The 144,179-nt window shown below is 37.8% G+C and overlaps 4 protein-coding genes and 2 long non-coding RNA genes across 6 annotated transcripts; 4 read left to right on the top strand and 2 right to left on the bottom strand.

Moving 5' to 3' along the window:
- The first annotated feature begins 536 nt into the window (after positions 1-536).
- On the top strand, positions 537-46,000 carry LOC124162451. Its single transcript, XM_046538991.1, has 10 exons — positions 537-764; positions 13,718-13,992; positions 17,136-17,291; positions 33,000-33,316; positions 35,570-36,378; positions 37,252-37,466; positions 37,724-37,903; positions 41,089-41,255; positions 44,692-44,882; positions 44,959-46,000. The coding sequence occupies exons 1-10, from the start codon at positions 644-646 to the stop codon at positions 45,531-45,533; spliced, it is 3,006 nt and encodes a 1,001-aa protein (XP_046394947.1). The 5' UTR covers positions 537-643; the 3' UTR covers positions 45,534-46,000.
- Positions 43,529-45,031, bottom strand: LOC124162454. Its single transcript, XR_006865577.1, has 3 exons — positions 44,943-45,031; positions 44,641-44,855; positions 43,529-44,331 (listed from the first exon to the last, which is right to left on the bottom strand). It is a non-coding gene; the product is annotated as an uncharacterized LOC124162454 (long non-coding RNA).
- Positions 46,001-46,067: 67 nt separating the features above from the next.
- On the top strand, positions 46,068-52,568 carry LOC124162453 (histone-lysine N-methyltransferase Suv4-20). Its single transcript, XM_046538993.1, has 7 exons — positions 46,068-46,193; positions 46,668-46,831; positions 46,899-47,064; positions 47,171-47,283; positions 47,378-47,564; positions 47,664-47,800; positions 47,936-52,568. The coding sequence occupies exons 2-7, from the start codon at positions 46,683-46,685 to the stop codon at positions 49,905-49,907; spliced, it is 2,724 nt and encodes a 907-aa protein (XP_046394949.1). The 5' UTR covers positions 46,068-46,193; positions 46,668-46,682; the 3' UTR covers positions 49,908-52,568.
- A 100-nt stretch (positions 52,569-52,668) lies between these two features.
- LOC124162452 (myosin-13-like) lies at positions 52,669-78,232 on the top strand. Its single transcript, XM_046538992.1, has 13 exons — positions 52,669-53,264; positions 53,332-53,534; positions 53,618-53,826; positions 53,905-54,011; positions 54,107-54,251; positions 54,393-54,775; positions 59,361-59,568; positions 63,417-63,728; positions 65,288-65,485; positions 65,635-65,865; positions 73,085-73,219; positions 75,562-75,726; positions 77,606-78,232. The coding sequence occupies exons 1-13, from the start codon at positions 52,825-52,827 to the stop codon at positions 77,777-77,779; spliced, it is 2,910 nt and encodes a 969-aa protein (XP_046394948.1). The 5' UTR covers positions 52,669-52,824; the 3' UTR covers positions 77,780-78,232.
- A 1,748-nt stretch (positions 78,233-79,980) lies between these two features.
- Positions 79,981-95,263, bottom strand: LOC124162832 (proton channel OtopLc-like). The gene is made up of 10 exons (XM_046539500.1): positions 95,022-95,263; positions 92,863-92,971; positions 90,756-90,888; positions 89,230-89,451; positions 88,796-88,971; positions 87,407-87,722; positions 85,374-85,517; positions 83,268-83,596; positions 81,129-81,455; positions 79,981-80,957 (listed from the first exon to the last, which is right to left on the bottom strand). The coding sequence occupies exons 1-10, from the start codon at positions 95,024-95,026 to the stop codon at positions 80,643-80,645; spliced, it is 2,076 nt and encodes a 691-aa protein (XP_046395456.1). The 5' UTR covers positions 95,027-95,263; the 3' UTR covers positions 79,981-80,642.
- LOC124162833 lies at positions 83,451-85,427 on the top strand. The gene is made up of 3 exons (XR_006865687.1): positions 83,451-83,541; positions 83,906-84,073; positions 85,353-85,427. It is a non-coding gene; the product is annotated as an uncharacterized LOC124162833 (long non-coding RNA).
- Positions 95,264-144,179: the final 48,916 nt, after the last annotated feature.

The following is a 144,179-nucleotide window of genomic DNA, read 5'->3' on the forward strand; positions in this document are numbered from 1 at the left end:
TAATCAATCGAATTATTGGATTAAAAGCAATTATCACACAATCATGTTTTTTTTTCTTTATTCAATGCCTTGATTATATAGATAAAACAGTCGGCTTTTATCGAAAATTGATTTAATAAAACTCGACTATGTTATCGGAATGAAATATTTCAGAGGCTACCTGCTGAAAATAAATTTATCCACAAATAAAATATTAAGCTGCCTCGGAATTCGAGTAATTTGTTAAATCCGATGATCCGGTAATAGTTGATTCCATGGAAAGTTGTATTTCTGTATGGCGTATTCAACAATAGAAGGTCGTTGGTACGATTCTGTAATCCTATGCTATTGTCTTTTTTACTGATGGCCTCATAGAGATACACTATTTTTATTATGATATGCAATAAATTATTTTTGGCTTTGAATAAATACTTATGTAAATTAAACGTTGCATATTGTTCCTATAAATTTTATCCTATTGTCAGCCTGCCTTTCGTTGCTGTCCCAGCAACCATTGTTTCGAATGTCACAGCTTACATTACCATAGATACGGCCAATGCACCAGTTCAACTTGATTTGTGCGCAAGATTTCGACTTGTATTCTTATCGATCAGGTTCCGTTAAAATTTTGACAGATGCCAATTAAGAAATTATCAAAATATCAATGAATCGTATACAGAAGTTACTTTACTCCGAATACTGCGACTTTGAAGATGTCGTACTCCTGGAAAGTCCATTCGCTGAAACCACGCGGGATGGACAGGGAGTGAGGCAAATACAACTTGGTAAATATCAATCGCTATATTCAAATAGTTAATCTTTAAATGACTTATAATGGTTACCCGCTTCTGTCACTGTGGATATCGATAATGTTATGGTAGTGAGGACGTAATATCTTAAAGTGCAATGGTGATAAGATGGACGATTTATATAAAATTCCTGTATAAATCGTTAGTCATTTTCAGTGTATTGCTTTTATTACTTCATTATATTATACTAATGTAGTGGGGGCATAATAATACTTATTTTTTACATTTTGAATTAACGTTATCACCAATTTTGCCATCATTACTTCAGTTAACGCTTCTAAGAACTTTTTATTGGGCTATAAGATGAGTATGTTAATTTTTGAAGCAATAAACTCGGGACTAAATTCAACATTACAATAAAATTCATGAGAAGTCGATGATTTTAAGCTATTTTTCACGAGTTTAGCTTAACATCCTGCGTAAATTTTTCTGAGAGATAGCCAAAGTTTTTGCACGCACATACTGAAGCCCACGTTTTCCTCAAGTATTTCAGCTCCCCAGTTTCCATTGGGCGTCGCTTTCACTACGGCTAATTTACATATATTTCTATGGTAATATCACAGATATTTTCTGTCCATTTTTCATTTTTATTGTGAGTTTATCGAACAGCTGAAAGGAAACGCTCTCCTTTCATTGACAGCATTACACTAACGCTTAAGCGTTTGTATATTGCCAGTATGTAAAGTCAAAAAACACCAAATGATCTAATTGTAAGCAAAAAATGATCTATCCTAAAAATTTGCAATTTCTGCGTACATGTGCGTGTTGATGGTTGTAGGCCACACGGGGCTACTCAGGGCCGCCGCGACAGACAGACTATGCAGCGTTCGGGAATACTCTACTCGTGGTCGGCGAAACAATTACAAGCGGTGGCCGTGAAAATAGCCGATCTATAATAGCAGTTAATTAATGGAATTATCATGAAAAACAGACGTAACATCGTACTTCGGCAATGCGACCGATTTTGGTAGGTACCTTGAGGAGGTTGGCGCAAGAAACGAATTCAATCTTAATTTAAAAATTATACCCTTCTATATGCACTTTAGCGAATGGCGGCCAAAATATGGTATTTCCTGAAAATAACATTTGCAATCCTTGTATGTATTTTAACAGACTCTCTGAGAAGAAAAACTTTTATACGCATCAGAGAAGCTTTGATTTATCTCGCAACTCGCAATGTCTTATCCTCAAATATAATATTCAGGGACGTACGAGTACTCGAAAAGTCGAGAGTCGAGTCGAGAAAAGTAGTTGGTACTCGACTCACGTATTTCGAGTAGTATTACAAATTTCGAGTCGAGTAGTCTCGGCTACAGAGCTATCGAGGGCAGTAAGTTCGGAAATCTGCCGACAGGAGGCACTACATTATTGCCATGAAGCAAATGCTTTTCCCGTGTATCTTTCATGATCTATGGCTTTTCTTTAGGCATCTTTACAGCAGTTTGGATACATATACATATTGTTTAAATTGACGACAAATCACTAGAGATTAATTAATTTCAATTGTGCTGATGGAACTGTTCAAGACACATTAATTTTCATTGATCTACTAATTCTGATTTCAATACCATAAAAGCTCCTCCTTATCTTTTTCCATTAAGCATTCAGAGTAGAAAATTCACAAGTTGATTGGAAAAATGAGGATAAGTTGGTGCATGCATTAACATATGGCCAGAACCAAAAATTACCAAACTCGACTCGACTCAGCCGAGTCGTGTCGAGTTAGGTCATTTCCCGAGTAGTTTTCAACTCGACTCGAGATAAAAAATTACTACTCGCACATCCCTAATAATGTTGTTTTCTTCGTCTTTCGTTTCATCCTCGTGTGTTTAAACTAGACTTATCCGCTTTCCGATATGGCTTTGATGCTTGTGCAAAACGTTAAAAGAAAGGCATTAAACATTTTTTGGTATCTAAAGCGGGTTGAGTTGAGCCAGTGTGAGGGGAAGGTGCGGTTAACGTAAACAAAACCACCTCAATTAAAAACAACAGTATATTTTCGCGGAGTAATGTTACAGTAGACGCCGGTTGGCGTGGCCACAATTGCGTGCGCTCAGTAGCGTGGTTAACATCGGACTCCTCGACCATCTGGGTCGCTTTTTGCAGCATCAGAGTTCTTCCCCAAGCCCTTATCTGCTGCGGTATCTGGCGTCTCTGAGATCGTTTGTCGTGCTTTATCAGCGTAGTCTCTGAGACATCGGACCAGTTGTTATCGGTTGTTATGGCGGCGCCCAGTCAGCGGCGTGGGTCTATCATAGCGACCTCTGGCGGCAACGTCGATAAACTCTCCCGACAATTGCCGATCGCCCGGCGCACCAACGGCTGGCTCGCGGATTTGAAATTGCGCCGCCACACCACCCCCTCCGCAGGCTTTAGGCCACTAAAGATGTTTGAAAGAAAGAAAAGTTTTCGTTAGTGTAATTCAAGGGGTCGAGGAAAAGAAAGAAAAAAAAATGGAGCTACGGTGAAGCGGGCTCCGCCAGTGGCATTATTTTTTTTTTTTTTAAGTATATCGCCTAGATGGCGAACTCCTCCAGGTGCCTGGGGAAATGGACCCTTCTCCCAGAGCGGGTTACTCGTGGCGCCTGGCTGGGATGGGACAGCGATGTCGCCGGAGAGTCGATGGCAGCCGGCGTTGTTGAGCTGGCTGGCGGTGGTCCAGTTGTACCACCGTCGTCGTGACGTCCGTCCGCTGCTGCCAAGGTGTAAGAGGGTTTCAGGCGGTCTATGGATATCGCCTTCTCTTTGCCCTTCATGTCGACCACGAAGTACTTGGCGTCGCGGCGGACGACGCGGAAGGGGCCCTCATACGGCGGTTGCAGGGGGGGCCGTGTGGCGTCCGTTCTAACGAACACATGAGAGGCTGACTTCAGGTCCTGGTGGACAAATACTGGCCTCTCTCCGTGATGCGATGCGGGAACGGGTTGGATCCGTCGGAAGTGCCGGCGCAGCTTCGCGACGAACGACTCGTCCTCGTTCTCCGGTTTGTAAGGAGCGAAGAACTCTCCCGGGAGGCGAAGAGGTTCTCCGTAGAGAAGCTCTGCCGGTGATGCGCCGATGTCGGCTTTCCAAGCTGCTCGAATGCCGAGAAGCACAGCAGGTAGAGTGTCGTACCAGCTGTCGGTCTCGTGGCACATGATAGCAGCCTTCAACTGCCGGTGGAATCGTTCCACCATTCCATTGGCAGCGGGATGGTACGCAGTGGTACGGAGATGGCGGGCGCCGGTGAGCACGGAAAGCCGGTGAAAGAGAGCAGACTCGAACTGCCGGCCTTGATCCGTGGTGACTCTCAACGGGGTGCCGAAACGTGAGATCCAGCCGCGAAAGAACTCGCGTGCGACCGTATCTGCCGTTGCGTCAGATGTCGGAATGGCTTCAGCCCATCGCGAGTAGCGATCAACACAGGTTAAACAGTAGCGGTAGCCATTGGATACTGGCAGGGGGCCCACTATGTCGATGTGGACATGGTCAAAGCGTTGGGAAGGGGGAACAAAACTGCCTGTGGGGGACACTGTGTGGCGGTGCACTTTGGAGCGTTGGCAGGGGATGCACGCTCGCGCCCAGGTGCGGCAGTCCTTCCTCATCGACGGCCACACAAACCTTTCGGACACAAGTTTTGTGGAAGCCTTAATTCCGGGGTGGGATAGTTGGTGAAGCGAATCGAATACAGGTTTACGGAACGGCTCCGTTAGATATGGCCTCACAGTAGGAGTCGAAACGTCACACCAAACGTCACTGTCGCATCCGGGGACGCGCACTTTCTTTAAACTGAGGGAATTGTCATTATTATCACTGTCAGCAAAGAACTGCGCCTGCGAGCGTGCCAGCGCGTTGAAATCTATACCACTCGATAGTGCTTCCACTCGCGATAGCGCGTCAGCGACTACATTGTCACGACCGGCGACATGCCGAATATCCGTGCTGAACTGCGCAACGTAATTCAAATACCGGAACTGCCGGGGGGAACACTTTTCGGGCTTTTGCTGGAAGGCAAACACTAGGGGTTTATGGTCTGTGAATATGGTAAATTCACGCCCTTCCAACATGTGCCGGAAGTACTTCACCGCCTCGTACACTGCAAGGAGCTCACGGTCGTAAGGGCTATATTTACGCTGGGGTGGCTTCAGCTTACGAGTGAAAAAACCAAGGGGTTTCCACTCGTCACCCTCGCGTTGGTTTAAAGCACCACCAATAGCATTATCTGATGCGTCACAAAATAGGGCCAGTGGCAAACGCACATCGGGATGTGCCACAAATGCCGCGCTCGCGAGAGCGTCCTTGCAATCGTTAAAAGCGCGGTCTAACTGAACCGTCCACTCGATACCATCACTCCCCTTCACACCTCCCTTCAACACTTCGCACAGGGGGGATTGCACTTCAGCGGCATTCGGAATTAACCGTCTATAAAAATTAATTATACCAAGGAACTGGCGTAGTTCCTTCACTGTTTTGGGTATGGGGTAGCACTTTACCGCGTCAATTTTATTAGGGGTGGGTTTTACACCGGAGCTAGTCACTTTATGCCCTAAAAAGGTCACTTCGTCAACCCCTAACACACATTTCGCCGGGTTAATCACAATCCCGTAGTCACTTAATCGTTTAAAAAGGGCACGCAAATGGCACTCATGTTCCCTGTCATCACGCGATGCGACCAGAATGTCATCAAGATACGCATACGCGTGATCGAGGCCTCGTAGCACTTCGTCGATGAAACGCTGGAATGTCTGCGCAGCGTTGCGCAGGCCAAAGGGCATGCGAGTAAACTCGAAGAGGCCAAAGGGGGTGGTGAGAGCGGTTTTAGGGACGTCTTCGGGGGCCACAGGTATTTGGTGGTAAGCACGCACTAAGTCTATCCGGGAAAACACGCGCTTACCGGCTAAGTTATGGGCAAAGTCCGCTATGTGCGGCACCGGGTAGAGGTCAGGAATGGTGCGCGCGTTCAGGGCGCGGTAATCACCGCAAGGGCGCCAGTCACCATCCTTTTTAGGCACCAGATGCAGTGCCGATGCCCAACAGCTGTCGGAGCGCTGCGCAGTGCCGTTCCGCACCATCTCCTCGAACTCCTGTTTGGCGATGTTCGCCTTGTCCGGTGCAAGGCGGCGGGGCTTGCAGGCGACTGGTGGACCCGGTGTTGTCTTAATGTAATGCACGGTCGTGTGCCGAAATTCGCAGGGGGTCCCAGATGGCCGGGTGATCTGGGGGAACTCAGCCAGCACCGCGTGAAAGCGAGAACTGTCAATGACAGTCTTCACCTGCGGGTGAGGAGAGGTCACTTCACGGCCGCGCGTCGTCAAGGAGGTGATGCCGTCAATTAATCTACGTTGGCGAACGTCGACCAGTAGGTTATAAAATGATAGGAAGTCGACGCCAATTATCGGCCTGTCAACGTCCGCGACGACGAATCGCCAGCGGAAGTCGCGTTTGAGGCCGAAATTTAGTGCCAAGTCGAGCCACCCGTACGTAGAGATCACGGTGCCGTTCGCAGCGAAAAGTTGATAGGCGGCTAATTCTTTCCGTCCTTTCACTTGGGCACGCGGATACACACATAGGTCGGAGCCTGTATCGACCAAAAATTCCGTTTTTGTTGCGGCATCGATGACGAATAGGCGGCGGGGCGTAGAGCAACGGTCATCGGCCGCCATTAACCGCTGCTCTTCGGGTTTTCCGCCACATAAGCACAGGGGGGGCGGCACTTGTGAGCAGCAGCACCAAACTTCCCGTGGTAATAGCAAAACCGCGGGTCACGGTTTCCGGATGGGCTGCGATGGCGAGGGCGGCTCCTGGAGCGCGAGCGGGCGCGGTACCTTTGAGTGCTCAACGCTGCGACCTGCCTCGTTAGCTCCGCCATTTGCTTCCGAAGTTCCGCCATTTCGGAATTCGCTTCGGCGCTGGCGACCTGAGGTTGTGACGTCACCTCGCATACCTTGTCGGCCAGCTTCGCCAATCCCGCCAAATCCGTGGAATCCTGCGTGGCCAAGATCGCTTGGGCGGAGGATGGCAAGCGATTCACCCACAAAGTCCGCACAAAGTCGTCGGGTACGGTATTACCCGCAAGAGAACGGATGTGGCGGAGGAATTGGGACGGCTTCCGGTCCCCGAGTTCCTCGTGTTCGAGGAGTTGGCGGATGCGAGTCTCTTGAGAAGTGGACAAACGCGAAATTAGTTCGTCCTTAATGCGTTTATAAGGGGTTTCACTGGGGGGGTTCACAATAATATCCTCCACTTCCACGGCGTGGCGGTTGTCCAGTTGAGCGACCACGTGGGAGAATTTTGTGAGTTCGCTGGTTATGCCGGCGAGGGAAAACTGCACCTCCAACTGGCTAAACCAAAGCGCCGGTCGTTCCGGCCAAAAAGGTGGCACACGCATCGCTACACGATTAACAGAACCTTCGCCGGTTGGCGGGACTTGGTCCGGGGGAGTCGCCATTTTGGACGCCAACTAACACGATGCACAAAAATACACTTAAACGCAATGATCACGTCGGGGTCACCACTTGAGGGGAAGGTGCGGTTAACGTAAACAAAACCACCTCAATTAAAAACAACAGTATATTTTCGCGGAGTAATGTTACAGTAGACGCCGGTTGGCGTGGCCACAATTGCGTGCGCTCAGTAGCGTGGTTAACATCGGACTCCTCGACCATCTGGGTCGCTTTTTGCAGCATCAGAGTTCTTCCCCAAGCCCTTATCTGCTGCGGTATCTGGCGTCTCTGAGATCGTTTGTCGTGCTTTATCAGCGTAGTCTCTGAGACATCGGACCAGTTGTTATCGGTTGTTATGGCGGCGCCCAGTCAGCGGCGTGGGTCTATCATAGCGACCTCTGGCGGCAACGTCGATAAACTCTCCCGACAATTGCCGATCGCCCGGCGCACCAACGGCTGGCTCGCGGATTTGAAATTGCGCCGCCACAAGTGCATTGAGAGACATTTTGATCGTAATAATATCATGCCAAAGCAAATCGGAATGTGGATGCATCTTCAGCGTTAACTAAGTGATCATGCCGAAGGAATATAGTTCGGTTGAAAGGCAAATGGAATAGGAAATGGCAAAAAAAGCTTTTAGGAATAAATTCTGTAGAATGTCAGGTCTACAAATATATGAAAGGGTGAAGATGGTTGAGTCGTGTTAATTGTACAAAAAAATGTCAACATTTAATTTTTAGGACTTGCTTTCCTCCGCTATGAATTCTTCTATTATTTTGGCAAAAGTTGCAAACATTCTGTTAATTGCTGAAATGAGTGTCATGCTGTGTTATTTTTGCCACGAATTTTATTGCCAGCTATTTATCAACGCATTTAAAAATGAGTATTTTATCAGCACATAGACACATTATATAAAGACGTACGTCATACACGTAGTCAGAGCATACACGCACATAGATACATTATATAATGACATGAGTCATACACACACTCAGAGCACGTACCGTCATACGTGTAAATAATGTCGAAACATGCAACATACTTACTCCAAATCATAAAATTCCTCGTTGCATTAGCAGAATTCATTATGATAACACATTTTCCTTTCATCTTACTTCAGAACAGTTTTGTCTTTTTTATGTGAACTCCCTCAAATTTTCTCTTTGTCCTCTTCTTGCATCCTCTCATTTGGTCCTCTCTGAATCATTCCTATTTTTGCATCAATCATCCAAGGAATACACATAGTTTTGCTCTTTTGATGCGAAGAAAACAATGAATATGTAAGAATTGAGAAAAAAAATTTCAGCATAGAATAAAATTAAAACATTTTCCCATTACACTGCTCTTTAGCATCATTACCCGAAAATTGTCCAAGTTTGGTTAAGTTTTCCGGATGAGGGATACTCGTAAACAAGGTACCCGGATCCAAGCTGGGAAACAACCTGTCGAGTAGTATTTCACTAGCCTGCATGCATCGTCGGGTGCCGGACTTTCACCGATGAAACTTTGTTTTCTTGCTCGGCGTTCTTCGAAAAGTTTTTTCTCCAGTCCATTCTTGTCGGACGGTCATTGACCTCTTTTAGCCAACCAGCGTGTCCATTTTCACTGCGCAGTATCTTACTCAAAATATATCATGCAGTGGTTATTTTTCGTGATCGACGGCTGAGATTTCCACCGTGTACGTTTACGGCAACAAGCTGGAGAGTTTTTTTAAATGAAAACATCTGATTTCAGTGTCATTCAGCAGGCCCCCAATCAAAGCGTAAATAAATACCGAACGCAGTCCAGGCGAAAATTTAAATGAATCTTGATTTATTCCAATAACACGAAAATTTTTCTTGCCTTTCAAGAGACGCTTTTGGTGTGGGTGGGCTTTTGATGCAGACACTAATCCTAATTGTGGAGCGAGAATAAAAATGAAAAATCTAACATAACTAAAAGAGAAGTCTTCTTTAAACTCTGAGGAGGAGACGGGACAACTTTGTTGGCCACATTTTGAGGCACGATGGCCTGATGAAGACAATCGTAGAAAGACGGGTGGAAGGGAAGAGGGGCAAGGGACGGCCCCAAATAATTTACATAGGATAAGTTATAAAGGATACAAATGAGAAGTTATACGTCACTATGAAAAGACTAGCGTATAGGAGAGAGGAAATGAGAGTTGCGTCAGACCAATGTTAGGATGAAATGCATTACGACCCACATAGCATGTTAGCTTATGTCAAGCTTGATTTTTCCTTGCCATGTCAAGGTTGAATTTTTCAAGCCTGAGTCCAGCCTATGTCAAGCTGCCAAACTTGATTTTCCCTTGTCATGTCAAGGTTGAAATATTTTCTGGTCAGAAAGCTCAGTCACTCACAAAACTCACTTACAACTCACCACTCATATATAACACTAACTCACTCACCTGTGGCTAGCAAGAGCACACAGTGTTATACCACCTTTTATTACCAGCTTGCATTGCTATGTGGGAAGGTGTCATACCCTTGATTCAGGCTTGTTTTTTCAAGCTTGCAACAACCTTGACTGGTGGAGACTAGTTAGCTTGATTCAAGCTTGAATCAAGCTAACAGGCTTGTTTTTTCCAGGTTGCTGCAAGCTTGCAGCCTTGATCAGTCAAGCTTGAATCAAGCTTGATTCCAGCTTGCATTGCTATCTGGGGACTTATGATGAAGATAAATTTATTTTATTTTACTCAACAAAACCAGTTTCAACGGGGCTCACATCATCGCCGTGACTTTAGAGGACAAAGGGTAAGAACTACTTGAGTAGAAACAAATCAGCCATACTATTTGGGTGAGAAACTTTGCAATCCTCCTTTCGTAAGGCGAATTTTATCATGAACGTCGCGGAATAACGTTTTAATGTGAATGGGCCTTGTTTTTATTTCACTTGGTATTTATTTTTCGATATCTTTGCATGGCCTGATGAAATTTTGGGGCTGCTCTAGACCCTATAACCTTTTCTCTAGCCAGGTGTGTGCATGTACGGTGTGTGTATTTTTACGCATACTCTTATTGGGTTTAATTTTTTTGATTACGAGCAATGACGTCATTGCAAAATTAGCTGTGCCGGAACGCACTTTCCTTAACTTTTTTATAAGTATGTGGGTTTATTTTATTACAAGTTATTATTTACATTTTATTACAAAATTTTTTTATTCGGTCACGAATGTATACATTAGAAATTTTGTGGCAGCAAAATTGATAAAAATATTATTTAACTATGATGTCTGTTGTTAACCAGTGCTGGAACGGCGTTCCGGCGCGTTCTTGCATCATGACACCACTGATGAAGAGTTATTGTGATGAAACGGTGGTCTGAATCATTGCATTATATTGATTCGGACGTCATCCGCAGGCGGAATACGGGCTCCCGAATCGACTGTTATTATTTCGAAATACCTTTTTTCATGCTATCTTGCTGTCATCATTCTCTCCGAAATTTGTATTGTTCACACAGAATTTGGCGAGTAGGTGTATAAGTTTGTTCTATCGAATTGCGGAATTATTGGAATTTGTCCTCTTGCCCGATGGGAAGATCAACGTGCTACCCATACTTAATTGCTCCCCTCAATTCCATACAATCGTTTTATGATAAGGAAAAATAACTGATGATTATATATTGCGTAATTAAGTCTAATCTCTTGTTCAGTTATTATGAAGTGGGTTTTTCGTCCTGCAGTTGAAATGTGTGCCCCTGTCTCTTAAATTTACTATGCGAGTCGCTTTTTTGGATGTGCGTTATTTAACGGCATTAATTTATTTTGACCAACTCAACCATTTATTTATTTATTCATATTTTTAATAAATACTGTTTTGACATTTTGCTATCGACAAATTGCGAGTAAATTTTTTTATACTCTTTTAAGCTAGGTGGTATCAATAATGTTCATTGCGTCATTACATTTTTTTAAATCATATATTTTTTTACGATACCAATGAAATGGAATGAAGATTTAGGTGCAATAAAAGGCCATTTTGTTTCCATATTGGTATAACTCCTGCAATTTGAACGCCAATTTCGCCCTTTATATTCTTCCTGACCTTTAGTGATGCTTTTTCATAAGTGTACCTTTCATCTCTTGGTTACTGCTTTTTGTGAAACCTTACTTGCATATTTGATGCGATTCCTTTAACTTAATGGTTTTTTAAATTTAAAACCCAAATTTTTTTCTTATCGATAAATAGTAATTCAGTGAAAATTTTGAGGAAAGGAAAAATATTAAACTGTTGTATCAAGGTAGTTTAAGTGAAGCATGATTGATTATCATACGCGATAAACTTAATATATTTTAAGACATCCTACCTTTTTTCACGTATTTAATATGCTAAGTATTTTCATTTATCCTGAGATATACCTAAGATCGCAATTTTGTTCGCAGGTATTGCCAATAATTTGTTTCTAGACGTACTAGGATGACACACTTTTAAATAGATCAAAATAGGGAGGGCATTTTCATGCTTGCAAACAGTTGATTATCTCCTTCACATCGCCATCCATGTACCGTTATGTTGACTATACTTACTGTATCACTGTATTGTAGACATATCGTGATTGCTATCATGAAGTGCTGTCACTAATTCCATTAGTTGAGCTGCCACTGGGTTTTTAGACTTTCACATATTTGCGCCCACGCATTCGGGATATCGAATCAAAATACTCGATCATAGTCAGAATTTTTCCTATGAAAAAATATCATTGTTTAAAATATTTAAAGATGCGTGTTTAATTGTTGTATTTATCTCTACTTTATCGAATATTTCGAACACTTTTTCTTTCTTCCGAACTTTTGAAAACTTAAACTCGATTTTTTCTGGCTTTACTTGGTGAAAATCCATTCTGAACAATAAAAAGTTATGGTACTTTTGAAAAAATTAGTTAAGGGTCTTTTTTGAAAACTTACCTGAGCAGTAGTGTACATCATTAATTGCATAAGACCCACTTCGAAATAGTTCATTTATCCTAATAACTTATCAAACAACCAAGTAATTCCGAGGGTTTTTTCCGTTCTATTTCCCCTAATTTTCGTTGGCATTTTTTTCTTTTTCTCGAGTAATATATATCTTGGAATTTTCAATATTAATTACGTCATTCTATAATATTCGAAGTGTTTTGTTTTAATTCCGCATTGGCTTTAATATTTCTGCTCTATTTACCCCATCCAGAATTGCCAACCCTTTACTCCTCATTAATGTTTTATGCTATCTTCAAAATGCGGAAAAGAAGCGATGTTGAAATAAACACTGCCTAGCCTCTAAACAGCTGTCTCTAGAATTTTCAGAGCAGTGGCGGATACAGATGGGGGCGCACGCCCCCCCCCCCCCCTTGCGGGGCCGTCCGCATTGCCGACCATTGTAGAAGTGAAATTGTAACTTTTTCATATCGTAATATATATTATTATATTATATGATTATTATATGCGTGTATAATGGTTTAAATAAAACTTTCTTCAACTTCGCTCGTGGCTTGATCAGTGGCGGATACAGAAAAAAACTCAAGGGGGGGGCGCAACATATCTTGAGTTGTCTTTACTTTTATCGTAATAAAATATGACCAAGTCACAGGCAAAGTATATGAAAATTTTATTTAAAGTGATTATAAACATGTAAATGACAATTACATCTTATGATATAAAAAAGCTACAATTGTGGTTTTGCAATGTTCGGCAATACAGGCGGACCCGCAAGGGGGGGGGGGGCGCCCCCTGTGCCCCCCATCTGTATCCGCCACTGGGCTTGATTAATTTTTTATTATGATAAAAGTGAAGGTAGCTCAAGATATCTTTTGCGCCCCCCCCCTTGAGTTTTTTCTGTATCCGCTACTGATTTTCAGGTGCATAGTTATTATCTCCCGTGCATTTCCTTGTGGTTGTTATAATTTCAATGTAGATTTCGCAAAAGTGTGCGCTACTTCATTGCAGATGAATGCTTCTTTGAATTTAAATGAGTTTCCGATTTTTCATTGACTATAATTTTCATAGGACACTCGCGAATATGAGTAGAGCACTCTTTTATATTATGCTAGATCGCTAAATAATGCTATAATTCAATACTAATTTCAAAAACTTTAAACCAGTGCAGTGAAGCGTGTTGAATCCTTTTTTAAAAAATATTTATGTGGAAAAGAGCTAAGTACCTTTCTTTCATATTCGAAAAAGGTGCCAGATTTCATTCTTTCTTTACGCATTATTCATTTTCATTTCTATCCAAATCTATCAATTCCTAAGCTATCCAATTCGGTGAAATATTCGTTCCTGCTCCGGGGGATAGGGGATTGCAACGGTCTTCCTAAGGAATCCTTCCAGCGCAAATATGAAGTCCTTTATGAGAAAGTTAAATACGGTTGAATTGTAAGGGTCTTTTCATCTTGTATGTTTAACTATGTTTGGATTAACGTTTATTTTGTATTACTTTTTAATGTGTATATATGTCGCAACCAGGCCGAACGGTTGACTTACAGCTTTTCTTTAATGATAATATCTTAATAAACTATTTTCGTTTGCAGGTGTGACTCCATCCAAGTTAATAATTGCTGAGGATTACCTGAGATGTGATTCCGAAATCGAAGACTCTGATGATGGGAAAAAGATATTTTTTACCAAGTTCCTGGTTTCGCCAGATACGGATCCGGATACAGAGACACTGGAGCTTGTCAGCGTCATACCCATAGAATGTGTTAACCTGAGCGTGTTCCACAGACGCAAGAAACACACTCTCAAAGCGAGACTCTGCAATGGACAAGTGCTGTACTTCGAGTTGGGGGGCTTTCGAAATCGTATGGTAAGTTGGAAATTCCCAAAAATATTTGAATTAGATGCAGAGAGGATTCTTGGATTCTCCACCGGCTGAACCACATCTCGCAAAATGGGGCCAAAAGTTACTTCATCGATTCCATCTGGAAATGACCGTTTCCAATAATTCATAATACATACTATCCATCGTAGGCGGATCTGGGGGGGGGGCACGGGGGCACGTGCCCCCCCTCACCAGGCCCTTAAAAATATGCAAAGTTTTTAATACTGTCCCATTATCATTGCTTTCGTTTTGTATTACGAGGTATCCTTGTGCCCCCCAGAGCAAAATCCTGGATACGGCCTTGCTTATGCCCCCCCCCCCTGAGAGAGAAATCCTGGATCCGCACCTGCTATCCATAAAACAATAGATAAATCATCTTTAGCTCTTATGTCTGGAAGTGTTTAAAATACAAGGTTATAATAAAGTAATGGTGCGATTTCAGAAATTAATTGGAAGACAGTAAGGATGGGGTGGCAGATATTTTTCCGAGGCTGCCCGATCCCAGCCTGAGTGCCTTGTGGAGGGCACTTCAAGTACAGCACTCGGTCCGTCGGATGGGATGTTAAGCCGTGGCCCCCTTGGTGCCTTTCGTTGGGAGGAGGCTAATATCGACTTCGGGTTCTCTCTTGTAGGGTGACTATGGGCGCATTTGTTAAAATTTATTAATAATTCAAAGAAAACGTATGAGACGACAAATTCGAAAATAAAATAATATAAACCGAAAGTAATTCTGTTTTCATTTAAACCATGTTCAAAATCGCACCATTATTTTATGACAAGCCAGAATGTGAGCAGAAAGGATTCTCGGGCTCTCCACCGGGTAATTGGCCGTATGTCTCCCGACGTTTCGAAGAGTGACTTGTCTTTCATCTTCATTGGATCTTCTGAATGCTGGAGGAAAGGTGGTCCGGTGTATGCGTCTATGTGTCACGCGTTATCTGATTGGGTCTGGCTTGTTCTGCTTTTCCCGCTATTTTTGGTGATGATGTATTTAAACGATGTAGAACGTGTTGTTATTCGAAAATTCGGAAGACATGCAGTCAATTTACCCGGTGGAGAACCTAAGAATAATTTCTCTACCTAATACGCCGGGAAAAATCCAAGACCTCTGAATTAGATTATGATTTTGGATTTTACCCCGCTCTTTCAGCGCTAAAAGTAATTTTATTTATATTCCTTTATTATTTTAATAAACCGATCAATATAAAAAAGAAAGAGTTCAAAATGGTATTCATTAAAGGGGAAATAGGCATTAATTACCTTAGTTCCGGTTGTAAAAATAGTTTATCGTATCAACGGGTTTTAGTTCAATCTATTACCTGTTTTGTCAGCTGTGGGAAATCATTTCTAAAAATATATTTATACCGTGTAATTTTTTGGAGTTAGGCTCCTTTTTATTCCAATTACCTTTAAATTACATGGATTCCATTATAATTACATGATGTGCAAAATTTTAAAAATACTTCGAAAATTTTGTAAAATGAGAATGGATTTTGGTTTTACATTGCAGAGGGAAACATCACTTGGTTTTCAGGCTTGTTTCTCTAACACGACTATCATCACCCTTGAGTTGTAAGAACTTCGTCTAGCAGTATAACATCTCGTGCCGCTAAAGAAATAATATGAGCAGAAACGGAAAAAATATTTTGAGAATTGAATTAGGTAATCTAGCATGCTAAATATATTGGCGTTTAACTAGTGTCTGTGCATCTTTAATCATGGGAAATTATGGAGGTTTTTGAATAAAGTTCAAAGAAGGGAATTTGATAATGTGAAGGCCATAAGAATTCGAATTCAATTCGAAAGTAAGTGTATCCAAACATTTTTTAAATAAGTTTTCAAAAGCGACTCACGCTTGGGTACAACTATGCATTTGGTCTCGATAGAGGTAGACTTCTTACCGATGGCAACATTTTATTTCCACGAAACGGGAATACCTCTTCTTTCACGTCCCACAAAATTTTTTCCCACAAAATGGGCTCTGCGTTTCTTCCTCTCTCCGAATACTAGCAACCCAAGCTCCGTGTTATTTTTTACTGGCGCTAAATCGGTCTGAGAAAGTGCAGACGCTTCTGAGAATTGAATCCAATCCTACCTCTTTCTTCGTCTTCCTATGCATGTATCGAGCTTCTATATTTATATCACTTTGGAGGAATTTAGCTTTGTCCATACGGGGCCAAAATTGCGTGAAAAAATACTTGATTAAATTGAAAAATCGACATCCTTCCCTATTTATTATTCTGATAGCCTCTGTTCATTCGTCAATGGATATTGGCCATTTACAGGATTAAAATGCTATTTGATAGTGCAGGGCAAAAATTACCCGTACATATTTGCGGGAGTCGAACTTTTCCCCGTCAATTAGTGAAACCGCATACTATTAAAAACCTGTGGCACCGAAGTTAAATAACTAATAAATGTTTTGTTACGCGTATGCTGTTGCTTAATTCCTGAATTAATAATGATGCCTAATTAATAATGCATATTTTTTCTCGAAAATCCATGCATAATCAAAGCAATTGATATCAGATCCAAAATTGGTAATTCAAACGGAAAATAATAATAGCTTTTAATGGGAAAAGAAAATTTATACGGTTCATAACATTTAATCATTGTATTTCATTCCCAAAATCTGTCTTGGCGTAGCGTAGACTATATTTCCTGAAATAAACTCAACCCTAGATATTTTGATACATTTATGCTGGTCACCCGCAGCGAAAGACAAATGATTATAATTAGCTTTCTCTAGCCCCGCACAGAGGAATTAACTCTCTTCGTTAACTGAATGGTGAGGATTATCTTCACATTTAAATTTTACAACCGGTCCACCTCAACATGACAATGTAACGCTTACTTCGTCTGAATGTCCTTCAGAAAGATTACTATACCACAAATGGCTCTGGCCATTTTACCTTTCTACCTTTTAGAACATCCATATGAAGTTAACTTTTTAAAAACACTTATTCTCTTGAACCAATTGTACGTTCTGTGATTAATGACCTAACACGACATCAAACGCTTTTGGTTAAAAATGTGGAATTATTCTACTGGCATATTGTTGCATCTTGGCGGAGTGTCGAGAATTAAGTGATTCTCGTGTTTCTACGAAACCTTTTTTATGTTCGCAGACGCTGTGGAACCTCTGGCGAGAGAAAGTGAAGTTCCTGAGTCCGGAAGAAGATGGCTCCTCCGTCTCCGAGACATCGGCTGCATCATCTTCGACTTGCAGCTCCTTGTATTTGTTGAAAACTCGTTCCGGGGTCACAAGTTCAGGTGTCCACCAGGTAATACCTCACCTGTACCTCTCCACTTCTCAGCCTAAGATTAAATTGGTTATCTTTTACGTTAGGCAATTCCTACCTGTCAACGTGAACTATGCAAATAAAAATTAAGCTATATTTCACGTATACTTTAAACAAAAAGTCTTTCGAAAATTCCTCCAATAAAACGATATGTAAGTTAATTAGATACAAAAATATACATATTCGTCGAAGGTTACGTATTTTGGCTGGGAATTTTTTCCACCACATGAATCGAGTACGGCGCCATCTTCGGGGAACTAACGTATTTTCTCCTAAAATGTCCAGTCCGTAAATCATTCATTGCTCAAAAACTAAAGGGAAGGTGGCCTCGAATTCTATAATCGAGTGAAAAGCTTCGTTTAGCTAGATATTTACCTGATATTTATTTTTTATATTTAGCTGTAGATGCAATATTTCTCTTACTGCTTGACCTATCATCGTATTTCGCGCCAGAAAAATCGAGTTCAATTTATTGTGATAGTAAAAAAAATTGGTCCACTCGCGGTAGTTTAAAGTTTTTATCACAGGTAATTTGGCTTCTTGTTGGGTAGTTTGAGGAGAATTTCAACTCCCGTTTATCACGTCAGTGAGCAATATGACAATGTGAAATGTGACTGACATTCGTAGACAAGTGGCTTTTACTTATCCATCAATTATTTTTAAACCTTATTTGTTAAGCCGGTGAAGTGGAAATTTTCCTTTGTAGAGCTACCGTAATAATTACCATATTTTCAATTTTTCCTGAAATTACGCATGAGGGTGCAGTCTCTCTTTATCCGCCACTGGCCTCTCTTTTCCCTTCCCTCGACTTTCCTGCATAACCCTGAGACTGTTTCACGGTTCTGAGATGCCGGACTGTTTAAAATAAATTTGTTTACAATAATGACTATTAACTCCGTTATTTTAACAGAGGATAGGAAAACATAACTACTCAATATTTTTTAATATGTCACTATATGATATTGAAAGTGAAACATAGATAATTTGAGTCCTGATATTCAGGAGCTCTCTTATTTCCAAAGTTACTATCGTTCGCAGTTGAATGAAAAGTTTGGACGATAAATTTCTACATTTCACGCCAACTTTTTACGAGGAAAATAGGCAACGAGAAATTTTCGGAGACTTACAGGCAAAGAAAAGGTTTTTCTTTTTCGGAGACTGATGATTCATTTAAAACACACTATATTCTTGAATTTTTAAAGGTATACAAACTTGAGTATTTATAAGGTAAAGTCTTGTGGAGTTTCCTGGATCTCAAATGTATAAACTTAACATCTGTGGAATTATTGGTGTAAAATTTTCGGACTTTAGATGGAGGTAGCTTCGGATTTTCTGGGCAATTCTTAGGTACCTAAGAAAGACGATAAGATGGTGTTAATATGCAATGAATAGAAGTTTTCACTTCCTCTTGTCGCAGACTGTTGACCAGTCCAAAGTAACCAAGATTACAAGGTGCGCTTTTTACGTGATAACACCAATTAAAAGCGAGATAAAATGTGTCATAACCCATTCTCTGACCACACCTGTTCTTCCTAGAGTCCGTCTTCCATTTACTCCTCAGATTCATCTAATGAGATCGCTATAGACGCAATTAGTACACGACCGCTGTTTAGACACCATTTCCCGAATTTGTGGCAGTCATTATTTCTGCGGTCGAATTATGCTTAGTATAAGAACATCGATTACATTCGTAAATAACTTATTCACCGCTTCATCTATCCATTGCGGAAGGATTTGGTGAGCAGATAAAAGAGATAAATATAGCCATTTGCCAGAATAAAGACTTTAAATGAATATTTTTCCAATAGAATCCAAAAGTCAGATATCTTACAAAAAATTCACCCGGTCAAAAGTTCTATCCGTCGTAAAAACATGGTCCTAAGCCTTAAAAGAAGAGAATTCTCTGCGAAAAAGCTAACTTACCTCGTACAGGAAATAAATTTTACGAGCGTGCTGCGCCCGCTCCCAGCGGGCTTCCCCCGCTAGGGATAGGCGCGTTTCTAATTTTAAAATGTAGAAAAAAAGGCAGGGTCTTATGTACAAATTTAATTTGAATGTTCATGTACAAATTGAGGTCAGAGGACCTCTTTAAACACAACATTGGAAGTAATTACACTATCCTCTGTCAAACGCACATGATGACTCATACTTACGTATCAACAGGAGACTTGAATGTGGAATCAGCCGCATTTTGATAAAAGTTATTTAAGGCCTGGTTACACGGTACATGAGAATGTACAAGAAAATGTGAGAATGTCTGAATCTCAGAATGAACGTGAAAATGCACCGTGTAACCACGCAAAATGTAAGAATGTATGAATTTCTGAACGCCTGCTCTAATTTCATTCAGACAATCATACAATTTGAACTCAGAGTCACCTGGTGGCAGACTACGAAAACGTCAGATTCATTTCATCTGGCTTGTATAGGCGACTTCTTTGTTTACGTACGGCCCAGATAGTTATTTGGATTTGATATGATCTTGCTTGACTTGGATATCTCACTGATTGGATATGGGTAGCGAAAGAATAAAACACAAGAAAGGGGATGGGTAAAAGGAATGATCAGATGGAAAGGCCATTAATGTATGAGAATTGTCCAAGAATGAGATCCAAATGATCGTTAAAAGGTCATAAAAAAGCCTGTGATAGGCAAAGAAATAAGTTTCAAGTACTATTTACGCTGTATTTACTCGAGTTCCTGTTTTTGAATCAAGACCGACTGCAAAACGAGTCGAAATTTTAGGTGTTGCGTTGACATGCAGCGAACGCTATGGGGATCGCAGTAATAAATATTGAATTTACCTTGCCAAAAGCCTCATATTTCTAGTATATTCCTGTAGCGTGCGCCGATTCACAGGAGAAGGATGGAGGGAAATCACGACACACTCGCTTTCAAGACTAAAATTCAACTGCCTTTATTATGTCCTGTTTTTTATATCACAAGGCTTAAGCCCTAGTAGCACAATTTGTGTTCAGAGTATGCTCAGGGCATTTTCAACACATATGTAAGATGTGTTCAACACAATTTGAGCACATGCTGAGCATATGTAAATGTCCGGCAAGGCATATGCTCAACATATGTTCAACACAAGTTTTCAACATATGCTCAGAATGTTTTCCACACATGCTCAACATATGTTTTTAACATATGCTCAGCATATTACCCACTTATGCTCAACATATGTTTTTAACATATGCTCAGCATGGTTTCCAATTATGCCCAACATATGTTTTTAACATATGCCCATCATTCTCCCAAAATATGCTCAGCATACCCTAGTGAAAATATCTACAGGATTTTTTTTCCAATAGTAATTTGACAATGGGAAACATTTGTTTCTATAGGAAATTTTTATGTTCCTACAGGAAAATTTTATTTTCCCATAGGAACCTAAAATTTTCCTATAGGAACAATCATTTCCCATTGTCAAATTACTAAAGGAAAAAGAAATCCTATGGAGATTTTCACTAGGGTGAGGTTGCATCCATTTATCCCCCTTATGAAAAGTATTCCCTTACAACCTTGCAATACCTATAGATGCACAAATTCTCTCCTTTTTACCGCTCCTGCCTTTCACTGTGGACTTAGGGCATGATGTCAGACCTACACATTGCATTCACTCAAGTTATCAGATTATCACTTTAAATTGAAAATGTTTAATCATTAATACAACTAAATTTGGTCAAGGATTTGAAATCGCCAATGTTAATTTAAAATTTATAAATGATAAGCATTCGACAGAATAAAGCATTGATGGTACTGATTATCATGTTGTCTAACCCTTCAACATCCTCTTTAGCCCCGTCATCGTACAGCTCTCACCAGCTCCACTGCACATGTGCATCTGAAAGCATTACACTCCACACTGCTAGATTACAACGTACGAAAGATTGAACGAACAAGGAAAAGGGCTAAGGCATGTTTTAGTAACATTAATAAGAATATTGATACATAGGTGGTATCATGAGCCACTATAATGCTTTAGCCCAAATTATTTGTAATTATTAAAGTCTACTGCCACTTTATCCTTTGATGGAGCTCCTACGGAATATGTAATCAATTGGTAGATAATGGATTACATAGGATATAATAGGAGAATCAAGTATGACATAGTTCTGCAATTTGATAATGAAGTAGATTTATTCTAATAAAAAAACATAAGCATTTAACATTATCAACAAATATTTCAATCCTATTCTTTTCCTTGATTTCTCTCAGTCTTCTTCAGGCAGCACGACCATCATAGCCACTCCCCAGTTAACTCAAGAAAGGCACATTTATCAGCACTGCTAAACATAAGACAAGAGTGGAGAGCATCTGTAGATTAAAATAAACAGAAATCAATATTTATCCACTAAACAAGCACTAAACAGCAAAAAATTATTACTTCTTTAACCTGAAAATGGTGAATATTGACATCTTTCATGAATGGTAAATTAACATTAAGTTGCAAAATTTAAAATTTGCATGAGACAGACTAAGGAGAGGAAGTAGCAGTAAGGGAAGTATTGCATCATAAGTTCACACAATATGTAATGTAAAAGTTATTCATGTCAGCTAGTGTATATACATTGGTCTTAAATATCAATAATCCTACAATACATTTCCATGTAAGTCCATCAACATAATACAATTATTGAGAGCTAGATGAAGATAATACTAATAGATTAGTGAGGTCATGAACATTTTAAGACACCGATTCATTTCCATGCAAGAGGGTGAAGTTCTTCAAAAAATAAAAATGTCATTTTTTTGCATGACTAAACAGACATTTCTCATTAACAGATTTTGCATTGCTTAAAATATGTAATGAAATATGGAAAGCAAGAAAATTATGATGAACCTGAGAGTATCATGTTTAACAGAACAAACGGTTCAATTGACAACGACATTAAATTTAATTCCACTATAATGTGGAGCCTTATATTCCATAAAAAATCGCTTAAGATACACATTATGTGACTTTGGTCTCTAATTGTCCATGAAATTATAAATACCAATGCGCATATGGTGTATGTCTTGAAATCCGTGAAACCCAAGCAATATATATGCCAGATTTGGCTAGTATTTGAGGCACGAACCACAGGAATACTGTAGATACTGCATATAAACTCGATTATTTTTGTCCCCTTACTTCTGAGTGAATCGCCTAAGTGCTAAAGTAAATTTTTAGTAATCTGATGGAAAAACTAACGATAGTACGTATCATGCACTCCTTTTGAGCCATCCCCATGGGTTACCCATGCCAATTCTTTGTTTCGTTCCCTCATATCAGAGTGCAACTGTGTTAACATGATTCCTAGTCGAGACTACTCATATTTACTGTTAGCACTTCGCTGCGACAGTTATTCACAAAATAAGTTCGTTAATGATACTTGGTTACAAATTAGTTAATTATGCCTCAAAATGATACCATGAAAGAGCTCTAGAGGGCTAATTCATCATCCAGCGATTAGTTTAGCATTCATGAAATGGTGCTGTTATCATAATTTTATGGCCTTGTTACAATATTAGCATGAACAAAAAAAGAGTTTATGAATAGATTCACAAACGAAATTAGAACAGGCTCTAAGCCTTGACCAAGAATTTATTACTTCCTTCACATTTTATTGTGGCTATGATTGATTTCGATCGAACATTTTCGCACTCACTCGGTTACATGCATCATATTCGATCCAAGTATTTACATTGGGCAGGAATAACATAATACGGCATTTATGACCACAATTCAGTTCATAAATAGCCATTGAGAACTTTTACCATACCACACAAGAACAGTCAGAACTAAAATAGTAATATCATACATTCATCCGTTCATAAACAGCGATTGAGAACTTTTACGATATCACACAAGAACAGTTAGTACTAATTGTAAAATAGTAATTTCATATATTTATCTACCAATGTACTTACATTTCATGCTTCTAGATGATTCCGAGGTAACTGGGCTCTCTCCTCTTGTATAAAGTAACGTAAACAACGTGCGATTTGAGCAATGAAATCATAGCAACATGAACACACACAACAACGTCGACGCATGCGTCTCGCTCTTCAATTATTTTTAAAGTGTTAAAATCAGGGCCTTGGTTAAAATTATGAATTGATATACTTGAATTAGAATAAACTAGAACTAGATATATTCCTTTACATTAATGATAAAACTAGCATGCAGTATTCGAATCCTGATCGCTGATTTGTCGACGAAATATTTCTCAGAACGCATAGATATTTTCTTGAAAATATGATCAACATATTTCGTTGAACACATGTGGAGCATATGTCTACGTATATATGCTCAACATATTTCGTTGAAAACATGTGGAGCATATGTCTACGCATATATGCTCAACATATTTTGTTGAACACATGTGCAGCATATTTCTATGAAAATATGCTCAACACATCGTCTGAACATATGCTGGAAATATTTCGAGCATATGTTGAAAACATGTGGTTGTAAACATCTGCTGAACATATTTTCAGCATATGCTAATGTTGTGTGCAAAACATATTTCCCTGACATAATCTGAGCATATGCTCAACATTTCTTGTGCTACTAGGGAGGGCGCGAGAAAATTTTAAAATGTGCTTGTATTATGGAACACTACTATCCAACAAAATTTGAACGATATCGGCGAAAGACACTTCGTGAATATTCCTTGTTAGGGGCTCCTTTCGAGGAGAGGCCGGCCGCCCCTTAGATTCCTTATTTTTCTCCGTGGCTAAATCGTAATCAGTATTTATTCTCGTAAACAGCCACTTTCCTTTTAATTTTATCCTGCAATGGGTAGAATGATAGGTACATTTATAGAGTTGTTTACAAAGTGAAATAAGTAACTTGATAAAATCCTGCGGTAACCATGATTTAAGAGTGTACTTACGTTGAGGATATCCCTTTGACAATATAGATAATGTATTTGACTCCGTTCTGTGAATCATTGACCACTTATTCCTCTTATTTTTGTCCTTTCGAACACAAGCAAAAAACTTCTCCGGCGAGTAAATAGACGACGGAGCACTTTATATGGTTTTATGGGATACACGATTTATATGGTTTTCACACGTTTTTCTATTGAAGGTCCATGCTGCAATACACTTACTGCATTAAGCAAATGATGTAGGTGTGTAACGTAGATCACAATCTGCAATCAACTTATTTGGATTAAATCTTTCCAAAGCTCCCCAAACAATCGCCTTTATTTATTTCAACAACGCCTTGGCAACCCAAAATATTCACAATCCGAAGTTTGATGTTAAAACAGCAATTATATTCGCCAAATATGCGTTTGAGGCCCCACATAGACAGTTTTTCTATCCACTTCCTAGGCCTGTCATCAGTGGATACCGTGCCGTGATGTAACGTGCGCACGCTCCGTCACGTGTTTTCAAACAGTCGATGAAGGTTATTTTTAATGACTCATATCTCAGCTGTAAAACATTATTCATCCGCGAAATTTTCGGCAAGTACATTTGAGGTAAGTATCTTATTGTTCTAGTACTTTTAAAAAAGTTTGCATGTTCCCCATTGGTTTATATTTGAAGTTGAAATAATTTGTTGCGCATTTCAAAATGTACGAAAAAATGTCCGAAAAAATGTACCGTGTAACCACCTACTCGTGGATCATGTCCATGAGAATGTACAAGAATCTGTTCAGAAAACCATTCAGAAAAATGTACAGAATCTTGTACATTCTAATGTACCGTGTAACCAGGCCTTTAAAGAATGCGAGGTATTGTTGCAAATGAACAAATGTATCAGTTTGTGCGCCGTTAACGTCAGGAATATTTACCGGTTTTTGTTTATTTTGTTTTGAACAGAGCGTTGAACTTGACGTATCCACCCTGCACCAAAGAATATTATCTCTTCACGCACAAGAAAACTCAAGGTGGCTGGGCGGTACCAAAAAGAGTGGCCAACAGCAATCCCATCATTAGCGTTATTATGGGGAATGGAAAAAGTTAGCAAATAAAATACTTGTAAATATATTTTCTCAAAATCCTTATACTTCTCCTTCTTCGTGTGTATTAAATACAAAGGAAACAAAATTTCCCATCCAAATAAGCAGCATAGAAACAAACAAAATATCGCCGTAGTTAGCTTATCAGACCCATCAAATCCACCGCGTGATCTCGGATTTTGCCCTTTCAATCTAAATCGCTAATAGGACGTTTACTCTGAGCCCTCCTCAGTCCTCGTACTACACAAGAAGGAACGGGTACCCACATGAAAATTTACCTCTACCCGCGTGACTTAAACCCATACCGCCTGCATTAGCGATTAAGCCAACATATTCATGCCACCTCACCTACTCTATTCCCGGAAATTGTTTTTCTTCCGAACGATCTTGGTGGTATTAATAACCCTTAAGATTCAGGTCTGTCTATGGCTTTTAGTCCGCGGCTTCTTTGAGGAAAGAAGTAACCGGGAATTCGCAGAAAATCTATGCCCTGAGTGTACAATGGCTCAGGCGAGACTCGAACCCGCGACCCCGGGAATAGACGGCGGGTCCTGCCATCATCGAGACCAGAACTGTCTTTAGATGATTGGTTTGGGTTGTTGCATTCTCTATTGTGACCTTATTTATCATGTGCGCACCTGAAATTTATGCCCCTCGTAAGAATCTCCTATCGATGCTAAGTCTACATTCAGATTGACATATTGACTTTACAATGAATTATAAACAGCGCGAGTACATGCATGTTTTGTTCAAGATTTGAGATACGTGCGAGATGTTTGGTGGGTTGTGCAAAATATATAGGTGCGAATTTCTATTCATGATGCTCAGCACAGGTTCCTACGTGCTATGCTAATCTTGTTTTCAACCCCCACTCCGTTTCTCTGCATTATTCCTCCCTGACCTCAATTCCACTGATCCATTATGGAGCTGGCGACCTCTACTACCGGTCTCTCCCCACGTAAATCCAAACAAGTTCGTCTAAGTAGCTTGCTCGTTCTATTAAATGCAGGGCAGTGAATGTTGCATAGAGCGACTTTTGCGGAAAGTAATGGCGTTGACATTTAGAATATTGAAAGAGAGAGAACCTTCATGTTTTCCGGAATGAAGAATTAACTCATTTAATTTTTTCGGTCAGTATAAAAAAATTAAAAATTACGCAAATACCAAAAGTAATATATTTACCGACAGATTCATGGGCGTACCCAGCGAGGGGCAGGAGGGGGGAGCCCCCCCCCCCCTAGAAGCAAAAATCGCAAATGTCTTTAAGGAAAATAATATTTTTTCAAGCAAATAATTTTAAAAACTAATAAAGAGCTGTTACAGTTTTTTTTAAATTTCGATTTCATTCACCTTTTCCAAGCTTAAATCTTACCTACAACTTGAATAACCATGGCTTGCCCCCCCCCCCCCCCTAGTTTTGATCATGTGTACGCACTTTGACAGATTACTTGTATCAGAGCTGTAAATGAGGAGAAAAAACACAGTGCTGAAGCTTATCGACAAGCCTCTCGCAAGTTGCTCCTTTTGATATTAAAGCTACATTCGGATTAAGTAACTAATTTGACGATGATTTAAACCTTAAACCGCGACAAAAGAGCGTGATGGTAATCCTCATTCCTCTCCAGGGAGTTCACTCGCCATTTACTCCTAATTATCTTGGGTTATGCGTAGAATTACCCCACTCACCTGGAAATAACTCCGCTGAATCCGCAAGCTTTTCAAATGGGCGCCAACTTTCGCGAAATTTTTATTTGAACTCACCAGTGAATGGCGGAACGTAAATCCATTTTTCTTTCGCCATGAATATATTTTGCTCGCGACTCCTACCCTCCTGATTCATGAATGAAATTTCGATTTAGGGTCAAAGGTAACGACCGCTTCATCCTGATGTTCACGCAGCAGGTTTGGAATAACTTCTCGTGACTTAGAGAAGTAACTTGATAGATGTTTTTTTTGCTTTTGAGTCTTAAAAGTGTACAATACCTACGCACGTAATATCAAAGTTGACGTGTTAGCTTTTGGCAACTCAAAATTTATTCCTGCGTGAAGCTACCAACATTACTACCACGTACATGACAGTTGTAAGCAGGGATGGCAACCCAGACGGCACAGAATCCTCCGTATCTAATTCGTATGCAGATAGTATCAATTGACGAAAAGCGATGGGGCGATATTCAATGGATACTATGTGCATACGAATTAGATACGGAGGATTCTGTGCCGTATGGGAAGTGAAACGAAACGAAAGTCAAAACCAGTAAAATTTCATTAGTTTCGTTCCCGGAAGCGCAGTGTAGAAACGAAACGGATTTAAACTCAGGGAGCTAAACTCCGGGTCGAAACGAAATCAGAGTCAAAACTACTTCGGGTCGAAACTTAACTAAAACTCTGGGACGAAACGAAACACAGATAATGCTTCACCATAACCACGTTTTTCACCTTCAAATAATTTAATTTCGACCCACACAATGAGTTCCAAGTGTGGTTGAATGAAATGATTTTTACCAATAATAGTAGAATGGTGAATGTTAACAGGCAATTCGATTTTTAAGCTGGATGATTTAACCCCTCGCATAGCACGCATATCAAACGTGGGTTGTAAATGGGTCGAAACTATTCCCTCTTATCCCCCTCCACTCAATTTCTCGGATCGAAACTTAACCATGAGCGGTGGAGTTTCGATTAATTTAAGTTTCGTTCCCGGGAGTAAAGTTTCGTCCCGGGTCGAAACGAAACATTTTCGTTTCGTTTCACTTGCCATCCCTGATTGTAAGAGGGTGTTCTACATTACGGCTATATAAGTTGGAGAAAAAAATTGTTTCACGATATTATAACCCTGGATAAACTACAGAAACTTTGAGCCAAGCGCTCCGATTTGTCGCGATTTTGCTCTGTTGCCGGGTGCACAGGACAAATCATTACTTCGAATGCTTACGGAAACTGGGTAAACTCGCGGCCAATCGGAGCGCTTGGCTCAAAGTTTCTGTAGTTTAAAAATTATTCGTTTTCGACCTGAACATCATTGATAATTTTAATTCCTACTGGCATCAGCTATCCGGAGTTACGATTTCACAACACAATTTTTCTCCACCTTTCTGTTCATACATACCTGCTTAAAACTGCCCCAGTTCGTAAAATAAGTAAAAAATAAGTCATGCATTTTTATGCAATTATTTTTAAACACGACTGCAAATTGCTAGAAGGAAATAGAGGTGCGCTAACTCTAACAGGACGTAGAGATTCTTTTGCTTGGGGTTTCGCATAGTAAAGTATGCTATATGCTCGAATCCTAGAAATCTACAACCGTAAACTACACTTATGATCTGAAAGAAGTATACAATTAAGGATAATCTAAAAAAAAAAGAGGACGCGAACTACCCGCTTCCGGTCAGATCTGGAAGTTAAAAATCTCTTTTAATTAAAACGCTAACATAAACGCTACTATACGATAATTATTTGTTGATTAGAATAGGTTCATCCATCGAGGAGGCCCGGTAGAATGAACGTGAATGCATACTTTGCGGCTGATTTTGTGAAGATAAAACTCCTTCTTTGGCATTTTTGTTATATTTCAATAAAACATCGATTTATTTACTCCATGGTAATGTGCGAATGCATTTTAAAATGATAGATATTTTGCATATTTTATCTGTCCAATTTTTTCAAATCGTATACAACATTTTAAAATACAATATCTACATCATTCAAAAGCCTGAGAAAATATCAATTACCCGCATTTACTCGTCCGATGAAAACCATCACTAATATTATAATCCGTGGTAATTAAACAAAAAGGGTATTCATCAGTTATGAAGGCTGAGCCTCTATGGCTATGACATTTTTTTCAGTATAAATTAATTTTTTTTTTTTTGATGTTTTTAACATTCGGGAACATGGATATGGACGAGTCTCAAGGAACGTAAAATTACTGGTGAAAAGTAAGACAGTGAAGGTCTCAAAGAGACATGCGCAAGTTAACTTAGTTGTTTCATCCTTTTTTCCCGTACTGTAAGCCTCCATCTAGTGAGGACTTGTTTCCTGAAGCATGCAACATCGATCCGAAGTAAATGGCTCAAACAGCTATTGCGGCGAAACCCACGTCCTTTTGGTTATTAGTTAAGCCTTCGCCTATAGGACAAGAAAATCATTTCCTCAGGTTTCTATACGAAATGCACTGGCAGGTATCTCAGATCTCTGGAACAATCTGTTTCCCGTCGGCTTGCTTTTCCCCGCGGTTCAATGACCTTGTAAGGTCGTTCGATTTCTTCCCAGCGGTAGCAGTCCGTGTATAACCTCGCATCTACCAACCGCTGCGTCATTTGAAGTTCCATAAGAACTTGATTGAGAGTAGTCGCCAGTATCGCTGTGCCTTACATTGAATCTGCATAGTCTCTCGTAGTGGTGTGCCCATATATAATTATGTGGCTGAGTTTTGACATGATCATGAATGCAAAAACTATTCCTCTGAACCCATTGAGCAAGACATTTCATAAGTATCACTGATAATGCTTCGATTGATGACAGTTATATATTGATTTTTGTAGGTGGTGCAGTATTCATTGATGGATTATAGGGTTGATTTCCAAATGGAAGTCTATTGACAGGATTCCGATTGACTTCGTAAAGATTGAAAATTACAAATGTTCGCTATTGATATTTTTGAAGGATAATTGTAGTATATCACATTCATCTTGGTTTGAAGTGCATGCATGCACTTTTGCAGGTAATTACCCGTGTTTCACTCTGAAATTTGACTTTTCTTAGAGAAAAAATATTTTTGTTTTGGCCAAGAGTTGAACAAAAGTTTTATACGCGCTGAACTCAATTTAAAGGAAGTTAATTCATTCTTAAACAGGATTTTTATTTCTTCGTTTAAAATTATGCCTATATGAAATTGGAGAGATTTTTAAGAAGTATTTCCGCAACAATTTTCGTTTATAATAGTTTTTATCTTCGGTAATTTAAATACAGATCGGTTGATCGATAAAATATCTCGATCAAAGTGTTTTATCTTTATCATGTATTTCTTGAGAAATATTTTTCTAGAAAAAATCAGTTGGTTGTTTTCAAGAAAAACTTCGCAGGACACTCATGTACCTTATGTTGGTATAAAAATAATGTTTATTTTCTTTTTTGATATATTTAAAATTTTCTTAAATTTTATTTCCCCGCAATGAAGAAAAACAATGCATTGTAATTTATAGCACTGCATAAGGATTTTATTTCTTTTTTTCTAGTACTTTGGTATGAGTAGCGTTTTTCATCACTTAGAGTCAGCTGGTCAAATATTGATTGATACATGTATATTATTAGATTGGAAATCTTGGCTTAATATCTTTGGTAAAGGGTAAAACAAATGACTGTGCGTACATCCTGAACCCTTTTAGCTATGAATGTACGATGGAACTGAGCCAAATATTGATGGCTGTACTTCAGAGAATGGGTTAAAAATTGACAAGGGCCGCACGAAAGTGACTTTCCCGGGGTTGAAAAAATTTAACCATTCACCACTTCGTTGATATTCTAAGAAAAAAGTTTCGGGGCGAGCGATGCACGCGCTACCTGTCTCTGCGAGGTTCTATCTGACGATTCCTTCCTAATTCAGTATTATATTTCGTTCGTTAAGATATAAGTCGGAACATAATATTTACTTCAGCTCCGTTTATCTTATCAATCCTCCAGCCTGCCTTTTCCTAATGTACTTGACGCTTGCTACTCGATTTTCCTCTGAATTGGGCTTAAATGTTACCTTTTCGTGCGGCTTTATATATTGGATGATGGATTGTCTCTTGAATTGGCCTTAGGTATATTCATAATCTTCGCGATATCCGCCGAATAATCTGGCGCCGTCTCGAACCACGGAGAACTTACGAGAACTCAGTCGTCAAAATCGATAGCGTTCATTCCCACGCGGGACGCGCCCGCCAGCAGGTTCTCTTCATGTTTAATTCGGCTCATCGCGATCTTGATTCTATTTACTTCGGCTTAGAGACAAGGAAAAAACGTACGCTCTCATAACCTATTGAATGACACCTAGGAAAGCAGAAAAACCTAAGAATTTATTCCCTTTAATCAAGTTTTACTCTAATCACATTTTAAAATTATAAATGTCTCTCCTATCCGAATATTTTTATGCTAACATTGCCGAGTCAAATAATTCACTTTGATTTTGCCGATGCTGCAGGCAAGGCTCAGCTATCTAATTATTTTATTTATAAAGAGGGTATAACGTTAAAAAAAACGCAATGGCGCCGAATGAAAATTTTTAAGGATTTTCTCACTTTGGTAAGGGCGTGTTTTTTCTAATACTGTTCAATATTTGAACGTGTAGGATACTTTTGCGAACACATAAGTTCCGAAAATTATAAACATTGATCTTATTATGAACACGTTACGTCTATAAAGAAATCGTAAGCGATTTCGAGGAATGAGTCAAAATATTTCCGACAAACTAAGTGACACATTCATTAATTATCTGCAGCATTATTTTGAAAGAAAAGTTTTATATTGGTATCGGAAAAACCGGATGTATATAGTTTTCCCCCTTTGATAAAAAATAACACACGTATAGGCAGTATTCCATTTGCCTCAAACCTGCAAATAATATCGAAGGTATATTATTATTCGGATAGAATATTAAGTGGCATCTTGGATTTGATTCCGGATCCTCTGCTGTCTTTGGCACCTTGCATGAACCTTAATATGTCAAAATTTTAAGATTAAAAATTGTAGCTTTTATGATTGGGATTGCATAATAGGGAATTTTGAATATTTGAATGGAAGTCATTCCTGAAGTTCGTTTATCATTTCCAAAAAGTGGGAAAAATAAGATAATTCATTATATAGTTCGGTCTATTGTGAGCTTTGTATCTCTTAAACCTCTAAAGCTGGGCTAATGGGCTTAAATCGTTGAATCGCTTATACTCAATTGTAATAAATATATATCAATTCCCTGTACTCAAGGTATTCAGCCTACCCAAACCCTCTTGGTACTGGTGCATTGCCATTGTTGCTTCATTGTAACTGCTCCAGGGGGTAAAGCCCTCCCGAGGGGGACCAATTGCAAGTCCCAAAAACCCCTCAGAAACATTCTCACCTATATTAAAGCTGTGGTAGGAGTGGTGAAATTAAATATTCCCTCCACAAGTTTCTGGGTGGCCTTGCCGCTGGGGCAATAAAATAACTCTCTAGCGTGTTAAAATAATTAATACTAAGGAGATGAATTAAGATGAGTTGATAATTGGCCTCAAGTAAATTTTACCACAAAAGATAGAAGAGTTTAGTGGCACATTAAATAAATAAAAAATTCCGATATTTTTTTACTGTTGACTTATGCAACCATCTATACACGATGACGAAACTGGGAGATAATATGCTTACCACCGGGTAAAAAATAACTCCCTCGCACCTTAAAAAAATTAATCCTTAAGGGAGAAATTAATATGAGTTGAGAATTGGCCTCAAGTAAATGTTTCCAGAAAGATAGAAGAGTTTAATGACTCTTAAAATTAGAAAAAAATATTTCTGATATTATTCTTTTTACGGTTGACTTAGGTAACCATCCACCGACAATGACGAGTTGGGGGGAAAATATGCTTGAACCTGGCAAAGGCCAGACTGAGAATGCCTTTATTACTTTTTATCAATTGCTCACTAGGATTGACATTTCTTTCCACACAGAAAATGCAAGCATTTAAACTAATTTACCGCGTTGAAAATTAATTCACAGATATGGAATTTATACGGAAAAGATAGCAACCTCACATCTTTACAACCACCTATGATTTCCGCAGACCGTGCGGACTGTGGTGTGCTCAAAATGTCAAGGCAAAAGTGGAATGATCGAACTCTATTCCCTACTGAGTTAGGAGATTATTCTGGAGAGATAAAACATCCATTTCAAGAATATGGAAGCAGAGACTTGATGGAACGCGTTCTGGAAGAAGCGCATGAGCTAGAGTCATATGATGACTCAAGTACGTACTCCCAGCCTCAATGGAGTCTTCACAGTGAAGTGGAAATTAATCCAATCAGCATGGAAGAAAGGTACAGACATTTTGAGCTGTAAAATAATAAATATTGATGATTATTGTCATAAGCTAATTGATGATTATTGTCATAAGCTATGAGTCATACAAGTTCCTACATAATAGGATGCCTCACTACGCCACTTTAATCTTGAAGCGGTTTGCGCTTGCAGGAAAAGATGGCAAACTTCACTAATAAGAAATTGGTGTTTTCTTGTGAATCTTCTACCAGTGTTTTTGTCTAAAACAACAGCATTATCCATTTTTCTCGTCAGAACACTTATATTTTTTTTGGTAAACGGACACAAATCATGATTGATATTGGCATTGGAATAATAAATTAGAATGGAAGAATAAATTTATCCTCTCCTTTTTTGCAAAAATCAGACATAATAATAGCCCATTGGAGGCGTGTTCTTCAACATCGGTACATCTATAGTTCTTTTATTCTTTTAGTTTTTCTCTTATAGTTTTTTTCCGTGACTTCCACGATAGCAACTGAAAAATGTTCCTTCATCGGGTTATTTACTGCATGAATACGATGGAAAAAGGCTCATATATTTTTCGGGTTGCCTACCATCTTCAAAGTTATCTCAAGGGACACCACATAAACTCTTGCAATTAATGAAAAATAACAATGAAACTAGCATCTAGACGTTCCAATGTCGATATTCATCATGATTGACCCAGACAGCACAGAATCCTCCGTATCTAATTCGTATGCAGATAGTATCCATTGACTACCGCTCCGTCGCTTTTCGTATACGGAGGATTCTGTGCCGTCTGGGGATACGTATTTACTAAGAATATTTCATTATAACTTTTTCTTTTTCTCATTTTGCTGTATTTTGTTAAAAGTTCGAATCCTATTCCGTAGTGGTCCCAAATCGAAAATCGCCGGACCAAAGTCCAAAATAGCTTTTTTTGAAATAGCCTCCTAGAACTTAGGAAAAATGCGCTCAAATGATTGGTGATCAAGAAATTGCTAGTGATTTCTCATACGTATCGCCCCTTACATAAATGCTGAGACTCAAACACGAACAAATTTTCAAAAAAAAGTTTTGGCTCTCATTTTTCTTCGAAAATCTTAAAATTTAAGCTGATACAGGAATAAGAGAAAGATTTTCATGAAATAAAAAACATTGCTACTTGAAAAAAATACTTAATCTATATTACGCACAATTTACAGACATGTTTTAGGATATTTTAGTAATATATCGTCAAAAAATAGTGTACCATTTTTTGAGGGAAAATTTTTACATCAAGTAGACAAGGCAATCCTTACTTGGGAAAAAGACCCTGGGATATTTCGTAAGTACGTTAACCAAAAATATATTTCCAGGTTATCGCGTGAAAAATATTTGCAAAGTTTGCGACGCCGAGAATAAACCCCAAGTTCGCGCGTCGCGGCCCGGTCCCGCGCCGCGAGACCACGAAATACCGTGACTCCTTCGGATTTTTCAATTTGTGTGGACATTAAATTGTTGAAGTCAACTTTTTCAAACTATGCTTGTTGTCACTGATATTGAAAGCTATGCCGCAGATTTTATGGAGGATTTTCGATTGAGAGAGTGGATCAGCGAACGCGTAACTGCGGTAGTTTTTTTCCGTGTGGATAATTTTCAGAATCTTGCTGAAAACTGTGGAAAAATATTTCCATTTGCATCATCAATACGGATTGTCAGCATTTGACGGTTATTACAATTTTCTTTGAGAAAAAAGTGGTGAAATAAGTCCTCTCGTAAATGATCAGTGGCGGATCCAGAGAGGGGCTAGGGGGCTATAACCCCTCATTGAGTATCCAATTTACACAAGATAAAATGGTAATTTTGTTCGGACCTCCAATATTGCTGGTAGGTTACCATCCCTGGGCCAGTGGCTCAGCGAGGGAGGGGGGATTTGGGGGATAAAACCCCCCCCAGAGCTCATTGTCAGAGAAATTTTTAAGTTCAATCCGTTTTACTTGATTGGATTAGTATTACTTATAGAATAGTGTTAGAATTATTCAAATATCCCTCCGAAAGCCGTAAAACTCGTCTAGTTGCGCCTAAACCCTCCTACGGGTGATTCTTAGCTGCGCCCCTACCCTGGGCCCTCAACAATTAGCCCTCCCCTTATTCCTATCCTGGATCCGGTGCTTCACACGATTATCCTTCATTTTATACATACTATTTTATAGGATGTCTTTCAAAATGAGGTAACCAAACCTTAGAATGATCTTGGCCATCCTCTCTGAGATATAATCTCTATGATTAACTCCTGAAATTTATAGGAGAGAAGATCCCATGGATGAAAAGCCTTTATCAGAAGCAGCAGAAGGAGTGAAGGTTTCAACTAAGGCATGCTTGGTAAATCGCTTTGGAGAAGGAGTAAAAGAGAATTGTGGCATTAGATTATACCTCTATCCACTGAAAACCAGCAGATGGGACCCAAGACATAGTGAATTGTTGCCTGTTGAAAGTGGACATTACTCTTCAGCAGAGGAACTTGCCAAGGAAATAGATGGTGGAGTGGAAATATGGGAGCAGAAAAGAAACAGCGATTTTGGTAAAACTAAGCTCCGTCATTTTCGCCGCTATGGTCTCATGCCCTGCCCTCAGTTTAATCGTGCCATTGGACCATTTTGGGAATATTTATCTAAAGGAGATAAGCACTCAGTACAGTCAAGGCTGGTAGCATCCTCCACTGAACTCACTCCCAGTACGTCTACTAGCATAGATCTCCCATGCCCAAGAAATCACCTTACAGCTACAATATCTTACGAAGCCCTAATGCTTGACGAAAACGATGATAAAATATTGGAAAGCTGTGAAGAGCTAATAAGCAAATATCCACCCGCACCATTATCATCTGTACCAATTTTCTTCTGGACAACTGACCTATCTTTTTGGCCAAGACCTGCCCGTGATATATACATAAGGCAGCGATCTATTTTGGAAAGTATTCATGAGCAAATCTCTTCCTTAGATCAAGATTATTTGAAATCAAGCAGTAAAGAAAGCACATTCAGTACCAAACAGAGTAATAGCACAGCCCACAATAGTTTTTTGAGTTCAACTGAGAAAAAGGAACGAAGCACAGGTGAGAATATTTTCACTTTCAACTCACGAAAGGTTTTTAAGGGAATGAAATAAAATGTCAAGTAGCCACCCAATGTTGGCTATTCATTGGCACTCCATATTGGGTATACTTTGCCAATGAATATGCTAGACTATCCGGCCACAATTTTCGTTGGGGGGTGGAGGATGATCACTGCCCTTTCTGAGACTCACGAAACTTATTATAGTATGTACATAGGCATATCGAAATATTGATATGTGTCTGGACTCAAATAAGTGGCCCTTGAATATGTAAGTGGGAAAGTCATCATGAAAATGTGTGCTCTGAGGCATAAAATATTATTGAACTCTATGATTAACCATTATAAACGTAATGGGGTAGCCCAATATTGAGTTTCATGAGTTAAAAAATATAACCAGATGGATTGGCCTATATGGAGTTTAGTGGGCTAGGCAATGTGGTGCTAAGGCTGGTAACTAATATTAGGCCATTATGGTCCAATGAAAGCAATGTCACCATCTTGGTCCAGCAATTGGTCCAATGTCAGTGGCATAGCAAGGGGATATCTGGGGGGTCTGGACCCGCGCGAAATATAAAAGCACACTTACTTTGCATTACAAAAGAAAACCAAATATTGAAAAATCATGAATTTAAAAAAAATTTCTCTGAAAAATGAATTTCTCTGAGAAGTTTTTTCGATTATGAAAAGTGTTAAAATTAGTTTAAAACCCTCTACTTAGTACCGTTTTTTTTTTTTAATTTTCCCCCTGGTTTTTTGGACCCCCCCACTAGCATACTATTTCCTGGCTACGCCACCGCCCAATGTAGGTAGGCTACTGGGGATATTGATGTCATCATTGACCCAACCATGAGATCATTCTTCTTAATTTTAAGGTGAAAGAAGATTGACTCATAAAATTCGCCACTCAGCCAGACTCCAAAAGGAAAAAGGCATCAAACTTACGGGCTACACTGATACTTTGGGGAAATTTGACTTGAGAAAAACCAGGAAATTACTCCGACTTCATGTTAAACTTACGGCATGGGATTTCAATTCTGCAACACTGGCCCACCAGCTAACAATGATTGACAAAGACCTTTTTCTCCAGGTAATGATATGCTCTAAATTTGTAAAAAAATTAAATCCATGTACATATATCTTGTGAACTCATTTTGTAGCATTTTAATTAAGCCTATCATTTTGGCTCCTCTCATTGTAAAATCATGATAAAATACTCATCATCCTGAATGGTACGTTTACTGCACTCATAGTTCTTTGTGAAAAAGTAGGTATTTTGTCGGTATTTTTGTAAATCTTTGACTTACGTATAAACATATAAATTTGAATACATGTTCATATTTTCAGATACCAGTGTCAGAGTTAGGAATTTTGGTGAATATGAGCTCTCGTCTATTGGATAAATGTTTTATGTCTCCACTTTCATCATGGCAGAGAGCAGCACCTTGTTTTGGTGCCTTTGTCGCCTTCTCTCATAGGGTGTCATGCCTGGTGTCCTCTGAAGTGGTAAAAGGAGAGACTGTGAAAGTAAGTAAATGGATGAACTGAATGAACAAACTGCTACGAATATTGATGAAAAAGTATGCTTATCATGAAAATATGCTCGACAGTTACTCACTAATTTTCTACAAATGACCACGAGAAAAAATACTTAAAACTAAAATGGTAATCATAGTTTCCTTTTCTGGAAGAGTGAGTAATTTTTTTATCTTTGCTCAATTTCATCATTTTTTTAAATTTGTGTGTTAGAGAGAAAACTATATTTTTGATGGGAAAGCATTCCTTCTTTGTTCATTCTTCTTTAAAAATGAAATATTGAAAATGCTATCAAAATTTTGATAAATTCTCCATGTGATCCAAGGTAAAGCAAAAGAAAGGAAATGCTGTGGAGCATCTGTGGTGATTTGATGGAAGTAGCTACTGATGACAATAATATTCTATTGGTCTTTCTATGAAAGTTGCTTTATCTTGAACTGTTTTAATACAAATATCTTGAAAAGTAGGATGTGGATTACAAAAAGGACAATTGAGTCCATTTTTCCAATCTCTGTTACATTCTGTGGTAGAAAATTGTTGTCAAACAAGTGTAATAAGTGTATTGGATTCCTGAATCCCTGAAGACGATGGGCGAGTTGCTCATCGAAACGTTGGGAGGAGAAATGAAGGACCTGACCCGGTGTGAATCCCGAGAAAACTTCACTGCAAGTGTAATTAGGGCCATTTACCGTGTGAAAGTCAGTCGAGAATACCAAATATTGAGTGATTTTAAAACCTCTTATAAGACAATTTTATCAACCCAGGGTCCCTTTATTCCTCTGGAGGAAGGGGTCCTCCATGCTAACTTTCCCTAGATAGCACTTCTTTTTGATATTAGTATGCACTAAACAAGTGCGAAGCGCAGTCCATGGAGACTTAACGTGATACCACCCCCTCACCAGTGACAGGAATCTGGAATGATACTTTAGAAAAAAAAGGGAGTATAGATGTTTAAAAGGGGAGGAGTATATGGAAAAATTACACAGGTGGGTGGGGAAATCAACTCTGCACCTGGATCTTGTTGTACGTTTGTGACTGGGTGGTACCATTCCATCAGAGGGTGCCGACAGCTGTTCCATCATCGCTGCATGTAATGACATTGAGGGAGGCTTTGTTGTCTCTTGGAGCGGTTGGAGGATGGACACCAGTGGAGCAGCTGGTGTGGAAGGGATTTTCTGGGCGGCAGTTAAGGCAGGCTTGGTGGGTTTGACTAAAACCATAAACTCTCACCCTTGAATATGCAGCACATAATCCTTGCTGAGACTTGGCACTACTCTATCCATTAATGTTTTACTATGGCCATATTCTTCATCGTAGAAAGTCGAAATTGGTGAAAATGCAGTAAGATTCAGGGAACAAGAGGGCATGGAATGTGTGTGCAAGAGTGAGGCATGGTAAACAAAAAAGGCACAAAGAGGGCACAGTGTGAGAAATAAATTCATTTCCCTCTACTGTAAGATTTACAGCTCTAATGAATCAAAATTCCAACCATCATTACAATTACCTTGCTTTTTTAAATTTTGAAATCAAGGAGGGAAAGAAAATTTATTTATCACATCCCCCGTAAACAGCACATAACGGCCTTTTACAACGAGGGTTTCCAATATTAACAAAGTACAACACAAACATCCATGCCCTGGATAGGGATCACCTACCCAGGCGGGATTCGAACCCACGACCTACGGTTTGGCAGTCGAGGACTTTACCCCACCGCCACCGAAATATGGAAAATATGGAAAGGTAGCGAGACGTACTTTCATTCGTGAAATGAACTTATATGATATTAAACAATTAGGCTTAGGTAGGGATGGAGAAGAAGATATGCACATAGTTTTGAAGAAAAGATTGCTTGTTCATTGCCTTGGCCGTGCAGATGTCATACCCTCATTAAGGTCAATTTTGGCTGAATTACTCTACAACATTTTCTACCCCGGCCTCATAATATTGATTTATTGACTGCTTCGGTCCAAGTGCCAACTTTATGGATAAAGGTGATTTTCTTACACTGAAGAATTAGCATCACTTATAGACATCTGAGATTATTTAGCGGTTTTTAAATTACCCACTGCAAAAGATCAAGAATTCACTGTAGTTGCTTCAAGGGCTGGCAAATTGACTGCAGCGGAAGCATTCCGGAAGACTACTTATAATCCCTTTATAAACCCTTTGAGTTTCATTTCAATGGAAGCAAAGATTCCTTCCAAGCCAGCTCCACCCAACCATCAAACCCAATATGGTTTTTGAGAGTTAAATGGAGAAATATCGGTATGGAAAAGTACTGATCTCTTAATTTGTCAAACTCTTTACTATTGGCGATTAAAAAAAAAAGTTGGTAAGCAAGCCCATTTCAATTGTGATAACAATTACCAGTGATGTAAGTACTCTGATTGTCGGTCGTCAACGGATGGAATTGCATAAGACCCTTAATTGACAAATGCATTCACTATTTTTGAAGACGGTCAATGAGTTGGTGTTTGCTTCGAGCTGGACAGTTGATTATCAATAGGCTAATGGAATTTTTACATTTACATATTTATACCTCGTTTATCTAGAGCTTTGCCAGCGAGTGAGTTATAATGCAAATATGTGATTACTTATGGTAATGATTTCCAGCTCCTACCCCTTGCTGGGTGTGCCAATGTGTGCATCAGAAACTATATGTGTTAAAGACACATTCAATTTCTCTTCTTCTAGTTTTTATCCAGTAATGATTAGTGAGTATGGAATATTTCTTCAAAACCCTAGTACCAAAAATGAACTCTTTTCTTGTCCAACTTAACAGAAGAATAGAATATGGTCCAGTGGCATGACTAGGAATATTCTTCGGGAGGGGATGGGATGGCCTGTATATACATTTTACATCGTTTTGGCTCTAAAAATTATACAAAAAGCAGATGCAGTTATTAAATTTCAAAACTAGGCAATAGTATTAAATAACTTTTTTATTTCCCTGAGGCTTTGGGGGGGGATCTCTCCCCTCATCCTCCCCAATAGTTATGCCACTGCTGTGGCCTATATCTCTCTCATCTGTGTTGCCTGTGGGTGCCACGGGGTCATAAAAATAAAATAATTTGAAAATTAGACTATCATCTTCTTTAAATACTGCAAGTACATAGTGATGTACTCATACACTCCATCTACCAATTTTTAAAGAACGTAATGTCTTCACTTCACAGGTGCGAGCAAGACTTATTGCTCGTTTCATCAATGCAGCCAATAAATGCTATCAACTCCAAAATTTCCAGTCTTGTCAGAGCATATTAAGTGGTCTACAAAGCCCAGGAATTTATCGCCTTCACAGCACGTGGTACTATGTGAGGCTTCAACATGCAAATAAATATGAGTACGTACTCTCTATATTTCCAATTGGCATGAAAGCTATGGGGGCCAGTCAGAGCTATCCATCGCATTCACAGTAATTCTGACAGAAGTTAGAACATAATCACTAATTCCACTTTCAAGTGAATATAAATGTTGTCACTGTGAAGTGGTGCTGCATCTTCGTTTGTTACTTCTACCTCCACCCATGCTATTATTCAGGACCAACCAAAAGAATTTCAAATCCATCCCAACGACGTTTATGGGTGAAAGAGGGGAGCTAGGAATGGAAGGGGGGACCAGCCGTTGTAATTTTAGGGTCCTTGGGGATTATCGGGGCTCGTGTCAAGCGAAATAACTACGCCGGGTACAAAAATGTATCCGTTTATTCAGGACACAAATACAAGCCTGTCGCACTCGGAAATTATGCGAATTAGCCAATGGCTGCAGATTCAAATGACACCTTCGCGCTTGGGCTGGCACGGCTGACTCTCTTGCACTCAGGGGCGCTACTCCTCAGGTTAGGGCACCTATTCCTTGGGGTCCTGTTACTCTACCGGTCCCAAGGGTCTTCTGCCTGTCTCCCTCTAGACAGTGCTGCCTTTTGACGGTAGTGAGCAATAATTTGAACGCTAAAGTAATTACTAGGCAAATAGAAATATGAAAATCATAAACATTGTCCTCAAATGTAAGTCTTTATTTCACCATTCAATTTAAAGTGATTAAGTGTTTCATGCCTATTATAATTTATTCAATGACATTTGTTGAAATCCCTGCATAATGTTGTATGCATATCCCTGCATAATGTATTGCATACTCTCAGGGTGTCACAATAAAGAGGAGAGACCACCTCCCTTTAAATGAACACCTTTAATTTTTTCTTCCCTGTATACATGGCGGTTACATAAAGGCTTAGGATATTTTTCCTAAAAGAAGGGAGAGCCTAAAAGGATAATTGAAAGAGACAGATTATTTATTCATGAACTTCTCTTTGCATTTTTTGCCTTTATTTCCGTGTTGAGCTTTATCTGGATATTTTGTGTCAATTCCAATGAAAAATACTTGTTCTGAAGTGGGGATGGGTAAGAAATAAAAAACAGAGGAGGTGATAAAGGAAAAGTAGGGTAGTGTTTGCATTGGCTGGAAAGGGAAGTGATAGAGGAATAATCCTACAAAGAAATAATTAAATTATAGATAATATAGGCTATGCAGTGTTTTATTTTGTGTGTCTATTTCATAATCCTATTTTCTATTATCTAATAGCAGAGTTGGTATGCATAGCCTGTTTTGGTTCTTCTGATTCTCTTGATGAAAGCTCACTTTTTTCCTGACTTTGAAACTTCACCTCATTTGAAGAAAACTAAAGGAATGATTAGAGTTAAGTTAAATTATAAGTTATTTTTAGATTCTTTTAAAGAACTTCCCAAGGTAGGGAGCCAGTTGAAAGTTAGTCTCAATGATGGTGCCATGTGGAAAACTCTGTTTCAATGGATGAGGGAAACCCTGCCAACTATCTCTTTCCTAGGGATGATTCTTGGAAATTCATCTAATGGAACCTAGTGATTTTGGTTGGGTGTACATAATTAAAGGCAGCAGGGTAAGCATGGATCTTGAGCTTTCTGCCATGTGAAATACATGCAGAAAATATGAGCAGTTTGAAGAGGGAAGAAAGGAAAATGAAGAGGATGGAGAGGTTTATGGCTGCTATGAGACTAGTAATATGGAACATCAGGACAATGATGAGGCAAGCTCATGGCAAGGCTGTAGCTACAAAAATTTCTTACTCATTAAGCGTACACCACAAAGGTCTGAAAGTGACTGAATTTCCCAGAGAGTAGGCTCTGCCTATCATATTTTGGTATAAAGCCACGCTCCCTCTGCCCTCACCCCCAAAAAACTTGGGCTCGCCTCTCAGTCACAAAGATATTTGAAATGGACACTAGCAACCAAAGACAAGAGATAGTAGATCAAGTAGATTAGCAGCTACAGCAACAAATATGTAGTAGAAACCCTGATGGGGACAAAGATAAGGGAACATCAGGAACTTGTGGATAATAGTATACGAGAGAGTAAGGAGATGGAGACTGTAGTGGAAGGGTGGGCGAGGCTGAAAACAGAAATAGTAAAAAGTGAAGATGATTGTAATGTGGAGAGGAGGAGAATTTAGAAACCTTGGATCACGAAGAAAACAATTAAGAAAATGGAGGAGTGAGGAAAGAGTAAAAACATTAAAAAAAAAGAGCAAGGCCAGAAGATAAATATGAAAATAAACAATAGATTTTCGTGAGAAAAGAAGAAGGCAAAATTAGCCCAGAATTATTTAATGCTGAAGAAGAAAGTGCACTGGAAAAGGATAAGCTTGGACTGTAAATTCTCAACGTTGAAAGAAAGAGCACTAGGGAGCTAATGGTCGAGTCATTTGGGATATGAGGGCAAGAGGATGGTTGAGGAATAGAGCCCTTTGAGAATTTTATGAAAACAGTTTAAATAACTTTAAAAAATAAGAAAACCATAGAATACGATGACTGTAGGACTATTTTCCTCATATAACTAGTATGAATGGTGGGTAATAAAGGTGGGATGGAACGGATGGGGAGAGGGAGGTGTCACAGGGGGATGAAAGTCAGAGAGGGAATGCTTTGATTTTGAATAGGAAACTGAGAAGTAGTGATGTAGGCATAGATCAGGTAAACCATTGAATTTTGGTAGCATATATCAAAGCACGTCAACAGATTGAAGAATTGTAGCAGTTGAGGTGTTTGTTTCAACTGCGATCCTTTTCAAATATCTTTTTGGCTGGCCAAGTCATGCAAGCTCGGAATGTTTTGAGTGGCGTTGCGGCAGGAGGTGGGACCTGCAACACTAGGGATGAGGGACTGAGAGATAGGTGGGCATCGCCATTTTCCCTCAAAAGTCTTTGTCAGTGCATTCAAATGACAGGCTGTCACAAAAAATTTCTTTCCACCTGGCAACGCAGCTAACTTACTCACAATGCTTACACCACAGAGGTCTAAAGGCGACTGATTTCCCCTGAGACTAGGCTCTGTCTGTTGCATTTTGTTGGTGGCGTCACGGCAGGAGGTGGGGCCTGTGGCACATATCTTCATGGATAGAAAAGAAATATAAATTGAGAGGAAAACTGAAAAAAAATTACAAATAGGCTGGCAAAATATCTGAGTTGAGATAAAATGTTGAGGGCCAGAGTACAACAACGTTTCATGCAAGCCCACTTTAACCGGCTGAACTCCCATTTTGTTTAATTTTCTAAAAACATATAAACATTTAAATAGTTTACGCCCCTTTAATTCAACGCTATACCATTTGTTTGGGGAGGGAGGTAAAGGGCCTCAACCCCTGAAAATATCCCTCCAAATGAACCTCATCATAAAATTAATTCTGTCAATACCTACCTACTTAAAGGAATGTATATCTAATGTATTAATGCATATGTTTCTTCCAAGGGCTTTTGAACTTCTAAGCAAATTCTTCAGAGATCCCAGGCTGCTTGGTCATCATCATACATTTTCAAGAGGAGAGAAGGGAATGCCTTTTATTCCTAGCGCTGATTTCATGCTAGTTCATTGGCTAGGAATAGTTCCATTCGGACCACAACCAGCCATCAATCCTTTCGAGGAGAAAGTTACACAAAAAAGTTAGTGCCTTTAAAGACTGTTCTCTAAATACTAGCAGCAGCTATCAATAAAATAATCACCTCGTTCTTTTTATAGAGAAAGACGAAAAGACCTGGATAACCAAGGGCAAGGCTGATACAGATGGACGATGCGAGCGCGATATGATAAAACCCGAAGACACAAGTTTCAACAGCGGAATTAAAGAAATCTCGTCTAAGAAACGAGGGGTACGGCGATTCATGTCTTCGTTCAAAATTTGGCCCAAATCAAGAAGTGAGAAAAGTAAGCTTTCAGGAGAACACGGCAAATCATCAATAATTAACTTCAGTGAACCTCAAATGAAGAAATCGGAGAATAAAATTAATGGTTGGCTGGACCGCAAAGCTCCTGAGCTTAGTAAGTTCTTCGAAAGAGTATCTGAAAACGATGAGAAGATTGAAGCCGGGAATAATCAGGACTACATCTACCCGTGGTGCTCCTCCAGTGCGAGATTTGATGAATATCGTTTGGAGAAGATTCGAAAGTCTGCAGAACTACTTTTAGCGAGTCAATATGCAGCCTCAAATTATGCGCTATTCCAAAGTGATTTAGCACGGGAATATCTTCTTAAAGCGAGGTACCAGGAACTGATAGATGTATACATTGAATCCTTTCAAGTTGAAAAAAATTGATTATATCTTTAATGTCGATGAGTATCAGTTACGACCGCAGTTGCAAATGAATACCCATTCTGACTGTGATCTAACTTTCCGGCAATAAAAAGTACTACGTAAAAACAAGATAAAAGTTTACTCTTTGTTAACGGAGAAGTTTGAACGCAGTAACTAGTATATAACTACTAGTTTACTTCGCTTACAATATGATTCATGCATTCAATTTTCAACAGTCTTCTGCGAACATATACAACCGTAAACATTGAATAGAAGATAAATAATTCCTTTTTGTATGAATGGCTGTGGTCATTCTTGGCTACTCTTGACTAAGATATTCTTCCGCGTAGAAGAGAATAGCGCATACAATGCACTTAGAAAAAGTTTTTCAAATGCGATCATATTTCATCGTTCATTGTTCAATTTGTTTGTATATTAATTAATAAAGAATTTGAAAACGTTTTCATGCTATATTAAAAATGAAAAGACCATTTTAGAATCAGCTGATATACCGTTACGTGGTGATGCGGTCACTTGCCTTGATTGACTCGGAGCGTCAGATGAGAGTAGACAGACTTGGAAGAAAATAGAATGATGTTCTGCAATATTTATCCATAATAAGTGCTCATGGGGAGCTGATAGGTGTATTGTATTGAATTCTGTTGCGTCTGAGGACAATTGGTAAGGATAAAATTGAGCTGAAGTTTATTTCTTTGGAATGTAGGCTATCTGTGGGCATGTAGACGAAACATGCCCATCGTTGTGTCGTAGCTGGGTAGCCTTTCGTGTTAACATCTTGTTGTGTTTTATGCATTTTAGTTTCTCAATTTTGAAGCCAAAATGCTCAGAAGTACTTGTAATGTTGGAAGGCATGAATGACAGTATAGCTTTGATGTAGTGTGTGAATCAGGGTATAGGATATAGTGGGTAGGGCCAGTCGCCATGTTGCTGTGGTCCTACGCGTACTTCAATATTCCAAGACATGGTTGTGGATTACTTTGAAAACTAACGGCTGAAGTCGACAATCGTTGATGTGGTCAAATTACTGTTTGTCGGTGCTATTATTTTAGTAGTTATCATAAGCCGTTGTCTTAGTGCATTACAGCCGTTTGAATGATAAAAGCTTCTGAGACACCGTTCTTTAACGATTTATAGTAAAATAGTAGCAGGATGGTGGTGGAGCCGGTGCCTCGTCACATTATTCACAAGATGCAGCCCACTGGCATGACTCCGAAAGAGCTGTCAGAAAATGACGATCTTGCCACATCTCTAGTCTTGGACCCTTATTTAGGGTTTGTCACACACAAAATGAATATCCGGTAAGTATATATTTTTAGATGAGCATTAAACAGTATTTTGGCGTTGTACTAGAACTGTTGCCTTCAGTTTCAGGCCGCTGAAAGCCAATAAGGATGAATTAAAGGCAATAGTAGAAGACTTCATAAAGTATCAGAATTATGAGAAAACTTTCAAGCAATATACATCAGGGGAGTGGATGTGGACGTTCTATTTAACAAAGAGCAAGCAGCAACAGCAAAGTTTCAAAGAGCATGTAAGTAATGTGAGAGTGTTTGGCAATAAATCCTTATCAGAGTTGTGGCTGTGATCCCGTTATACTATAATTACTGCTTGACATATGTTAATTTGCATTTTTTCAGATTTACCGATACTTGAGAGTATTTGACAAGAATTCTGGGTTTATCATAGAGCCATGTTACAGGTATTCCCTGGAGGGTCAGAAAGGAGCAAAGATCTGCGCGACGAGGAAGTGGTGAGAGCGCTCTCCTTCCCTGTTTTGTGGTGATTTTTTTCGCAAATTATTTATTTTGCATTGTTATAACTTCTTCAAAAAATTTTTTATATAGGCATAAAAATGAAAAGATATCATTCTTAGTTGGTTGTATTGCTGAGTTGACTGAGGAGGAGGAAGGCCTTCTTTTGCATCCGGGAAAGAACGACTTTTCTGTCATGTTCAGTTGTAGAAAAAATTGTGCTCAGTTGTGGCTCGGTCCGGCGGCATACATCAATCACGATTGTAGAGCTAACTGCAAGGTGAATTTTGTCGTATTTAGTCATTTGTATTTTACCTTCCTCCGAAGTTTTCCCTGTCATCGATGGAACACATACTCATAATAATTTTTCCGTTTCCAGTTTGTTCCTACTGGAAGGGACACAGCCTGCGTCAAGGTCTTGCGAGATATTGAAGCTGGTGAGGAGATAACATGTTTCTATGGCGAAGACTTTTTTGGAGATGGCAATTGCTACTGCGAATGTGAGACGTGCGAAAGGTAAGACAATGGCCCTGTCAGCCATGTAAACATTGTTTCCTACGTAGCGTTTTAAGTACCTATTTAGTGGAGTTTGCTATCCAACGTATTCTAAGAAACTTACTTGTTTTCTTTCTCATTGTTTGTTAATTTTAGGCGGGGAACTGGGGCGTTTGCCAAGGATAAAACGAAAAACGAGGAGCAGTGTTCCGGTTATAAACTTCGAGAAACAGACAATCGGCTCAGTCGCACCAAACACCGTGGAAGCCAGAAATTGGATGAAAGAGCTGATAAAGTTAGCGAAAGTGAGAGTTCCTCGACAGCATTGAGCGTCAAAGAACTTCGGCAGAAAGGTCTAACTAAATATGATGCTGAGTTGTTGATAGCCCAAGGGTGTAAGTTCCCAGAGTTCCGCGAAAGCTCTTCGCCCAAACCATGCGAGAAAAGTGCTGCGACAGCTGAAAACAACAGCCAGAAGGACTCCTCGTCTACTAAAGATAGAGTTTCTGTTAGAAGGCGAGGGGAGGCATTAGAAGGAAATAGGCAGTCCAGGTACTTGAGGGGACTACGGCAGAGAGAGAGGACTGTTTCGTGTGGCGACGTAACAACGTTACCATCTTCAATGATACCATCTTCATCATCATCTCTTCCGGAGGATGTCTCGGCATCTAAAGGTGTGGTGTCGGATGATTCTAGGAGCAGTGCAAGTGATCGGGAGTCTGTGAGCGAAGCGTCTGGTAAGGGTGGAGCAGGAGAAGCCACTGAACCAGGGAGCAAAGGTGGTGGTTCTCTGGTTACCAGTTCCAGTGGAAGTTTCGAAAATAACAATTCGAGTGCGGCAACGCCAACTGGTTTATTGTGCAACAGCAGTGGGATAACCCTGCGTAGCCATAGGCAACTAACCGAACCTGTTGTGGATTTGTGTAAAGATAATAAATTGATGCAGAGCACAGAGCCGGAAGAAAGTGTTAGTGATGGCCTCTCTGTTGCAAGCAGGCCTGTCTGCAGTGAAGAGGCGGAGGAAAGGTTAATAAACGTGTGTGTGCCCCTAGTGCAGTGCCGAGTTGATTCCAATGGGAGAGTTTCTGGGGAAAAGATGCGGGAAGTTGAGAGAGAAGCCGAGTGTTTACGGGAAACGTTCGCCACTCCTAGACTTGGAGTGAGGAAATCTAAACCATTTGCTGTGCCTCAAGATAAAATAGTGAATAATTTTCCATCTAGAGTGACAGTCAATGGAAAGCTTCAGAAACGTTGGGATAATCATTTGCGACGAGCCAGCTCTCGAAGGGCTAGGGGCGTGTTGTTACGGAAAGGTTTGAATGGCAGTGGCACGGACAGTGTGGATTTTCCGGAAAATGTCAATGATGGAAGGACCCAGAAAAGTTCAACCTTGCCCTCAGAACGGTCTTGTTCAGGGCCGAAGGATGTTTATGAGTTTGAGGAGGAAGACGGAATAGAGTTCGATGAACCTAAACTCTTGCGAAGGTCACGGGGTTGTGTTAAGGTTGAAGAGGGAGTTGGTGGCGGAAATGTTAACAGTAGTTGGGATAGTTACGTAGATAAGACAGCTGTTCCCCCAAATAATATAGCCTTACCTGCAGGAGAAGTGCCTCCCGCACCTATCGTGAACGGATATGGTTGTGTTACGCCTGAGAAAAGGAATGGTGTGAGGTCGGTGAAGTTGACCCTTAGGATGAAAAGGAGCCCCGTACTAGATGAAGTTATCGAGTCGGGAAACAGTTTAAGTGAAGATAGCAGCCTTGTTTTGGAGCCCGAATATGAAGTCTTACGCGTTGAAGGTGTGGGGAATGAGAACTTTGATGGGGATGAGGAAAGTGTAAATCATAGAAGTGGTGTTCGCCGAAAAAAAAGGCACAAAGAGAAAAAGCGTCGGAGAACGGGTCACGAGTTCATTTCGTCTAAAGGATTAGACGAAGAGGAATCAGGGGAAAATTGTGTTGAGAACTCGAGGGTAGAGCGCAGTGATGGAGGTTTGCAATGCTATTCTTATGGGAAAGAGCCCATCATTATGAGGCCTCCGATGAAACGTTTAAGGTTGATATTCGGGAACGAGTCTCATACGATTGATATTCCAACGCCGTTAGTGGAGAATGCCAGGTCTAACTGATCATAATTCATTAAGCGAGTCGAACGATGTTTGTATATACCTCAGGCTACGTGGAATGAGTGCTGTATATAAAAGGTAATAATACTATTATTGATTTTGTTGAAGATTTTTCGTATTGTTTTGAACTGTGGGCCATTTTAAACTTCATTTATAGTGATCTAAGTGAGTCAAATGTTACTGTACCTTAAACTATTGTGTAAGTATTTATGACGAATGAGTGTTTATATGTGTGCCTGCCATGTACATCAGCATGATCTTTCAAATCTAACGGTTGATAATTCAATAGAGGCCTTCACAAGAGTGATTGATAGAGTGGTTCCCAATTAAGCTGTTCTTCTTTCTCTTTTTTTCTGTTTTTAATTCGACTTAATATCCATATGGCATTTTGCGTATTTCCAGAGATGTTCAAATTCGACGCTATGGTCTTGACTCAACATGGTCTTTATTTGCCCTCCATTGACTTTCTAAACCTCAAGTTGCTGTGTTTTCCATAATGTCTTTCTAAGTGTGGGTGGGGTGTAACGCATCACTATGAGATGTAACCTATCATATGTAAGTAATTCCCCACGCAAAGATTATAGCTGTTTGTTAATTTTTCAGGTTTCAACTCTTTCTTTCTTACTCAACCAGGCTATCTGAAGTGGAAACATACTGCCCATTCCATTATTGGTATTATTTATTTTGCTACTGAGACTTACATAATGAATCTCATGTAAGTCGTAGTGACAAGAATTAATATTGCATTCAAAGTTCTATTTAACAGGGTATTTTAAAATTCCTTGTATCAGGTCATTTTACATCTCCACAGTACTTCAAACTCTTGGAAAGTATTGATTGTAATGAAACGTGTGATAAGGGTAGGTCTATGGATCCTAATTCTGTACATGTAGTTAATTTTTCTTCTATTCAAGGTCATGGTGTATCATTCGTCTCCTCCATATTTCATTCTATATTTCCATTTTCAATATTTCCTTTTCTGAAAGCAATGGGAAAATTTAGTCTCTAGTCACTTACATTGGGTTTCTTATTGAAGACAGTTTGCTTTTGGGATAATTGTGATTTAAATGGTTTATCCTGTGATAAAGTAGCTTTTAAAATCTCAAAGTTTTAGCCCATATTCTGTCGACCTCGGATTGTATATTCATAATTGTTTATTTCTCTGTCTTAATTATTGTGATGTTACACATCTTCTGTGCTAATTTCATAAGTGTAATTCCTACTCCCAAATGTGAATCAAATTAATTCTGGCTGGTTTCCAAGTTGCTTTGGAATTCAATCAAAATTGCTCAAGTAGGTGCATTGTTGCAAGTTTCTAATTCTTTCACTTTTACAAAAAATAGAATTTCTATGGGTTAGCTCGTGGTCAAGCCAGAATAATGTTGTTTTCTTTTTAATGTAGGCAGATAAATTTTGACCTGTGTCAATGATGTTATCCATGAAGCCTGTGTAATTTTTTAGAACTTGAAAAGACTGATCTTATGTTTGGTGGAAAAACAAAAATATAATGCAAACATTATTAGCCTCTATTGATTATTGTTAATTTTTAAAGGCTTATCTTGTTCACTGAAATAATTTACAGCGATATTAGTTATCGATTAGTTCATGGAAGGAGGTTTTAATGTAATTAATGCCTTAGTTAATATTTAAGAGAGCCTCTTGATCTTGTGGGTATTACTAGTGTTGGCTTTCAGGAATTGCAAAATTAGTACTCCTCCTTTATTTAGCTAAACAGACTTAATGATCACTAATGTTTAAAGTGAACTTGATGTGTTAGTAGTGAGTTTGGTGGAGGGTGATGCTAAGTTTGCTAAAAACATGACTGGCTTATTTTATATCATCATAGCTTCCATGAAGCAGATTTTGTTAGTTGAATACCAGTGACTTCCTAATGACAATTCTGAAGTGTATTATTATCACTGCCAAGAGTGAACATACGTTTGCAAGTGGTGATGTTCGTGCGACTCGTGAAGTTCAATAAGCAATGATAAAGTTCAAAAGTTCTATGCTGAGCATATAATCAATGCATTTTATTATTTCTCGTAAAGCTTAAATTGGTATATGTATGTTTTACCTGCCCTTGAGTTTCTTTACATGCAGTTGTTCTATAATTTGTGAAGTATTTGATTTCAAGTTTTAATTTTAAATCAGAAGTATTTATTTCAGAATTTATGTTTGTTAGCAGTTATGTGGCTATGGTTAGTGATGTACATTTATTTGGTGACTTGATGTTGGAAATAGAAGTTGTTGCTGTTGCCAATTTTGTACATTACTTCATACCATCTGTTCTAACCTCTATGTTTACATAAATGAAAATCAATATTAGTTAAAGCGTTTCCAGGGGTTGTTATATAAGGCAAATGGGATTTGGTTCATGAGAATCGGGGACCTTTTTGGGTCATTATTTGAATGCTAAGCATTCTAATCCCCAGTGCATTACCTACTCAAAAGTGACTTTTAATGATTTCTTCTGTGCCTGTGTGAAATATTGTATTTATTGTTATATATTTTCCGTTCAATCATCTTGAAACTTTACTTATCGTTGATATCTTGCTGCAAGCTCACTATTGTGAACTCAAAACTTCACTGTGTGCTCATTGATTGGATCTAAGCATTCGCCACGAATGTGATTACTGAGATTTAAAATATAAACTTTTATAGTAACCTTCGTTTTATTTGTATATACCCGTTAAGTGCAGTGCGTGATCGAATTTTGCATGGTATTCTTAAGAATCAACTTCATTTCGAAGTTGAATTACCGCCATGGAATTCCGATGCGCAACACTTTTCGACAGTCATTTGTTATTGTTGAACCGGGGGAATTGTGGGTAATCAAACGATCGCGTTCTTTTGAAATTGGTAATTTTTGCCGATTTAGGAGTTAAGTGTACGTAATTTTGGTCCGTGAGCTTTTTTTATTATGATGCAGCGGCAATCGGTTCGTTCGGTTCATGGCGATAGAACTCAAGAAACTTCCCAGTCACAGCCTGGCTCTCAAGCGCATCATATACTTGGTGCCAATCAACCCAAGTTAAGTCTATCAAATAAAAGTTCCAGTCATCTTGCCTCCAGAATCCACATGAAGCAAAATGAGCAGGTTCATTCGTCTCCTTGTCGGATTACTGAGAATGACACTAATTTACAAGTTCTTCATTCTAAACTACAATCAGAAACCGAAAATATTTTGAAATGGAAGGTTTCTACGGAGTTGGAAATGTCCGAAAAAGAAAGAAAACTATTGGAGGCTGAAGAAATTGTCGAGCGTCAAAGGAAAAACTTATTTGAACTCCAAATGCATAGTGAGCAGCTAAGCCAGCGCCTTCAAGTGGAGTTGAAAAACAGAGAGGAACTGTCTTCAAAGTGAGACATGCTAACCAATTTTAATTTTTTAGTTTTGGACTATATTTTATTAGTTTCTTTGTTTCAGAATTGAAAATACAAGGAATATTTGTGGCATCATCCGCGATCACTGTAACAAGCTAACATCAACAGTTAATGTTTGTGTTGATGAGAAAGAAAATTTGAAGTCTATGTACTCCCAGCAACACATGGATGTTAAGGAACTGAAAGAGCGATTTGAAGCTATGGATGCACAATTCAGGATGGAAATGGATCAAATGGAAGATATGGGTATATAATTATGTAATTTGCACTGGGATGTGAGGGATGGATTGGTACTCGTACTTTAGTATTTACCCAAATTATTTTATTAGTAAAAGAAGAAAGAACTCAGAGAAATAAAGTAATCTCTGAAGCTAATGCCTTGCATAATATTTTAAATGAGAAGATTGATGAACTGAATAAAAAATATGCAGTAGAGCAAGAAAACACCGAGCAGTTGAGCCATTGTGTCAAGCAATATGCCGAAACTATCAAAGGTTTAGAGACTGAGAAAGAAGAGATTTTAATGTCTCTTTCTTCTGTGAGTGTTTTAGTAATGAAAGAAATACTTGATTTTAAAAATTGTGGAATAGTTTTGAATTCAATTTTTGCTTCACAGATTAAGAATCAGGTTGTTGAATTAGAACATCAAATAGCTTCACAGAAACTAAAATTTGATCTTGATATGAAGGAAACTATGTTGACTTTAGAGCAAGAAAGATCAAGGTAAGGATATGAAGAAATTACTGCTCCTTTAGGTTATTTACGGGTATGATATCATTTTGAGAATTATGCCTAATTGAATGAGGAACACTCCTCAGGTATACATTGCTTCATAGTCAATTAGCAGATGCTCAAGAAAACTTGACTCGGCTGCATGCCAAAGAAGGGGAGCTTCTTTCGGAAAATAAAGATTTAAAGAAGTCTATGAACAATTTAGAAGCTGCTCACCATGATTTAAATGAGGTAAATAATAATAATCCTTAATTTACAAGTTTGGAGTTTAAACAGCTCATCTACCATATCAATGAAACAAAATAAATATGCTAGTGAAATTTTATGTAAATGTAATTATAAATCTTACCCATACAACATTTTTTTTCAAAGGAGCTTCATAGAACTTCTACCAGTCTCTCAAAAACTTTAGCTGAAAATGATAGGCTCTTGGTTGAATTGAAGGGACTAGAAGAGAGTCATATCCAATGGCAGGCATTAAAAATTGATTATGATAAATTAATGCAAGAAAAAAACCTAGCAGTCAAAGAATTGAGAGATGCTAATGAAAAATTTGCCAGTCTGGAAAATAGCAAACAAGAAATTGAAAGTGTACTGATGAAATATCGTGATGAAAATGAGAAATTAATCAATGAACTTGGAAGTTGCAAAGAATCTGAAGACTCGCTTCGAGAAAAATTAACTACTGCAGAGTCATTGGAACAAGAAATGAGACAAAATGTTGAATTTCTTGTAAGAGAAGTAGATGATTTGAGGTATGATTAATCTGCAGCACTCATGAACCATTTCAAGCCTGGAAAGGAACTCTGAATCATAATGTTTTTTGTGCTCATTCTAAACAATAATTGGTTATCGTTAGAGCATGGAAAATAGTCTTTAGTTTGCCAAAAATATTGCATAAGTTTTTAAAAAAGGCTCTCGTGGGTCTCTAAATCATTTCTGTATTTTCACCAGAAAGTTGCTGAATTTAACATCCATTATTGATAGAAAGTAGAGCCCAGATATGCCCAGAATCTTCCAATTTTGAGGTTCTTCCGGACTCAATGAAAAGGAAACCTCTCATTCACACTTTTTTAATCTTAAATTTGTAAAAAAATGTTCTTGGGGTATATATATATACATATTAATAAATGGCATTTATTTTGTGGTTGGAATCTAAACCTTAGAGCACAGTCCTATACTTTGTGCACTGTCTAGATCTATTCACTTTTGCCTTTGTAACTAAACAGACTTTCTTTTGTAGATGCTCTCCTTAGTAATTATCCAAATTAATATTTTGTTTGTGTGTCTCATACCAATCAAATCAATAATTTATATGGTTTTTAATTTTACATGCATCTTAGCTATCATGACAAGGTATGTCAATGTCATGCTAATCAATTTTCTGCGCTCTAAATAATAATTGTTATATTTTTTTATTAATGAAAATTTATTTCTTAAAGCAATTCATAGAGGGCTAACAGGCTCTGCTGCTAATTAAAAATAAACTTTCAAAAGTTTCTTGAACTGCTGCTGCCAGATGTCGAGTAATTGCTTTGGTGTTGGATTTATGTCCTAGTAACTGTGCTTATAATTGGTTTTTGGAGATTTAATTAAAAATCTTGGGTTTCTGAAGTAGTGCCATAAGTTTCTTTAATAGCTGGAAAATCTGAGAAAGAAAATTTTACACAATCAGAATGTATAAGATATTCAATCGATGAAGGAACTTTCTCAACAGAAAGCTTTTGTTGTGACCTATGTTCACAATCCATTTTTTTTGGATTTCCCAATGATTTTTTCTGTAAGAATACCAAAATTCTACTCATAACAAGATATTATTTACTCAATGCTGGAAACCCAAAAAATTCATGTCATCAAACCAATCTCAATTCAATTAGTTTGTGGATTCAAATTTTATTAGATATGTCCAACTGATGAAGTTGAAAATTAGGAGATAATCATGGCGAATTTTAATAAGATTTCAACAATTTTATTCAAATGAAAAACGACTGCTGGGGCAAAAACAGTGGGGGTGGGTTGCAGGGGCACCCTCTTTACTCTTGAGACAATGGAGAGGTATGGTATTAGAGTAGCGGAGAGGGGACAGAGTATCCTCTGGTGACATATTACATTCATCCCTTTGAAGATTGTGAGACATATTTCTTCGTGTGTTAACACTGAAATCACCTTTTTGTCCGTTTGAAATTTCTAAAAGTTGCCTTTCCTTCAATATTGCCTATGGTCTGATGGGACTTGGTACTTACAATTAATTCTAGACAACTCTCTTCATGGAACAAAAATGTGATAGTCTAGGGTATATGTTTTGAAAAATATTATTAAATGCTCCTAAAATTACGGAAGGGATATTATTGTCTCATTTGGTGATTATTTAAAAAAATGATATTTTATATTACGTTTCTGATTTTTCATTGTAAAATTGGTACATCATGGCTCAGTTAAAACATTTTTGCCAAATTAGGTTATTTCTTAGACTTTCTTGTATGTTGCAGTGTTAAAATATCATTGTATATTTTGAATATGTTTGCTTTTATTAATGGCTGAAAATTCAATTTTTAGGTAGCATTACCATTGAAAAATGAATCAACAAATCCTGAGGGTTTATTTGTAACAGAAACCATACAGGGTGACCAAGTTTATAATATTGGCATCCACCACGATATTAGGCAGATTCAGAAGTGCTGTAAGCCTAGTCTGGAAACAGTGAAAAGAATTTCTTTTGTTTTCACATTTCCTAACATTCTGAAATTTAGTTAAACATATACTTTCCTTTCCCTTGGGCTACAACCATGGGGCAGTGGAAAGGCTTATGCATTCCTATGACCCCTAGAACTGTACTGTCAGGATTAATTCTCAATTACTCCCGGTCGGGCCACCTATACCAGAGAGGTTGTAAGGGTAGGAGCAAGACAAAAGGTAGTCCATATGAAAAACACTGTTGGAATGGAAGTGGGGAAACTTACCAACCGTCTCTTCCTTGATGACCTGGAGTGCAATCAAATAAGCCTCGGAAATTCATCAAACAGCACCCATTTGCAATGGGTGGGTATCATTCATGGCAGTGAGGTTGACAATGTCCTCGAGGTTGTCAATGTGCAAAACCGTTGCAGAGACCTATCATGATCAGCCACCTCCTAGGAAAAAGAAAATAAGATCAATGAGATGAAGATGAAGGCAATAATAGGAATGTTGGGACATGGAATATGAGGATAATGATAAGGGTTGGGAAGTTTGAAAAGATCAGAAGGGAAATGGAGGAAGGGAGGATAGATATCTTAGGACTATGCAAAGTGAGGTGGAAGGATGGTGTGGACTACTGGAATGATGGGTTATACATATGTGGTGATAGGGTGGAAAGTCAACGAGGGGTAGCTTTAGTATTAAATGGGAAGATTGGTTAGAGGGTGTTAGGTATAGATCAGGTAAGTGTTAGGATTCTCATCTTATAAATTGGGGTGCCGCTGACCAACCTTGTGGTGGTTCAAGTTTACATACCCACTGGCAATCATTGGGTGGAAGAAGTAGATGACTGGGTAAAGTTAATTGATATTCTCAAGAAAATTTGTGTAGGTTCAAGGTATGTATGACTCGTTTGTAATCTGTACATGGCCCAGACTGCACAAGCTATGGAAGTGGATGGAAAATCTGAATGGGCAAGCATTGGCCGAGGAGTGAGGCAAGGCTGACAACTATTGCCATTGCTTTTTAACCTGTATGTTGAGGAGACGGTAAGGCAGGAATGGAATGAGTTGTAAGCGGGAGTTAATGTGGGGGAATGATGTTTAAATCAGAGATTTTCATGGATGATTAGGTGTTGATTAGCCAGTCATTAAGAGGGCTGCAGGCTCTAGTAGATGAGCTATAGAAGTGTTGCGTGGAGTATGGTATGAGGATAAATCACAAGAAGGCTAAGGATATGTGGTTTTGTATAGGGTCATGAGTTAGGAATTTGAGTCTCGAGGTAAAAGTTGGAGGGGGAAAACTTGAGCAGGTAGAGCAATTCAACTGTTTGGGCAGCACATTGGAGGAAAACGGATGGTGCAGTAAGGTCATCCGGAAGAGAATATTGTTAGCATAGGAGGTGTTCATGGACAGGAAGGATCTTATAAGAGGATCGTTATTTAAGAGGGTAAAGAAAAGGTTAGTGAAGAGTTTGATGTGGACTTTTGCACTTTACTGTGCAGAAACATTGACACTTAGGAAGGAGAATGGGAAAAGATAGGAGGCATTGGAGATGTGGGTCCGGAAAAGGATGGAGAAGATGAAGGAGAGGAGGAACGATAGAGTGCAGGACATGGTGGGTGAGGGCAGGTAGCTTCTAGACAAGATATGGAGGAGACAGAAGATATGGAGGGAGCAAGTAGTGGGAAGGGGATGTTGAAAAAAGTGTTTCTGTCTAGAATGTTGGGTAAGTGAGGGAGAGGAAGGAAGAGAATAAGATTTTTAGATAGAATAAAAGAGGGTAGGCCTTATTGTGAAATGAAGAGGAAAGTCCATGAATGGAGGGGAAATAGCGAATATACTTCTTAAATACTCCATACAAACTTACCTTAATCAGGAGAATACTTTAATAATTTAACCCTTTAGGGTAATTCAACCTGTACATCCAGCATAGTTTTTATGTGGTTTTTAGTGCTTTAACGGAGCACTACTAGCGACCATCAGCTTTCAGATCAATCAAAATATGTAATACCTTTTGCTGAGCCGAATCAACTAAATTTCCCTATTACCTACTTCTTCCATTTCCCTGCTGACATATTTGTGGAAAAAAAGAAAGTTTATCATATCAATGGGGTGATTTGTATTGAAATTACCAGCTTTCAAGTTACTTTAAGTCGAGCTCAACATCCGTAATACATTTATAGCACATTATACCTAATAACATTTATTATTATTGTTATCACAGTCTTACATATTTTCATTATTACTGTATGTTTAGTTAACCAAGAGTTTCCAGTTATTGTTATTGATCCCTTTCACTGGGAATGTATATTGATTGAAATACAATAAATATAAAACCATCCATTTCCTCTTTATGGCTGTTTGCAGTCCAAAATAAAGTAAAATAATAGAGGTACTAAGGAAGAATTCCCCTGTTAAATCTTGACATTTGTATAAAATAGTTTGAGCGGAAAACTCTAATGAGCTTAAACCATGAATGTCTGCAATTAATGATTTTTATCCATCGTACTTGAAAAAAGCTATTTATTGAGAATTTCTATTCTTTCCCATATTAGAATTTGTATCAGAGATATTTATTAAACTTTCATAAATTATTTTATCAATTGACTTTTTTGATAATGACAATGTAGTTTCAATTAATTTATTTGTCCAATGACATAGGCATAAGCTCTCATCTCTGGAATCTGAGTCTGCGCTTAATGCATCAGATTTAAATGCTCTAATTGAAGAAGAAAAGACAGACTCATTGAGAAAAGATGGTCAGTTGAAAACTCTAAATGAAGAAGTTAAAAAATTGGAATGCATAATTGCTCAACTTAGAGAAGATGGAGAGTCTTACCTGGAGCAGATAAAAAAATTGGATGAGGAGGTCATTATTATATTTTTTAAGTTTTTTATTTAGAATTCTAATACATATAAGATAATGAAGATAAGAATGCTTGAGCTAGTTCAGGCTTGATTAGTTGCATTTCACTTTTCTATCTTTTGTCGAAGTTGTTTTGAACACTTATGTAACTGGCAAGCCAGATTATATGCACGTTCTAACGTATACATATGTTAATTTCTACAATTTTTGGATATGCCTATGAATGTAAATAATTCTGGCATTTTTCAAATTATTTCTTCAATTTATTTGATCCACAAATTTTTTTTCATTTGGTGTAATTTTCAGTCACTTTACAAAGGATAATAATGATACCATTGGTATCACCTCAGGATGCAGTCGATTTCCATATAATTTAAATTTGCTTTTATGCATTTCCCAATAATTTTTATTAGTATTTGATTGTATAGTAGATGCATTTTCTCTTATACCAATGCATTTAGCATCCCACCATGTAAGATAGTCAATTGTCACATTTACTTCTTTTTCCTAGACGAGCAAGTTATGAAGGATAGATAAAGGTAATCATTTTTAAAATCTGGGGTAATGATTATGCAAATTGTTTTTCAGGACATGAAGTACAAGTTAATGGGTTACTTTCATATAAAAACCTGCAATGAAAAGGTTGAGAGTTATGGGAGCACTAATTTTTTATGGTGTGATGTGGAATCACTGGGTATAGCTTTCCTAATGTAATTTGCATTATATTGCATTTTAAGCTCTTGCACTTATGTAATTTTCTTCAATTATGATTTTATAATTATAGGTAAATTTAGTCTCAATTTAAAAATAAAACCTTGCAGTGCGGATTTAAGCTGTGGTATCATATTCAGAAGGCTCTAGGTTCATAGTGGGAAAATGTACCTTTAGAAATTATTACTTCGTATTATTTTTATTTCACCAATATCTTCTTTCTTTTTTGTAGTTTAGTATTTAGATGCTGGAATTTATAAATTATATTATTTTGTTTATGTTATGATGATGGAGAGGATTTTATTCATATTTTATGGTACACTGAATGGATGATGGTGAGCATTTTAATGAAGTAAACCATGCATTTGATGAAGCATGAAGGATATTTATGCTTAATATGTCTCATCAGAACCAATGTTTTCAAGACCAAAAATAACTTAAATGAAGGTTGTGGTGTAATTCAGAGAGATTTTTGAAAATGGCGATTATTAAATTAGAGTTCAATAAACTTACTGGCACACCGTTTTGTGTTTTGGGAAAAAAGGCAATGAAGATCTTAATAGCTATGACATTCTTGAATCTTTTCGTGTACAGAAGACCTCAGGCTTCACTCCAATCTGTTCGGGAGGACATCATAATGTGAATTCCATTGTGTATAAACAGGCATTATTTCTAGATGTAGAATCAGTTTAAATATCATCACGGCATGTAAATGGTACTAAAGTTATATGTAAATGTTAACACACAGTAACATTTACATGCTACATGACCTACTGATGGACCTATATTGGATGACGCATAATCATACTTCCTCTGTGCATGTCAGCAGAGTGACCATATTTCTTCAGTTTGCAGCTGTTGCCATTTTGTGAAATGAGAAGTTGGAGACACAAAAACTTGTTGTGATTATACCTGGCAACCTATGTGGTATACCATAAGGTAAGTGTGACCCACCAGTGGGTTACACTCTTGTCAGACTGGGTGGTACTACATGAAATGGCCGACCATCACCAATTTCGACAACCAATTATAATCAGAATCTACCCATTGGCATGCCATTTTGCGTGAAACGCTTACATTCAGTGTGCCACACTGGAGTTTGGGTACCCCCTGACGTCAATTCAGATTGGAGTTTGAAAGCTGAAGGTAAAAAAATGGGATTGGTACTACCTGGCTTGGGCTGTTAGGTAGCTCCATCTGGCACTGGCCTGTCTGTAGTGGGCTGTAATTAGGGATCTGCGAGTACTCGAAAATTCAAGTCAAGTCGAGTAGTTGGTACTCGACTTGAGTATTTCGAATAGCATTACGAATGTCGAGTCGAGTCAAGTGGTTTCGATTACCGAGTTGTTGAGGCCAGTAAGTTCAGAAATCTGCTGATAGGAGGCAAAGTAATCTAATAATCTCATTTTTAAAGTCGATAAGTCGTTCTAATGCCTTGGTGTGGGAGTTTCAGCTTGCTGAATACGTAGCAATCAACCACTATAGCACTACAGTAGTTGACGTGGGTGCCGAATATGTCTTCATCAGCTGTGGCATATTCGGAATGGACTGCTGCATCGCTCATTCTTTCTTATCTTTCTTTACTCAAATGCTGAAAGAATACGTAAAAATAGTTAAGATTTTTATGAAAAAATATGTTATTTTCAGGTTTTTGCAGATAATGCCGGTTCTTCCCGGTGTTTGGCATTGCAAATGGTGCCATTATTTAGCCTATTTTGAGCACTACATAAGTCCTAGATTAATTTTAGTGTATTCCTTTGCTGTGTTTATTTTATATCTTGAACTTATGAAAAAAGAGCTGCTAAGATTAAATTAAGTGGAAAATAAAGAAAAAAATGTTTTTAGTCTACAACGCTAAAGTTAAGTTATATACTTGTTCCTGCAGTGCTTTGAAACTCGTCGTCGCAGACCAGCGACAAAATAAGGGTTTTTCACCCCGACAGTGGCTTAGTAAGCACGACCTTTGCCACATGTGCTAAGTTACATAGTTCGCTCGCTTCATCCTCCTAAATTTCATAAAGATACAAAAGCCAAAAAATTGTTGATATAGTTTTTAACAAAAATTAATTAGGTTCCCAAATCTTACAATTATGTCATACTTGTCCTGCCAAACAAGTGTGTAGAGAAAGACAATGTTCTGTTGGGAGTAGATAATTCTGCACTATGAAGATGTCATAACCTACTGCCTGAGCATGTAGATTGATTGGTTTTTGTGCATGAGAATTTGAAAGGGCCCAATATTACATGATTCATTTACCTATAAAATCTTTATTACAATTGTACCAATACCTTTACTCAGAGATCTTCCTTGCAGGTTGGATACGTATACTAATTAAATTGTCGACATATTATTAGACGTTAATCCATCTCAATTGTGGAATTTATGGAACCGTGTAAGAGGCATTAATTTCCATCCATCTCCTCATTCTCACGCAATTACCATCAACGCTCCTCATTATTTTTCCTTCTTACATCAGAAGGCTTAGTATTCAGAATGGAAAATACACTAGGAGATTGGAAAATGTGAATATGTTGGTGCATGCGTTGTTGTATTGCCTGGTCCAGAAATTATCTTACTCGACTTGACTCGAGATCAAAAAGTGCTACTTACACATCCCTAGCTGTAATGATAGCTGTCCTATGTTCCTCTGCTTTCCCTCCAACCACTCCAATCTGCCACTAAGTGAATGTTAGATCCTAGTCATTATTCGGTTTCATTATTTTTAATTGATTCATCTGTGATTATAATATTTCTTGGTATTGTATAAGGTGTCTGGTAAACCAATAAAAACTCATCCTAACATGTATATGTGTTCAGGAGATCCACCCACTCAGATATTTGTATTATGTATTTGTTCATGGAATTACTGGTAGATATTCGGAATTCACATGTTAAAAGTAAATAAATATCTGTACGATAAGGTTGAAAAAGCATAGAAACAGAGGGAGAAATGTACGGCATGGGTATGTCAGAAAAATGTGTTAAGTTTTCCATGGAGAACTTCATTTTTAAGGGTTCAAGCTTGCTGTGTAATATTTTTGGCATTGCTCAGGAAACATGAGCACCTTAATTTTTAAAAGTTGAAAATGCACCCTGTGAAATATTTTAAATAATTTTTCAATTGACATCCTTATTGCAGAACAAGGCATTTAAGAAATTATTTGATGATGAGACTGAGAAAGTTGATGCTCTTAATCAACAAATTCAAAAGGAGTCTGGACAAAATGAAGAATTGTCAAAGAGCCTGCAGGAAGTTACAGATCAAGCCATTGAGAGAGCTAAAGTTATTGATAAATTTGCTGTTGAAAAGCAAGAATTGGAAGAGAAATTGGATAATTTGCAAGATTTACTGGAGAAAACCTCTCAAGAAAGGAATAGTTTTGAGTTAAAGTTCCAAGATACTATTAAAGAAAGAGATGCCATTCAGAATAAGTCTGATTCTGAAATAAAAGTGAGTATCTTGGTACAAGTATATGTATAAGCTATACTATTACTTTTCTTCTCTGAGGTAAATATTTTTTACTTTGTTACCATTTGATTTCTACTCCAGATATCTGGTTTTAGGGATTAATGTCTTGTTATGTATTAAAAGAAAGGACTGAATAACACCATTCTCTCTTTCCCACAATCGTCCTATCTTTTTATCAGTCTTTGAGTCCCCGCAAGGGGAGGTGCACGCCCCCCATCTGTATCCGCCACTGGCTGTGGTTGTTTAATTATTTTTAGCAAATTGCTTATTTCCATCCTTACAATATGTCCATTCCATCTATTGTTGCCTTTTCGCTTTATCTTCAATACTTTTTCGGTTCAAATCTGTCCTAATGTATGTATTTCTTACTCGATCTCATTTAAATAAACTCGATTGTTTCTGGCTTTACCTTGTGAAAATCCATTCTGAACAATGAAAAGTTATGGTACCTACATTTTCACACGATTTATTCAATACGACCGGTTTCGTAATGATGTCGCCTCTGCGATGAAACCGGTCGTATTGAATAAATCGTGTGAAAACGTACCATAACTTTTTATTGTTCGATCTCATTTGTTAAATTGGGCTTTCATTTTATCGCTCGAAGGAATTTTATTGCGCTTGCTTTAATTCTACCCCATTCCTTTTCTTTTGTGGTCCATGTTTCTGCCCCATATGCAATTTGTTTACATAATAATTTCTACGCAGAAGTCGCTATGGTGCTATTTGTATTTTTGTGCTTTGTACCAGATATTTTATCATTTGATAAAAACTTCCTCCTTTCTGATGTATTATTGTTATATCACCTGCTGTTTTCTCATTTGCAAATGCTTCACACGTAAAATCTATAAATTTTTCAAGCGTTGAGAATTTCAATATTAATAGTAATATTGATGTTCTTTTTCCTCCTCATTCTCCTAACACCATAACTTTTTATTAATTCCCATTTGGAAAATTCCCATGGTCCAGTAATCAAACCATGCGTTCTATTGTGCTGTCTTTGGTACAAAGAAACTGATTGGATAATTTGTAAAATTTTGTCATAAAATGTTATAACTCTTTTGAATATCAGAGTAAAGGGCAATGATAATGGCATTATTCTATGTTTATGGTAATGCATGCTCTTTAACAATTTTTAAAATTTATTATGGTATGTATGATATGATATTATGAAATTCAAGTATCCTGGGACTGCCCATGGTGAAAAGTTTACGGAGTCACTATGCTATAGCAATGCACAAATTATGTGAAAATTCCACAAAGAAATAATCATTCCCCTTGACCAAGGATACCTGAGTAGCTTAACTAGCCAAAGCTCTTGACTGAAAATTAGGGTTTGTATCCCAGTCATGAGGAATGATTTTTTCTCTGTGGAACTTTTGTACAGGGTATTATGTATTTAGAAAATAATATGAATGTAGTTACTCTTTGACCAGAAGATGTTTTTGAAAGGTGGCAAGTTTCTCGCATGAAAATATTTAGTAATGTAATGTTCTGTACATGTATTATTCATCAGTTGAGGATCTGATTTTACTGTACAGGAAATGGTTGCTGTATTGGAGAAATACAAACGTGAATGTGATGGAATCGTTGGGCAAAAAGAAGCTAGCATCACTAAACTATCTAGTGATTTGAATGAAATTCACAAGATAAAAGATGACCTAGAGGAACAAGTCATGAAATTACAAAAGGAAAACAATTCCACCCTCAGGAAGATGGCTGATTTGGAAAAAGAGAAGGTTTTAAATGCTTTGAAAGAGAAAATGAATTTTTGGTTGAAAACTTTTTCTGAAGGCCGATAAGACTTTTCTACATTTAAGTTTATTTTAGCTGTAATGAAGTACAAAGAATATTTCATTTACTGTAATATAATTTGCAAAAATTTTAGGATATTGTTGAGAAGACACTCCAGGTAAAAGTTATGGATCTTGAATTGAAGTTGACAGCAAAGGATAAGGAGATGGCTGAGAAGGAAGTGGCTATGCTAAAAAATGAAGTTGTGAAATCACCCTATGTTGAAAAAGTGTTCAGTACACCATTAAGGAAACATTCCTTGGGAAATGAAGATAGAAATGTTTTGCACACTCCTAAAAGTGGTATATCGCCTGCTCCTCTCCAGGTACTTGAATTACTTGATAAGATTACCTTTGGCAAAGATTTGTTTTTGAATTTGGTGATACATGTAGGTCTGTGTTTGTCGTATGCTTTTTATTTTTTCTGCCGTTCGTTGTTGTACACATGTTATCCCTGTGGAAACTACGGTTGAAAAAAATGAGGTAGGGAATAAGTGAAGTGTATTACTTCTGGACACTATCTTAATTAAAAAACCGTTAGTCCATTATAGTTTCTCAGATTTTGATCCAAATTGAGAGGAATTCACTTCGAAACAAAAACTTTCAAATTTGTGCAATACATTCAATTTTATTTTTTGTATTTTTCTGAACAATTTTGCTTTGAATCATACTATTTCTTGTATCTTTTTTAATGCTAAAAGTATGTCAGGAATCAAAATGACCCCTTTCCATTTTCACATAATTTGTTCACCTCTATTTTCAAATCTGCAGGTTTTTTTTTTAATTCCAATAATATGCTACTTAATTTACACTTATACAAGTTTACGCTGTTTGGCCACCAAATCTTTTTTGTGTGGTATTATACTGTATGTTTGTAGTGGAAGGCATCATTTTGACCCCTCACGGTTAGGACCCCTTGAGGGGGGGGGGGGGGGGGGCAGACTGCCCCGGGCCACAGAGCCAAGGGGACTATTTTCTTCTGGGGAGAGGGGCCCTCACACCCAAACTCTACCCTGGTCCACAAGAAGTCTGTCTGTGGGCGGCCCTGCTCACAGGATGTAGCTAGGTATAATGTTTTATAAATTTGATCTTGGCAGCGAATCTGAAAGCAGTCTAATTTTCTAATTTGGTTTGTACAACATCCTGAATGTGATGCAATGTATGATAAGCAATATGGTATAATATAAAATAAAAATATATAATATAATATAAAAATATAATAATGTGTGATGGTCTCAAGAACTGAGCAAGTGTAGCTCAGTGCTTGACTTGCTTGGCTGAAAAATTATGATGCTACTCTGCATATTGTGCTGAAGTAGGAAATAGTATAAATATACATAATCATTTTTTGTTCAACATTTTTAGAGCTCAAAGGATGTGGCGAAACGGGAACTTACCCCAATGGGTTCAGTGAGACTCTAATGTGCTAATACCTTTCCCTCTCATGAAAGTGCTTAGTCCTGCACGAATATCACTGTTACAAAACATCTCGCATGTGTTTGTAGGCTGCTGTAGGTTTATATAAGGCTGTTTAAAAACTGAAAACAAGTTAAATTACTTCATTCTTTTGAGGCTGTATTGTAACAAAAATATTATTGAGGTATTATTTCAGGAAAATTGAATATTTTTTTACCCTCTAAATGTAGAATTTATTTAGTTACTTGCTTCCCCTACTTACGGGTTCCTTTAATTATGTATATGCAAAGGAAATACACATTTTACCATGCATCATCTCATTTTTACCAACAAGAAGTGATTTTGACCTCTGCAGAGAAGGAAAGTCGTATGAGGGAAAACTTAAAAATGTCAGTAGTTCTGATTTTATACCATACCGTATGAAGCTAAATAAAGTATTTGCTACCCTCTAGTCTAAAAAAATAATTCATAATCAGAGGAGCAAAAATAAAGTGAGAAAAAATGAGAAAATTTGGACAAATAATGAGGGGTCAAAATGGCCTCTGCTGCACTTAACGCTAAACGAAAAAAATCTGTGCATGTAGTTTAGGGGCAATGATGACAGTATTGATCTTACGCTGTTTCCTATTTTTATTAAAATTTTATATTAAAACCTTTCCCTGGGCTACAACCTTGTCGAGGTGGAAAGGCTTGCACGTTCCTATGACCCCTAGAGCTGCACTGGCGGGATTAATTCTAAATTATTCCTGGTAGGGCGAAGCTATACTAGATAGGCCGAAGGGTAGGAGCCAGACGAAAGGTAGTCTATGTGATGGTGTCGCATAAAAAACACTGTTGGAATGGAAGTGGGAAACCCTACCAATTATCTCTTCCCTGAAAACATGGAGGACAATCAAATGAGCCTCGGAATCTCATCGACCGGGACCGGTCCGCAAAGGGCGGGTGTCGGTCACAGCAGTGAGGTCGGCAAGGTCCTCAGGGTCGTCAACATGCGAAATCCTTGCAGAGACATATCATCATCACCAGCAGCAGCATCAATGAAGAGAGAAGAAAAGAAGACCAAGAAGATGGAGAAGAAGAAGTCAGCTATAAATGTTGGGACGTGGAATGTGAGGACAATGATGAGGGCGGGGAAGTTAGAAAATATCAAAAGGGAAATGGAAAGAGGGAGGATAGATATCTTAGGATTATGCGAGGTGAGGTGGAACGATGGGGGGACTATTGGAGTGATGGGTATAGGGTTATATATAGTGGTGGGGAGGAAACTCAGCGAGGGGTAGCTACAGTATTAAACGGGAAGATGGGTAAGCATGTGGTAGGCATAGACCAGGTAAGCGATAGGATTCTGGTGGTAGAAATTGAGGCACGTCACACCCACCTTGTGGTGGTCCAAGTTTACATACCCTCTAGCAATCATAGGGAGGAAGAAGTAGATGAGGTGTATGAACAGCTCGAGGAAATAATTAGACAAACTCCGGGTAAGAAAAATGTGGTAGTGATGGGGGACTGGATCACTTTAGTCGGGGAAGGGAGGGATGGAAATGAAATAGGAGAATTTGGGTTAGGAATTCGGAACGACAGGGGGGAGAAAGCAGCAGAATTTTGCAGGAGAAAAAAGTTATTCATTGCAAACACTTGGTTTCATCATCACAAAGGGCAAAGGTACACATGGAAAAGTCCAGGGGATATTGGGAGATATCAGATCATCAGACTACATCATGGTAAGGCAAAGGTTTAGGAATAGTGTGAAAAACTCACGCAGCTTCCCAGCAGCAGATGCGGATTCAGACCACAACCTAGTACTTATGAAATGCAATGTAAGATTCAAAAGACTTATGAAAGTTAGGAAGGCGAAGAAATGGAACGTAGAAGCCCTGAAAGGGAGCATGAGGAGAGGGACTAGTAAACATTAGTATACGGGAGATTGAAAGTACGAAGACTGTTGAGGAAAGATTGGATAATATTAAAACTGGAATAGTCAAAGCGGCTGAGAAGTCAATTGGTTATGCTGACAGTAGATGGATAAAGAAGCCATGGAAAATGGAGAACATGAATAGGGAAATGGAGGAGAGGAGGTAGTGGAAGATCGTGGACACAGAACAGGGCAAAAGAATATATAGACAAATCAATAATCGATTACGGCATGAAACTAAGAGAGCAAGGGAGGCTTAGTGGAAAAGACAGTGTGAGGAAATGGAAAAGTTTCAGAAGGAAGGAGAGGTAGGCACGTCGTATGCCAAAGTGAAGTCACTATCGGGCAGCAAAAGAGGGCAAACCATGCCTAAAATTAAGGCTAAAGATGGAAGGATGCTAACCGAGCGAGGAAAGTTATAGAGTAGATGGAAGGGATACGTGGAGGATTTGTATGATGGAAGTAACAGGCATGAGAGATTGACTTTAGAGGATGAAAGTGAAGTGGAGGAGGATAATCTTGGGCCGTAGATATTAGATTTGGAAATAGAGAAAGCACTTCGTGATATGAAGGCTAGGAAAGCAGTAGGCGTGGACAATATCCCGTGTGAGCTTCTGAAGAATCTATGGAAGGATAGTAAGAAAAGGTTTTTCGAACTAGTATGCAGTAACTATTAGGAGGGATGTTGGCCCGAGGATTTCGTGAAGACAGTTTTAATTCCGCTACCGAAAAAGAAGAAAGCTTTGGAATGCGGAGATTACAGGACTATTAGCCTAATATTGCATGTGGCGAAAGTGGTACTGAGGATATTGAACAGACAAATGGAGGCGAGGGCAAATGAGTATTTGGGCGGAGATCAATTTGGTTTCAGAAAAGGGAAGTCAACTCATAATGCAATAGCAGTAATGAGGTCTCTCGTTGAGAGGAACATAGATTATGAGCAGGACGTGTATGCCTGTTTTGTGGATTTTGAAAAAGCTTTTGATAGAGTGAACTGGGTAAAGTTATTGGATATTCTCAAGAAAATCGGTGTAGATTGGAGGGATAGGCGACTGATTCGTAATCTGTATATGGCACAGACTGCGCAAGTGAGGGTAGCGGATGTAGAATCTGGGTGGGCAAGAAAGGGACGAGGAGTGAGGTAAGGCTGTCCTCTTTCGCCGCTGTAACGCTGATTTTAACGTGTACGCTGAAGAGATGGTTAGGGAAGCGTGGGATGAGTTAAAAGCTGGAATAAAAGTGGGAGGAATGATGTTCAAATCAGTGAGATTCACTGATGATGGGGGCTTCAGGCTCTAGTGGATGCGTTATACGAGCGGTGCGAGGAGTATGGGATGAGGGTTAATCACAAGAAGACCAAGGTTATGCGGTTTTGTAAAGGATCACAAAAGAGGGATGTGAAACTTAAGATAAAGGTGGGTGGTGAAAAACTTGTGCAGGTTGAGCAGTTCAACTATTTAGGCAGTACGTTAGAGGAAAACAGATACAGTTGTAAGGACATTAGGAAGAGACTTGCATAAGCAAAGGAGGCGTTCATGAACAGGAAGGAGCTTCTGAGAGGATCGTTATGTAAGAGTTTAAAGAAAAGGTTAGTGAAGAATTTGATCTGGACTGTAGCTCTCTACGGTGCGGAAAGGTGGACACTTGAGAAAAGAAGACGAGAGAAGATTGGAGACATTCGAGATGTAGGTATGGAGAAGAATGGAGAAGGTGAAATGGACGGAGAGGAAAAGGAACAACAAAGTGCTGCATATGGTTGGTGAGGAGAGACAGCTTTTAGATGAGGTATGGAGGAGACAGAATGTATGGATGGGAGGAGTACTTAGTGGGAAGGAGATGTTGAAAATGGTGTTAGAAGGTAGAATGTTAGGGAAACGAGGGAGGGGAAGGAAAAGAATAGGATTTTTAGATAGATTGAAAGGGAGTAGGCCTTACAGAGAATTGAAGAAGGCAGCGCTGGAAGGAATGGGAGGCTCCCAAATCGCTTCTTTAGTTCTCCATGGAAACCTACCTTAATCGGTAGAATACTATGATAATAATAATAATTACATTTTTTAAAATTCTCCCTCATAAAGTATATACATAAAGTGAAACAAGTATTATGTGACATCTGATGGTTCTACCGGAAAATGGTTGTTTTAGGGGTAGTCGTAGGAGAGAAGTGAGCCAAAAAGGTATCTTTTATTAAATAAAATACAAATGCCTGGGTTTCCAGATTGAAGAAATTGGGAAAACTACTGCAATTACAGATCATTAAACATCGTAGGAACTGAGATTAAATATGCTTACCTATTCGCTAGTTACTAGTGATCGAATTCATTATTTTCCACTCCCAATGCATAAAATTATGTATATTGAACTGGAAAAGAAGTGCAAATGACAGTATATAGGTACAGTGGCGCAGCGAGGGGGGGTTTTTGGGGATAAAACCCCCCCCCCCCCCAGAGCTCAGAGAAATTTGAAAGTTTAATCCATTTTACTTAATTGGATTGATATTACTAATAGACTAGTGTGAGGATTAGTAAAATATCCCTTAGAAACCTGTAAAACTCACCATTTTGAACCATTTATCTTTAAATTCTGCAATTTATTAGGATCGCACATACCGCTTATCCTGGTGGGTATACCATACCCCCACACACCCCGGTTTTAGTTGCACCTAAACCCCCCCCAGCCTTCATTCCTAGCTGTGCCCCTGTATAGGTATGTAAGTACACTAAACATATTTGCAAAAATGGGATGCATAAGTTAAATATGCTTTTGTACATGACGTTTATTCATGTTTTATTTCTAGAACTTAATTTTCTTCCATATTTATTTTAGACAAAAATTGTCTTGCAGATGTCTTCTCCAGATCTTTGAATTTCTTCTTTGCTACATCATTTTCAAATATAGATGCCAATTCAGTAAAAAATTCATTCATTTTTTTGGTACTTCTCGTTGAAATTTGGCTGTTCTCTATTATTCCCCAATCCTCGAAAAGTGTAAAAGCCATCCATATATTACTGTTTGGTTACCAAAACCTCTGTAACTCCCCCCATTCCACGTGCTTGCCTCTTGTGAATGACGGAAGAACCTGCTGGCCAATGTTTTTTGGTAGCATTTTTATTTATGAACTGGAGGAAATGTCATTTGAAGTGGTGATCATTAGTTGGAATGAGGGGTGGTCTTTGGAGAAGGGTATTACCTAAATACCAACAGTAAATACAATCAGTTCCATAAAATACCGGTCTTCAAGAGTGGTGGTTGCCTATTAGGAGTGGTCATTAAGAGAGGTTTCACTTTTCTATATTAATGTTGAGGTAAACATACTTCTCACATGAAGGTGATATAGTGGATTGAAACTGCCAGTTAAATTTTATTCCAGTGGCAAGTTGCAAAAATTCCTCGTTAACTTTAATAATGATTGTGAGTCAAAACAAATGTTGCAGAAAATTTTCTGCTTCTGATATGCCGGGAAAACCTAAGATCTTGTCAAAAAAATGTTTTCAGCAATAGGGTAGTTTCCTTCATCAAGGAAAACGAAAGGCATTGATTGCTATTCGTTACCCACCATTAGTGTATTCATAATATACAAATTATTTGGGTTTAGAAATCCCAGTTTAGACGAATGTTAATGGTCAATTTTAACCTCATTTGAAAAATGCCAGATTGGTGGCCATGCGATGCCACTCCATGTGGCATCACAGGGACCTAGATACTATATGAGTAGTCTGGAGTTTTACACCATCTGAGATTACCAATACAAGTATGTGGCACAGAGCTCAGGGAAACATCTCTTAATAATCACCTATTAAAATTGCCTAAGGTCGGAACGTTTCCTTTGTTTGACAGGGTAATAATAATCCTTATTTAAGCCAAGCACTACCTGCTAGCTGGGTACTTTGCTACCTGCTAGCAGCCTGCATCGTAACGGCACTCAAGGCCTCTCCCCAAGGTCACCTCACACGGTGGCAGTGGGAACCATAAATACGTCACATTAATACTGGTCCGTTCCCAGAATTCACACTTAGCCATCGCATTCGCTAGTGCTTAAAATTTTCACTTTTCATTTAATCACGAAAAATAGATTACGTCATTTAAAAATCTAAGAGCGCGAAATGCTTACCTACTCAAGGAGTAATAATCTTTTGATTTATGCAATTAAAAAATAATAGGAAACAACCCTATTATTTTATGTTTATATAATTTTTTCTGCGTTTTTGTTTTTATTAAAGATGAAATGTTCTCCCCGTCACAATCCAAGCATATTGAAAGAGCCTAATACACCTGGTGGCCATAAGAAACAGGTGACTTTTCAAGAGGATACAAGTGATACTGATGCATCAAGTGTTGATGCCATGATACTCGATGTGAGTACTTTTTCACCTTTCAATTGTTTAGCTAGCTCTATACGAGATGTATCAGCTATTGTGTCTTATAGGTAATTTGGAGGTCCAGATCACATTACTATACTTGCCATTTGTTATGGCAGTACTTATATTTCTTGATTGGTGTTCCCGGTTTTATCCGTTTAATCCCTTCCCTTTTTTTGTTTAGCTTTAAGTATTGTTGGTGTATGTTCAGTTTATTTGTATGTGTGTGCATGTGTTCTGTTGTTTGTATAGTTATCCAGTGTCAATTAGTTGTAAGTTGCCCCAACCCCATCCCACTAATTTCCTTCTCCCAAGTGCTACTCCCCATAATCGTGATATATTTGAGTATTTTATATTGTTTCTTATGTCTTCCCCTGATCAAATGTATCATTTTGTTTCATGCAACCTATGATTATGTGTGATTTCTATAAATTCAGCCCCATATTTCCCCATCCTTCTGTCGTTTGGCTCCAAAATCTACTTGTTCCCATGTCGCCTCCGACCTGAGGTATTTCTTGCTCTAATTTTAAGTACTACCCGAACCCATGTGTCACACATTGTGAATCATTGGAGTGGAATGCAAGGAATTATAATTTATATTTTTTGCATAGAATTTTGTTTCTAGAATAACTTTTTTATGCATTTGTCGCGATGGGGCGACTGATTTCCTATCTTGGTACCTTGGCTCTTGCAGGATAAGGTTACTGAAAGGAGAGCGATACAAATACTTGTAATTAAGTCGGCTTTATTGGAGCTTACACTTCAATCTTTACACTTGTCTGGGTGGGATTTGATGCTGGTGCACACGGAGGTGAAGGAATCTGGGATAGAAAACTTACGTGGTGGCGGGTAGAGAGAGGAAGTGCCGAAGGTTGGGGTTCTGGACGTTCCCAGTTCGAGGTCTGCAAGAGTTGTCGTTCGAGATCTACTGCAATTCCCACGTCAAGGTCCCAATGAGTCCCCGGAGGAGAGATCCGCAGAAGTCCCCAAACGAAGGCAATAAAACTCTTTCAGAAAAACACTAAGCACCCCGGGGCAGAATTTCTGCCCTCTATATATGTATACTAGTTCCTGGGGGTGTGGGTGTCAGGGAGGGGGGTAGGGACATAGGGGTAGAGTACACCAGTGCATGGTCCAGAGAAGTCTGAATTTTCGGAAATGCTCCTTAGACCCATGCACGGAGTCAAGGGCGTGCATTCCAGGGGGGGGGGGGGGGGGGGCGAGCCCAGGGCGGGAAAAGTGGCGTCACGCCTCCTTCCCCGCCTCGCAGTGCATCTTCCGCTCACTACACATTCTTAGTCTTCTCACACCACACTTGTCTTTAAAGGAAACAATGTGTTTTTTTATTTTACCATGGAAAAACTATCTATTCGAGAGACTATAGTTCTGTTAATGTACTTAGAAAATAGCTATGATGGAAATATTTCATTGTATTAATGTATTATATTTCCCGCAAAGGAAGTACAAATATGGACAGAGTATTTTTAAGGTGGGGTATGGTTTAACATACTTACCTGTGTGCATTTTGTGTCTTGTAATCCGATGGGATGAGGGCAACTTATAAATTAAAGGTTATCAAGGATCAATAGTTTGTGAAATTAGGATCCCTTGTCATCACATCATAACGTTCCATAATACCAATTGTTTACACAATACATTTACTGGGAAATATACCATATAGTATCTTTGTTATCTGACGTTGGGTACTATTGCTTGTGATAATGCATAATAGTATTTGAAATCATATATTTCTATCGGGCTTTATTGGCTTTTTTCTTCTTCATTGTGAAAGGCCTCATATAATAATAAAAATTAAATCTGTAGTACATAGGTACTATTAGTCAAAAATTTTGACCTTAAAATGGTACATTCCACTCACACAATATGTGAAAAGTTATGTAATTCTTCTCCGTATTTGTCAGCAATACACATTTTTAGCTCAGCAGTGTAGCACATTTGCTGATGTCTGTAAAAATCTTCCTCTTTGGGAAACATTGCAGCTTCAACATATGATGGAAATTGCTTGGAAAATAAGCCCTCCTGAGTAGTTTAATATAGCAAGGGTCGACTGTAATGTTGGTATTGAAAACTTTGTTCTTGGATTGGGATGGTAGTTATATTTCTTGATCAACTAGGGTGCTGTGCTCCATTTGACCTCAAACACAATAATTTTTATTTCACTTCACTTTTATAATTGTTAGCCAAACTACATGTGGTAGATCAACATTTGATGTTGTTAGTTTAAGTGGTGAAATTCATTTAGATGCCTTTAAAAAATGATGTGTAGATTATTTTTTTTTAATTCTGAAACAAATGCAATTTATCTGCTATCATTTTAGAATTCAGATTTGCTCTCAAGATTTGAAGCTTTAGAAAGGGGTGTCAAGATGATGACTCCAATACGTGTTTTTCCATCTCCTAAGAATCGGAGGAAGATGGAACTCAAGAAAGCAGAAATGCAGGTGAAAAATGAAGAAAATAATCCTGATTACGGTTCAAAGAAGGTAAGTATATGAGGTGAAATTTAATTTTCACTCCTGGTTTTCTCATTTGCAGATAGTGGTGGATTACCAGTTGGCACTTAAAGATTTGTTTCCTCTCTCTTGTTATTTCCTCCTCTCTTTCCACGTATATGGGGCCTCATTGTCTATACAGGTCCCTCTGAATATTAATCTTGTGTCGGTTGTGCCTGTGATATTTTATATGTACAGCTAACTCCCGATTATTCTAGCTAATGATGGGGAGAGGCGGCACAAATGATCAGAAAACATGAATAGTGCAAACTTTCACTTTAATTTCTGGTCATTTACATAATTTACGAAAATCAAACAATCTATGATTATTTACGCACATTTTCAGTTACTGTAGATTGGTTTCCGGAATCATGAAGAGCTTTATTTTCCTGTTGTTAATCATTGAAAAGTTGTCTAAGATTAATAAAGAGTTTTTTCCCTTTGCTGATTGTTGTCTACAATGTGTCGGTGCGGCCTTGCATCAAAATCCAATAATGGTTGTACTTTTGTGTCTGATTTTATTTTTTATAAAAATCACAGAAAAAGTCGAAGGAGCGTGAACTCATGCATGGACAATCGGCATCACGGATAAACAGCAGCCGGATAATCGGGAGTCTGCTGTATTCAATTTCAAGACTCTGTTTTTCAGCGTTTGAAAATGCTAGCGTTGCTCAATTATTTAGCTAAATCCTCATTTATAGTACTGGATTGAGTAGTTTTGACACCTAAACATTGAATTGAATAGTGTACTTCTAACTTCTAAGCTTGTTAAAAGTAAATACTGTACATCTCCCTTTCCAGTGGACTAATTTTTTTCGGTTACTTTTGGCTGGGTCAAGAAATATACTTCAGATGGAGTAGTCAGTAGTTTCAGAAATCACTTGCTGGAATTGCTTCACATTAAATGAAACACCTTTGTTAATGTTGCATAATTGATTTTATAAGACCAGTATTATCATTTGATGTTGCACCATAACGAAACAGGTCATATTAAATTAAGTATGTATGTATGTGAAATTTACAATGTTAATTTATGACGGAGCTTTGAGCTCGTAAAAATATATATGATACCATGGAAACTATTCAGTTAATTTATTACGTTTGGTCATGTGAAATTTATTTCTCTGTGGTTCATCTCTGCAGTTAGCGTCAACTTCATATGCCTTTGTGCTTTTGTTATCAATTGAAGAATAGAATTCTTGACTCATGTCTTAGGCCATCGGGAAACATAAGGGTGGATTGTGTCATAAAAACTCCCTCTCCGTGAAGCATCCATTGCAACTTTTACTCCTTTATGCTTTGTTGCCAAAGTTATTGGTACATATCATGGCTTATGTATAGCATTATGCCATCCTGGAGAGAGTTGCTTTCTCTTCTCCTCCACCTTTGAAACTCATGTGCCAGCTCTGCAATAAAGAAGCACTTCACATTTAATGTTGCAAGTTTTGAAATCATCACAAAAAATTGCTATTTTGAATTTGTGATGTAATAATTGGCCATTGGGTGAAGTTACCCATTCTCTAATTATGTGCACATCGATGAAGTATACTTCATGAAGTAAAGGATTATGAATAATAGAGGCACTACATAGAATGGTTTTTCCTATTATAAAGCATTGTGTATGGCAGGGACTTCTCTCACAGCACTTTAAAAGCATCATCATTTGTAAGTCAATAGGTCAAGGCCTTACTTAATTTTCACAAGAAAGTAATGATTTTCTGTTTGAGTTTCATAATTCATGGTATCTATAGATAACATCTTCCTTAAATATTCATGCGTTCTTCATTAGTTATACATATTTAAGATGCCTCACCCCATGATACCTGACTATGTGGCATTATATCAATTCTTAATTCATATCTCTCAATAGGCCAGAATGATGAGAAATAAACCTGGCACAGATGGAGTCAATTTGAAAGGCAATATGTATCAGGATGGTTGTGACATGAAGAACTTGTTAAAATCAACAAAACTCTCTGACAAAGAGAAAGGTAGAAATACAGGACTCGATTTGGATGAGTTATTTGAAATAATTGAAGATTAGAAGCCCAGCAAGACCGCAGTGGACCATATTAGTTTCTTCTTGAGTTGTTGCAATTGGCTTACAATAGTTGTATTATTAATCATTTTCATTTTATCAATGGTAGTGATAGGCTTATTAAGATTTCCTTGATCCTATTTTTTACTGCCATTACATTGTAATTTGTAATTGCTTTTAATAGCTACACTCTCTTCTTAGCGAGATGTTGAAACTAGCGATGTTATATATTGCTAATGAACCTTCGTAGTTAATACGCTTGGAGTAGGTATTTTATTTTGAGTTGTTGTTGTAGCACCTACTGTTGTTAATGATTATAACTTATATGAAACATGTTTAAACCTGTGTTGTTCCTTTTAATCCCTGTTATCTGTTTACTGTCACTTATTTCAAATTGTTAATTAATGTTTATTTTTAACCAAAAAAGTTGTAATGCCCCAATAAAGTTCATTGAATTTACTTCTTTGTTCAATATAAGTATGAAGCAAATCAAGTCTAAATTTCCAACCAACATCCACACAATGCTTGATTGAATGAAGTAGATAATTGCATTTCTGAGTAGTACATATGTAAGTATTACCAGAAGAATAACTGCTTATTTTATTGATTAGAATGCTTGAGCAAATATTTAAAGATTCAGATTTTTTTACAGATTCATGCTCTTAAGTTTTTATCATACCAATGGTTTTCAGTAGAATTCACTAACTGTTTTGGCAATAGATGGTTCTGTCTTTTTTCATGTAACAATCAACCTCAGGAATGAATTTATAGATAAAGATAACTATTAGGTTTTCTCTGTTTGGGAGAATGCATTGAAAGAATAGAGCATAAAATTGGAGAACTTTGTTTATTACTCTTGTGCTTGCTGGTGATTGACAAGTTTCAGTGTCACCTTTGGCTAGTCAGCCTATAAATGCCTACCAAAGTTTCTGAAAATGCGCTCTTGAACATTTGTTTCGTCACTCAAGTCCACAGGAGAAAGAGGGCAAGTATAGTTGTGGATGATGCCACAAAGCAGAGATGGTCTCTGGCAGGGACGCCGACTTACAAAAAATATTGGGGGGGCCCAAACCGGGGATCTTGCCCCGGGAAATTTTATAAGTAGTGAGTTTAAAGTTTTTTAAGCATTTTATAACAGTCATATGATCAACATTAGAACCCTGATAACTCGAATCTCGATATCTGAACACTCCGGGGAAAATTGACAAGCCTGACACATTTTTTCTCGGCTCGGGGGGGCTCGGGCCCCCTCAGGCCCCATGGAGTCGGCGCCACTGGTCTCTGGTCAAATGACACTACATCAGCCCCCAGAAGGAACTCGAAGTTCATTGAAAAGTAGTGGTTGATGTAATAGGCAATAGAGGTTGGGAAAGTGAACTTAGGGGCCTTAGCGAGTCGACATTATTATTGGCTTGCTTGAGTGGTGGCAAGACCAATGTGCCTCTTTCAGGGGTCACTGAACCTCTGAAGTCAGGAGTCATAAGGAAAAATCAGCCAAAATAGCGTGTAGCATGCAAAAAGTTTTCCTATTGTAGGCACCGGTAGGAAAGGGTTTAAAGCTTGGCAAAACATATGGCCCTGCATTCAGTTGGGTACCCACTCATCATGAGTGTATTGTCTCTGTTCATTGCCCATTCCTACAACCTTACCCAGCATTGTGAAGTACAACCTTACCCATCATCGCCTGTGGCTTACTGCCATGGTCATTTATGGCCTAGCCAGATGATTGCCTTGCATGCTGACACTGAGGGAAGGCAAAGGGTATCCTCCCAAAAGAGGCCTGCATAGCTCTGGGAAATAATAGTGAGCGACTACCTCTGAAGTAGTTCCCACCCTCACCCTTTTGGTCCTTGCTTTTACCGAGAAGGGGTGAGAGTCTCTTTATCTTTCCATGTTTCTTTTCTTGCTGAGTGCAATCATACTTTTCATGAGAATGCAGGCCTTCAGCAAAATTCGTATCCTCGTAGCATTGCACAGCATAATATTCACATGTTGAGGTGGTTTACAATTAGATGTGGATGCTACTCATAGGTATACTTGGTCAGTAGTATTAATTAGAAATACAAAGTTAATAAATTCCATACTTGTTCTTTTCAACATGCATTAGTGAAAATACATAGGTATAAGAGTACCAACTGATATTTGTGTTTGACTTAACTAGTCCCTCTTTCTTTGAACATAAGTTTATTAAAGAGCATCAACAATTATAATAAATAAAAACAATGTAAACTTAATAAATTACAACAAAAACAGAAAACAAAGCTATTACAAGTATTATGGAGTGTTACATAATTGTAATATGGATTAGTACTTCATAGCTTTCATATCAAACTATGCCATACAGATTTATGATGCTGAGAGAATGTCATGTAATTTTTGTTGGCTACATTGCTTTTATAAAGGTTTGCTTTATTCCAGAGAAGATTTCAGAAGCTTGACGTTGTCATGAAAAAACTGCATGGAACTTCCTGAAATATGAGCCATTGAGCATCCAATAATTTTAACCTGCAATTGATTTTCAGGAACTGGTGGTGCTATGGGTGGAAGTTCAATACGTTAGTTAATGTTAATGAAAGTATCACTTGACAATTTACTCGGCCAGTTTAAATTTTCCTTATTAAATTGTCAATAACTTAACCTTTAGTGCTTAACCAATTTTTTTTTATTCAAAGTGTTTCCAAAAACAAGATTCTGAATATTCTCTGCTTATAGGAATGCTGCTATGTTAAATTTACAGCATTGAGAAATCTGTTTGCAATTTTAACCATATCCTGTCTGGATATCTGAGAAAAATGAGTCTACTTTGATACGAACATTTCCTTAAATACTTATGTAAAATATCTTATCACTGAGAAATATTTTGTGCTAATCATCCTCCTGGCTCATATGCAGACTTCCATATATCTACAAGACAAACTGAAGAATGAAAGCGATAAAACATTGTCAAGGGAAGTGTCATATGGCTAAGCATTGTCCAAAGAACACTCCCATAGAATTCATTTCTGTCATCTCGCACAGCTTGCGACTTAATTTCGAATGTTTCAATGAACCACATGGCAACATTGCAAACAACTAAAAATGTTATTAATTCTCTTCCTGGTTTAAGCCTCTGGAAGTGTAGTGAATTTGAGCATCTTCTCAAACCATCGATGATGAATGGTGTTTGTAGCAGTACTTGAATAACCTGTAAAAATATTGACCAAATATGCAGTACACTACATACAGTGGATGTCCATTTTCTTTAAAATGCAACACTTCTTCATCATTTATTCGCAAATTTTGTTTAATTTTAAATTTAACCTATTTTTATTTCCTACATTGTATGGAAAAAATAATGCAAGCAAAATATATTTACCTGCAGAATTGTATTAGTAATGGAGAGGTAACTGGTTTTTTCAACAGCAGGCACTATGCTGAAAATGGCATACAAGAAAAATGCAGGAATACACAAAAATAATAGCAGATCATCAAGGAATGATACTGGATGATGATTTATGTCAAGCCTGCTTATTTGATGATAAGCTACTCCTGAAGTCAATGTCATAACCACCAGTAGTGTCAACTCGGTAATTGCATTAACTACTAGTCCTGTTTCAACATATTCTTTGTCAGCCATTGCCACAAAAAACAGGATGATGCTCACTACAGATCCCACTAGAATTATTAATCCAGCAAATAGCCCCTGAAAGTTAAAATGGAAAATAGAATTAGAATGCATGTCTTGTTGATAATTTCACATTCTTATATTAATATGTAATTACTGATAACCTGTTCAAAAATTGGAACATTGTGTAGGAATTAGAACTGGGGACAATAAAGGTCGATTTTAACCTTGAAGATATTTCATTCGGAGTGGCTCCCTTCCGTTCAACTCCCACTTGATGACTTGCCTTATACTCATATACCTACTCCTCACTCCTCGTTCATCCTGTCCAAACTCCCTGTCTTCTTACCAAGGCCACTTTCAATAGAATTGCTAACATTATGGTGGTTGTCTTGCAAATTTGATATCCTATGCAGAAGCGACACCAAATTCAGCGGCAAATAATTTTACCCACGACTTTACATGTTTGACTCTATCCCTAAATTTGTTAGGTCATTGATGTAAAACTCTTAGATTTCGATTATGCGACCTTGCGGATTTGATATTTTTTTTCAAAAAGTGTTAATTTATTCTTAGTTGACAAATTTTTCCGTATTTTTACAATTTGTAGCAATTTTAGTCTCACTAACTTTAATTTTGATATCCAAATACCTACCATGCAGTAATATTCTGTTTGCAAAATGAAGTTATCAATGCATTCTTTTGGGAAACTAAATTGACTTTTGGGAGATATGTAGTTGCAGAGCCAGAATTGGGGAGTGACTGAGTTACTGGTGATGATTGCATCTCATTTACTTTTTACTTGCAATTGTTACATTTAAAAAAAAAAGCTAATTTCTTTTAATCATCTCATTGATTTCTAAAAGTGATCATTAATTTTTGATGCAAACCCTACCAGGGCATGTAATTGTTATATGTTTGTACCCTGTGAATGAGTGTACATACACTCACGTGCATTACTTTGCCAATAAGCAATGCAGTCACAGTCAAAATGGTTAGAGGAAGTGAAAAACTGGAAATGTTATCCTAGGGGCTGTTCATGTATTACGTAATACAATTTGAAACAAACGTACCATTTTTGTCTCCACCTTATTTCGTAAGACAATTCAAAATTCTCCATACTTTGCACCCCCTCCCTATTACTGTTATGTAAGACTTCCTTCATTAGACGAAGTAAGATGATCCCTAACCCTCCTCTCCAGCAATGTCTAATGTAATGCTTGAATTCAGTATCTTTGATGCATAGACCTCGTGTCACATTAAAAAAAATGTTCTGAAAAGTAAATCCTATTCTCGTAAGTGTAACTAGTAGTTTTTTTTATTATAATTGTTTATTTTAACTGATTACAATTTTTTTAAAAGCAACTTTAAGTGAGCCAATTACATTTTTGTGGCTCTTCACTCATCTCTGCATAGAACTTACTTATGTAATTTAATATCTACCTTATAATACCCTCCCAATATTTTGTCAACATAAATTGCAGAAGTTGGTTTCTGACACAACTGCTGCTTAAAGAAATCTATAAAAATGGCAAGAGGCCAAAAGACAAGCTGCTTCAATCTTCTGAAGGGTGAAGAATTTGTTACTAGAGGCTTTCATTAAACTCCAATCATCATTCTTTGTTTACAGAACCTGCTCATCTTTAAGGTTACAGTTTTAAGATGAAAGGTGTTATAGTTTGAGTACAAGTTAATAAATCAAATTCAGATATAAACATTTTATCGTAAAATTCTACCATAACACCAAGAATGTTTGCCTTCAAGGTTATATCATGAAAACGGAAGAATTTGTATTCATTATACAAATACATTAGACATGAAGGAATGCTCCTTCAGTAGTACTATGATTCCCCTGGTGCCAATTTCATACTCTCTGATTGAATGCCATACCTTATTTGCAGAATGACAATCAGCATGTATGACTAAGTTGCTGGTAAAGTAGTTTTCTCTGAAATGAGTGGCAGAATGAGTCCAGTGGCACCGCTCTCTTTTGTTGTGATCTAAAGTTCCATCGTTTCTTAGCCACCATTCTCCTACACTCAGTGGTGCAGCACTGCTCCTGGATGAAATCCATTCATAAATTTCATTTCTGTCACATCTTCTCATGTCTGCTCCAAGTCTTGAACTCAGTTTTCCAGCATATCCACCACAGCAACTTGAAGAGGTACTAATTGTTTTGCATCTTCCAATGTTTTGCCACATTATAAATAAGACTCCCACTGCAATTGAAAAATTTGGATTAAAAAACAGCTTTTTACAAAATACTTTTCGAAAGATGTCATTTTTTTATGAAAATTTTCAGTTCTACAGGTAACAGCATTTCATATAGATACCTACATCACAATTATTATTATTTCCATCTCAGATTTGTGTAAATTTTGAAAATTTTTACTGTGACATAAATAGTTTTAATTTTTAATCTTTTAGTTTTTTGTTGACAAATGCCATTTACTCTGAACAGTTCATCTAATCATTGTGAAACACTTTTGGTTTGATTTTTTCATGATTTTTCTGCTTTACTTTCTCAGGAGGAGTAATCAGGATTTACATGGCTAGTGGATTACTCATCAACCAACAGAAATTGGTGTCTTTTATACCAAGAGAAATTAATGAAGCTGGTGAAAGCTCTAAAAGAAAACTGAGTTTTCTGTGGTAGAGTAGTGATAGTCCTCTTGTCTTTTGTTAGACATTGTCAGGTGAGATAAATGCTTAAAGTTATTAATGGTATTTATGCATTTTAAAAACAAATATTGATTGGAGGCTAGTAGAAACTTGTGATTAGTGAGTATTAATTGATTGTGAGTACATTCGGGCGAGCGAGAGTTGTCTGATGACAGTGTAAAAGGAGGGGTGGAGAACCCTGTGCCAGCACCATTTGCAGCCAATCGCTGTCCCCCAAACGTACTTCACTCCCTTGCCTAGTCATGAAACGTTGTCACATGCATATGAAGCACTGAAACAAGCCTGAACTACCAAAATAAGCCCTTTCTTTGAATCACCTACATGAGGAATTCTTCCTTTGGGTCCGTCACGCTCGTCATCTCTTCCTGCTCCTTTCTTCACGGAAGCCTTTTGCTTATGCGTGACGTGGGTGTTTCAATTTCTTACCTGGCAACCTTGCCTTCAACCCCCAAATAGACCCTTCTGCCTGTCATCAGACAACTCTCAGTGCCCGGACTGTAGTATTAACTAGTTTCATTGTAAAAACTAGCATTTGCTTAAATAATCAACGAAATCAATTATAATAATTTGGGGTGAAAATAAATATTATGGGTACCCGCACATATCTTAATTTATAAATGCATATTATAATCATGTACGTACTATAATCTGCAGTGCATAGAGCAATTTAGATTGTATTAATAATATATGCATGTACAGTATGTTAACATATACATATATTTAACCTCTTATATCATCTATATGGATATGGGAAACATGTAAATAAGAGAAAGGGAGTGCAAATGCACAAAGGGAGTTGTTCGTTATGTTTGTACAAATAAATTCATAGGGTGGGAAAGAAAGGGATGGGAACATGCAATAGAAAAAAGATGAGGACAATGTACTGTAGTAGGAAAAAGTCAGATATCAGAGAGTAAAAATGCAGCCTGACTGGAACTCGAACCCGGAACCTCCCGGTTGCTGGCTGCTCTACCAGTTGCGCTACCTGGACGCCTAGATTTAGCATAATTTTGGCAGGGGCTTATGTACAGAAAACTCCCTTTCTCTTTATTTATGGTACATAAATGTACATGTTTCCCAAGTCCATTTAGACATAGTATATGTTAAAATTTATTATTATGGTAAATTTGAAGTGGAAAAATAATTTTTGATGCAATTTGGTGGGATGAATGAAGGGTATGTTCCGAAAAATGTTGATAGTATAGTTATTTAGATATTCTCAACTAAATAAATACTCACACCCTCACTAAGCAACTTAATTATGCAAAATCTATTCTCAATATACTTCAGCAGGTCTTAAAGTGGGCAACTTACCTACAAGTATGCTGTACTCAATGGTAAATGGGTACAAATATGGTGAAATATTGTCAAAAATGGTTGATAAATGGGTTGTACCCCGACAGTTGTGTGAAAAATAAGTGCTGCTGTTCAGGAAATGAAACAAATCCTTGGCTCCACCTAAAATGAAAATCATATTGGGCAAAAGAACAGGTATGTGTTAAATTTGACCAGCATTTAATTATTGCTATATGAAAACAGAATGCTTTAACCCTTTTACTGCCAGCCCATTTTGGGTGGGATGTTTGAAGACTGCCAAGGCTATTTTCCAGACTTTGCAACATTTCAGATTTTTTAAATTTTCAGCTATTAATTTTATTTAATACATTTAGATTTTTTCCCAATACTTAAGATATATTTATTTATTATAACCATAGATATATTATGGGGGTTTACTTAAATTACAGCTGTTGAAAAGGCCACAATCATGAAAAAAAGTCAAATAAGTTGGGCCGATAAATCGGCCCCTGGCAGTTTTCGCTCAACCAGGCCTGGGCCGATATATCGGCCCGGTGGCAGTAAAAGGGTTAAGTTGATAACTCATTTTATGTAGTTCGCATCTCAATTAATATGCAAGACTTTGATTAGAAAAATTGCAGACATATATATGGATCAGAAATCAAATTCAGACCCCCTGAAAAACTTCTAAGTGATTTACACTAAAAAAACTGACTTAATGACAGTTGCCTTGTCATCTCAGCCAGCATATGGATAGAGGATTTTGAGTACTGTGGGGATCTTCTCAAGATAGAAAAAGCTATTGGCAATATCTAGACAATGCTCAAAATTTCAGGTCATAGCCAAAGGAATTCTCAATTTTTCTATGGCTATGTAGTTAATTTCTTTCACAATTTATTAGAGAAATATATCTGGAATTACTTTCTGTGTGAGATGAATGATTTAAATTTAGCTTGCACTTTCCAACATGGCCAGCATTTGTTTGCCTTTTTTGTTCAAGCTGACATTTTAATACCAGATATCCAATGATGGAGACTGGAAAGTAGTCATATTGTGTATTATTTATGGCATAAATGTCTTCAGTTTAAGCATTTGGTTTCAAAGGGGAGCAATTGTGATGCCAATTACTATATGTATGGTAAATAACATTGTTCTAAGGTATGGAAACATATACCATATATTAGAAACATATATTAGAGAATCATTCTATGAGGAAGAATGATCCAACGATCAAATCGTTAGATTTCCAGATCTCACAGCCATCCCTGGTCTACTCGAGTTGAATCCCCTCTGGATCTTTCCTTCTGGGATAGTGAAACCATGTTGCAGGTGTGTATCATTGTGCCATAGGATACTATCCGAGGATTTTTGGATTGCTAACAACCTGTGCTAGCTGGGTATATGTTTCCATACTCTGAGATAATTGTCCTTGGGAAGCAGTTTTCACAAATTCAAGGTCTAGATTTAATTCCAAGTCCAGGTAAATGACTTTTCTTCTTCAATTTAATACATTTTTACAATAATCTTCACTGGCTGATATCCTATAAATTTAACTTGTATTTTGTTCTCTATCTAAAAATATTTCATTCATAAGCTAGGTTTATTTTTCAATTTCAACTAAGTGACTTTTGAATCTATTTTTTTTAGAAAGATGTGACTTCGTATTTCTCGATTACATCCTAAAATTTATGGTGAGATGAATATTTTTACATTTTAATGTGACGCATGGGTTCATGAAGACAATTGCTCAAATTAAAAGGGGCTGATTGGATATTATTTATATTGGCACTCACATAAATTTTATGTAATAATGGCATTTTGATTTGATTTATTTCTTTTACCTGGCCCAGATGAGGCCACAATCCAGCCCCCTCTTCCTTTGGACCAGGGCTCCTCCTCTGGGCCAGGGCAATGTGGTAGTTGCTATGTTATTATGACAGTTGCAATAAAATCACTGTTTAAATTTGAGGTTCATTCATCTCATTAATTATTTTTTTAAATTTGCTTTCTTCAAATATTCTCCTATCAGTTATTGAATTTGTTGTACTTACGCTCCTTATAACTTGTCAATGGAAGTGATGAGAGAATATCTAGATTCTCAAACTTGGAAGACGGTGTTGATATGGAAAGTTTCTCTGATTCCTCCCAAAATGTTGATGTGGATATAGACTCATGTGCTGATGCTTCAGCATAGTTATCATCTTCAGGGGAGTCTCTTCTTGAATCATGATGGTTGTTGGATGTGGCAGTATGGTGAAGGGAATCCATAGTTTCCCTCAAAATTGTCCAAATCCAGAAGCATAGACTGGATGCTATACAGTGCATCAAGGCAAATTTAGCCAATTCCTGGCACCGATTGATGATGACCTGAATTAGGAAACTTTTTGATTTTTATAATGTTTCATATATTTCATGTTGTTTATTTTAATTTATAATCCAAACGCAGACCATGTATTGTGTTTAGTTGTTTCTAACTCAGCTTATTTCCTGAAGGGACAGACAGCCTCTTACAGAATGTGAGTTGAGCATCAATTCTGAGTATGTTGTGGTTCCATGCTAAATTGTTATTGCCACTCCATTTTGCAAATACTACATGTTACGAATTGTGAAAATCTTGCACAGTCAGTAACAGTTTTTACCAGGGGAGAAAAAATACCCCTGATGTATAGGCAGTGTTACATACACACAGGTCGAACGTCATTTTAGTTTTTTTATGATTTCTTGCCTTTTTTTATTCTCAATCGACTTAAAAATTCATAGTGTTATTGGAAAGTTTGAAGTGTGTCTTATGAATTGGTTTACTCAGAGTTGGATTATTATGCAGCAAAATTTGGTTTTACCCAAACATTTAAATTCTGCCTTTCATCGAATGAGAGAACAGTAACCTTTAGATTATCAAGAATATGTATCCATAATACTTTAATAAAATAATTGAAACAGTGATAGTATAAATATATAGCTAGTATAAAAAATTCTTCAATTGGATGATCGCTTCATAATATATATGTACCTCTTGCCATTTTCCCTCCTTTACCTTGTTTATTGCCTTCATTGACATTTATCTAGCATTGTCTGACTTTTAATGTCTTAGCTTTTGTTAATCAGTGAATGGAGTAATAATCATGAAATTGTATTCTGTTGTTACATTTTTACTTAAGTTAGGTTGCTTAAAGAAATACAGACATACATTTAAGCCCGAAAAATTCTGGAAATTTCAAGAGGTTAAATTTCAGTTTTTTGTGGTTATTTCTATGAATTTGTGATTATAAGTATGTGCCTCTTTAGAAAGGAAATACTAAATTTGAATTTATTTTGTCTGAAAAATGTGGCATGTTGACTTGACTTAGTGTATGAATCAATGAGCATGTATATTGTACATTTTATCAACAATTATTGCACTAATTTTGTTTTGATATGTCAGCTTAGTAATGGGTACTTACGTTTGAATATTTGAAAATGAAAAATAACTGAAAGAATGAATAAGTTGGATAAATTATGTCTAGGACCAGAGTAGCTACATTTGCACAATTAGCAAATTCTTCAGAGTCTGATGTGAAAAACACTATTTGATGACCGAGGAGTAGACCACTATGTATAAGGTGGCCAAAACAGAAGCCTGAAACAGAATGACATTAAAATTTTTTATAATGTATTTGATGCAATAAGTGAATTTAATTCATTTAATTTAATTTGCATGCTGGAGGGACCTGAATAGGGGCAACCAGAGTACTATGACTCCCTGTGTCTTAAGGGGCTTTCTCTTGATTCATCAACTACAGATGTATTAAATTAAGGAATTTGTTTCTTGCAAGAGCTTCCCATGGTTAGCCGTCTCATCTTATGTATATATTATGAAAGAAGGAATTTTATATACCTGCTGCTCCTGCTTTTAAATAAAAACTTCCGGAATGCCTTCCTTGACTGAAGCAATACCCATGTTTTCCTTCATTACTGTTAATCATTGCCTCACTCCCACTGTGAAGACTTGAAGATGAGGTTCTTGAATATGGTGGCATTGTTGTCCATGGCATTTGGAGTGCGAGATGTAGATCTCTTTCATTATTCACCTGGTAATGCATACTTTCTCTTGAAGAACCTATTAGAGATTCAGGAATGATGTAACTTTGACAGATATTTGGCGTATTTTAAACCAGATGCATTGCAGACTACTGGATAGAACTTATTTTCTAAATTTCATAAAGTAAACAGTATGTAAATCTGAGCTTTCCTCTGTAAGATAATGGTGGGCAAACTGCATAATTCTAAGTGCACCGAAAACCTCAAACCTCCCCCACCAAATCATTGCTGAAACCCTCGTGACATCAATTTCATCATAATAACTAGCAGCAGCCTGGTGCTGGGGCATCAATGCACTGGGATGGGCAAGCACAGCTAAATGCCCTGCCAGTAGAGTTCCCTGTTTTTAGTTATATTTCCTGCTCTGTTATCAACCAAGGTTCTACATAAAGTATTGATCATTTATCCAAAAAATATGTAGACACCAGTGTTTGAAAGCAGTTTTTTTCAGGTAATTTTGAAGGAAACAGTTGGATTCATCTGAGAGGATTATTTTGATGCAAGAGTGTAGTTTGTAGCTTAAGTAGTACATTATGACTTTCACCATGCTAATTATGTGATAAAGGGAGTCTAGTCAAAATGCAGAACTGGAACTTTTTTCATCTTCAATGACTTTTTGGTTGTGGGTTGATTCAGGTCTCAGATTCGAGAGCGATTAATTGCCACAATATGGCATAATAGGCTAAACAAATTTATTTTGGAGAGCATTGTAGCTTAGTGGGTATAGCACTCAGCTACCAATTTAGGGGTCCCGAGTTCATATCCTGGGTCATAAGCCTTTGGACATCTTCAAACAAAATCCTCGAAGTGCAAGGTGGCCCAGGGAAAGGATCTGGACCCCCTGAATGTGATATGTATTTGCATTCCTGTGGTTTAGTTTGAGATGAGCTCTACCCTCAGCTATCCAGAACAACCTTCAGGTTGAATCACTGAGTGAGTGAGTGAAGCAGTCGTTGATGAATTTTGTCATTTTTCTCAGATATTTCAGAACAATATAATCTCCACGTTTACCAGGAAGTTTTTGCCCATAGAGATGGAGTACTCGGTGAGCAAGGAAACACTTGCATTGCACTTTACATTTACAGCACTTTACGTAATCCATTTGTTGACAAATGAATTGATTAAATTCTGAGTGGATTTAAATATCATAGGCTATACAAATCATGGTTTGATTACCAAAATTTGTAATAATGCTACTTTCCATGCCTTAAGCTGAATATGTACTATCTTTAAAATTAATGGATGCGGAAGTCATTATCAGGGACACTCTTTAATGATTTTTCTTGTGTGCATATTATTTTTTCAATTGTCAGACAGACATACCTGTTTTTCCTACTGAATATTCTGCTCTCATGTTTGATGCTGTTATGTCTTTTCTTTTCAAGTGCCTTTTGATGTCCATATAAATGAAGATTAGCCATAGTAAACCCATCGACATGAGGTAGATGCTAAATACCTGAGGAAAAGAACCATACTTTACATATTATAATGAAAACTATTTAGTGACCTTTGATTCCAGCATATGTTCTGGTGAGTGCATACAAGAATTATTGAATCTAGAAATTATACATACTGAATACAATCAGATTGAATAAGTCTCGATATCACACCACAGACAACATGTTTGTGTAATGTGCATAATTTACATTTATGATGCATACATTTCAGCTATGCCATTATTTTAATACCTGGTTGAAATCATATGCTCGGAGGTTGGTATTCGTATGATATATGTATTTGCAGTCAGACCTCTCAATAGTTATGAGCTTTCTTCGAAGGGAAAAAATGTCCAAAATTTAGAAATATTATGTGCTATTTAGAGGGGTCTGCACTTAGAACATATTTTTGGATGTGGTAACTAGGTAACATACCTAATTTACTAAATGAAAGGTATTTATATATTTCAGTTAATATTTATCGTATTTTAAAATTGAAAATAATCCTTTTACTATTTTCTTTTATTAATTAATTAGCATTTTATGAAAATGTTATTAACTATTCCCAACATCAACCAAGCAAAAAACCTTGTATTCTGTAAATAGGGGAATATTCAAATTGGAACTACGTATGTACTTTAAAGTATTGATTGAAAGTATCAATTGATTAGAATTATATACACAGGTTATTTACATTAATTGTGAAGCTTACTGTGTATAGGTACTACCCTGTGTATATATGTATTTCTTCATCCTAAGTCAAAATGTTCGGCAAAAATTATTGTTTTATTTATCAAAAACAGAATTTTATCCACAAAAATAATTTTCTTCCAAGGAATTTTCCTGTTAATGATTTGTTTCCTTTCATTTTTTTAACTTTCCTAACTTCAACTTGTTTGAGATGAAGCTTTATTTAAGTAAACAATAGCCTTTTTGCTTCTTTTTTTTGTTGAATTTTTAACCCCTCTATTGTTTTGTCTTAAGTATGCTTTGTTTTTATTAGCTAGCCAGTACATAATTATATTTCTATTCTAAAATGGCTCATTGTGGTATATGATCAAAGATTTTCTAGCAGAATACCTCATGGGCTGGTTCAATTATTGGAGGTTTTTGGAAGAAAATAGGGTTTATTTGCAAGTGTTAGTACCATAAGACTTGAATTTTCTGCTCCCAGTGCCTGAAAAAATGTATAATTATAAAGATAATAATAATTATAAAGATATACATATTAATCTGAGGTGCCTGCTATGTGGTGGTGTCCACCATTCATAAGTGTCTACAGTAACGCTGAGTCCATGGGGCCTGAGGAGGCCCGAGCCCCCTCAAAAATTCGTTATGGGTGTGAGGAAGAAATGTTTCAGGCTTGTTGATTTTCCCTGGAGTGTCCAGATATCAAGATTCGAGTTATCAGGGTTCTAATGTTGATCATATGAATGCTTAAAAAACTTAAAACTCACTATTTATAAAATTTCCCAGGGCAAGATCCTCGGCTTGGGCCCCCCAATATTTTTTGTTAGTCAGCATCCCTGAGTGTCTATCAAGGGAGGTTTGAATGTATGTATATATTTTTTTTATATTTGTTATGTGAGTTATTAGCTCTTTAACCTTTTTAGTTACAATGGGTCATTTTGTCAGTTTGATGGCACTAAAATGAGAAATTTCCTGGGCCGAAGTATTGGTTGGGATATTGTTATGCTCTCACCCAATTTGGCTTTTACTGGTTATTAATATTTTTTTGTTTGTTGAATAGGAGAGTGCATATGATTAATAAAGTATTTTATCATTATATTTTATTTCAAGTGTGATGAAAACTATCTATGTCAACAGCTGCAACAAATTCTCTTTGTGGAAACATTCTAAATTAGAAAAAAATCCTGGTATTTGTTTGTAAAGTATTGGTTAAATCGCCTGGCTCTAAAATGGTTTAAAAAATGGAGAATACATTACCTTCAATGGGAGAAAAAATTAATGGAATGAAAAAAAGTTTAACTCACCTCTGCCATTATTGACTCAGCAGAAACTAGGTCACTTATGTAGATTACAATGCCGAGGGTGACTATGAATACAGCATATATGCAGCTCAGTATCACAGTCAAGTATCTGCTGCAGTGAATAATTTGGAAATTGGATGAGTATTAGGGTTGGAAGTCCTGCCTTATGTCTCTACCACTCTTTCCATGTTTCAAAAGTGATAATAAATAAAATATTTTTTGGCAATAAAGTAGAGTTAATTGTATTTCAGGATTTATGTATAATCATTTAGAAATGATATGACTTCCATTTCAAGCTGACTGCAGAGCATGGATGTTAGTGTAGTCTTCTTTGCCTGATGGAGCATGTCAATTTCATTGCAGTTGGTGTGATGTAAGTTATAACAAGAGAAATCGATTGAAAAACAAAGCCATGTGGCACTCTCTGGCCTTTGCGTCAAATTTTTACCAAAATAGGAATGAAAAAATCTATATTTTTGAGTTTACCCTGCTGAAAAATCTGTAGTCAAAGTGTTAAGTGAAATACCCTTTGAGAATAAATAAGTTTTGTTGAAGATATCAGCATTTGTGCATCTGAGTGAAATTATACGTTTTGAAATTATCTTGTATCTGATATCTATGATGGGTGGCTCTTTATATCTTTTTGCATATGTTTTTCTTTATGATCATCAGCTTTCTAGTGATCAAGCTTCAGCAATGTCAAAATTCTTACCATGTACATACAACATTTCATTTCTGGAAATTTTCGTTCACCATAATTATTACTTATGGTGATATTCTTCAATGCTCTTTTCAGGTGTAGTCAGCTTCGAGGTGTTTCTTTTTCTTTTTCTCCTGAAAACTTTTCCTAGTGTGTCAATAGCCTATGATTTACTTGCTTATATATATATATACATATATATATATATATAATTGAATTGATAAGGGTATTGAAATGTCATTACTTGTTTATGCATCAAATGGTTAATCGATGTTCTTTTCAATTGAATTTGTATGCATGAGGTGAACTTCTGCTTGGGGGCCTTATTCCACTAATCGTATGGCCGGCCGGGCCATAAGTCGAAATCGACCATAACTACGGCCTGGAGACATACGTATGGCTTTGAGCGATTCTACTCTGAGCGAAAGACTATAAGTCAGGTGGTAGCTATGGCCTAAAGGCTGTAATACTATGAGGTGGTCATAACACATGCCATGCGAAATAACATTGCTCGCCTAAGGAGTTATAAAATAAATTTACAAGGTGTCATCGATTATATAGCGATTGTTTCAAGAAATTTATGAATATTGCAGGGGAGCACCTACGGATTCATCGGGCATTAGCTCGATATATTAAAGAAAGACGTCGATTTCGTCAGGAGGATATGGGATACGTGTAGGTAATCCGTTCGCATACGATGATGATATTTTCATTAAATATTTCCGCGTGTCAAAAGAAGTTGTTACTTACTTTTTAAGTAAATATACTGGATGAACTAAAAGTTTGCTTGAAGTTAAAAAGTTAGAAATACTTTTTAAATGGATGCTCTGTTGGAGTGAACGGAGGAACGGGCTTTTATTTGCTTTCTGTGTGCTACATTTGTTCGCAGATTTCTTACTTATTTGTTTTGAAAAGCTGTAGGTAGCTTGCAATATCCGCTATTAAATGATTTATATTTTAAGATTCTCGTAGCATTACAGTTCATCAGGGAGGATATCAATGAAACATAGGGCAAGACATTTTTTTTGGCAGTAAGGCAATCTTCAGTAAGTCGAAGCGTAAAGGACAAATGTCGTCCACAAATCAAGGAAAGAATAGTCTCATATTAATGTTTTAATTTTGACATGACTTATCAGAAAAGTATTAGTGGTAGAAGTTATGAAGTGGAATGGGCACTTCATTGAGCAAGAGAATTAGCATAAGCATAATCAAATTTTAAATCAAGAATGAGTATTTGCGGGTATGACGTGTCAATCAGAAAATACATTACTTTACAGCATTAATTAAAATTCTGTCATGGCTTGAAAAAGTCATAATTTTCTGAACATGAATTGAGTGTTACTAATCAGTTTTGACGGTTGGGCTTTTGTGGTGTTAATTGCTTAATCCTGTGTCTTCATTATTAATTTAGTGACGTGTAAGTAAATAATGTTCAACTGAATATAAAGGCTTTCATGCTTACCACATCCTTTAGGAGTATTTTGTTTGCTTTTGTTAGTTAACCTCAGGGAGTTCTGGTTTTGGTTCCTCTTGCTTTCAGCTCAACCAAACCTCTCCAGAGTCATGCGGAATCCATTTTTCTGTTTACCCTGTAAACTCCACATTGTATCCCACCTTGAATGAAAAAGTTAATACATTAGATAACTCAAATTTCTGTTTGCATCGTATAATTTTGGTGGATATTATTTCTGGCTACTCCTTGAGCCTATTTCCTGCTGATACAATGTCTTATTGTCTATTATACATGTGTTAATATGATTTTTTCCCACTGCTGATTCTAGTTGTGATGTTATTCAGTTGTTTTATAAGCTAAATGAGGCCATATATTCATGAGATAGTGTTTATTTTTCATAATAGAGGAAATGCTGCTCTCAATCTTGAAACTTTAGCATCAAATTATATGAGAAGCGGTGTGAGATAGTAAAAGACATTGTACTAGTAAGTGGAAGTGTTCTTAAGGCATATCCCACCAACCTTATGGTGGTTCAGGTATACACACTAGGGTGGTGCGAAAAAACTCAAGTTCCAAATTTCGCGTCGTAATAGTGCGGAAAAGTTGCGATACGTTAGTACAAGAAAAACAAAAAAAGAATTATTAAAATCGGACACCATCTTCCGATCCCGCAAAGCACCTGAAAAAATGAAAAAAATTGTTTTTCTTTCGGGGTAAAAAAATTAAATTAAATTAATATATTTTAACGCTGTAACAAAAAATGATTACAAATAGTATAGGGTATTATTTATACATGCATATTTATGGCTTTTAACTGTTATTACCGATCACACAAGATCATTAAAAATGTATAAATTTTGCAATTTCGCTTATTTTTCAGAGTTTTGTAATAATTACTTGAGGATAATTTTTGAGAAGTTTTAATTAGCTCTTTAGATAAAAAATGACAATAAAACTGACCACTAGAATTGAAAGGCAAAATTGCACTTTAAAAAGGCAGCATGTTAACCCTATTGAAACCGATAGTGAAGATGTTGAGGTTTTAAATGACGCAACGCAAAGTTCAACAATCACGGAGAAATTTGTTTTCTAGGAAGATTGCATGCCTAGTACATCCAAAAATATATAAATCACCATGGAAAATGAGGGTAAAATTCCAAAGTACAGCTTTTCATTGTGATCAATACTCTCTCTCAATCTGGTCTCACCGTACAGCTGCTGCTATAGCATCAAGTGTACTTGTAGACATTGGTGTCATAACTGAAAAATATACTTCTAAGTTCATTGACCGATGTAGAATTAAAAGGGAAAAGAAAAATATTATAAGCGATTTACAGCAAATCCATCTTGATTTAGGTGAGCTACACGGTTATACTTTGACGGAAGGGTAGACAATACCATAGTAATAGAAATGATTGAATGGAAGGAGTACTGTCGGACAGTTATAGCGGAACACCATTCTCTAATAAAAGAACCGGCTTTTGTGTATTTGAGTTATGTTTCTCCAAGCTCCGGGTCTGCTAAAGATGTAGTGGTCTCCATACTATCTTCTCTGATCAAGGAGTATCATTAGAGTTCTTAGAGTTTGTTTGCTGTGATGGTACGAACATCAACATTAGATGGAAAGGTTGCACTATTAGAAAGCTCGTAAAACACCAATGACACCCGCTGCAGTGGGCAGTTGGGTTACTTCATTTCATTGAATTACTTTTGTCATATTTTTCAGTATTTAGATGGTGAAACAAGTGGCCAAAAATCATTTAGAGGGCCAATTGGACTAATATGAATGGTTATGGAAAGCTTCCAAACTGCATGTCCAAACAATTGAATGTGAAATTCTACAAGTTGATAGATAAATTTTGAGCAAGGACCAAAGATACCTTATTGACATTAGTCAAGCAATCACAAGTGGCGACTTTCCAAATGACTTAGCAAACCGGGATACTGGACCATTTTCACATGCTAGATGGCTCGTGTGAACAGAGCAAAGGAAACCTCTCGATACATACCTGGATATTAAAAGAAATTAGTTTTCCCTGTTATTGAACTTTGATCACGAAGAGAATGTATTGATGGCGATGGTTTTTGATTACAGAAGTCACATTAGAGAGCTAGGGCTAAAAAGAGTACTTAAAGCAAGACAGACTTAACCAAAAGGCAAACCTATCGTAAACTTCATTACTCCTACCATGAACTTCGAAATAACTGACCATATAGAATTGATTGACTTGATTGTAGTCAAACTATCTACTCCACCTCTTCTTATGAGAATAATTACTAATGAAGAAATAGCTTCCTTCATTGAAGCTGGCAATAAACAAGATTGGGATATTATAACTTCCCACATCACACGCAAGCAATGGAGCCGTGCGTGAAATTGGTAACGGAGGCATCCCTTAAGCTTTGTGGCTATCGATCCAGAGATGGATTTATTAGGGCTAATTCAAATCAAGGTCCATTATGCCAGACCTTACCACTAAATCGCAGTACAAAGTAGTTTTCAAAAGTTAAAATTTAATAGAAGAACAAAAAATTTAAATATTGTAGAAGCAGTAACCCTCATTGGTTGGATGGATGGAGGGTGTGGGTAGAACTAAAAGGAGCCACCTCTCCGCGGTGAGTTCTGGGTTGTTTAAATATTATTAAATCATATATAAACAAAGGAAGAGCGGCATAATCAAACATGTATTTTAGACTAAAACATTACCTTAAGTCAGCGGTTCCCAAAGTGGGGGTCGCGACCCCCAAGGGGGTCGTAGGCCGTTCGGAAAGGGGTCGCGAGATACTAATAATATGGTGAACAACGTACTTAAACTTGGACGACCATTTTTAGGGGGTCGCGGCTAAAAAGAATGAGCTAAAATGGGTCGCGGAAAGAAAAAGTTTGGGAACCGCTGCCTTAAGTTATTATGACACAACCCTGAAAAATCGGCTAAATTGCAAAATATATACATTTTTAATGATCTTGTATGATCGGTAATAACAGTTAAAAGCCATAAATATGCATATATAAATAATACCCTATGCTATTTGTAATCATTTTTTGCTACAGCGTTAAAAGATATTAATTTAATTTAATTTTTTTACAACGAAAAAAAACAACAATTTTTTTCATTTTTGTCATTTTTTCAGGTGCTTTGCGGGATCGGAAGATGACGTCCGAATTTAATAATTCTTTTTTTGTTTTTCTTGTACTAACGTATCGCAACTTTTCCGCACTATTACGACACGAAATTTGGAGCTTGAGTTTTTTCGCACCACCCTAATACACACTGACCAGCAACTGTCAAGAGGAGGAAGTAGATGGGGGAGTATTCAGCTGCATTATGGTACTCTCCATTACTAATTAGGTGTCCATTGCTGTCAGGACTGGGAAAATGACCCTTAACTAACAGGGTACTACACAGTGGCGTAGCCAGGAATTTTGTTTGGGGGGGGGGGGTCCAAAACCAGAGGGGAAAATTTTGAAAAAACGGGGTACTTATTAGAGGGTTATAATCTAATTTTAACACTTTTAATAATCTGAAAAACTTCATTTGTCATAAAAATCTTTCGTAATTTCATGGTTTATCAATATTTAGTTTTCTTTTATGAAGGAAAGAAATTGGGCTTTTATATTTCGGGGGGGTTCAGACCCTCTGGACCCTCCCCCCCCCTCGCTACGCCACTGGTACTTACTACATATAACTTATTAGCCTATTTTTGTTCCATTTTATGACATTTATTCCACATAGTCCTATTTGATGACTTAGATGAATCAGCATTAGAAGCTAAAACCGACAAGCTCTTTATAAAAATAAATTACTATAATTATTATCACTTTTTCCAATCTCTAGTGACAATGAAAATTTGATTAATCCAGATTCAATTCACGATTTTTAGAGTTTTTCCCACGTAAAATAATACTCTGTGAAATATCCCATCCCCTCCAGGGCCGGTTTTACCGTAAGGCAAAATAGGCATGTGCCTAGAGGCGCCTTCGGTTAGGCAACCGGCAATGATCTGTACTGGAGGCGCCTCGAAGTGCACCGCCATCAGGAGGCTTATTATATGGGTTCCGTCTGCCTGCAGGTGCCCTCTTTGCTAGGGCTTTAAATAGGCTAAGTTATGATTATAGCAGAACTTGAACTGCTATGCCATAATTGATGAATTTGTGGGAAAGAAGACAGGAAGGAAACTTTTGAAGTAGTTCTCGTTATGCTTGAGGCAGGCCCGTTATGTCTTCATACATGTTTTTAATCTGCACTTTAATTTCTCTAGAAGATATTGCAGGAAGATAGGCAGTTGGCCTTATTTGTATTTCAGAGGCTTTGTTCAATTGAAAATGTTGTTCGTACCACTGCTCTTAATGCGTTTTGAATTAGTTAATTTATATTATATTTCGTTCTACCACAGTTCATTCAATTTCAGCTGTACGTAATGTTTTTAATTTTGAAGTTACTCTTCTTCTCTTTTGTTGAATGAATTAAGGCTGGACATTAGTTTTGGAAAGGGTATTTATAAAGTGTTTTAGTTGCATAAAAAATGTTTCATATAGTTTTTCTCAAAGCTATTTTAAAAAATTGAATTGTTTATGTTTCCCCTGCGTAAAAATTCAAGCATAAACTTACGCTGTCAGCCATATATCTGTTTATTCCTTTTTTCTGAACCTTACCTCATGCAAGTGACTATGCCATATCATAAAAATCGGGGAGGGGGAGGACTCAAGTGAGGAGGGGCGCTCAATGGAGAGGTGCCTATAACGTAACTTGGTGTAAATCCGGCCCTGATCCCCTCGTGATATTTAAACAAAATTCCTCGTACATACTTTAAATTTTAACTTAGGCAACCCACAACACAAGGCCCTGATCGGCTGCCTGTCTTACAGTGAATCACCAAGAGAATGGCTGAATCAGTGAAGTTATCCTGATTTCGAGCGGCGACGTCGCCAGGACGTCCTGGAGTTCCACCAGGACACCAAAGTTGTGAGCCTCCAAGTACTTGCCCTGCCCGAAAAATTGTCGTGTTGAGTTCTCTCGCGATTTGGTATTGTGTGAATGAGGGAATGGGGTATGTTTTCCGAGTTCCGCATTATGGTTCGCTTGGTCGCGGGTGGCGCGTTACATGTGCCAATCATTTCGCGTTTGCTTCTTCTCCACCCGAAATATTCATTTTCATCGCATCCTTAGTCTTTTCCCCTGTTAATAAAGGTAATTAAATTGTATAATTGTTTGTTAATTACTATTAAAATAGATGCTGTGATAGATACTTGTGTCCCGACCTTTCATTTGGCAACCTGTCACGGGTCCTCGGATGAGGACCTATTTCACGACCCGATTTACGTTAGCCTGGTATTAGTTTAGTAATGGTGTAGACCGAGGGACGGCGCCCTTACGGTTACAATATATGTATATATATTACGTCCTCAGTTCCTAGAGATGACGACAATGTTAAAAATTCCTTTTTATAAAAATAATCTCTCCAAAACTACATGATCATGTTAACAATTCATAATTATTTTCGATTAATCTCAGTTGTTTGTATTAGAATAAATTTTCATTTTTGTCTCGTATTATTTTTATAAATTTGCCGTAGGTGAAAACTTGTGCATGAGCATCTTCAACCCTTTTTCTTTCACGATGCAAGGAAAATGCAGGCTAGAGAATTACGATAAGGGTCATGTGAGATTCTTTAGAGCAATACCCAGACAATGATTCAGGAGAAACTTTCAAGCGGCGTGAAAAGGTGAGCAGTAGGGTACCCGCGAAAAGTGCCATGTGCTCCCTTTGACCCGCCAAACGCGCGATGAGCCTCAGACGGAAAATGTATGCAGAGGGAGTCCGAGTCTCACCGCGCTCGACTTCAACACGCACGGTGTTCGCGGTGGGAGTCGTGAACGCTAGGAGTCTTGACTTCGCCTCGCACAACTCCAGCGCAGAGTGTGCGCTGAGTCCGACTGCACACGACTCCAACACGCACAGTGTGCGCGGAGGGAGTCGCGATTCACCAAATAAGACTCTCTCGTCTCACAGCTCAATCTGCTGAGTCGCACATTTGAACTGACTCACGGTGCCATCAGTAGTGGGAAGCTTCACTCATAGAGTACATAGAAAAGAATTTACTTTGAAAATTGCGAGTGGGCAAGCCACTCAATACTGTCCCTGCCGGCTGACCGAATCTCCATCATATGATCTCCATCCTCTGTTTTTGCTTTCTTGTAGTTTTTTCTCACTTCAATGAAATATTAAGACTTCCTACTTGATCCATGTTTTTTTCTTGATGACTATTCATTTAACAAGAACTTCTTCAATTGCTGCCTGTTATTTCTATTATTTTTCTGAGGTTGGAATACGCCCTCAAATTATGAAGACGCATTCTTTGTTTCGGGGAAGGGGTATGTATATTTGCGTTTCCTCCTTCTTGCCTCTTTCCAGAAAATCGCCAATCACTGGTAAATGAATTGCTTGGCAAAGGATTAGCTGAGGGACAGAGAAAGACCCTGGGTAAGATTTAGCCTGCTTTTACATAAAAGTGCCAAGTGATCAATATGCATGTGATGGTGGTTTGCACTTTTAATATCTCTCCACTTAGCTCCAAATTATGGATTGCATTAACTTCAAGCAACACCCAAAGTTGAAGGGAGGGACGTTGGCACGTGCCCCCCCCCCCCAATAGACAAGATATTTAATAGGTTATCATTACATTCATTTTCTCTTGTTTCTTATGGAGCCTCAATAATTGAATTTCATGTTAAAATAAAGAGAATATTTCGTTCAGTAATTGTTGTATGTTATTTTTAATCTGAAATATAAGAAGACCGTTTGCCTGTCTGACCCTTGTTCCCCCTTCCCCCATCCTGGATACGCCCTTGCCCTTTCCCATCAGGAAAAAACTTTAGCTATTATATTCAACAGATGATACTGAAAAATCCATGGACTTCGATTTTCAGTCTTTTATCCTCTATTCACAGCTTTGAAGAGATTTTTCTTCCTTCAGAGTGCTTTTCACTTTTTTATGTAAGTCTTGCCGTCACATTGGAGGAGTTGAAGTCTTGAAGCTTATTTATTATCTTCTTTTGTCTTTTATTCCAGGTCGATCTAATCATTAAAAATTGGTATTTGACCCAAATATGTGATTCCTGTTACTCGACCATTTGCCTTCGGTGGTAACAATGCTACCAAGAGCCTTGTCCAGTTCTGAAAACTCGATGCTGATGTTCGCAAATGCTCTTGTGTTTGATCATTGTCCTCAATCACCAGAAACCCACTCCTTGCCTTGGAGAAGAGGAATTTATCAACAGTCACGGTTTCAGTATCAAGGTGAGCAAACATCCACTCCGCCACCGCGAGAGTAACATTTTCATTGATGACAGCTTTCTCTGCACGATTTTTAACGTTTCTGAAGGTACATAATATGTCCATTAGCAGTTTTTTATGACTAATTTTTTTCGGTGCTAACAGGCAATACATTTCATTCTTGATAGGTTAGGCTTAATAGAATTCCCATATAACCGAAGACATTGAAGTTATCTCCAGAATAATAGAGGAATAGGGTGGTTTCCTATTATTTTTTTAATGCCTAGATCGAAAGATTATTGCTCCTGGAGTACGTATTTCACGCTTTTAGATTTTTAAATGACGATATCTATTTTTCGCGATTAAATGAAAAGTGAAAATTTTCAAGCGCGCGAAAACGCGACGGGTAAGTATGAATGCCGGGAAAACTCCGAGTGACGTCGTTCTGGTTCCCGCTGCCGCAAGTGAGATGACCTTGGGGCGAGGCTTTGAGCGCTGATGCGACGCAGGATGCTAGCAGGTAGCAGAGTACCATGCTAGCTGGTAGCGCTTGGCTTAAATAAGGATTATAAAACGAAGTAAACTTTCCGACTTTACCCAGTTTTAATAGGTGATTATTATAAGACATGCTTCCCTGAGCTCCGTGCCTTATGCATGCATTGGTAACCTCAGACGATGTAAAACTCCTATCTACTCGTATAGAGACTAGGTCACTGTGACGTCACGTGGAGTGGCATCGCATGGGCGCCAATCTGGCCTTTTTCAAATGAGGATAAAATTGACCCTTGCCATTCGTCTAAACCGGTATTTCTAAAACCAAATAATTTGTATATTATGAAAACACTAATGGTGGGTAACGAATCGCAATCAATGCCTTTCGTTTTCTTTGATGAAGAAAACTACCCTATTCCCTCACTTTACCTGCTTTTCTTCTTTTTCGGAGTAGGTATCCTTAATTATTTGAAATATATTCGGGGAAATTTTTTTGTCTCCAACATTTCTACTTAGCAAATTCCGCATAGCCAATCATTTCCAATCATATTAGTACAAGCATTTAGTTCCTACTTACGATAGGTAGATTTAACTTAATGCGCACGCTATAGGGTTTGTCGAAAATATCGAATGCTAATTGTACTGAAAATTGGCGTTTTTCCATGCTTATTAAGGGGTTTACGGATAATAATGAGAATTATAAAAAATAATGAAAAACAATCTTTCAATAGGCCTTCAGTTCACGCAGGGAGCCTAAAGTTGAGAAAAAAGGCAGAAAATTGTAAATTTTTCATTTTAGTTGCCTGATTAATTCAAAATTATTATCTAAGTTCGACTTGTAATAATGAAGATTTTCGTATTTTTATGAAAATTCGCCATTTTACCGTTTCAAAAATAACTTTGCCACGGGCGTGTTTATTTCATGCAATCAGGGTTGGGGGAAAATTACCTTTTCCCCCGGCCCCCCGATCAGCGCGCAAGTTCTCTACCCACTAGACTACCACGCTTCTCACCGATCAATGATATCAATTGATTATAGCATAAATGTTAAGTTATCATTCAGGGTGGTTAGAGTTGTTAATTTAAGTACTTCTGTGCCTATGTTATGAAATAGTAAGATACCCATATAGTCACCACAATTCGTAGGATTTCGCTCCAATTTGTTAAGAGAACTGTTACTTATATTTCCAAATTATCTATTTTTCATTACTACCGCGTGGGTTTCTGCGCAGTAAAAGACAGCAGTTTCGCTGGCACTCCTGCCAGCGTTTCAGGTCGAAGATGCCGGACCATGATCTTGAGCTTCCTTATGTTACTTATTTTGTTTGATTATAATTTTTATGATTTTATCGGAATGATGAAATAAAGAATTTAGAGTCTTTTTAACAGCAATAGAACACTACCAGTATATTTTGAGCTTATTTTAAAATTTACTGTATTTTTGCCATTTTTTCTTAGCTCTTTCTGCGAACTGAGGACCGAACGCAAGATTTTTTTTTCATTTTTTTCCGTTGATCAGCATATAAGGACGCAACTTTTCTTGTGCTATTAGAACTCGAAAATTGATATTTTCGACCCATCCTATTGCATATATCTTATTGCGTCGGGATAGAAGTTTTCTGTGTATGATATATTCGAGTCGAGGCATCAAAGAACCTTCCATGTTTATCTAATTATCAAACAATTTCGTAAGCTACTCCCTAAGAACGCTTGGAAGTTCTTATTTTTAAGTCATTATATTGCCAACGTATGAAACATGCATTGATTTTAGATCGTGAACGTTTTATAAACTCTAAAGAAATTGGAGTATCATTTAACTATAATGATGGTGCGCGACTCGTTCTTTGAATCGTCGCGCGGCAGTGGTTGAAGTGAGCAGGTGGAGTACCCCAGTCACGGAGTATATACTCTGTGCCCGAGTCGACTTCACTGCCATTCGTGCACAGGTAGAGTCACACAGGAAAAATCTGCGATCTCGCTTAGTTTGAAAACTACTGTCGTATTTCAGCACTTAAAAGAGATGAAAACCAAAGCGACCGTCTCGGATCATTCCTCGGTCTTGATTAACCTATAATATTATTGTTGTGGATTTCCCATCCATCTCAGTGAACAAGCGACATGCGCATCGAAAGTCGTATGATGTTGGTCTGATAGAACCCTTTGTCCTGTCCGCCCAAATATTCGTGATTTACAAGTTCAAGGCTGACGGATCGTGACCCCGGAAAAATTGGAGCGGAAAATGTCACGCCCCCATTACTGTCACGAGCCTCTGCTTTGAAATTTCAACTGGCAAAATCATACGGGGGAAGTGGAGGCGGATTTCCTTAGGTCAACGAAAATGCTGCGTCTTAATTGTTTGCGGAGGAGACGCGGTGAGTATTTGCGCATTCTTCGATGCATGGGGAAGTGGAGCATGGTGAGACTAGTAATGCTGCGGTCGACTTCGACGATGCTGTGGTAGATCGTCCGAGACTGTAATTACGTTAATAAAAGCGGGAGAGCGACGTCGAAAGCGAAAATTTGACGGGCCTTCGCTCTGTTAACGTCGCGTTTAGCGATTGAAGTAATGCCCTCGAGATTCAATCATGATGACTAGAATAAAAAAAACGGTCTGAAATTATTTGAACCTTAATTTTTTATTTTAACTGTGCAACTACGACTGTGGGTGACAATGCGACTATATGTTGAAGCCATGAAAATATATCAAAATATGCAAATGTGACTGAAAATTCAATTTTTGCTTGTCATGTCGTGTCTCATTATACTTATGTAATTATTCTATCCAAATATAAACCTCGCTATAAAAGATTAACGCCAACTGTTACTGATCTATTTTTATAAAAGCGTTCGGTTCATCAGTAAGTTCATCTATTTAATGCATACATTTATCCAGGCTCACTTTAATGGAATGTAAATATACTTAGGTCATTAGTTTAAAATAGCCGGAGAAGGTACTGCCATTTGAATTAGGATTGATTAGCTTCTCGCGAACCGCCTATATAATCTCGCGAGGAGGTTATTTACATTTTAAAGTCTTGAGGGAAATATGGAAATATTGCAAATAAAATGGCAATATTGCCAAATAATTCAATATGTAAGTATTGATGTTAGATGGTGAGTTGTCCGTGAAAATGTTATCATTTGATCCTATGATGTCTTGCTAGCCTATAAAGCTGCGTAGTGATGGGCACGGCTCAAGATCAGTCATAAAAATTATCTTAGCGTGGTAAGCATGGAGCATATACCTAAAATTCATTGATATCTGTACATCTATAACCTAGAAATCATAGCCCTTAATGGACTAACCTAAATTTTGTGGTCAAAGAAATGCAGGTTCGATTGGAAGTTTGAGGGGAACTATTATTCGAAGGTGAAATTGTTGGCTTTTTAGCTGCCTTATTGAAGAATATGATATGCTCATAATAATTTGAATATTCACAGTATTGGAATTGCCGGCTTCGGTGGCGGGGTAAAGTCCTACCACTCAAAAGGTCGAGGGTTTGAGTCCCGCCTGGGTAGCCCCCCCCCCCTATCCATGACATGGCTGTTCGTGACGTTTTATTGTTAAGTTATAAACCCCGACGTAAAAGGCCAATTATGCCGTTTTCAGTTGTACAGGAATAAATAAATAAATTTCGTTAGTACTCCCACTTTGGTATCAAATTCGGGCCATGAAAAAGTACCCGATTAAAGACCAATTTTAAGACCAAATACTTTATCCACTTAATCCTGTCCCATACTCTACCCCTACACACCTTTTCTCGACTGAAGAAAAAACCTGTTGGTTTATAATATTATAAATAATAATGATAAAATTTTACATGTATAGATAAATTTATCATAAAAGTGTACAATGAAGTGTTTGCTATCGCGTTACATCTCAACATTCCACTACCTAGACGTCTTCCCTTATGTAACTCAGTTCTCATAAGTTGACTGATAGAATAAATATCTTGATTCACTCCAAACTGAGCAATAATGCGGTGGTGAAATATGAAATATGGTTCCGTTTGGGCGCCTTTGGAAAGCAAGAAGGGAAAACGAAGGCGATAGAAAAGAAGGGGAAAAAGAGGGGTGAGAAACTGCAGCGTAGGACCGATACACAAACCGAGAATTCGTGGAATGAGGTTGATATTTCATCAATTGCCAAATTTAATGGGTAAGCGTAGGCGTATTCAGCATCAAATTTGGGGGATGGGTCAAGACAGGAGAGTATAGAATACCCCCCGAGAGAGAGGGGCGTAAAGTTTTTAAAATACCCTTTTTTACGTATTTTTGAGACTAATATTTCATTTTTATTCTTAACAAGACGTAGAATCGAACAATTTTAAGCATTTAAGGATACGAAAACTATTTAACTAAAAAAAATTTAAAAAATTTGAAAAAAATTGGGGGAGTCATTATCCCTGTGATCCCAAATCCGCCCCAGATTGCAGGCTTACAGCTAAGATTTTTAATGGATTGATGAAAATGGAGGTGACAACCAAGTGTATGGTTGAAGTGAGCGACGACGTAGGTGAGACAGAAACTTCAGTGATCTGTGGAAAGAAACACCGGATTGTAGTGAATGAGCTCAGCATTGTGATTTAAACCTAATGGGTCAGAGAGAAATGGAATGGTGTCTGTAGGTACAAGGGCGTACCCAGGATCAAAACTAGAGGGGCGGGAAGCCATGGTTTTTCAAGTTGTAGGTAATATTTAAGCATGGATAAGGTGAATGAAATCAACATTTTAAGGACACTGAAACATTTCTTTATTAGTTTTTAAAATTATTTGCTTGAAATAAATTTTATTTTCCTTAAAGACATTTGCGATTTTTGCTTCTAGGGGGGTGGGCGGGGCAGGAGGGGGCAACTGCCCCCTGCTGCCCCTCGCAGGGCACGCCCATGTATGTGAGTTAGAAGGTGAGCTAGATAAAGAAGAGGAAACTAAAAGTAAGGTCTTAAGGGAAAATACGAACTGAAGGATATGCTTGTGCCTGATGATGACCTAGCGGTTGAAACGAGTAGTACCAAAGTAAAACTTGTGGTAAAAGTGCTATCTTGTTTATTCAATGAGTATGTATTCTTTCCACTACATCTCGCCTGCCTCAGTCAATTTTATACGAATAGGTCTTGGAATTTGAAATCGAATCGACTCAGGAATAATCGATTCCCGAGCGAACAGTAATCGTTTGAGCCGGGAATTTTTGAATCTTTAGGATACGTTTTTTGTCGGAAAATTTGGTGTACGCTTGTGACGTAGATTATTGTAATGACCATTTAGAGAAAATTTGGCGCACCTGATTGGCAACTGTCCAAATTTGACTAGGAATTTATATGGCATTATAACCGATTGTGGGTCGAAAACGAATGTTTTCTGTCAAATATGATTCAATTCCATTCGAGAATCGTTTCATTCGGCTAAAAATATTTTAAGATTTGTTCAATATGAAGATTACTGATCATTCAGGACTTCATGAAATAAAATCATCGAAATAGTTCGGCGCGGTTCATGCATTGCTTAATTCGATATAAGAAGATTGGTTGCCGCAGTACCCTTTTAGAGACATGTTTTGATTTTCGATAGAGAAAGATTCTTTCGTATAGTGCAAACAATTTCGAAGCAAAGAGAGATAATCTCTGTAGAATCTCTCAGCCTTTGAGAAATTGGCATTTCGTTGCGCAATGCCCTTGATAAAGAGGCACATAATACATTCTTTTCGGTAATCATTGCCGGTTGATGAGCACAATCCTTTCTCTGTAATTTTCTCATTTACGGAAGAGCAAGGACTATGAGAAGCTCTAGATTACCTCCACTCCAGCTGTATCTATGCTGCGTTCACTTTCCAATTTCTCACCGAGACCTCATTGCGGAAATATAAACTTATTTGTATCTTTATCTTGACCAAAATTTCCGTAGGATTCCGATGAGTTTATTAATATCGTGACAAACCGATTTATGTGCTTTCATTCTAGGTTTTCATAAGCTTGTAGCTAGTTTCCTTTCATAATTATTGCATACTGCTTTATTTCTTTTATTAATGAGCAGCATGTAATCTCATCAGCTGTGGTTTAATAGTCATTACCAGAGATAGAATCTTCGAGCTGAAAAATATCTCTTTATCAAAAATGAGTTTCCTTTTCTTAGTTTTTAATGGTAATCGGCCTCAATGCTGCCTGATCCGAATATTATATATGTTTTACATTTTATCGGATATTTTCTGTCAAGAACATGTTCAATGAATGCATTTTTGTTATCATAAATCTAGAAATAAATTACTGTTAATCCTGCAACATGATGTGATTTGCTCGTATTTAATTAAAAATATGTAATCAACTGTATTTTTAAAGAGTAAAATTATGCAAATCCTTATGATAATATTAAAAACCTGATTACGGTAATCAAGTCTTTATTGAATGTAATGAGGAACGTCAGTTATCGCTATTCTATCATAGTAAGCGAGATAAGAATAGATGTTCGAGCTATGAAAAAGGACTTGGAAAAAAATATCTCCATCGACAGTCAATTTTTACACGGATATTAATGTATGTTTTGATTCATCATCCGATCGGGTGAAAAGCATCGGACGTGACCACGTGCACCTTTCTGATTTCCATTTTCAAAAATACCAAGAAAGTGTCTTGAGAAGTAAATTGGTTGTGACTGACCAATCTCACGGAATTCGTGTCGTAATCTCACTCTTAGGCTCTCATCCCTCCCGTCATTCACTCACGAGTCAGACGATAACGAAATACTCGTGAAGAAAGTCACCTTTCCTCGCGCGGTAAGAAGACCGTGATGGACTGAGCAATAATTTTGGCGTACTCGCGCGCCTTTGAGACAAGGAAATATATTCTCGCTGGTTAGGATGTTCCTTACGGCTGGGAGCATCCGTAAGGAACAAACGGAACTTTCTCTCACACGCTCTCCTTTCCATCGCCAACCGCTGCAAGAGTAGGTTGGGTCACTATGCACGGAGCAAAAAATGCACGCCATTATTTCTTTTAGATTTCCGAGGTGAGCGCTGGTATAGATTTTGCATGTCTATTTGAGTGCTGGCTGAATAATTTTTTTTAATCCCCCAATAAAAAGATTGCTGTCTACTTAAGACGAACCTGTAAATTATTTTATCACTTCTGTGTTACGTAGATACCTATATTGATATTTCTTTAGTCTACTATTCCAAGGCACTTAATTTTCTTTGTTGCGATTAGACTTGCATTCTTCATCCGTTTGCTACGTTCTAGCCTGTTTGATTCTTGTTATTGTAAAGAAATGTATGCGATCTATTCTGATAAAAGAAGCCAGTAATTCTAACATTGTAAATTTTTGTTTAAATTTTCAAGAATATGTTCGCAAGTACTGGCCTCATTTAGTAACTATGTAGATCAAATAAGTAAATGAGGCAAAATGTTTCAAACGTAGGTAATTGTTTTGAGCAGACTGATCTTAAAATTAACTCAATTTAGGAGATTTCAGTGCAGGACATAAAAAAGTACGAAATCTATATCAGCCTATTGGGAACTGCGAAAAATAAAGCTCAGAATGACCTAAGTTTTTGGAATAGATTTCTCTTGTGGACGCGAACGGAAGCAATATGAATTATTTGCTCAACAGTAGGAGAAAGCGTATTATAAAAACCAGCCCAGGTATTTGAGTCTGAGCGCTACGGGCGGAAGTTTCTCGGTGGAGACAAAGACAACCTTTGTTGCATCCCCGAACAAAAATTCTCGTAAGTTCATAATAGTAAGTATAAGTAAGTAATTCATTCCCCTATTGGTCAGGGGCGAGCTCTTCCTTCGCCTATCAAAACCAATCTTCGGGTTGAAACACTAAGAGAGTGAGTTTATCGGTCTTATTGTAAGAACAATTTATGGCCTCCTATTGGTTGCAATATAATTAACGCACTAAATACTAATTTTTTTTCTTAGTCGAATACGCGTGGCACAAATATCTCGATGCAATGCATTGCCGCCGATAAAATCGATGATGAAGCTTGTCAGGGGACAAATCATTTTCTGTTTACTTTGCTAAAATAATAAATCCCTACAAATTTAACACAGAGTCGCTTGAAAATAAGCATATGCCCTCTTTAAAAATCCTGCAGGCGGGAAAAAACGATAGTTATAAATTATCGATTGCTTTCGTGAATATTTGCAGTGATTTCAATCTTGTTTTCATTATTTGATTTCTTTTCAGAATCAGATGTAACACAAATTTTCGACCCACACACCGAGTACGAAGTATGGTTGAATGAAGTAGAGGTTCGGTCTGCCGCCATTAGATTCATTGGGCACTCATATTTTTACCACTAACAAGAGAACGGTGAACGCAAACTGGCATTCGATTTTTAAGCTCAATGTTTTAACCTCGCTACACGAATGTCAAACCTAATGTGTCGAAACTATTTTCTCTTATCCCCCTCACACAAATTTTGGGACCGAAACTTAATTATGAGCAGCGGAGTTTCGATTAATTTAGTTTCATTCCCGAGAGTAAAGTTTCGTCCAGGGTCGAAACTTAACTCCTTGGTGATTTTAATTTCATGAAGGAACGAAACTAAACCTAGGCCTCGTATTTTCGTTTCCCTCCGGGTCGAAACGAAACATAGTCGTTTCGTTTCACTTGCCATCCCTGGTTGTAATCCTTTCCTCCTTCGGTACCTTCAGTACTCTCGCTAAATAAAACCCCCTAAATATACACCCACACCAAATGAACTCCATTGGAGAAAACTCCTGGCTGTGGCCTTGATGACTTCACTAGGACCTTGTGATATCTCTTTTACACCCTGCAGCTACAAATTATGTATCATTAGGTATCTTAGACAAGAGTTTACGTGAAAAGCTGAGATGAAAATTTAGCGAAAAGATGTTAGGAATAAGCGTGGTATATCGAGCCCGTTTTCTCACCCATATCGCAGGACCTGTGGTGAAGCTCAAAGCATAGCATGCTAGTTGGTACCAAGTATTAAGGAGGTACTATTGTGTGACTGGGCCCATTCTCTATCGCAGTTTGAAATTATGATTGAGAAGACTTTTGGTACCAGGAACCGTTGGAAGAAAAGTAATAATCTCGCCGTTTCTGTGAAACTTTACGTGATTGGCTATCTGCTAGAAGCTATCACTGTCCCTAGATTAAGCAACTATCCCTCCAACAGGATTGGATTCTATAGTAGACAAGCATGGGTATATGGGTTCTAATCAGCATAATTTACTGGCTATATTGCATAGGGAGAAAAAGTTCTGGAAAGCTTTCATTCTACCGATTATCCTTGATATTGCGCTATTTCAGACTTCAACCATTAGTGCCTGTAAATGCGAAAATTTGTCAGGAGAAAAAGTATCCGCCGTGAACCAGAATCGAATCAAGATCCACTTAGGAGGAGCACGCGCACCTTCTGTAGCATAATTTTTTTGGGCCCCAGCAAGGGCCAAACGTATTCTGAGGCCTCGGTGCGACAGTGAGAATTGGGGTCATTCACTTAGACTCGAAACCGCAATTCGTGAAAAGAATTCGGTTGGTGTAAGGGAAAGATGAAACGAAAAAAATCTTCCTCATTCAGCCATTCTGAAATAAGTTTCATATAAAAAATCGCGAAAGTTGCTTCACATTTTCCATGAGTTGGTGGCGTCATTCGTTCGTTAGTGGTATGGTATTGTAATGAAAATGGAGTAAGCAACAACAAACCACCCGAGGGAATTAGCTGACAGTGAGAAGCAGTGATATAATGTTTAGTTCTTTCCTGGCGAATAATTGAAGTAAAGATTTCTTGGATATCACACCGGGCAATGTCCTCCATGTCTCCTTCCAATGTTTCGATAAGCAACTCGCCCATCCTCCTCAGTGATTCAGGAATCCAATTCCGTTTCGTCCAAGCATCGGGGTATTTATACAAAAATCCGTGGTTGAGAACAGCAATTAATCGCTCCTTCGGCGCGATCATGACGTGACTATAAGTGGGTGGTTGATCGATTTTTACAACTCTATCACAATCGACCATAAAGAAAAATAGTAGACGAGCTCATTCAGGGCGGAATCCTGGGGGATGATATTCCCCTTCTGAAATGAGAAGCAGTGGTGGATCGAGGGAGGGGGTATAGGGGCGAATAGAGGAGCGAGGGTATATCCCCCTAGGATATTCAATTTACACTAGATAAAATGGCTATTTTGTTCGGATTCGAGGTTACTCCCTAGGTACCCCACCTATCCCCATTGTCGTTATCCTGGATCCGCCGCTGCTGAGAAGCAATGACCCGCTCGCCAGAAGCTCGTGACGTCATGAGCCGACTGCGAAAGATTAATGCAGACAATTTCTCGCCACAAGTATCTCGAGAAGTAGGTGGGTGGTCGATTTTTACAACTATATCACAATCGACCATAAAGAAAGCTAGTAAACGAGCCCATTCTGGGCGAAATCCTGGGGGATGATATCCCCCTTCGGAAATCATGCGAGGATTGAATAACTGATGGTTAGATGCCACCGACCGTGGATCTGTCGCCGATTTGGAGGGATAATTCACATTCTAAGGGGTGGAGATAAACTTGGGATTAGTTTTAACCTGTCCTGAGCGAAAGGCGCCGAAGGGGGGTATACTTCATTTCCGACGGAAAACGGTTATACCTCATTTCCGACAGTTTGGGTGCCTACCGATATAGAGGGTGTTTCAGGAGGAATCTACAATACTTAACAAGATGGTAGGGGAGACAATTTTAAGCACTTTTTGTCTATAATCATGGACAATTAATCTCATAATGGGTGAGATTGCGCAAATGTATTGTTGATACACGCTCAAAGCTCTAGTTTAATTAATCTCAAAGGTTAATTGTTTCACACAATTATAATCGAAAATTTTCGTCTAACCTTAATTATTAAATGCCCTTAAAAATCCAGAGAATAAAGTAAAATTTCGGGAAGGCTTGATACCCAAGAAAAACCGTTTTCATGGTAACTGCGACGTGCATCCTAAAATATGTTTGCATTACAGTAGCTCTGCAACTAAGGATTTGCGACCCCGTGTTTATAGACAGAAAATGCTTAATATTGTCTCACCTACTACCTCCTGAATTATAGTAGATTCTTCCTAAAGACAGTCTGTATAAGTGTGCCTATGCAGCTCATCAGGGGTCGATATTCCGCTGTAATCTGGGAAATTTGATCCCGGGTTATTGGGATGTAAAACCCTACCTTATCGTAATATAAAAATGTTTGATTTCCTTATTGGTGAAAATCGCCATGTGCTCGATGCTATAAGTTCTTTTTCAACAAATGTTTTCGAAACAAATATTATTATTATTGTTATTAAAAAAAGTCAATTCATTGCTAAGAAAAGCCCTGATGAAGGTATATAAATGTACCGAAACGTTGACAAAAATGCATTAAAAATGTTCAAGGCACACTCCAAGACACTAATCAACGTTAAAGATAAAGGTCTAGAAGAAAGGACAATACGTATTATTTAGAAGGTAATGAACCATCCATTTACCAATGAACCAATCATTTACTATCATGTTAACCCGATCCCTCCCGTCACTATATCCTTGGAAAGTGAGTTGCTTCACTTCGGTACCAGGATACCACCATTATTCTGTGAGCGGTGGTGATCCTCTCCAACTGTAGCACAAGAAACTGGAGAAACTCATCTTCGCTCACCTGCATTGTCCTTTGTCTCTTGCTCACTTCCGCCGTGGGAGAATGAAGTCTTAATCCACAAATGAGGAGATTCCGTCGTCGTCGTGGGCTTAAAGGCTTCTCCTGCTTAAAACCGTCTGCCACCACCAAAACACCGAGCTTAACTGGCCAGCAGGATTTCTCATGCCATTTTCTCTCTCGTTCTAATGATTCCCCTCTTACCCCGACGAGCGGCAACTCCTCCTCCCTGAGGCTTTTCCCTCTCCCTCCGTGTACCGCGGAGTCGAGGCGTGCTTTGCCGGGGAAAGAGCGAGAGTGAGCGGCGGATCACCGTCCATCCGGAACAGGCGGAGAGCTTGTGCATTCTTTTTCCCTCCGAAACGGTGACACTTCGATGCCTTGCGGCCTGAAAACACAGGCGGACAAAGGCGCATCCAGTCGTAATGAACTCGGGCGGCGTTATGGTTCGCTTGAGGTTCGGTCGGATCTTTTCGTGTCTTTCGCCTTTTCTTCTTGCCGTCACCGTGTTGTTGCCCCCGAGGGGATTTTAGATTCGAACGCAGCTTTTGCTGCAAATCACGGACCTTCACATCATCGGGGATCATTGCGTCGAGGGTTTTCACACCTCTATAATGATTGCCGTCTCGAGTGATTTTCTCCATTAAAGGAATTGCGCCATGTCGGTTTCGTTTCTTGAAAATTTTCATTATTATGGCTGCATGTTATCTCTTGCATCGTTTTCATTGTTTCCTCTCGCTTCACTCGTTCCGTGCGGGTCAATTTAATTTTCTCGCGGGTTGATTTCAAAATACTTTATGTAATATTTACTCTATTTTTCGGAAGGCTTCGCCAATTCTTCCTTCGTGACATTCGGAGATGTAAGGGAAAGTGATGCCACAGCTTCCCTGAGGAAACGCTGTAAAAATAATAGACGCGTCTATTACCTACGCATGTAGCCGAAGAGCATATCATTATCATGAATCAGAGATTTAAGAAGCAAAAGAGAAAAAAAATTTAAAGCGAAAACTCCTGGTTATTCTTATTTAGCTTCGTCTAGCAAAAATTTGCAACTTTATATTTACTACAAATGTTCAATCATGAAGCCGCAAAGGAAAAGTTGTAGTAGATCTACGTATTGTGTTAAGGCTTGCTAGTTCATAAGCGAATTGAAATATGCCGGACTTTCGGCGATTAAAATTTCTGGCTTGTGAGAAAGCTTTTTATTTTTTTCACTGGGAATTTATTACCCAAAGATTTCAATTCAGCAAGTTCAGGTTCGTGTCGAATTCAATTGTGATTAAGGTTACTGCCTAATAGATTCCCAGGAAATTCTTTGCCAGGTCTGACTTGCGCTACCATCATTATTACCCGTGGGAAAGGAATTGCTTCATTTATGGCATGCATTCTGCCAATCAAGTTTAAAAAAAATAATTTACGCCTCCTTAAGTTTTCTCGGATGGTTTGAGGGGACGCAAGTCGCCCTTTGATTCCCTCGGAAGTCTCTATTGAGTTTCACCCCCGCAACTTTCTCTCTTGTTGTTGGGTATTTCTTTATTTATGGCTGCCGTCAGGGTTGGTAAGGTATCGATTAAAAGTGATTGGATTATTTGTGACTATTAATTTTGCAGTAATTTTTACTTGTAACGATTACTCTTTACGAAATGTAATTTATATTTGTAATTTACTCCTTACGGTGAAAGAGGAATCGTTACTTCCGTTGTGATCGTTAATAGCTCGTAATCGACACATTACTATATCCCACGTAATTTACTTGTTTAGGTTCAGCCACTCTTATGTTGTAGCCTTCTCATGATGGGTACAAAATATGATACCCGTAGTGTTGTTAATGCGATTATAGTTGTATGTATCGCAATGTGAAATTGTAACTTTATCAATTTATATAACTCAATTATTCCACATTTTTACTGGACTATTCGACAGTTGCCAGGTGTTCTTAGAGGACAATCCTACAAGAAGTATTTGCAATCGTAACTGTAATTTTACTTATTACTTTTTAAACTCAGTAATTTGTAGGTACTCATAATCAGTGGTGGATCCCGGATAGGGACAAAGATAAGGACAAGGTCTAGGTATGGAAATTGGGGGTAACCTCATAGTAGTTGCGGGCGTCCAGAAGGTTTCGAAAATTCTGAGAATTTCCAGGCTTATGACAATACTTAAAAGTTATCTCATTACTAATTTTCTGAAGTTTTTTAAACAAACTTTTACGTACGGTTTTCATAATTTTATACCATATTCCGTATTATCAAAGGCCCTTTACCAATTTATCTAGTGTGAATTGGATACCTGGATCCACCACTGCTCCTAATTGATTTTTTTAAGGAGTAACTGTAATTGAACCCAGTAACTTTTCCTCAGTGCCAGTGGCGTAGCCAGGAATTTCGTTTCGTTTAAAATCAGGAGGGTAATTTTTGAAAAACAGGTTACTAAGTGGAGGGTTTTATACTAATTTTTAACACGTTTCATAATCGAGAAAACTTAATTTTACAAATCAATTTTTTGTAAATGAGTAATTTTTCAATATTTTTTCTTTTATGAAGGGAGGTAATGTTTTTTTTAATATTTTGGGGGGGGGGGTTCGGACCCCCCAGACCCTCACCTCGCTACGCCACTGCTTAGTACTTCTATCAACACTGGCTGCCGTGCACTCCGGAAGATTGGTGACTAGATTTGTCCCAATCTCTTCTAGGAGTTCGTTGTCGTGGGAAAGTCTTACTCCTTCAAGCCAGAACTGGACAATAAACTCTAGCTCTCGAAACACGGGCCAATTATTCGATTGGCGACGGTGGAAAGGGGAGTGAAAATGGTCTTCGTGGCTCTCGCAGGTAAGGACTGGCAAACTTTGTTTAAGGTAGCAGGTTGGTAGTGCGTTTCACCGATTTTACTTGGATAAGGTTTTGGAACCAGACGGTTACCACAGGTTTTTTTTGCCCACGTACAACCAGCCAACCGGAAGAGAATTTTGGCAACCACGGATCCGTGATGATGCAAACTGTAGAGTTGCTGATGCCTAAATGCCCGTGACCTTGCAGAGTGAAAGTTCACTCGTGAAAGATTCATTGCGTCTACATTCATGCGAAATACCCTATCAGATTTTAAGTCAGTTCGTCCTTCTTTATTGCAACATCATCAACTGCAGAAACAAAAACCTCATAAAATTCTACTATTATTTTTTAAGAAAATATGTAAAATATATCAGTGTTGATATCTGATACTTAGTAGCAATGAAATTTTATTAGGTATTTTATAATTGTGACTATGCGGAACTTTTTAATTTTGAGAAGTTCTCTGAATTTCAATCATATATCACATTCAATTTTACCTCTGCGTAAGTGCTACATGCTGACCTTAAAATTACGCACAACTAGAATGGAAATGCATGTAGCCAATGAAATTTTCAGACCAAATTGGGGCTTTTTTACTTTTATTCTGTTTCATTACTGTCTTTTAATGTTTGCATCACTTTTTGTGCCTCCATTCACAGCGTGATCCGTTACGGGATTATTTTTTGCTGTCACCAAGATTCATTCTGTCGAAAGCGTTAGTTGCTCTCGATAGCGATCAATGGTTTTAAGTGCCGTAAATTCTGAAGTTTTAAAATAACTTTTTTGCGACCATAATGATATCATAAATCTGTCAAGGAGTCTGGAAGTCTGGAGGGTTTCGCATTCGCTTACTGACTGAAGGGTTCCGGGTTCAAAATTTCGGGTGAGGAATATGGTGGTTTCCTATTATTTTTTTATTGCCTAAATCGAAAGATTATTACTCCTGGAGTACGTATTTCACGCTTTTAGATTTTTAAATGACGGTATCTATTTTTCGCGATTAAATGAAAAGTGAAAAATTTCAAGCGCGCGAAAACGCGACGCGTAAGTATGAATGCCGGGAAATCTCTCCGTGTGACGTATTTCTGGTTCCCGTTGCCGCCCTGTGAGGTGACCTTGACGCGAGGCTTAGCGCTGATACGACGCAGGCTGCTAGCGGGTAGCTGAGAACCCTGCTGGCTGGTAGCTGAGAACCCTGCTGGCTGGTAGCGCTTGGCTTAAAAAAGGTTTATTAATACCTTATCAAACGAAGGAAACTTTCCGACCTTAGCCAGTTTTAATAGGTGATTATTAAGACATGTTTCCCTGAGCTCTGTGCCTCATGCATGCATTGTAATCTCAGACGATGTATAACTCCTATCCTCTCGTGTAGAAACTAGGTCCCTGTGACGTCACGTGGAGTGGAATCGCATGGGCGCCAATCTGGCCTTTTTCAAATGAGGATAAAATTTGACCCTTGCCATTCGTCTAAACCGGTATTTCAAAAACCAAATAATTTGTGTATTATGAATACACTAATGGTGGGTAACGAATCGCAATCAATGCCTTTCGTTTTCTTTAATGAAGGAAAGTACCCTATTGGAAAAACAAAAATCCTTGCGATGCGAAGTAGCCTCGGGAAAGTAATTGGGTCTCATAACCTGAATGTGTGAAATTCGCATGCCTGTGCTTACTCATGGGATAAGTTTAGCCCCATGTCTCCAAATCAACTATCAATTAGTTATAAGCACTCAGTGAGTGAAATCTGCTTAATATTTGACAAGGAAATTTTATAGAGTATATTTGATTTGCACGGCTCTTTTCCTGATGGCTTAGGGAATTTGCTCAGTTGAATTTAAGTGATATCTCAAAGTCAAAGAATGCCATTTACTTGGCATATATTGGAATTTCATTGCAATTTCTTTATCGCGTTATACCTCATATCCTCACCCACTTCAACGAGTGTGTATGGCGTTTGTGTAAATGACCATCCTCTGTGAATTTGTCTTTTATTGATGAATTACTTCGGTCCACTTAATTCGTTTAAAATAAAGGAAGGAAACGGTATTCGCTGTAGCCTCCATCAGTCCCTTTTTCCCGTCCTAAACTTTCGCATTGCTCCGTTCCATCTTTTCTTCTCGCAATGGGTTTTTAAATCTACGCAGATAACTAATTACGATATCAAAAATTGTGGTTTTGTTTATTGCAATTAATTGATTTCTTATGTGTATTTTTAACCGGGCATATTTTGACGAGATGTAGAGTTCGGAGAGATATGCATGCATTTAGTTTTAGTGTGGAATTTATTTTCGTCTACTAAATTTCTTAGACGTTCATAGTACCTACCTGTTCGTTTTACAGATATCTCATCATCATCTCAAAGATTATTATGAAAGATACAGAAGTTTTCTTCCCAGAAAAATGAATTTTAACAAATGTGTACTTTTTTTCGATGCTGAAATTCATTACTTTTAACGAAGAATTTTTTAAACCCAATATTAAAATTCTCAGAATTTGTTTCCTTTTTAGGTCGTTGCAGGAGTACTGAATATTTTGCATAGCAATGGGTTTCTAGGAAAAGTAATAGTTTGCGTTGTGGCTTCGTGAAATTGCGTGCTGATGAAATGAAAAACATTTTGTAAATGATATCCAGATGTTTGAGAAATTTACAAGGTTTTTTCCATTTCAACGGATCTCTAGCTGTGAGGTGTTCTTCCAACTTTCTCTAGAAATTCACTTATTTCATCTGCGTAGAAAATCCTTAACCCTTCCTTTTATGGGGTTACCATGGAGAAACTCCGCTAGCATATAAATGCTTGTGTATGCTCATGAGAAGCTCATCATGAGTTTTCTATCCGTGCCGTATCGTTTGCCGATCTAAGCGTGTCTAGAACCTCATCCTTTCCGAGACCTTTCTCTCCCTCCGGCATCTCTCATCAACTCAGAATATGTACCGATCTACAAAGCTAACAACAAGATCACAAAGTCATGAAAAATTTTTACTGTCGTTTTCAATCGGTTTAAGGGATTTAATGCATAATTTTTAAAGCTTTTCTAATTATGTATACCTTCTGCACTCCCTCAGTGATACAACCCAAAGGTTGGCCAGGAGAGGTGAGGGTAGAGCTCACTCCAGGCTTTGCTAAAGCCCTGCAGGAACAAGTGATTTTGTACGCAGTCACGCGCACGAGTGAAAAGTTAAATACACCAAAGGATGAGGTTCGCCATGAAAAAATGTTTGACTAAGCCGGGATTCGAACCCGGATCTCCCGATTGCCGGTCAGGCGTGCTAATCAGTTAGAATCCCGGTTAAGTCAAATATTTTTTCATGGCGAACTTCATCCTATGGTGTATTTGCTAAAGCCGTTTGAATGACACATATCTAACTCTTCACTTCTTCAGAGGCCAATTCTTTTCCCTAGGCAAACCTCGCACCTCGGGGATTTAATTTTTCGGTGCTCCAAAGCTTTACCTGGAATTTGAAGCGCTCAAACCACTAGGCTACTATTGTCCCTTTTGTATCATATAATAATAATAATAATGAGGTTAAACTTGCAGATGCCCTTCTTTTGTCTCATATAAGTTTGGAGTTTTCGTTTTTATTTTGTTGTCAACCCTCTACTTACGTGTGTGAGACCTTTTTTTTTTAGTTCAGCCTGTCATGATCTGACGATCCATAAATGTTTGTGGAAAAAATATTTAGTTCACTTCTTCAGAGGTTGTAATTTTTTAAATACTAACCTCAATTTTGATCTCACAGCCGCAATAAATAATGTGCCATTTAATTTAAAGGATTTTGCTTCATTTGTGGTTAGGATAGAGCAGAGAAAGCATTGGTATTGCACGTGATTGAGTTTAAAATATCTCTGAGAAAATCACAGTTATTCTTGCTTTAGAGATTCATTTTGGCTATTTTATTGTTTCATATTTGCAGCATGATAATTAAATATTTTTAATAATAGCATATCAGCATAAAAATTAAATAATAGGTTTTCAAAAAAGTTTCGATTGAAAAAATTGTCAAATATTTCGGGTGGTTTGAATCCTTAATGAAAGGTACACTTTACTTTGGCAAATTTGCTCATCTACGGCTTCTAGGTTGTTTTATACAAAACGCTATCTTCAGTTACCAACGTATTAGTTATTGTCCTAATCATATGGTATTATGCAGGGGCGCAGCTAGGAATTAAGGCTGGGGGGAGGGGGTTAAGGCGCAACTTCTACTTACGGGTGTGGGGTAATTGCATACCCACCAGGGTAAGCATGAGTTGCGGGGACCCTCCTCCAGAAACAATTTGAAGAATAATGGTTCAAAATGGCGATTTTTACGGCTTTCTGAGGGATATTTGATAAACTCTAACGCTATTCTATGAGTAATACTGATCCAAATAAGTAAAATGGATTAAACTTAAAAAAATTTCTGAGCTCTGGGGGGGGGGGGTTATCCCCCAAAACCCCCCCCTCGCTGCGCCACTGGTATTATGTATTTTAATTTCCCAAACAAATAAAGAATGTTTGCAACTTGATTTAATACAGGATCAGTGAATTACGGAAGTTAACAGTACGTGAATGATGGAGATGGAGAATTATTCAGATACAATACTTCCTGCCGCCAATTCATTTCATCACATTAGTGTCATGTATCAAATGACGCCCTTTTCCGGAATCCTTCTTTGTAGTAATGAAGATTGCTACCGATTATGCCAATGCTTATTAAATCGGAGGAAGTGTTAACCTTTACTTAATTCTCCGGGTAATTCAAATAATTTAATTACTAGCCCATGCAATTAAACATTTGGGTTTGCAGTTTGAGCATAAAATTATCACACTTTGTCTTAGATAATATTTTAATTACTATTACTATATCTTTAATTACAAATAATTTTAATAAATTAGTAAATAATATTCAATATAAAAATATTAATAATAATTACTTATACTTAATATTAATTATTTGCAATTTTAATTGCTATTTAATTTACTCTATCTGCTGTAGAAATTTGATTATATTGCAAGTAGCTCGTATAAAAAACGTTAGGAACTCGTGTTTAGTTGTAATGCTGCACGAATCCACCGTGCGTAGTATTATTCCAGCATGCGTTTTCAAGTTGGAAGTCTCATTGAAGTCTTATTTGGAAGTCATGATTTTCGTTTTTTTTATACCTTCACTATCATTCCGATTTTCCATTTATAAATAAAATCTGGAAACATCTAGTGTCATTTGCCTGGATATCAGAAATTAAGATGTCAATGTGAATTGATTGCCTTTCGCAAAAAATCTTATTTTTATAAATAATTCGATTTGTTTAGGCAATTAATTTTAGCCCTTTAATCTCTCGTTTCCATGGGATCCGAGAGCGATCCATACCTGACCTTGGACTCGGAGATCACGGAGGAAATCCCCTCGAATGCGTCATGCTACGTTGTTCTCGCACAGCACGCACCATACTTTCCCCGATGTTTTCTCTCTTTCGCCTTCACATCCCTAGCCGGCCTACTCACGGGCTCATAGCGATTTGTCAAGAGAGTAAACACGACTCGAGTTGGAGAAATTTTGAGCTTAATGGCCGTTCCAGTTGATAATGTTGAATGTGCATATGCTCCAACTTCCATAGGCGATCTACGACGATCGAGAAAAATAGTTTTATCATCTGTACTCGTAGGCGGATTTAGGGGGGGGGGTATCTTGACACCCATCACGCTATGCATGAAATGACACCCATTTCCGTGGCATTAATGGGAACGGCATGAGAAATTAGACTAATTTCTTCACACATGATGAAAAAATTAATATGAAATAAGCAGTTAAAATTATTTTTCTAACAACCCTCCTGAATCCCCCCCCCCCCAGACGCTTAAAAATAGATGAGATTTTTTTAACACGAATGGTAATGAATTTTATATTTTAATATAAAAGTTATTAATATTTAAATATGTGCATGTTTATAACTTTTATATTAAAATAAACAGTATATTTCGTACAGTAATTGTTGCATTCAGTTTTTCACCCCAAGAAGACCGTTTGCCTGTCAGACCCTTGCCCTCCCCCAGAAAAAAAGTCCTGGATCCGACTTTGTCTGTATTTGTTATTCAGTTCCTATATTTTACTCATTTGGAGGGTTTAACTTTGGGAGAGCGTGGTAGCCTAGTGGGTAGAGCGCTTGGTAATTAATCGGAGGGTTCTGGGTTCAAGCCCCGGGAGAAGTATTCGGATACCCCAGCATGCATATCTCGAAGCACGCGGTGACCTAGGGTTAGGATATCACCTTCCTCCCCTATCCTAATCGTATTTCATCCAGCTCATCCATTCTCCGCACATTTTACCTGCCTCGTAGATAAGAACGTCCGTTTTCCGCACAGTGCCCAAAGCTGCCTTGACCGCAACAGTCCCTATTCCACACACTTTCTTGACGGTCCGAACTTCACATATTGCCGCCATTCCAACGGCAAAAGGTCATCTCTCAGAAGCAGTGGCGGATACATATGGGGGCGCCCCCCCCTTGCGGGTCCGCCCTATTATTACCCCCAAAAACTATTAAACAAATAAAAATTATAATTATAATCAATAAATTCGGCTGTCAAAAGTAAACTTTTAAATTATCTACTGGAAGACTTTAATTTTTAATTTTAAGGCAATGTAAGTTTTTTTTAAATTGTTTCCTTTATTGCTTTTAGATATTTAAACTTCTTGCAAAATAATTATGGAGAACCTGCTGATGAGCCTGTTTTGGCTCAGAAGGTCTCCATATTGTAAAAATATTTTTTTATTCTTAAATATTGTAATTTCAGAGTTTTTTCTCTTTTCTCTGATTATGAAGTATTTGTTATACAGTGAAAAGTGTATTGAGAATTTGTAAAGGGAATGTTTTTAATGTATTGTAATGTGCTTTAAATAAATAATTATTATTATATATAAAAAGAAATATTGATAAAACTTGGGAGGGGGATCATGTCACCTGTACTCCCTCCTTAAATCCCCCCTGAGAGATGGTTTAGAAAACCTTTGCCCATGAAGGAAAAATTTTGCTCAAAGTGTGTCCGTGTCCGTCATTGGAACAGGGATTCCGACTTACAAAAAATATTGGGGGGCCCAAACCGGGGATCTTGCCCCGGGAAATTTTATAAGTAGTGAGTTTTAAGTTTTTTAAGCATTTTAGAAGAGTCAAATGATCAACATTAGAACCCTGATAGCTCGAATCTCGATACTCCGGAGAAAATCGAAAAGCCTGACACATTTTTTTCTCACACAAATAACGAATTTTTGAGGGGGCTCGTACCCCCTCAAGCCCTATGGAGTTGGCGCCACTGCATTGGAATTGTTCGTTCACAAGAGATTCGACCATTAACCTTCTGCTATATGCTCTATGAATAAGCTCTGGAAACACATATAATTATGAATATGTCACGGCTATGCCTTACTTTAATGGCAGTTTCTCTGCCGGGGTGAGTATGTAAACCCCGCTGAGCCAAAATGAGTTTGCAATTGAGGTATCTGATGATATCGAGGTTTGATTGAGGAAAATCGATATTATTGTAAGAAATCGTTAGAAAAATAATTTTAACTACTTATTTGATATTAATTTTTACATCATGTGTGAAGAAATTAGTCTAATTTCTCATGCCATTCCCATTTATGCCACGGAAATGGGTGTCATTTCATGGATAGCGTGATAGCTGTCAAGATACCTCTCATTGAGGTGACTTATTCTGCGTTGAATGCGATAGTGAGTATGTTATTTTTATTAGATAATCTTAATAATTTCTTAAAAGTGGTTTTATGTACTTTTCTATGTGATATCATCCGATCAATCACGTAATGTACCTAAGTGGAGGTTGATATTTTGCATGCGCGTATTTTTAAAACAACTAAATCCGTTATCGGAACGTCACCGATGAAGCTTCAAATTTTGAAAGCTGTTTCAAGCTATTTATGTCTCTGAAGGCCGTTTTACATGGGGTACGTCATTGCGCAATCTGACGTATGTACGAAGGCATGCGAGGATGCGTGGATGCGAGACGACAAAATAGCCCTTGCTCTAATGCCAAGCTCGCATTCTTGCAATTTCAACATGTTTTCGGGGCTAACCTGCGCAATGACGTGCCCCGTGTAAAACGGCCTTTATCGACTCTTTGTTATGTAGCAGCTCAGTTTCGAAATAGTTTTTGTTTCTCTTGTGAGATATGATATATATGGAGCAGACAGAATCTGAATTCACTTATTTTCAGTAGCTATACTTTCGGAAGATGAAATTGTGGAAGTGGATGGATATGTATAGCTTTAAAATTTTTTGAGGGTGTAATATTTCTAACCCTGCCGCGTGAACGGTGGTGAAATATACAAGAATTGACACGAGAAAAAAATTTCCCTGGACCGGGAATCAGGGGCGCCGACTTATAAAAAATATTGGGGGGCCATTTCGGGGGTCTTGCCCCGGGAAGAAGTTAAATTCGAGGTGTGTCGCAGCACCGAAACACTATCATGATTCACACCACTTTTTTTCAGTTAACCTGCTTACTACCTTTTAATAATTGTTTAAACACATTATTGAATGTATTTAAAAAGGTAACTATCGTCAAGCATGGGAAATAAAAAATACCAATATATTTTTGGGATTTCACAAAGCATAATATCACTTAACTATTTTCTTGAATTATTGAGGGGGCTCCGCCCCCCCAAACGAATCTTTGAGGGGGCTCGGGCCCCCTCAGGCCCCAAGGAGTCGGCGCCACTGCCGGGAATCGAACCACGTCCTACTACCTGGATAGCGTAGTGGTCTGCGCAGTGGCCCGGAAAGCCAAAGGTCCGTGGTTCCATTCCCGGTCCAGGGGAATTTTTTCTCGTGTCAATTCTTGTATACGTTTTGAGGGGTTATATTTTTATTGACTGGAGGAAAGTTCATGAAGCTGACTAAATTTCATTTTGTAATTGAGAACGTCCACATTACGCCATACCCTCTCACGGATGAATTCATGAATCTCAAAATTATGCAAATGAATTCTCGAATTGCCTTAACCCATTAGTGCATAGTGTCCGATATATCGGACGTGTGTATTTTATTTTGTTATGGGCTCCAGTTGACTTGCGCCACATTTTAATACTGTATTAAGTTCAAATGGATGTCTGTCTTCACCCCCCCCCCCCCCCACTAATATTTTAGTTGACTCATTGAATTTATCGACTCGAGAAGCATTTATGTGAGACATGGACACGTCCGATATATCTGACGCTATGCACTAATGGGTTAAGAAAAAGAATCCCCTGGACCGGGAATCGAACTGCGGATCTTTGGATTCCCGGAAAGCCAAAAGTCCGCGTCAATTCGATTCTCAGTTTATTTTTTCCCATGGCAATTCGTGTCTATATCACAAAATGCAATACTGTTTGTAAAAATGCTCTTAGAAAATTTGAAGCATTTCTCGTACTACAGTTAGGATGCTGTTAGATATTTCTTAACATGCTACTATTGATGAGGGTGAAATTATTTTATCTAATCGGGCTGCCAAGATATTTTTCTTCTCTTCAATGGCTGGAATCGGCAACTCTTTCGTCCGCGGTGAAGTTGAGAGATTGAGTTGGAAACTTTTTTGCTCTCGTTGTGAAATTCGTTTCATTTGAATTTTCTCGGGCATTGTTTTGCCCCGTGTTCGCTCTTCCGTAAATCTGGCTCCGTGTGGTAATCCCCTCCACTGATCCCTCGTAGTTGAGAGCCCGAAGCGCCTCTATGAGATCAGCGATTCAAAACATTTCGTCGCGGATTATCTGATTTCTTCATGCTATTTCTATTGCACTAATCAGCGCTTATTAGCAAATGGTGTCAGCCACTAGTGTGAAGATAGGCCAGTGAAGTCATTTAACTTGCTTGGATAAATCGCATGAATGAATATATCTCCTATTTGACAAGTCGCTTTTTAATATTTGGAAGGTGGATATTCATTCTTCAGATTGTTAGAAAATTTTAGTTATGTATCATTTTAGTATTTAATTTTAAACCATTCAGAAATATGTTCACTCTGATATCTATAATTAATGTAAAAAGGCAATGATATATCGCGCTTTTGTTGCATTAACCTTCCTACGAAAGTTAAAAAAAAAAACAAAACTAACTGTTGCGCTGAATATCATGGAATGCAGAATAATTTTCCAACAGCCACATGCTGTCCCATTTTTATTTTAACAATTTCTCTGTATCAATTTCATCTAAATAGTGGGAATGGTAATCGATGTTTTTGTTTCACCCAAGTATTATTGCAGTTTCTTTAATAGCAACTGTTTTTTCGAATAATTTATTTTCATTTGTCAATTTCAACTCCTTTTTTTTGGGGATTTTGGCCCCGTTAAGGATTTTATTCTTACAGTTTCCATCCGTTTATGTTAATCGGACCAGTTAAAGCCGGCTCGCGGTATCATACTCGGAGCGCTGCGATTTCGACGGTAAATGACGTACAAAATGTGGCAAAATAAAATATACCCGACTTCCTGTGACGCCCTTTTTCCAAGTTTACTTTAGATCGTTATCGCAATTGATAAATTCATTAATGATTCCATCAAAAGGGATTCTTTTGACTGGTGCTCCCGAAAATAGGTATTTCTAGTGAAATTCCGTTCTGTTTTTACTGTTTTATAACGATACCTTGTAAATAAAAAAAAGCTTTCGGAATACATAATTTTTATATATATTACATTTTGTAATCCGCGCAGTTTCTAAAACGGTGCGTTTGCCAACCGCCGACAGAATATTTAGCAAGTCGAGAGATCTAACTGGCCTTGGGCGGTGTGCAGAATAAGCTTTTGTGCGTTTCGTGTAGGCCAATCGAAAATGTCTTTCTCATGGATAATGCTGTAATTAATTAAAATTGACGATCTACCCGCAGATACACCTCTTGTCGATGCATACTCTGAGGATGATTCGATACCTCAGTCTATCCGGCTGTTAGTGCATTGGACCTCCCCAACAGAAAAATAATTTTATCAGACATTTTATGCTTAATGATTTGGAGATTTGGTCTCCAGTAAAATTCGCCCGTGCAATAATTCTATGAGTGCCTTCAGACAGAAATCGTTAGCCAATATTAATTGAAAATATTGGTTTTCTTCTGAAATTTGGAAAAGTTAACAAAACATTCTTTTGCAAGTATAGTAATTTTCTTTTTTGGCGAGAACTTAAGTTAACTCTCGAAAGTTAGGGTAAATTTATAAATCACATGAGATGATGAAGGAGGTGTTTGAGATTGATTTAAAGTCTTGGAGTATCGCATGTAAGTGGGGGAATCTTTTGATGCATCATTTGTGTAATAATTTGTTTAGGCGACCGTTCTTTTCATGTTGTTGCCATTAATTTTTTAAAAAGAAAATTTAGCTTATAATTCCATTGGACACAATAGTGGTATATTCATTTCTACTATCGGTCATTGATTTTTGGTTTATTATATCTTAATTTTTGAAGTAAAGGTAGTGCGCAAACGAACAGGAATAATCAGGTAACGCGGGTTGCATACGTTCGTTATTTTTTGTGTATTTCGCTATTTATTTGCCCTTCGCAAAAACCTCGTCTTTTTTCAATTTAGAACGATGAAACATCACATAGATGTCACCATTAGATTGATGAAAATAATGCCAATTGCCATGTTTCAAGATTGAATTGTGTTGACATTTTATCTGTGCTCAAAATTTCAAAAAGTTTTTTTAAAAACTACCAAAGATTTTCTTTGGGTGTCACAATAATCATCAAAAAACTTGCTCCTTCATGGCTTCCCGAAATACTTTTAATTTTTTTCTCACACTTTTTGTACCTTCCTTGTACCTTTCATTTTTGCTAAGTTCAATTTTGGTAAAATTCAGCTGCTCTTCCCCATGTGATACTTTCATTTTATTTGGTATTTGATTTGGAATCGCCAAATTTTGATGCTTGAAACTCATGTCTTGCAAAAACAGTGCTAAAAATAAGACCAAAAATTCCTATCTGTTTCACTACTTCCAAAAAGACTCTTTTACATGTTACAAGATCAAATCACACTAGTATTATATTCTTTAAAATGATAAATTAGCAATTTCTGTATGTTTTTAGGATTGAGAATGCTTATTAATCAAAGGATGCATGGTTCTCTCGATTGGAATATCTAAGAGTCGTTCCTACAACAAGATCTCAAAGCAGTATCAATTTGTTAGTGGAAAAAATTTTGACAATACAATTGGACAATTTTTGGTGGTTGAAATCGAAAAAAAAAGCTGGCCAAAACCTCAAAAAAATATTTGTTTAAGCATGGAAGTTGAAAATTTGCACATTTTTTGTCAACAAATTAGTGCATTTTTTTGACCATTTCTCATAGATTGCTTCTCAGAACAAAGTTCATGACCTTAAGTCGAACAAATTTTGTAAAAATTACCAATATTGAATTTTTTCGAAATTCATAATATTTAAACCAATGGTACACCTTTTGTGCTAATGCAATGAAACCAAACATTCACGATGCTATCAAATGGTTTGTTATTGTTAACCTTCATCAAATTTAACGACTTGGTGTTTGTATTTGTGACCTATGCAATACCAAATGGTTTGACGCAGCTCTCCACTCAGTTCTCCTATTAGCTAATCTTTTCACACCAACGTATGTCTTCTCTTTCACATTCACATCCTTCTTTACTTGTTCCATATATTTTGTTCGAGGTCTTCCTTTTCCGTTCTTGCCTTCCACTTGTCCCTCGACGATTGTCTTCATCAGGCCATCATGTCTCAGGATGTGGCCTATAAGGTTGTTCCGTCTTCTTATTAAGGTTTTCATGAGGCTTCTCTTCTCTCCTACTCTTCTTAGGACTTCTGCGTTACTAACTCGGTCGATCCATTTGATCTTCATCATTCTTCTGTAGCACCATATTTCGAAGGCCTCTTCCCGCTGTAAGCAGGTCTTTCTTTTGGTGGAATGCTCTCTTCCTCTGGGCTATTCTGCTGATGATTTCCTTCTTGCATCTCCCGTCACTAGTTATCTTGCTTCCAAAATAACTGAATTCATCCACCTCTATCAGTTTTTGCTTCCATATTTTAATGTTAGTCTTGACTTCTTCTCTTCTGCTGCATACCAATATATCTTGGTTTTCTTCATGCTTATTTTCAATTGATATTTACCCATTACCCTACCTATGTTAACCAGAATATTTTTCAAATCCTTCTCAGTTTCTGCTATAACAGCTATGTCATCGATAAATCTTAGCATGCTAATTTTTTCTCCATGGATATTCACTCCCAATGCCTTTTCTTTGATTTCATTAATGGCTTTCTCAATGCAATGATTAATGTGATTATTATGTTCCTCTCGAAGTCCTTTGGTATCTCACCTATCGAATACATTTCACTAATGATTTTGTACAGGTGGTTCAATGTCTTCTCTCCTGTATTTTTAATTAGCTCTGCGGGAATATCATCAATGACAGATGCTTTATTTATCCTAAGGTCTCTTACAACCGCATCAAATTCTGATCTTAAAATTGGGGCTCCCATGTCATCGGCATCCACTTCTCTTTCGTTTTTGATAGCATTCGTTCTTAGGCTGCTTCCTTTGTACAAATCTTCCAAATATTCCTCCCATCTCCTCCCTTTGTCTTCGTTTTCAATCATTAGATCTCCGTTTTTTTTTCCTAAGAGTATTACACCTTACGCTCCTTTCCTTAAAGTGGTATCTCACTGTCCTATAGGTGGCCTCTACTTTTCCATGTTTAAGATTGTTTTGTACATCTTCACAAATATTTTTCATCCACGTTTCTCTAGCCTTCCCCGCTTTATGACATATTTCATTCCTTATTCTCTTTTAACAATTCTGTCCTTCCTCTGTTTTCGCAGCCTTGTATTGTCTTCTTTCTTCAATGAGATCTAACACTTCATGCGTGATCCATGGTTTTTTCATAACGACTCTTCTCTTACCAAGAACTTCCTCAGCTGCTGCCTGCAGACCACTTCTAATGGTTTTCCAACTCTCTTCCACTGGTTTATTGGTCGTATCCTCCCCTATTCTCTTTTCCACAGCTTCTTTAAAAGCCAGTCGATGCTGGACCTCCTTCAATTTTTCAACCTGCCATGTATTTTTGGCGGCTTTCAACAATTTTTTACATTTAAGGTGGCATTTCATCAAAACTAAGTTATGGTCACTATCGACATCTGCCCCTGGATAACTTTTGCAGTCCTTCACCTGGTTCCTGAATCTTTGTTTCACTAGAACGTAGTCGATTTGGAATCTTCTAAGGTCTCCTGGCATCTTCCATGGGTAACTTCTTCGCAGGGGTTTTTTGAATAAAGTATTGGCAACCACTAGCCTGTGCTCAGTGCAGAATTCAAGTAGCCTTTCTCCTCTTTTATTTCGGTTACCCGGCCCATATTTCCCAGTTATTATTCCGTCTTGACCTTCGCTGACGACGGCGTTCCAGCCACCTAAAATAATAAGATTTTCTTCCCCTCTTACCTGCTTGATAACTCCCGCTATATTTTGGTAGACATCTTCTACTTCTTCGTCTTCATAATCTGATGTAGGCATGTAAACCTGCACCACTACAGTAGCTACGGGTTTAGTATCTATCTTCACCATTACTATCCTTTCATTAAACTGTAGGTAGCTTTTAACATGCATCCCAGTGCTCTTTCTACGCATTATGCCTACTCCAGCATTAATTGTGTTTATGTAAGTTTATAAAAAAAAAGGTCTCTGAGTTACTGCTAAATATTTACACTATGTATGCAGAAAAGCCTACAGGAATTGATGAGAGATGCCTTGTGACTACCTGCAACTTTGAAAATAAGATGGATTTTTCAACCATGCCGCACAGAGCTGGCTGCTGGCAATGGGGAATACCGTTCATGAAGGATGTTGGAAAGTGAATCTTTTTTTAGAAAAAGAATTGAATAGAAGCATCAATATTTGTATTAGTAAAATTTTCTTTGCCACTTAATATAACCTAATTCACTCATTGTCTTGTGATATTTATTGCTGATACATTACACAATGGCCGACACTGATTTCAGTAAAATTTTTGCCCACATATAAAATAAAATGAAATGAAATGCACATGTATAAAATGTAAGGAAAATTAAGAGCGTCCATCCTAAGAAATCATCTGTAACCATGAGAAAAACAAAAAATGAGACAGATTTTTGACCATGCTGGCTGCTCCCTGGAGTCATAGAATGCCGTGATGTAGCAATTTGGCACGTAAATGTAAAACGCACATTTTTTCGTTTTGCTCAATGCCATCAGTTGCTAAAATTACATGGTATAACCAAATCATGAAGACAAAAACTCCACATGAAAAGCACCTAACTTCATTTCTTCAGTTCAAAACTTGAGAGAGAAAAAAAACGGGGCATTCGTGGGACTGGCCGACAGAAGTGAAAACTGAAATCATTATTATCCATTTATTTTTTATATACATTAAATATTATTAAAGAACTAATTTTTCCAGTAATACTCATTTTTCAACAAAAATTTAAATTATTTTTTTCAGCAAACTGTTTATTATTAAATAAATATTAAAAATATGATGTGTATGAATAGAAAATAACATCATTTATATATTAAAACATAATATGCTTTTATTTCTCTCTATGTTGAAATCCCCTCTCAAAATCATTGGAAAATCATCAAATCTTTTTCCAATTTTTTTTTGAAGCAATGCAGATGCATCATGAGAATATATAAATAAATTTTCATACAAAATGTCTCGTATAGCACGTAATGAATTATCCGGAGAAATGTAAACGGCAACCATAATGATGAACTGACTATCACCAGAGTGGCAACGACATATACACATATCGCCGATATCAGAAGTAGTAGTGTATTAACAGTCTACAAAATAATACGCACTATATAGAAAAAGTACATATGTACAGTATAGAACTAGAAGCAGACAGATGCCAGTATTCAGTATGTAAAAGTATAGCAGTGATGCAACCTATACCATTGTATACTCTATACACACTATACATATGTATATCTCGCTGTAACGATCGCGGTGTCGGGTCGGTGACGCTCACGCGAATTCTATGCTTTTTCCCCACCCCACAGAAGTGCTTAACGCCGCTAAAGAAGTTTTCACTTCAAAAACATAATGGATACAGGATAACTGGCTTGCTACAAAATTAATATGTATTCATTTATAGGTGGTATCAATAAGTAGCACACTCAAAGATGATAAAATGAACAAGCTCTGGCTGAGCAATTCATTTGCTTCTTTTATCTTTCCCTAGGGCTAGCCTCATTTGCAGTCTTCTTCATTTATCTTGTGTGCACTGTGCACTAGAAATTTCCTGCAGGATTGCAGTCACCAGTTGTAATGAAGGAAATTAATTGTTTCTTGGTTAACTGTGGAATACTGTCATTCTATGTAATGATATTAATGCTATCCCTTTCCCATTCGTTAATACACATTATATTATGCTGATTTTTTCTAAATAATTGTTGTCCTTAATTTATTGCCTAAGTTTCTAAATAATTTCTAAACTTATGTCCTAAATTCAATGCAAATACAAGTTGTGTCTGTAAAATGAGGGCACATGGTATCTGTATGAGAATTTCGAGTATTTAAAGTGTATCTTAGAATAAAAAATAAGGAAAAATTTAGAATAGAGAGCTGACAAAATGAATATGTAGTGGAAAATTGAGGAAAAACTAAGGGGTAGTGGACATCCAAATTGAGATGAACTTGGGATAGGAGTTTAGTTTGGGAGAATAATCACTGCGTAAAGGTTGCGTGGTCCGTCTGGTAAGGACCAACAAGGGTGATGGTGTTGTTTGTTCAGTTGAAGGGGGACAAGGAGTTTTTTCCTTGCATTTCAATATTGTTACATGTCTGGGAAATTAATGAAAGTATGGAGGTGTGAATGGGGTCAGGATATGGATACCTCCACTGCATAAATGCTCAACAATCGCTCAAGGAATCAAATACACTCATCTAGAAGGCCCTAATAGTACTAGATGAGTGGATTTGATTCGGTGGGCGATTGTTGAGCGTTTATGCAGTGGAAGTGTCAATATACCCAGGTATTATATAATGGCATTGAATTTGATATTATGTTAAGCCTTGTTAAAACTGTTGCTGTCCTAAAAAGCATGAGGAAAGAATGGCTTCTTTGATCTCTCTTTTTGCAGTCCTCTGTATCCTCTACATCGGGAATTTTACCCTAGACAATGCCTATTTGCTTCGTTTGCCTCTGGACCATACCGAACAACCAAGTTGTGTTTTTGAACTTCTTGGTTACTGCCTGCCATGTAGCCAGAAATTTTCTTCCGTGGAAGCTTGGGTGGTATGGTGGATGCCTAAACTGGTAATTTTGTTTTTTACTTTCCTAATATCAGAACTTATCATTTAATAGGGCCTGAATCATATGATCATTTTTTTGTCCCTTTCGAGTAATGGCTCCAGTGTTCGCTCCAATTTCAGTGCATTCCAATCCATGCAACCATTTTCCATGACAGCTCCAGGAATGGGAAACCCATACTTTAGTCCATCACTCTGCACATCCCTTTCTCTGTTGCTGAAACCATTGCTGGCACCGTCTTTCACTCAATCAGAAGACATGGCTGCTAATAGTGATTGTAACATCACATTTGGGTTTGTAATGCAATGAGAGTTGTTCACTGGAAGTGATGGTAGAAGCATGGAAGGAAAGAGAGAGACTGTAGAATGACCGTGTGATTCCGAAAATCATGGCTCGATTGATTTTGTATTTGGTCATGAAAAGCTATCGCTGTAGCTATCAGCGTGAGGTACAGAAAAATGATCATGTGATTCTAACTTAAACTAAAAATTTTATTTGCATATTGCTGAAATTTGTTGTCATTGTTAATTTCTACAGAATTGACTATAGTTATGATGCCTTGGTCACTGAAGGCATTTGCTTCCTAAACTCACCTGCCTTTTTTGAAAAAGTTTAAACTATAAGCACTGTCAGCAGGAGTTAATATGATCCGATTTTGAGAAAATTTTGAATCAGAGATCTTGATCTCAGTCTAAAACTTAGATTGAGAGAAATCCAAAGGATAAATGCCCCTGGCCTCGTTGCCTTCTCATTTCCAGCAGTCGTAGCACTTAATTTCTAAAGGACTTAAGTCCACAAATCCTCCCCCCTGGCCACATCCTCAGTTACCGTAATTGTAAATATTCCTTAAATTTCCTTCACTGCATCACAAATAGCTGGTAGTATGCTGTACATGTATGAGAAGGATCAGAAGGCGCCATAGGAAGAAACTGCTAAACTTAAGCTTGGAATAATGCACAGTTCTAAAATGTCTCAAAAATCCCCATGCGCTCACAAAAAATAAACATGGCGACAGTTTCTTCTCTTGTCAAGCGTGCTTATTCTACCCGCAAATGGAGGAAAAGGAAGAATACCATATGTTTTATTCATGACCAGTGAATAATCCCGGAAAAATTAAAATTTACTGGGCCTTAGCGGATACAGAAAAAACTCAAGTTGGGGATGCAAAAGATATCTTGAGCTACCTTTGCTTTTATTGTAATGATAAATAATTAAGTCATATGGGAAGTTTAAGGAACTTTTATTTAAACTGATAATAAGCATCACAATGCCGTCCTATGATAAAAAGTTTAAATTGTGAATCTTCAATGTTAGGGGGAAATATTTTATGTATCCACCACTGTTACTAGGCAGTGAGGGTGCATTCGTTCACTGTCTGCTTTGTGACAGCTTGACTTGGCTAAAATTGACTTGATATCATCCTGATCAAATGATTGTGAAATATTCCACCAACAAAATTTCACAAGGGGAGTGTCAGAAATCAGGTCTCAGATTTCAATCAAACTTTGTAGTGTTGTATTCCATCGGGTGCTGTCCACGAACCACCCCCCCCCCCCCCCATATTGGCTTATACAACCAATAGTTTTGAACTCAAATAATTTTGCTGCTTAGAGTGGATGGCCTCTTGCTATGCAGCACTATTATTTTATTACTATGTATATGTATCTTCCTTTCATTTGTGATTGTCATTCTAATCTCTACTGTTCTTAAATCTTTGCAAAATGAGAAATAAACCTACAGATGGCACTAAGGTGCCATAGTACCCATAACTATGATTAAGAGATCAAAATAGACACAAAATTTGATCCAAATAATCGTACAGGACTTCTTGAGAAAAATTAATTATTCATTTGTATATTGCTTGACCGTATTATTAGTGGATCATCAATGTGTTTCAAGAAATAGATATGCTTCTAGGTAAGAATGTCAAATGTTTATTTAGTCGAGCAGAAAGTTACCTACTGTAGTACCTGAATATTGATGTGAACACCCATAACTGTTTTTGGGGATTGTCCTACAGTGACTGATACCTTCTGTAAAATTCAGCTAGCACTCAATGAGGCAGCACCCTAGTGACTGACCAAAACTGTAGCACTTGTATCAGCTCCAGATTTATTTCAGTGGGCATATTTGCTAAATTGATTGAAATAGGTCCACTTTTGAAATGGCCCTGGTCCACTCTTCCATTTGCAATGTCTATAAAAAAATGCCTCCTGGTCTAAATTATTGTCTAGCCATGTTCTTAACCTGCATAGGGAGTAAACTTCAGAATTTAGTCTCAGCCAAGATAACATAAGAGAGAAATTTAATCTTTAGCACTATATTTTCTGCACAATTACTGTGATTGTGTGACTGCAAAACAACACGAAAGTAGCTCACCTTAAAAATTTATGGAGGCAACTATCTTGGAAAGTAATATTTGGAGCTACAACACCACCATGAGCCTAACATGTTTGTTCCCATGTTTAGTCGCTAACGCACAGATTTTGTTTCCAAATAAATTAACTTAACTCTCTCCTTTTAAAAAACTCTCTCTCCTTAACTCTTTCCTTTCAAGTGTAGATTCCCCATTCTTCATTCTTCCATCTTGAATCTTGGAATTGTGAATGTTCCTCTTCTATCTTCAACTCTTGAAGTGTCAGCTCTTCAGGTCTCACTATATATTGTGACGGAACACGACATCACATACGTGGTTTGGAGGGATATAATCACGATCGTCTCGAGCAAAGGAATATTGAAGTCAAACAAGCTATCAATCACTCTTAAACATGCAAGAAATATTTTACCCTTCATGAATTGTTACATTCTTCACAAAACAAAACAAAAAGAATAATACCCTGATGAGAATGATATGGTTGAAATGATCACACTTCGCAACAAAAAAGAAAATGACAATGATGAAAACGTGATGCTTTCCCCCCTCCAAAATAGTACAAGTTACAACAAAAATGTCAAATGTGAATTATTTGGGCCACTATCAACTTGTATCCTTGGACAAAGTTTTTGAACTTGGCTTTTATGAGCACTTCTTAAAGTTATTAGAGAGGATGCGTTGCACTAAGGTCTGGGAGAATACAATTTCTCTCTTCTGATTAGGGGGAGTGAACGGTCGTCTGACCTTAAACAGATGATATAAGAGTCGCAAACTGCGATTTTCTTACAGTTTTCTGTTGAGGCTGGAACGGAGGAATGGTTTGTAGCACAACGATGTGGACCAGATGATCCACGACACCGAGGTAACTCCTCTCGCACCGGGCGTGGGACACTGCCGTAACTCATCCGGGCTGATGCCAGCGTTGGCCACCAAGAGTACTCCGATTCCAGCTTTGATGGCGTTCACGCACATCAATACTTTCCCCTAACGTCGTTCCCTTAGTCGTCCAGTTCATCATGCTCCCGATGCATCCCTTACACGGGCATTTATACCCCTCGGAAGGGGAAGTATCACAGGTGGAATGGTTTACGGGGAGGGAGGGTGATTCCACTGAGGCCGGGAATAAGTGGGTCACTAGTTGGTCCTAGTTAACTGGGACTAACACTTTGGCCACCACACACCTGACTCACTCACACTCACGCATACACACATCGCAGGATGCTATGCCCGACTCCGTGACTATCCCCTGCTCGAGTCATCACAATATGCTGTTCCATCCTTCATTTTGATATGTTCCTTTGTCACTTCACTAAGTCAATGACGAAACAGTCTTCCTTTTTCTTGTATTCCCTAAGCTACTGGCTCAAAGTCGGTGATTGAACACTACTTGTAATCCCCCCATGGTAAGAACAACATTGAATGCACTCAACAATAAGATAGGAAGGTCAATTTGTAAGACAAAAAATTATGATTCTAGGTGGAATTTAAATTTAAATTGTATCAACGATTTGATTTACGTTATTACACTCTAGTAATGACGACATTGGATGACTACGTCAAAATTGAAGGCAACTTTTGAAAATTAGGCCCAAAGGAAGTGTTTTTCATTTCCTAAACAAAATTTTTTTCACTTTTCGGAAGAAAGGCAAAATAAGCTCAAGGATTAACATGTTGTGTCACAGGGTACCTATTTTCATTATGGGGGATGACGTGCCTGGGTAGAGGTGTTGAGATTGAAAATATGAGTCAATTTGCACGAACTGCCTTTAGTGTAAACATAGTTAAAAAGCTAATGTTTAAAATATAACTTGACCCAATCAAACATTACGGTATGAACCTCTGTTTATAATAGGTAACGAGCAACAACTGATAACTATATTATCAAATGCCTATGGTATGCTTTAAAATTCTATAAGTTGATGTGCCTGAGTGACGAGACTTTTTGTCATCCATTGGGAATGCTCGGGAATAAATGACGAAAATTCTTGTCATCCGTACGAAAATGTTAAAAGTTTAATGAAAATATTCTCCAACATATAATTTTACTGATGGGGCCATGATAAGGGTTAATATATTAATGGCATAAAAAATGAAACATTCTCATTCTCAGTATATGTTGAAGTATAAGTCTATAGAATAAAGTAGAAAACAAAGATGACACGAGCAAGAATTCATCTCATCATTTTAAGATATTGAAGAAATAGATAATTTGCACTTATTAGAGTATGAATGCACAGTACATCTTTTGGACCATTCCTATTGAAAAAAAAAACTTTCACTGATTCTTGGTGGGAAATATGAGACGAATATTTCTTATGATAATACAGTAAAGTCCGTTTAATGGGTTCACCGGTTATTTGGGGCAGTGGCTTAATTGGGGCAGATCTTGAAGAACAGAACCCAATAGAGGAATATTCCAGAGTATTCTCTGCTTTATTGGGCCATGAGGCGACATAGACTCTATACTCTCAACTAAATTAAAATTTTTTGTTCTCAGAATACTATTTTTTTTTCCTCCTTTAATCTACTCTTATTTTTCACAAATGTTCCTATTCTTGCCCTATTTTGAAATCTCTTGTTGTTATACTATCCGCAAGAGGATAGAACTTATCTTTAATAGGACTTAGTAAAAGACATTCAATCAGCGTCGCCCGAGGCTGTGAAGAAAATATTTTAACTAAATTGTTATAATTCTTAAAAATGAAAATAAATTAACTAAAATAGCTGATTTATTAATCAAATTAATAGTTTATTAAACTTATGTTGCATCATAAACATTCTTTAGTCTTCTTTCCATCATTTCAACGTTTGTTTATTTCCATATACAGGATAGTTCGCCTAATTGGGGCAGCTGCTTAATTGGGGCAAAGTGCACAAGTCCCGATATGTCCCAATTAACCGGAGTCTTCCTTATTAAAAAAATCAATGCTTACCAGAACATTAAACATATATATAAAATAAGGAATTTTGAACATGCTGACCTAGCCAAATTCACTTGTAGTCGCCTAACTGATGCAAAAGTCAATTTAATTAAAGTGAAGTTTGTGAAGGAAAAGTCAATTCTTTGCTAGGCCATATGGGATGAAACATCTTCTTGGGTCAAATAGAGAATGAAATATATGGCTTGCTTGGCAATGAATATTTAATTTTTTTATAGTCCAGTCATCCAAGCATTTCTTTATCTTTGGAAAGTAGAGAGCTAAAAATTGCATTCGAAATATAATTCAACCAATGATTTCCGTGAAGTGCTGAATCGAAAAGCCTTATTATGTCTTCATATAATTGATCATAAGGCATCCCAAATAGATATCAAGTTGTGTTGGGGAAGGGGCTTGATTGTAGATTCATTTGACATCAAATTCCTTAAAGGTGCTTCATAAATACTCATCATTTAAGATATAAAAAAATATAGTGGCATTATTAATTTAAACGGTATCACTAATAGGGTGCATAACTATGTATGATATTTTAACTATGAATAACTTCTAAAAAATTAATTTTAGTTTGTAAAACCCTGGACGGAAAATTATTTTATAACACCTATCACACTTCTAATCCTCTGCATTTAACTACAACCTTGCTGCAGTGGAAAGGCTTGTGCATTCCTATGACCCCTATAGTTGCACTGGTGGGATAAACTCAAAATTATTCCGAGTAAGGCCACTCACATCTGATAATTCAAAGCATAAGAGCCAGATGAAAGGTAGTCCACGTGATGGTGTCACGTGAAAAAAAAACTGTTGTAATGGAAGTTGGAAACACTACCAACAATATGTTCCTTGGAAACATTGAGTTAAACCAAATGAGTCTTGGATGGAAACGTGGGACCCGGCCGTTAATAGTGGGTGTTGCAAGTGGCAAGGTCCTTATCATGCAAAATGGGATAGACATCTTAGGATTATGCATAGTGAGATGGAAGGATGGTGGGGACTTTTTGAGTAATGGGTGTATGATTATGTATAGTTGCGGGGAGGAAAGTCAATTAGCCTTTTCTATCAAAGTAGCTGATGGGCCAGACTGCGGTAGGTATAGACCAGGTAATCAATAGGATTCTGGAGATAGAAATTGCGGCGTGACCAACCTTGTGACTGTTCAAATTTGCATGCCCACTTGTAATCAAGGAGTGTAAGAAGTTGATGAGGTGTATGAACAGATCGAGGAAATATTAGCGATATCCCTGATAAGGAAAATCTAATGATTATGGGGAACTGGAATTCCTCATTGGTGGAAGAACGTGATGGAAACAAAATATACGAAATTGGATTAGACATGGGGAATGACAGGGGAGAGAAAGCAGTTGATTTTTGCTGGAGTTACAAGTTATTCATGACAAACAAATGAATCAATCATCATATAGGGTGATGGTACATATAAAAGAGTCGAGGGGATATGAGACAGACTACATCATGGTAAGATAGAGGTTTAGGAATGGTGCGACAAACTCACATAGCTTCTCTGTGGTGGATGCGTATTCAGACCACAACCCTTGTGCTTGTGAAATGCTATGTAAGATTTAAAAAATTTAGGAAAATTGGAAAGGCAAGGTATTGGAACGTACACGCTCTGAATGGGATGAATATGAGGAGCGAAGATCGAGAACTAGTGGAGAATAGTACTTGGGACAATGGAGGTGTTTGGACTAAAGAGGAAGTGTAGGATATTATAAAAATCAAATAAATGCTGTGGAGAAGTCAATTGGCTACAGTGGCGTAACTATGGGGGGCATGAGGGTATAGTTCCCCCCCAAAGCCGCAGAGAAATAAAAAAATGTTTAAAACTATTTTCTAGTTTTGACGTATAATAATTGCATCTGCGTAAAGTTAAATTTTAAGTGCCAAAATGATGCAAAATTTATTTTCAAGTATGTAATTTTTCAAAAATTTTCCCAGAACCCCTGTTGCCTGGGGGAGGGGGATTCCTACTCCAGGCCCCTTCATCCCCACCAAAAAATATTCCTCGTTAAGCCACTGATTGGCTATGTTGACTATAAACAGATAAAGAACCCATGGATTATGGAGGAAAGTAAAAAAAGAAGTGGAGGAGTAAAGGACAGTGGACAGAGCAGGGTGAAAGGAGGTAAAGGGAGAGAAATAATGTATTACGGCGTGAAACAAGGAGTGCAAGGGAGACTTTGTGGAAAAGATAGCGTGAGGAAATTGAAAAGTTTCAGAAGGGAGAAGAGGTAAGCACAACAGGCGGTCTGGGGTGATTGGGGGCCCTCTTTACCGGGAGATTCGGGGGTCCTCACCCAGAAGATTTTGGGAGATTGCAAACCTGGAAATAGATTTTTACGCTTTTTTGGCTCTTCAAAACTATATAAAAGTTTATAACTGATAACTCCAGGCTTGACTCTCTGAAACCTCTCCATATTGGAAATAAAATTATAAAACTTCAAATAAGTAAGATTCACTTGTACATTTAAATGGGCACGGCCTAGGTTTCGTAACATAGTTACATCTTCAGGTGTAACCTGCATTACGAAACCCGGGTCGTGCCCATTTAAATACATAAGTGAACCTTATGGAGTTTTATTATTTTATTTCCTATATAAAAGTTATTTAAAAATTTTTTTAAGAAAAAATTGAGTGAAAAGCGAGAATTTCACAGCTTATAAAATTTATTACGATTCTATTATTTATTTAGAGAATTTTTCCTTGAAAAAGCACTAAAATCTAAAGCGAAACTATACAATAGCCTTTTCGAATAACCCTTTCAAAATAAGCATCAGGTTCTCTTTAATCCTCTGACACTTAAAAAAAATTATATGACACTGAGTATGTTGTAAATAAAGCAACTAATGAAAACGCAGAATCTTATAATTGCAAAATAAACTTTGGTTCGAGTAGCCTTTTTTATTACACATTTCATATACGCTCCACGATACACGCGAGGGTTGTGGGGGCCCCCTAAGCTCTGGGCCCTCGGACATCGCCGACCAGCCGGCCTGACCAGACCGCCCCCGGGTAAGCAAGCTCTAGGCCAACTTTAAGTCCCTCGTGGGCGGCAAAAGAGGATAAGCCATGTAAAAAATTATCGCTAAAAATGGAAGGATGCTAACCGAGCGTCACGAGGTTCAGTTTTGACGGAAGCAATATGTGGGGTATCCGTACGACTCGAGGAATAGGCCTGAAAGGTTGAAGATAAAAGGAGAAAAGTGCAGTGGAGAAGGATAATCTTGGGCCGGGGATTTTAGACGCGGAAATCGAGGGAGCCCTTCTTGATATAAAAGGAAAGCGGTGGGCGTGGAGAATATCTTGAATTATCTTCTGATGAATCTATAGGGAGGGATGATAAGAGGTTTATCAAACTTGTACGCAGGATCTACGAGGAGGGATGTTGCATGGATGATTTCGTGGAATCGGTTCTAAGTACACTACCAAAAATAAGGAGAAAGTTATAGAATACAGAGATAATAGGACAATTACCCTTATATCGCACGGACCGAAAGTGGTACAGAATTTTAAGTGGTAAGAGGTATTTTAAACAGATGAGTGGAGGCGAGGTCTAACGGGTATTTGGGCGAAGATCAGTTTGGGTTTAGAAAAGGAAAGTATGAGATGCGATGGTGGTAATGAGGTCCCTAGTGGAGATAAACCTAAAATATAACCAGGACGTGTTTGCCTGCATTGTGGTTTTTGAAAAAGCATTTGAAAGAGTGGAACGAATAAAAATAATGGACATTTTCAAGAAAATAGGCGTAGATTGCAGGGATAGGTGACTCGTTGGTAATCTGTACGTGGTCCAGCCTGACCAAGTGTGGGTAGCGGATGGAGAATCTGGGTGGGCTAGCATTTGCCGAGGAGTGAGGAAAGGATGCAGGCGTTGATGAGCCACTCAGCATGGGAGAGGGGTAGGGTGTTGCTTATTTTTTATTTTTTCTCGGATTTTTGATTTCTACCTCTTAAAATATGCTTTGGAGTGCAGAATGGATATACTAAAAATATTGTATTCCTGGAAAACTGTTGAGCGGACGTTAAAATGGAGCGAATTTTGGTTCTACGGGGCTGCAAAATCGTGCGTTACCCCTGAAAATGATGTTACTTAAAAAAATCGGGAAAATTTAGCATTATTGCATTTATGCTCTTTGAGCGACCTCTAAATGTTAAACAATTGAGCTGAAATTTTTAGGATATCCATTCTGCACCCCATAGCATATTTTAAGAGGTAGAAATAAAAAATCCGAGAAAAAATAAAAAAATAAGCAACACCCTAGAGAGGGGGCTGCAGGCTCTAGTGGATAGGTTAGACAATCGCTTCAAAGAGTATGGCATGAGGATTAATCATAAGACCA

Source organism: Ischnura elegans, chromosome 7 (genome assembly GCF_921293095.1).
Source record: "Ischnura elegans chromosome 7, ioIscEleg1.1, whole genome shotgun sequence".
NCBI classification, from domain to species: domain Eukaryota; kingdom Metazoa; phylum Arthropoda; class Insecta; order Odonata; family Coenagrionidae; genus Ischnura; species Ischnura elegans.

What these genes read in the sequence shown, in the direction of transcription:
- LOC124162451 (XM_046538991.1), top strand. Translation starts at nt 644, where the DNA reads ATGAATCGTATACAGAAGTTACTTTACTCCGAATACTGCGACTTTGAA. An exon ending in AGTGAGGCAAATACAACTTG is followed by an intron (nt 765 to 13,717) that starts GTAAATATCAAT and finishes TTTCGTTTGCAG; the next exon opens with GTGTGACTCCATCCAAGTTA. An exon ending in TAAAAGGAGAGACTGTGAAA is followed by an intron (nt 37,904 to 41,088) that starts GTAAGTAAATGG and finishes TTCACTTCACAG; the next exon opens with GTGCGAGCAAGACTTATTGC.
- LOC124162453 (XM_046538993.1), top strand. Translation starts at nt 46,683, where the DNA reads ATGGTGGTGGAGCCGGTGCCTCGTCACATTATTCACAAGATGCAGCCC. An exon ending in ACACACAAAATGAATATCCG is followed by an intron (nt 46,832 to 46,898) that starts GTAAGTATATAT and finishes TGTTGCCTTCAG; the next exon opens with TTTCAGGCCGCTGAAAGCCA. An exon ending in GAATGTGAGACGTGCGAAAG is followed by an intron (nt 47,801 to 47,935) that starts GTAAGACAATGG and finishes TGTTAATTTTAG; the next exon opens with GCGGGGAACTGGGGCGTTTG.
- LOC124162452 (XM_046538992.1), top strand. Translation starts at nt 52,825, where the DNA reads ATGATGCAGCGGCAATCGGTTCGTTCGGTTCATGGCGATAGAACTCAA. An exon ending in TTTTAATGTCTCTTTCTTCT is followed by an intron (nt 53,827 to 53,904) that starts GTGAGTGTTTTA and finishes TTTGCTTCACAG; the next exon opens with ATTAAGAATCAGGTTGTTGA. An exon ending in TAAAAAAATTGGATGAGGAG is followed by an intron (nt 59,569 to 63,416) that starts GTCATTATTATA and finishes TCCTTATTGCAG; the next exon opens with AACAAGGCATTTAAGAAATT.
- LOC124162832 (XM_046539500.1), bottom strand. An exon ending in CTGAGTCAATAATGGCAGAG is followed by an intron (nt 90,889 to 92,862) that starts GTGAGTTAAACT and finishes TCTTTTCCTCAG; the next exon opens with GTATTTAGCATCTACCTCAT. An exon ending in TCATTTTCAAATATTCAAAC is followed by an intron (nt 87,723 to 88,795) that starts GTAAGTACCCAT and finishes TTCCTAATTCAG; the next exon opens with GTCATCATCAATCGGTGCCA.